Source organism: Camelus ferus, chromosome 18 (assembly GCF_009834535.1).
Source record: "Camelus ferus isolate YT-003-E chromosome 18, BCGSAC_Cfer_1.0, whole genome shotgun sequence".
Classification (NCBI taxonomy): Eukaryota; Metazoa; Chordata; class Mammalia; order Artiodactyla; family Camelidae; genus Camelus; species Camelus ferus.
The window spans coordinates 11702602-11816774 of NC_045713.1; the positions used below are offsets into that span (position 1 = coordinate 11702602).

General features: G+C 47.9%; 4 protein-coding genes and 1 long non-coding RNA gene across 8 annotated transcripts; 3 read left to right on the plus strand and 2 right to left on the minus strand.

Moving 5' to 3' along the window:
- Positions 1 to 7297: 7297 nt before the first annotated feature.
- On the minus strand, positions 7298 to 19649 carry C18H7orf26 (chromosome 18 C7orf26 homolog). The gene is given in 7 exon segments (XM_014561374.2): positions 7298 to 8069; positions 10676 to 10715; positions 11523 to 11658; positions 11660 to 12048; positions 16576 to 16741; positions 18457 to 18678; positions 19116 to 19649. Coding segments are annotated over 7 exon segments (1347 nt in total). The 5' UTR covers positions 19308 to 19649; the 3' UTR covers positions 7298 to 7867.
- An 857-nt stretch (positions 19650 to 20506) lies between these two features.
- On the minus strand, positions 20507 to 32154 carry ZDHHC4 (zinc finger DHHC-type palmitoyltransferase 4). 3 transcript variants are annotated; one of them, XM_006173876.3, is made up of 8 exons: positions 32043 to 32094; positions 31382 to 31566; positions 30640 to 30763; positions 29799 to 29872; positions 29123 to 29301; positions 27672 to 27797; positions 26162 to 26406; positions 20507 to 20857 (listed from the first exon to the last, which is right to left on the minus strand). In XM_006173876.3, the coding sequence occupies exons 3-8, from the start codon at positions 30754 to 30756 to the stop codon at positions 20570 to 20572; spliced, it is 1029 nt and encodes a 342-aa protein (XP_006173938.1). In that variant the 5' UTR covers positions 30757 to 30763; positions 31382 to 31566; positions 32043 to 32094; the 3' UTR covers positions 20507 to 20569. The 3 variants fall into 3 exon arrangements, with proteins under 3 accessions (XP_006173938.1, XP_014417114.1, XP_014417109.1); XM_014561628.2 differs by lacking the exon at positions 32043 to 32094 and adding an exon at positions 31960 to 32025 and having other exon boundaries at positions 31403 to 31566; XM_014561623.2 differs by having other exon boundaries at positions 20510 to 20857; positions 31403 to 31566; positions 32043 to 32154.
- Positions 32155 to 32311: 157 nt separating this feature from the next.
- LOC116657518 lies at positions 32312 to 40033 on the plus strand. Its single transcript, XR_004312640.1, has 2 exons — positions 32312 to 33115; positions 39558 to 40033. It is a non-coding gene; the product is annotated as an uncharacterized LOC116657518 (long non-coding RNA).
- Positions 40034 to 44935: 4902 nt separating this feature from the next.
- GRID2IP (Grid2 interacting protein) lies at positions 44936 to 86456 on the plus strand. Its single transcript, XM_032460032.1, has 24 exons — positions 44936 to 45526; positions 49873 to 50015; positions 51552 to 51984; positions 58616 to 58770; positions 66647 to 66895; positions 67123 to 67208; positions 69012 to 69081; positions 69570 to 69664; positions 70000 to 70183; positions 72303 to 72448; positions 73983 to 74132; positions 74401 to 74498; positions 74678 to 74795; positions 75577 to 75932; positions 76274 to 76690; positions 78270 to 78357; positions 79174 to 79251; positions 79758 to 79954; positions 80276 to 80431; positions 80554 to 80640; positions 81491 to 81620; positions 81708 to 81826; positions 82504 to 82668; positions 82923 to 86456. The coding sequence occupies exons 3-24, from the start codon at positions 51571 to 51573 to the stop codon at positions 82992 to 82994; spliced, it is 3630 nt and encodes a 1209-aa protein (XP_032315923.1). The 5' UTR covers positions 44936 to 45526; positions 49873 to 50015; positions 51552 to 51570; the 3' UTR covers positions 82995 to 86456.
- Positions 86457 to 95274: 8818 nt separating this feature from the next.
- KDELR2 (KDEL endoplasmic reticulum protein retention receptor 2) lies at positions 95275 to 110985 on the plus strand. Of its 2 annotated transcripts, XM_032460028.1 has the most exons (5): positions 95278 to 95502; positions 103310 to 103410; positions 106340 to 106498; positions 107597 to 107849; positions 108953 to 110985. In XM_032460028.1, exons 1-5 carry the CDS (start codon positions 95412 to 95414, stop codon positions 108985 to 108987), a joined length of 639 nt encoding a protein of 212 aa, XP_032315919.1. In that variant the 5' UTR covers positions 95278 to 95411; the 3' UTR covers positions 108988 to 110985. The 2 variants fall into 2 exon arrangements, with proteins under 2 accessions (XP_032315920.1, XP_032315919.1); XM_032460029.1 differs by lacking the exon at positions 107597 to 107849 and having other exon boundaries at positions 95275 to 95502.
- Positions 110986 to 114173: the final 3188 nt, after the last annotated feature.

Sequence of the window (114173 nt, forward strand, 5' to 3'; positions counted from 1 at the left end):
GCCTTCTGTCTGTGGAATGGGGTCGGCACCTGGCTAGCCATCCTCATGTCTGAAGGATACATGAGCGTCTCCCCCCCTGCACGGGGCAGGTATGAACCTTCCTCTCCCCTGGGAGGGCCAAGCAGAGCTGTCTCTGCCCCCTCCTATCTCCAGGGAGACCTCACACCCAGAGAATCCGTTCACTCCTGGAATCTTTAACCTCCCCGTCTGCTGGCTTCTGTCCAGCATTAGCTCATCTTCATGGTTCTCTCATCTTAAAAACATGGAATCCCCTCCCTCTCCTGCCCTTGGTGGCCAAAATTCCTCGAAAGATGCCCCATAGTAGTTCCATCCATATCCTCATTGACATGACCCTCCTTTCCTCTCTCCAGCTTGGCCTCTGCCCCCTCACTCCATCCAGATAGCTCCCTCTCATGTCACCAGGGACCCCCATGTCGCTAAGCCTCTCATCTCATTCTACCCCTAGGCAGCTCTGGACAGCTCTTCAGTGGCTGCTGAGAGAACACCCTTGGTTCCGCCTTCCTCTCAGTTCCTTCACCAGGCTCATCGCTCACCTTTACATAATGCAGACCTGCAGCGAGGTGTCTTCCTAGATCAGCAGTTTTCTCCCTGAGAGCATCTCTCCTGTCCGTACCTGAGCACCTGGCTCAACCACAGCCACCCTTTCTCTCTCTTCCTCTTTAAAAAAATTTTTTTAGTTTTTTTTTTGTGTGTGGGGGGGGGTAATTAGATTTGTTTTTTGTTTGTTTTTAAATGGAAGTACTGGGGATTGAACCCAGGACCTCATGCATGCTAAGCACGCACTGTACCACTGGGCTTATACCCTCCCTCACTTTCTTCCTTTTTTTCCCTTTAATTTTTTTTTTTTTATTGAGGTAACATACATACTGAGTTGAGTAAGTCAAAGAGTTCTCCCAAATCTAGTCTGAGGCCAAGACAAAGGCCAAGTTTGGGAAATGGAGTTTGCAGTCTTGCAGTAGAAACAGTACATGGTAAGTAAACTTAAGGGAACCCTCGTGTGCAAAAAGCCTTGATTCTCACATGACTGAGTATGGATTATAGACTGACGATTGTTTCTCCCTAGAATTTTAAAGACACTGCTTAATCTGGCTTTCAGTGTTGCTACTGAGGGTATCCAGGGCCATTTTTTGATACCCAATCCTTTGTGTGTGACTGGTATTTTCTCTCTGGAAACTTGTAGATCTTTTTTTTTTTTCCTTCCAAACCTGTATTCTGAAATCCCATAAAGGACACTCAGGCAGCCACTTCAATCTGGAAACTCGTGGTTTTCTGTTCTGAGAAATGAATTTGAGTTATTTATTTGATAATATCCCCCTTCTGTTTTCTTTGCCCCTTTTCTGGAATTTTGATTACTCAACTATTAGACTTCTGTTCTAACCCTCTAAAGTCATTTCAACTTCTCTTCCATTTTTCATCACTTAACCTCTCAGTACACTTTCTAGAGTATTTCCTCTTCATTATCTTCTAACCTTTCTGTTGGTTTTATCTCTGCTAGCCTGTCTTCAATTTCCCAGAGCTTTTTCTTAAACTATTGCATTTCTCACACGTGCTGTTCTTGTTTCATGATTGCAACGCTTGCTCCCACCTCTCTGAGGACAGCTAACTTTGTTCCTGTTCTTTCCATCTTCTTTGCTCCAGTTCGTTTTTAAAAATATGTGTTTGTCTTGTTTCTCCCGTTGAAGGATTTCCTTCGATGCCAGGTGACCCTGGGCTGTTCAGACATATATTCGGAGTGAGTCACTCTGCATACAAGAGAGGGACTTGAATAACTGGAGAACTCTGCCATGGGGAGGGGTGCCCTCAAACACCTGTTAGTATTTTCTCTTGGGACACTCAGTTTTTCTAGAAAGGACTCATTTAATCTCTTGCCTGGAAAAGTAAGTTGATCATTAGCATTCTAGGAGCCTAACAGGGAAAAGAGATGGAAAGCGGATTCTCATATTACAGAAAGCAGGTGTCATTAAATCCCCCTGGTTTCAAGGTAAACTCTCCCTGCCTTTGGCTCTGCCCAGTGTTCCCAAGATCAGAGCCTATTTGGTTCCAGGCATCTGTCAGGGTGGATGAGGCTGGGAAAAGGAATCCAGTGATGTGTTCAGGTACCACCTCATTAGGGTGGAAGGAGAGAATGGATTTGGTGGACCGCTAGCAATCTAAGCTCCACAAAGTTGGGGGGAAAACTGCACCTTAAGGCTTGGTGGTAGCTCAAGCCTGAGAAATAGGCAGTTCTCCTTTCAAACATCTTGGTCAAGCTACAGCTATTGGAGAAAAGCATGTTTCACCCCATTTTGTGACTGAAGGCACCAGGGCTCAGAGGGTTAAGTTAACCCCTCCCACAAAGGGGCAAGCTGGGGTCAGATCCTAGCCGGTGGGATTCTAAAGCCCACACTCTTGTCCACTCCACCCAACTCCCAGCCCAGCAGTTAACATAAAACCTCAGGGACCACGGTGCGCTCAAGGTCGCCACGCAACTATCAGCGAGTGTGTTAAACATTTCTAAACTTTATTTTCTTTATCTGATCACAAAGTTAATACTGCACATTGCAAGCATGTTTTAAACTTGTTATGTTCATTCAACAAAGATTTACAGGTTGGCTTTCAGCGTGCTGTCTATACTAGCCCTAGCAGAAGTATGATGCAAGACACAAAGTAGAGAAAAATCTTCACAGCCACATTTAGAGGCGTGAAAAGAAATAGGTCAAATTCATTTTAGTAATGTATTTTATTTATCCCAGTATATCCAAAATAGTATCATTTCAATGTGTGATTGAATTTTTAAATCATTAATTTTTATCTAAATATTCTGCACATGCAGCGCATCTCCATTTGGCCACATTTCAAGGGCTTAGTTGTCTCACTGGCTACAGATTTCCAGATCAGACAGTACAACCATAATTTAGAAAGTTTAACTCTCCTAAAATCCCAGCCTCCAGAGACAACCACTCTTAACAGCTAAGAACACAGTCTTCCAGATGTTTCTTATAAAAAACCCCTAGGTATATATATTTGTGAATTCATCAGGAATCTTTCAGTTGCATGTTAAAGAAAACCATCCCAAACTTGCTTGAGGGGGGAAAAATGCTGGGAAGCATCTATTGACTCCTAACGGAAGCTACGTTTAGGCATGGCCGGATCCAGGGCGCTAGCGTCATCACAAGGGCTTGGGATCTCTTCATTTCTCAGCTCTGTGATCCTCTGTGACAGCTGTCCTCCATCACGTGATTGCCTCCCCCAACCCCGGCCACTTCCCCACAGCTGCAGCTTCAAGTGAAAAGAGAAATTCTCTATCCGGTAGTTCTGGCTCAACTCTCGGGATTGGGTTTCATGAGGGTTCACTGGGTTCACGAGTTCCTCTCCAGGCACCACCATGGGGGCTGCGGTGCTCAGCTCTGCCAGGCCTGGGTCCTGTGTCCCTGCACCCTGGTGTTAGGGATGGAGCCAGGGCCTCAGGGGTGAAATCAGGATGCTATTGCTAGAAGGAAAAGAGGGACTGGATCCCGAATGAGTAGAAACAACAGCGATCCGTCATCACTAGAATATATTGTTATTTATTTATAATGTGTTTACACAGGTGATCATAATACACACTGACTTGCAACAATCTGCTCCTTAAACTATATATATTTTGGACATCTTTCCATGTAGGACAAACACCTGTGTAATTAGAAAAATTCCCTTTAGCCTCCAACTTCAAGGGTATACCTTAATTTATTTAACTGGGCCCATAACGATGAATATCTGTTTCTCATCTTTCAGTACAGCAAACATGTCTGTAAGTGGAACAACTTAACTGTGAGAGTTCTTCTGTGAGATATATCCCTGGCCATGGAACTGCTGATCAAAGGAAATAAGAGATTTTAAGTTTTGATAGGATACTGCCCTGACAAAGTTCCCCACCACTCTGCCACAGTAAGGATACTTTTAGTTCCAAATTGCAGAAACAGTTAAAACTGGCTTAGAGAGGAAAATGCTTATCTCATGTAACAAGAAGTGCAATGGGAGGAGGTTCGAGGGTTGGTCAACTTAGTGGCCCAAAGACACCTCAGTGACCTAGAGGATTCCCAAGAGGACTGCAAGATGCCTACATCCTAAGACTAGAGGCACGACATCCTCAACAAGTGTCCAACCAACACCGAAATGGGTGTGTCTCCGCTTTGGGTCCATTTGGGGGACTTCCCAGGAGGCCATTCTCTCAGACCTGCCCCCACACTGGCCAGAGTCACAGCCCCTGCTCATTACATAACCATATTCTGACCAGAGGTGTGGAAGCACATGCTGGTGTAGACTAATCACGATTCACTCCAAGGAAGGGCCCAACCTCCCCGGAACAGGTGCCTGTCAAGTATTTGCCCCAAGTGTGGTTCTTTATCAAGGAGACAGATGGCTGGTTGGAGATGGCTAATAATCCTGCCACATACACTTGCTAAACACAAATTTTTTGAATAACTGTTAATGTTGGAGGGGAAGGTATATAGTTTAGTGGCAGAGTGTGTGCTGAGCATGCACCAGGCCCTGGGTTCAATCCCCAGCACCTCCATTAAAAATAAATAAATCTAATCACTTCCCCCACAGACAAACAAAATAACCAGCACTGTGATGGGCAAAAATTACCTCATTGCTTTAATATGCATTTTTAAAAAACTGGTGATGTTAAACGTGATTTCATAAGTTGAAGGCATAGGAATCATTAAAATACTATATTTTAACTATGTTTTAAAGAAACTGGAAATTTTCTTTTCTGTGTGGTTTTGCCAGCAGCTGAGATACCAAGTTAATCTCATCTGCTTCAGTTTGCTCTGTGTTTCTGATGACTTAAACAAGTCAAACATTTATATGGTCCCAAAGTCAAAACTACAAAACAAGGGTCATGAGAATTCTTATTTCCATTCCTGTCGCTTCACCTTGCTCCTTCCTCTTCCCCTAAGCCACTACTTTATTATTCTTTTATCCTTCCTTCATTTCAATTTATACTTTTGCCAGAGGTAGCACATTACACAACACTGTAAATTAACGATATTTCAATTTTTAAAAAATGGTTAAAAAAAAAAGGTAGCACACTCTACACACTTCTCTGGGCCTCTTTTCTTTTTACTTAATAAATCCTAGTAGTCACTTTCCTTATTAAAAAATACCGCACCCAGCATTTTCATAGTGTATGTGTATATGTATATGTATATGTGTATCTTTCTTTCCAAGAGAGTCAAACACATGTTTACACAGAACCTTGTACACAAATGTTCACAGCAGCAGCATTCATAAAAGCCAAGGGGCTTAAATGCCCATCAACTAATAGATGGACAGACAAAATGTGGGCTGCCACACAGTGCAGCATCATTCAGCCATAAAAAGTAGTGAAGAACTAACACAATACGGAGGAACCTGGAACACATTATGCTAACTGAAACAAGCCAGACACAAAGGAACAATATGGTAGAATTCCATCTATGTGAAACGTCCAGAAAAGGCAAATTCATAAAGACAGAACGTAGACTAGGGGTGGCCAGGGGCTGGGAGGGGCAGTGACTGTAACAGGTGCAGGGTTTCTTTTGGGGACGGTGGGATGTTCTGAGATGACAGTGGTGATGGTGGCACAGCTGTCAATAGACTGAAAACCATTGAACTGTACATATTCAATTAGCGAACCGAGTATGTGAATTCTCTCTCCATAAAACTGTTACTTAAGAAACAAATAATACAGCCCTTAACAACCTTGAACATCTCTTTTTGTTTTCAGCATGGAGGGGTCACAGGATCATTTTACCTTCTGATTTCACCAGAGCGGCTAAGTGGATTTGCTCCACCGCACGCTGGGCTCCTTCCTCCCTGCACCTTCGGCGACAACTTCCCGTTTCTCCAGTCTGGTGGGAAACGGTGGCTCCCTTTTAGACGTCCCTGGTTACCGGTTTTAGGACCTTTCTGTATTTATTGGTCATTTGTGTTTTCTCTTCTATTAAGTTTTGGTTCGTGTCCTTCACTCATTTATAAAATTGGAATTGATTAATCTGTGGTTTTTAAAACACTCTGTTACATATATTTTGTTTTATATGTTGCCTATATTTTCTCATGTATCAATTTTTAGTAGATGTAAAACACTTAGCAAGTGCCTGGCACGTAATTACTAAACAGGAGGCATATGATTTTTAATTGGCTGGCTTAATTGCCCACATACTGCTCAAAATACCACAAAGCAAGTCTGTGGCTCTAGTGGCTTTATTTCCTACATTTTTCCTTTTTTTCCCAAAGTTTGGTAAAAACCGCCTTGGGTCTAAGAGGAGCCACAACCATCTAGCCCTGGACACGGATGGCGACGACCACCTTCTGAGACCCAGGCTCAGGGACCCACTAACTAGGAAGCAGTGGGACAGCCCCTCTTCCACCCTTTTCAGAAGCACTTGGTGCCAGAGTTAAATGCCAAGAACCAGCAAGTGCTACCTCCTTAGTCTCTCAGGTGTGTCCCACCAAGACGGATGGAAGCAGAGACCTGACTGCGGTTCCTGCCCTGACATGAGACTGATACGTGAACAGGAAACACGGGGATAATGGAATCAAACTCCAAGAGAAGGGAATTTCCTCCTAGTTGAGAGCTCTCAAAAGCTATTAAAATGCCCGCCAGGCTTCACTTGCTGGCCGGTTCCGAGATGCCAGCTGTGGCGGCCAAAACCCCACTGAGCACTCCAGGGGCCCAGGAAGGTCGTGGGCTCAAGTCCCTGAGAAAACACACGTGGTAGTGCACCTTGGCAACAAGGGCGGCCCTTACAGCGCAACTGCATTTCCTTGAGGGAGGCCTTCAACTCCAGACGTAAAAAAGACACACACGCATGGCCCGGTTCCATCTGGTCTCCCAGGTCTCAGCCTGCAGCCGGCACAGGAAGAGAACCCACCACAGGGTTAGATTTCGTGCCTACAGGCTAATCTTAGTCTCGCTGCTCACTGTTGGCTGCGACCACCTCTTGTTCCTGCTGTTCAGCCGGGGAGCCCAGCGCCGTGGTTACTGATTACTTTCCCTCCTCCGCAGACTAGTGAGTGAGGACCTGGAGCAGGTACCTCCCAGTCGCGCGCTGGAGGAAACTCCTGAGGACCGACTTTTGCGCCGGAGGGAAGAACGAGCCCGTAACTGAAGCAGACAGACCCCAGCTGCCCCGCGGGAGCTCTCCGCAGTGTCTCTGCCCGAAGAAGCGGCTAGCACCACGCCCCTCCTCCTCATCGTGCGCACTGCGGACTGGGGAGGACACCAGCCAGGCGCGCAGGTACTGGTTTCAAACACATTCCATCAGGTCTATAAAACTGTTTGGAAAAAATTTATTTGAACATCTGAAAGGAAAACTGAGAGACCCCAATAAAACAGAGAAGCTCCGCTCCCTGGCGACGGGCGAGCCTCACAGGTTTCCCCAAGCGGCACCCAGTGCGGTGTGAGCCAGTGGTGCAGCTTGGGGCCCAGGGAGCAGTTGAAGCGCCCGTGTCCGCGGCGGGGACGCGGCCCATTCACAAGGAAGCCAGCCAGACAGATGGACTTGCAAACGCTGCTTCCCCGTCCGCGCTCCGACAGCACAGGCTCGGAGCACATGTCCGAAATGACACTCAGGCTCACAGACCTGGCAGCTTTTAAAGATGTCCACATGGCTGCGCAGAGGGCTGGACATTTCTCCTTCCATCTAGACTTTGACGAATGTGACCAGGTGGGAGGCACCTGGACTGCGATGTCGCAGAACTTTCGCACCCACACAGTTCTGCCAGTGAGGAGGGGCCGCCAGGCCCTCCTCCACAGGGTTGGCCGCCCTTCTCCTGGAAGGCTTCCTCCAACCCAGGCGCAGAAGGCACGGTGCCAGTCGGCAGTATGCAGGGGGCCAGCCTAGCGGATGGGCCTGAATGGGAACGTCATGCCAGAGATGAAGGTGTGTCCGGGGTGCGTGGGCAGGGCAGGGTGGGCAGCGGGGTGGGCCGGTACGGCTCCGTAGCCCAGCGGGGGCGTATGGATGTGAGGGTAGAACCCGGGAGGGAGCGCGGCGTGCGGTGACTGCTGCACCGGGCCCGAGATGACCAGCTGGAGCAGGCTGCGAACACAAGGAGAAGGATCAGGACACACTGGTTCCAACAAGTTCCCCTGACATGCGGCATCGAGGCAGGCCCCTGGACTTGGCACTGCGGGGGAGAGAGAAGAGAAGCCTGGGACACCGAGGTGGCGCTCACACACATGCCAGCACAGGCACCAGATGCGGGAACAGAACAGGCAAGTTTCCAGTCGGGGAAACTTGCGAGCCCAGGGAGGACGGAGGGTGGCTCGTGGCCGGGGAGGAGCGGGAGGAGGTGATCTGGAGGTGGCAGGATTTAGACTGGGGCCGGGAGAGAGGAGGGGCCCGCAGTGGGAAAAGCCGGGATCCTGCAGGATGGGGAGGGAGGGGGCCCGCCGTCCACAGAAGCTTGGGGGCAGCCTCAACCTCTGGTGCAGGGGCCACTGCAGTCAGCATCCGCTGTAGCCTCAACTGTCCACACCTACGGGTCGTGACTGAGGCACCGCAGCAAAAACGGCAGACAGGAAAATTCTCAAAGTCATTCTCCACGACTGAGCCCTAACTGAATTCGAAGCAAAGCCACATGAAAGCGGGCCTTTCACATGATCCTGACGTTGAGAGTCCTGTACTGGCCCCCCCCTCAGAGATGGACTGATGAGAAGTTCCAGAGGATTCCAATGGGGACCCCTAGTTACAACACTAAGAAGATAAAGGATTTATACTCGGTCACTATTTTAATGCCCTGGAAACATTGAACACTCAGTAAAAGCTATGCACAAAGATGGGAAAGATCACAAAGGGATCACTGCAAGGTGGGGAAGAGATGCCACTCGTATCAACAATGTCCCCGGATGCAGGGGACTTTCCTGAAGCCCAGAAGGAAAAAAGAATGAACGAGAAGGAACAGCATGGGTTCCTGAGGGCGGGGAGGCCTCTGGACGAGCTGTCCGTCCTGCTGACAGAACATCTCAAGGAGGGCCATTTTGTTCCACCAGGGACCACCTCCCTCCACCCTCTCCGGTTCACTGCCTGGACGCCTGAGCGGAGCCGCCCCTCCCAGCAGAGTCCGACGTGGAGCCAGACCAGCAGGGACACCCATCCTCTGGAGGTAGCTCCGCTCGCCCATCAGCCGTGAAGGAGGATCTGGCCTGCCCTCCAGCCTCATATTACACATGTGACCAGCGCGACAGGCCTGCCCACACTTCCGGCCCTGGCAGGGCTGCTGGTCAGGCTCTGGGCAGTTGGGTGCACGCACAGTGCGGTGGGGCCTGGTGGGCGCTCACCCTCTGTCCACACTGCCTGCCAACGCCAGCCCTGGGGCCCCGCCTTCTATGTTAAAAACTAGCATGACCATCTTAAGAGAGAACCACATTGATCATCCGACTAACTGAACTTCGCTGTCCTCACTCCTGTAAACCCTGCTGTGTGCACACTACCGTGTGCACAAGAGTTCAGCCTTCAGCCTTCAACCAGCAACATTTCCTCACAGTCACCCCAACACCTGTTTTTAGCAGACACATCATGTTTCCTCCTTGTGATGTATCACTACTAACTTACTAAGTATCTCTGTGCTACCGGACTAGGGCTAGGCTGCTTCCAGCTTCCTGCTGCTAATAATGCTACATTATTTGCATGAAACATTTCTGTGCAGGTAATTTTCTGCTTCTTAGATTCAGTGAAATTAACTAGATCAAGAGAAACTGCTAACTTATACAAGTAACAGTAAAAGTGACAGCGGCTACCACTTCTTAGGTGCTTATTACATATTAAGTACTATTCTAAGTGCTTTCTGTGTTTCTGCTCAATTAATCCTCACCAAAATCCTATGACGTGGGCGGAGGGGAGGGCAGGGGAGAGGAGGCAGGGGGACGTGAAACAGGTACTATTATTTTCTCGATTTTACAGTGAAAAAGGAGGTAATGGGAGATAAGAAACTCGGCTGAGGTCACGTAGACAGGAAGTCGCAAGGCTGGAACTCTGACCAGCAGCTGTGACCGCAGCTCCTGCTTCTCATCACCATTCCCACTGCTCCCCCCAGATTATGACAATAACCACCAATCGTGGAGAGACCTCGGGGTGCCATGGACTGGGCTAAGAATTTTACAAACACCACCTCGTTTAAACCTCACTGCAACCCTGTAAGGCAGGTGAGTGACTGCCACCACTTGACAAGGGGGCACCGAGGCTCAGAGTCAGTGCCACAGCAAACCACAGATGGAACGGAGCTCAGAGCCCGGTCTGTGCTGCCAGACACCAAGGCGCTGGCCTAACCGACACGCTGTGCCCCAGGGCTGTGTCTCTGCAGTATTCCCCAAAGGGCTGGGCAGCCACGAGGTCACCAACGGTGCCTGTGCACCACCACCTCGACACACACGTGCTGACGCAGGGAGCACTGCTTTCTTCCCTGATGGCCGTTTTTTCCATTCCTTTGACCTGCTCTCTCCTTGGGCTTCCTCTCACGTGGGTCACGCTATTAATCCATCCCCCACTTACTGTCAGGTCCTTTGGGGGCCCCTTGTAAACAGAAGCTCTATAGCCTGCAGACCAGCCCTCCCCAAGGAAGCCTGGACAAGGGTCTGCCCTGCCTTGTACTCCAGCACCCTCAACCTCCACTCCAGCCCGTCTAGAAGTCTTGAGCAGGCACTTACTTATTATGCGGCAGCCTGGAGCACAAGGTTCTCAGGTCATCTGAAATTAAGGAGATACAGAATTAGGAACAGACTTGAGACAACGAGATGAGCAATTCCCTGATGTTCCAGGCCACTAGCAAGACAGTAATGATGCCTCACACGACAACTTCCTGGCATCAATTAGAAACTGGGTTCTCTTTCTCTTCAATTTTCGCTTTAACAAAGTAGGTCCCAAACAGAATCCATCACTTAGGGAAGCGGGTAGCTCTACTGGTAATTTGTTAGATGGCTGGGAAAGGGCCCAGAGACAGCAGGTCAGGTGCCCAAGGCAGTCTCAGAGCAAGACAGGATTCGGGAAGCCCGTGACCCGGGACCACCACTTGGGCCGGAGGCAACGTCTGTGAGCCAACAGTCAGAAAGCAAACACAAGTGTGTCATCAGCACCAGATCGTTCTCCTCGGACAGTATGAGCACTGAAACGCAGAACTAAGGAACCCTCAAAACCGGTGACGGGAATGTTTCATGCACTTAAACATGTGCGTTTTATTGTATATAAATTATGCCTCAATAAAAAGGAACTGCAGAAAAAGAAAAGATTCTCCAAGAGGGACGATATTAAGCTATTATTATCCATGCTCTGAAGAGTCCCTGGGCCTGGGCAAAACAGTCAGGAGACACACAGAGATGTCACGGCCAGTGTTCTACCTGGGTTGAGTTCCGCGACTCCCACCCTCTTCCCCTGTATTCACTAAGAGGAAAGAAGTCCTAAAAGAAGCAGAAAACAGTGTGTGTCTAGGAGCCCCTATTTCTTTCCATTGGGTGGTATCCCCGCCCCTAGGGAGGCCCGGGCAGGGAAAGGACCCACCTCTCGTGCACAGCAGGGCTCCAGAGGCCATGGCCACCTGCAAAGCCTGTGCGAGCCGGTCCAGGGAAAGCTCGATCTCCTGGGAGGCATTGAGGGGGTTCAGTTCATCCGCCAATCTGTTGATCTCCTCCACCAGCTGGGACCATGTGGTCAAAGAGGATGAGCCCCAGGCGCCCGTACAGGTTTTTCTCGGTTAAGTGCACCTGGAGCATCATGAGAACCTGCAGGACGCTGAGGTGCAGCTTTGAGTACAAGAGGTGGGAGTCCCTGTCCATCCCTCCCGAGTCCTTCGTGACTTTGGGAGCAACGTGGCCATTGGATAAGGAGGGCTTTTTCTTCCTTTTGTAAGCCAGAGGAGCCTTCACACACCAGCGGATCAGCCCAGTGAGCGGGGTGAGCTCTAAAAATCCTATTGGGAGGTTGGCTGCGATTGGAGTATTTAAAAAAGTGATGAGAATCAACCTTGGGTCCTCAAAAATCCAGTTGACAATCACTTCAAGCAAGTCCAATGGTGGGATGAGGTCATCTGCAAACAAAGATGCATGAAGTCAGGAGGGTTTTCAGCCCCAGGGACAGAAGTACACGGGAGGTGGGGGGAGGGCCTCCAAGTTCACAGCACCCGTCACCTGACGTTCAGACGACGGACTGGTGTTCTCACCTATTTTGTCTCCTTTCCTAGAACATCCTCTCCATGAGGGCTGGGACTCTCATCATACTCAGAGTTCCATCCCCAGTGCCAGGACCGCCTGGCCACAGTGGGGCTCAAGAAACGTTTGTTAAATGAACAATTCCCTAAAACTCCATTATGCCTTGAAGAGCCCATGTGTCAGTTTAAATAAAATCCCACACTTTTATAACCAAAACTACTATCACACTTCACCCAGGCACTTGTGAGTAGGTTTTATCCCTATGTTTGGCGTTCCCTCAATGGTACGGTGACGGTAAGGGCGGCCTCTGGGGAGCAGCTCAGAGTCCCATCAACGATCTGCAGCTGCCAAGAGCCATCCCAGCTCCAAAACTGGAACCTCTGTCTAAGCAAAGCCTTGACTCCAGGGATTCCTGAGACCTGGCACATTCTGTGGCAAGACAGAGAATAATGATTAGAAAAACAAATGTTGACATTATTCTGGGTTTACGATGTGCCAGGCACCGGTCTAAGTCCCTTACACACGTTAACTCACTTAATCCTCAAACAATTCTCCTATTATATAAAGGATAAGGAAACTCCTATTATATAAAGGATTAAGTAATCCCCTCCAGACTTATTAAAGTATGTGGTGGGCCCAGATCTGAGCCCAGGTAGCCTGGCTCTTAACCACTGGTCTACAATGCCCATCCTGGGATCAGCACACAATGCCTTGGGCTGTCTGTGTGCACAGGAGTGGGTCCCCAGCCTCCTGTTTTGAGGGCTGTGCACCTTCAGCTCGTGAAAAAGCTCGGGATGACGGAGCCCCTTCCAGGCTGCTAAGGTCCAGAGCCAAGCCTGAGAAAGCAGAGGCGGAGAGGGAGCCCCGTGTCACTGTAAGGCCCCCGGCTGTTCTTTCTCGGGAAACACTGGCCTTTTCCCTGAGGTTATGCCCACCTTGGTGCTAACCCACCCCTTCCCTTCTGTTATGAAATGATGGTGACAGGAGGTAGCAGTGTTGTCTGTGATCTTTACTTGGCAAAATAAACAGTGGTGACCCTGTGTCTGGCCCCTTGACTCCCCAAGATGCTTCTGTCTGGGAAATGGCAGTCTCAGGTCCACTCCTCCAGCATCACAGCCCCTCCCCTGCCCCACACACATCTGAGATGAGGAATCTGCAGGACCCAGGTGGCGGTGTGCGCACACGTGCTCTGTGAATGCACACAAACGTGTGTACTTGAGTGAATAATCCCTACACCCTTCCTTTGCAGAGACCCAGATTCTCTGCGCCATTCAGGTAGGAGAGGATTCTGCTGGGTTAGGTGAGCCTCTGCCGTCTGCTGTGTGGTACTGAGGCCCCGCCCCGCCCCCCCTGGAATGGGCTCCTGTCACCCGAAGCACCAAGAGCAGCAGCAATCACCATTCTGACGGTGAGCTCAGGCCCGCCACTGTGCAGCCAGTGATTTCCACGTGTCCAAACTCACCAAATTGTATATATAAACACATATAGCTTTTTGCACGTCAATCGTACTTTAACAAAGCAATTTAAAAAAGAAAAAAGAAACCGCTGACTTATCAGACTGGCAAACTGACTTACAAGAAAAATACCTCATCTCATAATTATCCTAGAATGTTACTAGTACTCTCTGAACATCCCTTCCTTCTCCATATGTTAATTAACCCATTCTCAATGTTAAGGCCAATTTCTGTCCTTGTTGCCCTGGAATAACTAATGACTTGAAAGGACAACTGTTATGCTGTAAATAGGGTTTAATCAAATCTCTCCTGTGGGAAAACACAAGGCCTGAATACTGTTCCTAGCTACTGACGGCTCCTAAGAAGCCTCCGAGGAGAGCGCCAGGTAAAATCCCACCCTCGCAGTGGGGCGCCGCTCCCACGACCTGCCGCCCCTCCCGCGGCAGGTGGCTACAGAAGACGAGATGAGATGAGACTACACGTAGGTGTGACATGCACCTGAATGGCCATACTGTCCACGCGAGCTTTCTCAGAAGAACTAAAAAGTCTAACAGCAAGAAAAAAGTCACAAATAACAGGAAACTCGCATATGCTCAGGGTGTCAGTGGGAGACCAATGCTGGACTGAACAGAAATGGGAAATGTTGCTGAAGGCTTTCAACATGCTGGTTTAGCTACCAGACCAGGGTAAGGAAGGGACCACCTGTCAGCCCTCTGAGCCGCCAGAGCGGAGGGCAGAGGAGGAGGAAGAGGAGCCCGAAAGGGAAAAGCAGGCTTTGAGTCTGGCTCTGCAGAGAAGGCTGCTCGCCGCGCGAGGCCTGTAACTTCCCCTCATGAAAAGCAAGAGCCACAGACCCTGGCCAGGGCTGCCTGGGCTGTGGGGGCCACACAAGGACACAGATGCAGAAGGACTCAGTGCTTCTCAATCCATGTTCCCTGGAACCCACCACTAGGGGAAGAAAGTGGGCAGCAGAGCCCAGTGGGTGGGGTCAGAGACCCCCGTCCCAAATCAACCAGAGCTGATCAACATCTATCAGTTTCTTTAATGGGAGTCTGCATAAAATGATCTGACCAGAGGGCTCTGCCGCTGGACAAGGACAAGGGACGTGGGCTTCTCCCAGCTGAAGTCAAATGCTAACTAATGGCCACCCTGAAGACCATTCCTGGCATCTTGCTAAGGAAGTCTCAGAACATCACTGACGCATGCCTCCCAGTGCAATGCACTGAGGACACACCATGGTCTGGGGAACATTGTTTAATCTGAATCTTCCATAAGGAAACAAACAAATCTAAATTGAGGGATGTTCTGTAAAACAACAGGCCTGAGCTCTTTAAAAATGTCAATGTCACATATCCAGAGGGAACCTTAATTCAAAAAGACACCTGCACCCCAATGTTCATAGCAGCACTATTTACAATAGCCAAGACATGGAAAAAACCTTAATGTCCATCAACAGATGACTGGATAAAGAAGTTGTGGTATATTTATACAATGGAATACTACTCAGCCATAAAAATGATAAAATGCCATTTGCAGCAACATGGATGGCCCTGGAGAATGTCATTCTAAGTGAAGCGAAAAGAGAAAGAAAAATACCATATATCACTCATATGTGGAATCTAAATAACAGAAAAGACAAATGAACTTATATATAAAACAGAAACAGACTCACAGACATAGAAAACAGACTTGTGGTTGCCAGGGGTGAGGGGGGAGGGAAGAGATAAACTGGGAGTTTGAGATTTGCAGATATTGATGGGTATATATAAAATATATAAACAAGTTTATACTGTATAGCACAGGGAAATATATTCAATATCTTGTGGTAGCTTACGGTGAAAAAGAATATGAAGATGAATATATGCATGTTCATGAATGACTGAGGAATTGTGCTATACACCAGAAATTGATACAACATTGTAAACTGACTGTACCTCAATAAAAAAAAAAAAAGTCAATGTCAGAAGAGACTTTTTTAAGTGCCAGGAAGGACCTGTTTTAAAAAGACCACAGTGACATGACAGCCATGCATGAGGTATGATCCCTGACTGGATTCTGAACTCTCCTGACCCCTCAAAACAGGAGGAAAAAGGCTATAAAAGACATTAGCGAGACAATCAAGGAAATCTGAGTAACAGGCTACACGTGAGATAATAGTTTTCTGTCAATATTTAGTTTCTTACATGTGATAATGGTATCATGGGTACAGACGGAAATGTTCTTGTCCTTAGGAGATACATGTTTAAGTACTTGGTACATGATACTGGCAACAAACTCTCAACAGTTCAGGAAAAAAATACTTGTGGGAGTGCAGGTGTGGGGGAGAAAGAGCAGAGGGAAAGGAGAAAGAACATACGGCTGAATGTTAACACCTGGTGAACCTCGGTGAGAGGCACATAAACATTAGTTGTAATATTCCTGCAACTTTCCTGAAGTTTTGAAATTTTTTAAAACAAAATATGAAGAATAAAAAAAGCAAGTCATGGGAGGGAGGTTAGAGCTCATGGGTAGAGCATGTGCTTCGCATGCATGAGGTCCTGGGTTCAATCCCTAGTACCTCCGTTAACCAAAAAAATAAAAAACAAACACCCCCCCAAACTCCCAAAACCCCCACATAAAACAAAACAAAAACTTAAAAAAAAAAAGAAAAGAAAGAAAAGCAAGTCAAGTCATGTCTAGGAGAAAGCCACATCTCTCCCAGGCATCGGAGCCTTGCTTCGGGGGCTGTCTGCCACTTGGACCATTCCCATCAGGCAGATAGGAACCACTAAGAAAAATCCCCTGTTAGCAAATTCCAGAAGTCCAGGCGGCCCACCCTGTTAGCTTTCAGCTCGAAATAAAATACACATTTCAGAGATAATGACCAAAGCACTCACGGCTGGGTGTTCAGTGGAAGCACCACTGGCAACCAGCTGGAGCCTCTGGAATGGCAACAACCTGTTTAAAGTTTACCTGACGCCAGGTCATACAGCGCGGTGACGGAAGTAATGAACTGGCAGCAGAAGCGAGGGCTGGCACTGAATATCTGCTTCAGCGTCTGAACGGATCCTGGCACCAAACAGCAGTAGTCGTCCACGAGGGCCCTGGCTAACCTCACACAGTAGACCACAGGCGTCCGCTAGAAAAAAGCCACAGTCCACGTAACTACAGGTGTTGTGAGCGAGGGGACGGGCAACTCCGTGTCTGCCTTCTGTCCAAGGCAGCCTGCACTACAAGGGCAGAGCCGAGTAGGTGGGACAGAGGGCATACGACTTTTAGCCGAGGCTAAAATATTCACTATCTTGCCCTTTACGTGAAAGGCCTGTTGAACTCTGCTTTGAAGTTTACTTGGGAAAAGTCATTCCTAACTTCAGATGAGGAAATGACAACTTTTGTAACCCTACAGGTAAGACTCCAAAAGTCAAAGTTAACCATTGCTTCCACATTGATGAGATTTGAGATTTAGGGAAGTCTGTGAACTATGATTTAGATCAGTCCTTTCTCAACTTCTCTTACGACTCTCTCCTATTACGGGTTCCCTTACTACTTCTGAATCCTGGATCACCACCCTCCCCAGCCTTTTTCCTTCCCACTCAGATGCCAATCTGTAGCTGCTGCCATATTTAACAGCTGCTCAGGATGCTACAGTTCCTGGGCCACAACACAGCCTGCGGGGGAAACCGCAAGGAGGCATCAGGCCAGACTGTCCTCTCAGGCTGAAATCTGCCCTGGACTACATCACACCAGCCGCCTCCACCTTTCCTCAGGAGGAAGCTGCAGCCCCACACCCCAGTGTGGCAAACTCTGAGCCAAATGCAAGACCCTTTCCTGTTGTTAACATCTGCTTTCACTTTGCCAAAATGCTAGCATCACAGTACCACATCATGAGAGAGAAATAGAAAATCATATGACGAATAACAAAACGCTAAAGTTCACATCACTTGGTTGTTAAGGGACAGAGGTAATCTTGGGGTAAAACCCAACACACAGTATCAATTCAGATGCCCCAGAAATCGGACTGGTGAGAATTACTGGTACAGATTTCACTGATATTTACCTCTGTACTACAAAAAACGATATATATTTTTGCTGGCCAAATTTTAGAGATAAATAAGATCATAAGAAAAATATTTAAATAAATTGGAAAAAAAAAAACCCCAAATGATTTCAAGGCCTTGGGAATGAAACAGGTTTGAGAGACTGAATGTAGTCAATTCTGTTATCTTAGCTAAGGATCCTATTAATCAAGATTTTGAGTTAGTAACTACTCTGAGCGAATTATCAATTTTTCAAAGACTGAGTAACAAAAAAGCAAAACAAAATAGATCTTCCAAAAAACTAACATGAAATCTACTATAAATACACATTTTTTCTTTGATATTTAAAAACACTCTAGAAGGCCCTTATGTCCATAGCAATGAGGAGAGCCAGCAATTTTGTAATGGCACCCTGGAACAACTCACATGCTGACTGATTCAACTGTATAAAAACAAGCAAATATTGCCACAATAAGACACATAATGATCTTAAAAAAAAAAAAAAAAGAATCTTTGAAGCTGCATGTATAGCTGTTTTCAAAATCCTACCTTCTTGTTTTTAACTAAGAAAAACGACCTTTCACTTGTTCTGAAGACAGAACCATTTCTTCTTAAATTCATTTACCATTACAAACTACTGTTTTTCTCAAGATTGGTTACAACTTGTATTTATAGGTCTGGGGTATCAGCATATAGGGCAGTGGTATCAGGCAGATAAAGTGGAAAAGGCCTCTCCAGAAATCCAACTGAATTAAAATTCCTGACGCTAGACTCGTCCTCGGAAGCTCTGGGGAAAAGGCTATTTCTGGAGAAGTACCTGGAGCCATGAGGCTGCACACTCCAACACTGGGATTCGACACACTGCCACTGCCATGGAGACCAGTTTTCCCAACAAGCTCATCCGGCTGTCATCGGCTTTGTTCCCTTGGGGGCTGAAAAGGGATGAGAAAATAATCTGCCGGACAGAGTCCTTGGTTTGCTCCTGGAAATAATTGCACATGATTTCAAGAAGTTGGAGCTCCTGAAGTGAATTCAGTCTCTGTAAAACAAGTCCAGGAGAAGTGATGAGAAATTTTAACACACCTATTAATTCACACCATAAGAAAACAGAAAATACGCTATTTTCCCCAGGGAACTTTTCATCTCTCTAAAGCCTGGGTCCCGGGGAATAGAACTCTGCTGTTAATCTCAGGAAATGTCATTATATGTCACTATGCATCGTCCTGGGGAACTCGGGATGACCTACAGACGTCTGAGATGACAAGACTTTAACGTCTCTTCCTTTAACACCACTGAGACGCAGCTGTCACATGCCCCGCAATACAGGCACCTCGGCTGCTGCTCGAAGAGCAAGGCCAAGGGCGAGAAGGAGCCCTCGACAGCAGGGCATCTGTGTTTTGACAAACGCCTGTCACCGACAGCGGAGGGAAAAAGAGCAGGAGTCTCCCCGTCGCGGCCGCCGGTCCCCCGCCGCACCTTGGGCTGCGCGCCGCGCTCCTTGGGCACCTGGAACACGAACTCCTCGAGCAGCTCCACGGGGCCCTTGTCCACGATGGGCAGCGGCGCGCTCTGCAGCTGGCTGCTGAAGTAGATGTCCAGGTGGTACAGCACCTCCTTGGCGGCGCTGAGCGCGTCGCGGCGCAGCAGCGAGTGGCGGATGTCGCTCATGGTGCGGCCGCCGCGGCCCGGGGCGCCGGGAGCGCGTCGAGACTTCCGCCCCGGGCCCCGCGGACGCGCCCGCCGCTGTGGAGACAAAGAGGCCGCGACCGGCCTCCGCCCGCCGACCCCGGGCCCGCGCCGCGGCGCCCGCCCGCACGCGGCTACCCGCTCAGGCCCGCTCAGGGGGCCATCGCCGCCGCCGCCGCCGCCGGCCAGCGGGCGCCCCGGGTATGCGACTGCGGCGCCACCGAGGGCCGCGGGAGCCCGGACGCCGCGGAGCCGAACGGCGGCGGAATGCCGAGCGCGGCGACGGCGGCCCGCAGGGGCCAAGCCACGGCGGTGGCGAGGGCCCGCCCTCAGGAGGGCGCCCCCTGGCGGCTCGGCCCGCGGCGCGAAGGGCGCCGCTCCTCCCAGAGGCAGGCCCCGCCCCTCCCCGCAGGCCCCGCCCCTGGGCCCTGCGACTGCCCTGCGGGTCCAGAGCGACTTGGGTATCACACCCACCGGTGAACGCTCACGGGGTCTTATGCTCCCACCCCAACTCCGGGGAGGCCCGCCGAAGCTCCACGTGCTCCCTCTGCACGGCGTTCAAGGCCTGCACATTTGCGTTCACTTTGCTTTTCAAAGGATGGGGTGGTGGTGGAGGGCCCTGGCTCAGGCCTCAGCCGTTTATCTTCAAGAGTAAATTTAGTCTAAACTCACGAGGCTGCTGTGACAAATGCTGCCTCCCTACCCCACAGTCCCTACTCCCCAGTACCCTCCAGAGTGGCCTGGCCCAGTAGAGGATGCTGGGTGTGGTTAAGGAGATGAAAAAAAGCCAAGGCCTTCCCCTGGGAAAGATGGAAAGGACATCAAAGAGGACGCAGCCAGGAACAGCTCCAGGTCGCGGAGACCCCCTTGCACAACAGGCAACACAGCCATAAGGCCCACCTGTCCAGGAGCCTAGTGGGAGACCAAGGTCCACTGGAGCCCCTGAGAAGTCACCTCTGATTCCATTGGCACCAGGACTTCAGAGATGCTCTTTTCCGACTGGCTGAGTGAACAGAGGATGAGAAGGGGCATTTCTGCCACAGGATTTATTAGCATGGCACTTGGCAAGGGTTAGGCACCCAGTAAACACTAGTTTTCCCCTCCCCTCCTTACCCACTGAAAGCTGGTTCATAAACACAGCAGAAACCAGGAAATAAATAAATAAAGCAAGGCTTAGAAAGTAAGTATCCACATGTATAAATAAATGCATACTATATTTAAAAAGCAGTTACACTCTTCCATTGTTATTTCTTCTTTCTCTCATAATGTGCAGCAGGTAGAAAGATCTCTCGAAGGTTGCTCCAAAGCCCATGGGAGTGAATGTTCTGGTAAACCTGGGGCTCTGCAGATGGTGGCTGGGCCATGTAGGGGCAATGCTGGTACCAGGCCCGGTCACCTTTGTACCACTCGTTGGTGGTTTGGTTGGTGGCAGCCAGGTACAGAGCAAAACACAGGTAGCCCCCCAGGAGGAAGGTCAGTACCATGACAAAGCCCAGCAGAAAGACAATTCTTGGGAAGGTCAGGAACAGGTACTGGGAGCAAAGAAGAAACAGCACATTAGGCAGTTAGGCACCCACTAGCCATGGTCTTGTCCACAAATACATCAGAGCTGCCTCCCCAGTTCACCCACCTCTATAACACATCCAACCCATCAAACACAAATCAGAACCATAAACAGCACTGACAAACAGCCCAGGAAGAAATTCTAGTACGTGCAAGAATTTCATGTGAGCTAAATGAAGTGTGTACAGTGAAGGAAAGGGAAAAGATATGCAGGAGACTGGCGCTATGCCAGTTAACCATTTAGAAAATAAAGGAATAAATCTTAGTTCATGCATCAACATAAAGTCCAGATGGACAGAGGAGATCAATCTCTCTCCTAAAACAATACACCACAGAAATACATATACAAGGGTATTCACTGGTGCACTGATTTTAACAGCCCCTCTTCCCAAAAGAAACAAATTAAATGTCTATCCATGAGGAAGAGTAAAACTCTGGGACAGGCATACTACGGAACAGGCACCATTAAAATGAGGTCAATGTCTATGTACTAATTTGGAAAAGATGTTGGTAATACATTGCCCAGTGAGAAAGACAAGATGCAAAAATCACAGTGGAATCCTATTTGTGTGAAAATAAACTCAGTGAAGGTGTATGGCCACATATCTAAACACGGGGAAAAAACCGGAAATAGACACACCAAACTATAAAAATGATTGCTTCTGGGGAGTGAAACTGTTGGGAGGGGAAGGGTATAATTCCCAGTTTTCGTTTCATTTTATTTTTTTTCAAGGTATTTTAAATTTTCTCTCCCCCTCCAGCTTTATTGAGATATAACTGACATACAGCATTGTGAAAGTTTAAGGTACACAACATAACATTCACCATAATGATTACATATGTTATATAGTGAAATGATTACTATAGGGTTAGTTAAGACATCCATCACTTCACACAGATAGAATGTGTGTGTGTGTGTGTGTGTGTGTGTGTGTGTGTGTGGTGAGAACTTTTATGAGCTACTCTCTTAGCAACTTTAAATACATAATACAATACAGTATTGCTAATTACAGCCACCATGCTGTATGTTACGTCCCCCAGGACTTATTCATCTTACAGCTGGAGTCTGGACCCTTTGACTACCTTCACTTACTTCCCCACATCCCCCCATCCCTAAAAGCTCTGGATGTCTTGAATTTTTATAACTTATTTTTTATAATAGACAAAATAAAGAATTTTGAAAGAGTTCAATATTTTTGAAAGCAGAAGTAGATATTTATCAAAACTCTTGACAGAGAGAACTTCTAACTGAAGTTACAAAGAAAAGAGAAAGATTTGAATATCTAAACATTTTTATACCAAAAAATATATATATACACAAATAGAAAACAAATATAACAAGAATGAACTACAATTATTACATAAAGGCCTCAAATCAAAAGTTATTCTAATATCAAATAGATAAATAATTAAAGGACACAATTCACACCAAAAACAGATACACAAATGACTGACAAATAAGGAAAGTAATCAAAAGTACTGAATGAAATGTAATTTTGTAAAAAGGTATACCATACTTTCCTATCAAACTAGAAGCACTTCCCACCCCCAGGCCCGCTCAATGCCTGCTCTGATGTAGTGAAATGAACATATACAATGCTCTAAGGACAGGTTTTAAAAAGGAATTTGACAATATATATTAGTATCAAAGGACTTACACGTGTTGACAATCTTTGATCCAGTCTTCTATTTTTTGGAATTTATCCTAAAGAGAGTCCAAAACTGTATACACAGATTATCCATTGCAAAGGGGAAAATGTACTTTCCCAGCGGAGAGGATTGGTGGTCGCCACCTTAAACCAATGAATCAACCCGGGCTTCACGGATCCTATGTCCCACCTGATGGGATGCACTATGAAATACGCATCCCTGCTTTGGAAGCACTTTTGCCAAAAATACTTAGCCCAAATCTAATCAAGGCCCTAGAACTAACTTCCAGTTTACACTAATATAAAGGAACAGAGAAAAATTAGATGACACAATTAAGAAAATGAAAATCTAGAGCATGGGACACATTAAAAGACAACCAGACAACTAAATGTCAAGTTCAGGGAAAAAAAGTAGAGGAGTTATTTTAGACTAAAAACATGGAACATTTAAATGTAATGTGTAACTATAACGTGGAATCTGGTTCAAGGAGTTAAAAGAGCTATAAAAGATTCATTTGAAACAATGGAGACATTTGAATGGACTAGAGAGTATGTAGATTTATTAGTACTTTTCTTGAATGGGACAACAGAATTGTAAACATGTAGGAGAACGCTGACATCCTGAAAAGATGCATGCTCAAGTATTTAGGGGTGAAGCAACAGGATGTCTCCAACTTATTTCTAATGTAAAAATAATAAAAATATACATACAATACAGAAAGAAAACAGATTAAAATGTTAACAATTTTCAAATCTAGGTGGAAGGTATGTGGGTAGTCACTCTGTTATATGATTGGAAATTTACATAATTGGCGAAAATGTAAGAATAAAAACTACTCAACACTGAGACAACAATGAGGTATCAGGACATAGCTATCAGACCAGCTGAAATGAAAATTAGTGGTAATGCTAATGCTGGCAAGGATGCAGAGAAACCAGTCCCTCTCCCGCCACTGGTGAGAATGTAAAAAGGTACCACTACTCTAGAAAATAGTGTGCTACTCCTTTTCAAAACCTAAAATGGACTTATACAACCCAACAATCACACTGAAGACTTACTTTCACACAGGAACTTGTAAACAAATGTTCACAGCAGCCTCATCACTAACAGCCAAAAACTGGAAATGACCCAAATGTCCTTCAAAGGGTATCTGGGTAAGCAAACTGTAGTCCATCCACACTGTGGAATACTGTATGGTAGTAAAAAGGAATAAACTCCTGATATATGCAACCACTTGGATGGATCTCAAGGAAACTGTGCTGAGTGAAAAAAAAACAATCACTGGCTGCTCTCACTTTCCTAGATGACCCCAAGCTCTGGGGCTGCCTCTCTTGCCTTCTGAGATGTCCCATACTCTGTCTATGGAGTGTGTATCTCCCTGAGTAAAATTACTTTCACTTAAAAAAAAAAATCACACAAGCTACTGTATGATTCCATTTATGTAACAATCATGAAGTAACACAATACTGCAAGTGGAGAACAGACTGGTGGTGGCCAGGCCTCAGGGATGTGGGGAGGAGGATGTGGCTATCAGGGCTAACGTGGGGAGTCCGAATGCTGGACAGATTGTAGCAGTGGTTAAGCAGAGCTATACATGTTACAAACTGCACAGAGCTACACACACAACACAAATGAATGCATATATAGCTGGGGATATCTGAATCAGTTTCATGGATTGTGCCAATGTCAATTTCTTGCTTTTGGCATTGTGCTGTGGTTGCATACAGATTTTGGCATGGGGAGAGGAGTTTAGGGCTCCTGTATATTTCTTTGTAACTTTCTGAGAATCTATAATTATTTCAAAATAAGAGTTAAAAAAAATGCCAGCTTTAGGACCATGGGTGTGTTTTATCATATCAAAACAATATCCTCCAATTCTTATTTTTGAAGTGCTTTTGTTATAATGGATGTTAAATTTTGTGAAAGGCTTTTCAGCTTCTAGAGAAATAATCATATTATTGTTCCTTATACTTAACAATGTGGTGTAAAATATTAAGCAATTTCCCAATATTGAACCAACCCTGCATTCATGGACTACATCCCACTTGCTCATTTTATTTTCTTTGAAACAAAAGAGAAAAAAACACTCAACAAGAATTAGGCAGTTACCTAAAAAAAAGGATTGCTCATAAGTTATTTCCCATAAATGCAGCAATCAAATTATTTTTAAAAGAATGGCTTCAACTTTTACATTACAGTAAATTAGTTTTTGATAAAGTGCCAGAGCAATTCAATGAGCAAAGAACAGTCTTTTCAACAATGCTGCTGGGACAACTGGATATCCACAAACTAAAGAATAAATCTAGAACCCTGCCTAACACAAAATATAAAAATTAACGCAGAATGATCAAAGATCTAAATATAAGAACTAAATTATAAAACACTTTGAAGAATATTTAAGTATAAATCTTCATGATCCTGGATTAAGCAATGGTTTCTTAGCCATGACACTCAAGCAAAAGCAACAAAAAGAAAAACAAATTGAACATCAAAATTAAAAACTTCTGTGTTTCAAAGAACACTATCAAAAAAATGAAAAGACAACCAATAGAATGGGAGAAAATATGTGCAAATCATGTATCTGATAAGGGTCAGATGTCCAGAATATAAAAAGGACTCTTGCAACACAAGAATAAAAGACAAACCAATTTCAAAATGAGCTGCTGCTTCTCTAAATTTTGTCCAAAGAAGATATCCTAATGGCCAATAGGCACATGAAAAGATGCTCAACACCGTCGTTGGGCTAAGTGGAAATCAAACCACAACAAGGTATCACTTCATACCCATTAAATGGCTATAATCAAAAAAACAGATAATAACAAGTATTATTAAGAGTGTAGAGAAATTAGAATTTTCATAGATTGCTGGTGGGAATGTAAATGATGCAAATATTTTGGAAATCAGTCTGGCAGGTCCTTAAATGATTAAAAATAGAGTTACCATATGACCTAGAAATCCCACTCATAGCTATATATAATCAAAGAGAAATGAAACCCTACAGTCCACACAAAACCTTGTACACAAACAATCATAGCAGCATTACTCAATACTAACCAAGAAGTAGAAACACACAAATGGCTGTCAACTGACAAGTGGGTAAATAAAATGTGATATATCTACACAATGGAATATTACTTAGCCATAAAAAGGAATGAAGCACTGATTCATGCTACATGAATGAATTTTGAACATATTATACTAAGTGAAAGAAATCAGTTCAAAAGACTACATATTGTATGACTCCATTTATGTGAAATCCCCAGAAAAGACAAATCCATAGAGACAGAAAGTAAATTAGTGGTTGCCAGGGTCTGGGGAGAAAGTGAATGGGGAACGACTGCTAATAGGTTAGTTTCTTTTTGGGATGATGAGATGTTCTGAAATTAGATAGTGGTAACGGTTATGTGACTGTGAATATATTAAAACCACTGAACTGTATACTTTAGAAGGGTGAATTTTATGGTATGTAAATTATGTATCAATTTTTTAAAATTATATATCGATTTTTTTTTAAAAAAGGACTGCCTTCATGTTTTGACTGAGAAAATAAACATCCTTTATCCAATTTTAAAACTTGATATCAGAAACACAGTCCACAACATAATTACCTGAATATTAATTACCTGAATAAGAAAGACAGTATCAACAACCTGGAAGTGTCCAAGGTCATCAACGTAAGTCTCCAGGTAGAAGTCCGACACCACCACCAACTGGACCAGAAACACAGTGCTCACCACGGCCATGGTGGCAGCTGAGGTCGTCAATGTCAGGAGGTAGAGGAGGAAGTACCTGGTGTTCCAGGCCCCGATGCAGTTGTTCACCCACACACAGTGATGGTCAAAGCGGTGCACACACCGGTTACACACACCTGTGCAGAAAAGGGGGAGTCACAACCCCGAGTTGATCCTTGATGGGATACTGACACCATGCACACCACTGAGAGTTCCATGACCTGACATGAGCAGGATGAGCTGGGGGAAATGGCAGCTGCTATCACCAAGCTTTTAGAACTGCAGTGTCCAGTACACTACCACCAGCCACATGTGGGGACTGAGCGCTTGAAACGTAGCTACTAGGAAGGATCCTTTGTTGATACTGATACCTTTACAGTTACTTTTCAATTTATGCAGTGCTCCTGTGAGTTCAACATGAACAACAGGTGACTTAACAGTTAGTGAGCTTACTCAACTTGGACAGACATCATTTTAAAGCTGATGCTTTTGCTTTAAAGTCATATCAATTCTTCTGGTAAAGATGAACCACTATGGCAATGCAGATGTGGATATTAAAGGACAATGATATTTTGGTACTGCTTCAGTCACTGAAAAACTTTTAAGAATATCTGCAAAAGCGTGGGTATGTGAATCAGCTCTTACGACTGCAAATTTTATGAAATCTAAACACAGATCAAGAATGTCCAATAAAAATCTAGGGTCTATCTGCGGGAGGGTATAGCTAAGTGGTAGAGTGTGTGCTTAGCATGCACGAAGTCCTGGGTTCAATCTTCACTACCTCTACTACAAAATAAATGAATAAAAACCTAATTACCTAGCCCCCTCAAAAACTTAGTGTCTATCGATTGAGGTATTTCAAGTAATTAGTATGAAAAGAGAATTTAAGCTATCCCATGAGTGGTATTTTTTTATTGATTACATGTTAAAATGGTATTTTAGATATATTGTTAAATGAAGCATAGAATTAAAATTAATTTTGCCTATTTCTTTTTCACCTTTGCAATGTGGCTTCTAGAAAATTAAAAAATCACGTATGTGGCCCACATTATATTTTTGTTGGATGGCACTCATCTAGAATCTTGGCCATTCCCCAGAAGTGTAGGCTCTGCCTGGACTGAAGTCTGCAAACACAACATCCCACAGAAATGTCTCTCGGGCAGCAAGTCCTGCCACGAGGCAAAGGAAGGGCTGTTTTGCCCAGAGCTGAAGGCTGCCCATCTACAAGACCTCTTCTCCAGGCATCTCAAAGAAACCACTCTCGGGCCCCTACCATCAGTGGCCACCTCATGCCTGGGGGTCAAACAGCTCTGTTTCCAGATATGTGCAGCATTCTCTTACAGACGAAGTCCGCTTGTCTGCCGTGCGAGGGGAGAGATGGAGCGGTCGGAGTTAGACTTACTGCAGTGCTTGGATCGTGCTGGTTTCCTTAAATCACAAGTAGAGCATTTCATGTTCTTGGGGAACATCACTTCATCGAATTCATAAACTTGAAGCAGCAGCAATTCGTTTGCTTTTGTTATGGTACCTGAAAAAAAGGAGAGACAAGGGTTAGTTTCGAGCTATGCAGTGGACCGGATGTTCACACAGCTCAACAAAATACAACTACAACTGCTATAATAATTCATTTTTAACTTAACAGTTTTACTGAGATATAATCCATATCCAATTCACCTGTTTAGAGTGTACAATTCAATGGTTTTTATGTTCATAGAGTTGTACAACCATCACCACAATCAATCTTAGAACATTTTCATCACCCCCATAAGAAACCCTTTAGCCTTCACTCTCCATTTCTCTCTAATCCCACAGCCCCTGGCAACCACTTCTTTACTTTGTGTCTCTATGGATTTGCCTTGCTTGGATACTTCATATAAATAGAATCACACAATATGTGGTCTTTTGTATCTGGCTTCTTTCATTGAGCATAATGTTTTCAAGGTTCACCTATGTTATAAGCACCTATAAGTATTTCATTCCTTCTTATTGCTGAATAATATTCCACTGAATAGTTGTATCACATTTTATTTATCTGTTCATTAATTAATGGACATTTGGTCCTTCAAGGATAGAAAAGTTTAAAAGTAAAAGGATGGAAAAAATAATACCAAGCAAGTATCAATCAAAAGAGAGTATAATAATATTAATTTCAGACAAAGGAGACTTGAGAGCAAAGAGCTACTAGTAACATAAAGACTCATTATATTTTGAAAAAAGATTCTAGAAAGAATGCCAATTCTAAACTTGAATACATCTAATACGAATATATCTAACTATTACACACACACACACACACACACAAGTACATAACAGCTTCAAAACATGTGAAGGACAAATCTGTCAAATCTACCATCAGTATGAGTTCACATACCTCTCTCAGTCATAGATCAAACAAAAAACGAGTATGAATATAAAAGGTCTGAACATAATCAACATCTTGATTTAGAGGACTTATATGGTTGTCTGTACCCAAGAACTAGGAAATACACACTCTCTTCCAGCACACATGGATCATTCACAGAAACTGACCACATGCCTGGGCATAATGCAAATATCAATAAAAATTTTAAAAGGAATAGTGTCATGCAGACTGTAAGCTCTATATATAACACAATTAAGTATCAAAAAAACTAAAAAAAAATACATGGAAAATTTTAAGTAGTTCTAAATAATCTGTGAAAGAAGATTAAAGACAAATAAAATGAGGAACCACTCAAAACTGAAAGATCATGCAAACTCTACATATCAACTCTTTTGAAAAGGCCTTAGAGGGACCACTACCTGTTTGTAGCGCTACCAGTAAGACTGACAGTTGAGCTGTCACTGGTTTTTGTACTAAGAGCCTCAACTTACCAGGGTTAGTCACACAACTCAGGGTGAAAAAAATCAGGTTTACAATCAGCAGCAGATAAGGCAGAAGGAGGTAATACAGGGAGAACTCGAGCTCTTGACAGTAGCCAAGTATTTCCCAGGTGTATTCAGTATAAATCATCCCTTGCAAGATGAGGTGCAGGATAATGAAGGTGTGGTTTCTGAAAGGAAATAGTTACGTGGCTTGTTGACAGGGGCTGTGCCATGAAGAAATCATACCACACTATGGAAGATTAACCAAGGGACAAGCACATCCTCTGGGCCTGAGAGAACAGGAAGAATTACATAAGAAATTGTGTGAAACATTTCACAAAGTGCCTAGCACGCAGTAAGTACTCGGTAAGTGGTATCTATTATTCTCACCATCCTTGTTGGGAATTGAAGTCTCAGTATCAGTATATATTTCTTCTTACAGAAAGGCACGTCAATACCTTCCCATTCTTTAAATATTTTTATTTAAAATTAGGAATGTCAAAACCCCAGAGAGGAAATGCAGATTATCTGTGCACAGAGGTTCTGGACCTGGGGCTCTTGATCCCTCCAGCATCTCTCCCTGCACCATTCTGGAAACAAACAAGGAATTTCTTAAAGCTAGAGGACAGCAACAATCATCAATCAAAACAGAGAAGATAATATTCAAACTCTGAAATATAAATACCGTGTATGGAAGAGGTAATGAAGCAATTTTAGCATGGCTCTCTGAAGGCATTCTGGGATTATATAGGAAAATACCTGAAATGAAAGGAAAGAGAAAGATTCAATTTCACTTCTCACTCCCCCTACTCCCAAACAAATCAGATGCTTCACTTTGAGCTGGCAATACTGGTGATGTTCAGGTGTGTTGCTGCATTATGAGCAAAGAGATTTAAGTGAAAATAAAGAGGAGGGCTTCCCTCAGCCAGCCTGGCTTTGATGCCAACTCCTCTATTTCCATCCTGACCCCAAACAAGGCACCAAGTCAGGGTCATCAGACAAAGGGAGGAGAGCAGAGGTGATGAATCCGGTAATGCTAGTGTGAACTGCACCCCCTTCCCTGCCTTGGGTTCAATCCTACGTTCCACAGTCCACGTCCAGATCACTGGGCATTAGCCCAGGCCCCTCCCAAACCAACCTCTTCCCAAGGCTGCTTGCTCACCCTAATTTTGCCCACTTTGATCCCTGGAGGAGTGCAGGCAGTCCAATGTTCAGCTTTCTGCTCATACCACCCCTAGTCTCACCCATCAGGCCCCTCCAGGCAGATACTGTTCACATTCATGCCCAATTACAGGCATCACATGCAGAGAAAAATAACTAACCTTGAGAATACTATCTTCTCTGAAAGTATTATCAAAGATTACTTTCAACAGTAACAAAAACAGAGAGAATTTCGAGTTTACCACAACTGCCAAAAATGAAAGAACAAGTGAACAAATGAATTAAAATGGCATCTTTTTCATTCTGATAGAAAACCAACAAGACTTTTAGACTGGTGGTATTCAAAATCCAAGCCTCAGTGTTACCTGTGTTCCTCTTCCGACCAGGCCTTTCAAGCAATGCGTTTTTGAGCAGATGCAGATCAGAACAACACCAATCAGCACTGAAGCCAGGTAGAACAAGAAGAGAAAGAGGAAGTCCATCCTGGGGCTACAAAGGAACAGAAAGAGTGTGACTACTATAGAGGGATATATTCCAACGCATATTCTCAGACATCAATTCCCCAAATGGCTCCACAAACAGAATTCACCCACTTTCAAGCCCACTCTGCCTCTCAGTGGGGCTTCCCAGCTAGTTCTCCTTCAAGTTTCCTAATCAAACCACGTGGTCTGCTTTGTGGCATCTCCTGCCTGCAAATTCCAAAATAAGCGAGAAGAATATGCAAAATGCATCTGCCTTCCCTCTCCCAGCGATAAATAATTCTTTTACTTTCCTAAATAAAAATATTCACAAAGACATTGATACAAAATGTACTCAAAAGAATCTGCTGCCAATGCTACTGGAACAAGCATACACTAGAGGCAGTCAGGAACCCATGGTCGGGATCAGGCAAGGTGTCCTATGAAACATTCCTCCAGGACAGAGACCACAACAATCAGGGATCACCCAGAGGATCCAGAGGCAACACACAGGCCTGAATTAAGAAACTGGAAACAGGTACTTTTGACCTTAGCAGCTATGATGCTGGGCGGGACTTCCAACTGAGATAACCAAACTAGAAACTCTTCACAAGACAGGACAGAGGAAACAAAGAGCAGCAATTCTCACGAGGTGATTCAGGGTGCCTACATATTTCTTTTGTTTGGATAGTTTTCAGCCGGCAGCTCTGGTATTCCTCCTCCGAACATTCATGGGGAATTTAACGTCATCTCCTGTGCAGCGGCGCGTGCCTGGCACAACAGCTGGCACCCAAAGGTGCAGAAGACATGGTTCCTCTAGGAGGCTGGATCTGGCTGCAGAGACATCAATTCAACACTCATAATATGACAGGCTAGGAGTCAGGGGCAGAATACACTGTGGAAAGGAATTTGGAAGTCGGGGGGTGCTGAGACCCCGCAGGGTGAACGGGATTATAAGATTATCAGGAGAAAAAGCTAATTGGGAAGAAATAACCCGGGAGCCTTGGATTTCGGTATTTATCCCTCTGCCTGGGGAGCCCATGCTGGGGATCCGATAGAAGGGCATCCCTGAGGCTATTCTGCCGGAAGATCCCAGCGGGCGGGCCTGGCGGGAGCTTTGCCCCGGAGCCGAAACAGGGGTGGGGAGTGGGGAGCAGAACGATAGGAGGGGACACCGGGAGGTGCCTGAGTCCCGAGCAGGGTGGAGGTGGGGCTGTATCCACACACAAGAAAGAAGGGCGGGTCACACTGTGAGACGAAAGCCCCGGGGCCAGCCGAGGCGTCTAACAAACCAGCGGAGGCGGACTTACCGCTGGGATGGGCCAACCTCTAGCTGCACCAGGCCTGCGCCTCTAGGGCGCGTCCCCAGACTTCCGGCGGACCCGTGACGTCATCGTGCGTCGCGGACAGCCAGGCCGACTTCCGGCGGAAGTGCATAGGACGGCCGCAGGGAATGGGGCCAGCGGCTAAAGTTCTTCGCGCTCATGGATGTCTCTTGTTTCCCGGTTTGGCTCCTCCGACCGTAGTCAAGTATGACGGCTGGGAGGTCCAGCTTTATAGAGTAGAGAGATTTTGCCAGAAAGCTTACAAAAATACCGTCCTAGGCTTGGTGCTGGCGAGGACGCCGGGGTTGTGATGCGGACTGAGCCGCCTAGCGGCCTGGGTAGAGCCCAGTCAGGGCCGAGCTTCCGGCCGAGCACCGGGGGCTCACACCTCGGGGCTCGTACACTGTGTCTTCGTGGTGGACAGAGTTTGCTTTGCTTTCTGCCAATCACACCGTTGGGACCTATCTGAACCGTTTTCTGTATCTTTGCTCCTGCTGTCTCGGAACAGCTCTGAACATCCTGCCCCGGGAGCATGACAGTTGTTTGACTACAAACCTGGAGATAAGAAGGAGGGCTGTGTAATGATAGTTGAACCTGGGGTCAAAAGAGCTGCTTCCAAACTTAACGTTGAGAAGGAAGTCCCCTGTGGAGTGTTCTTTGCTCTGTAAGCCTATGAATCTGCTGAGACCGGTCTATTTTCGATGCCTCTGAAAACCTGTCTGTAACTGAGCCAGGCCTGTGCTCCCTTTGAGGGGAAATTTCTGTGATCTCCAAACACTGGCATTAAAGCTGTTCTCTTTCCCTGTCTTTGCCACCTACCACTGCTTCTTAATTCCTTCCCCCGCGTCCCCCGCCGTTTTAAAAAAACTTACCAAGCTGGGCTTCTGAAACATTGTGCAAAAGGCCTTCATGAACTTGTGGACACAGAATTGAATAACAAAAAACCGAAATCGGAAAATGTGATGCCCCCAGGGAAGATGGTGGTTATGGATGGAACCTCATCACATATTCAGAGTGGCCTGGATTTCATCAATATCTCCAGCTGACTCATCCTGCTGGTTAGTTCTGAGCTGGTAGTTAAATATTTTGATTAGCTTTATTTGTTCATAAATGCAGATCTTTATTTTTATCCCCATTCATTTTCTCTGGATGGTATCAGTTGAGACTAAACCTTGGTTTGATCCCCTGTGATATTTTGTGCTGGACTGCCTTTCCTTCAGTTTTTTTAAAATTTATGCAAGTGATACAATATTATGTTCTCCTTGTAAAAGAGTCAAACTATACAAAACAGAAAAAAATCTCCCTTGACCACCACCTCTCCCAAATCTCAGTCCCATGACAAAATTAATCACTTGTTCAGTGTGTATCTTCCAAGATTCTTTTATACACTTACACATATGCATTTATTCAACAGATATGTATTGAGAACCCAATATATGCCATTATATGACTATTGTAGGCACTGGGAACATAGCAATGAAACAGAGTAAAATCCCTGAACTTCATAGTTTACATCCTAGTGTTTACATACAAATATATAATTTGTTGTTTACCGAAATAGCATTATCTTATATATACTGGTTCTACTCTTGTTTTCTTTTTTTCATTCAACAATATGTCTTGGTGATCCTTCCACACCATTAGTGTGTATCTGCTATATTGTATTTACTTCATTATATGCATTGCATTATTTAGCTGATCCATAACTCATCTGCCAGAGTCCCAAACTCTAGTGTCTACAGGGGCCATGCGGGTAACAAATCAGTAAAGGGACAAAGCAGAGCAGCTGTGTTTTATTTTAAGCAGAAGTAGCTGTTTACACAGACCAAAAGGTTGTGAACTTGAATTCCAGTGTTGGAAGAGTATTTGGAAATCCAGATTTTGATAACATAAATCTAATTTTTGAGGTTTTATTTACTTTCCTTTTTTCCCCATTTTTTAAAATTGAAGTATAGTTGATTTACAATGCTGTATTAATTTCTGGTGTACAGTATAGTCAGTTATATATATAACTATATATATTATATATATACACATATATATACACACACACATATTCTTTTTCATTACAGTTTACTACAAGCCATTAAATATAGTTCCCTGTGTTCCCTATTCCCATTGAATACAATTTTTAATGTTGGCAACTAATTCAAGATTATAAAACGCTATTCAGGCAAAGCACAACATAGCCCAAGGGCCACAGTTTGCAAATTCTAATGTAACAGCTTTATTACTAAACATTTGGGTTAATTTCAGTTTTTGCTATCACAAACAGTGCTGCAGTAGAAATACCTTCATGAGCTTCACTGCAAACAAGTAGGTGTATTTTTCTAGGACAGCTACAGGAAGTAGAATTTCTGGACCAAAGAATGTATAGACAATTTTAATTTTAATAAATACTACTAAATTGATCTTTAGCTACAAATGTCTGAAAGAGCCACAGGCCAGTTCCTTTAATATTTCCATGCTGATAGGTGAAATGGCATTTTATTTATTTGCCCAACATGCACTTATGTAGCACTTTCTGTGTTCCAGGTATTGTTCTGAGTACTTTAAAACTTTTTCAATATCATTTCATCTTTATAGTAGCTCTATGAGATAAGTAGTATTATTATACCACTTTTATAGATGAGGAAATGGAGGCATAGAGAAGTTAAATAATTTTCCTAGGCTCATAAGCTTAGAAAGTTTTAGAGCCATTGAGCTCCAGAATCAGTGTTCTTAATTACTGTGATGGGCTATCTTAATTACAACTGGCTGGTTTCTAGTGATGTTGAACACCTTGTGTGTTTATAGGCCAATTATCTTCCCTCTACTGTAAATTGCTTACAGTGATCCTTTGCCATTTTATTTGATTTACCATTTTCTTGTTGCTTTGCAGTGGTACTTATTTACATATTTTATATATTTGTTAGGGAACAGGCTAAGCTGCTTCTCTTGTTTAGGTTCCCCAAGAGCAAACTCCAAGACAAGGATTCGGTATAAGTAGTTTGTTTGGGGAAATATTCCCAAGAAATATGGTGAGGGGTTGAGAAAGTAAGAGAAAAGAGTGAAAGTCAGGGAAGCAGATGCTGATGAGCAGAGGTGGGCATGTGGGACTCAGGCCCACTGGGGATCTTCTAAGAGTCTCCATAGAACATGCTTGAGAATTGTTCTACGGAGGAGCAACTGCTCCTGGGGCAGTAACTCCCTAGTCCTTCTAGCCTGCCCACACATAGGCCAGCCCAGCCCCAAGTACATAGAATTCACTCAGGCAGACACTCAGGAAGCAATCAGCATGTACCATGTAGTGACCTGTTTGCAGGTGATCTCCACTGGGCTGTGGGGATTGTCTGCTATGTTGTTATAACAGAGAAACCCCCCAAACACAATATTTTCAATGGGAAAGCTTATTTCTTTCACATGCAATAGGCCAGTAGAGGTAGTGGACAATCCAGGAGTGGTAGGCTATTCTGCCCCAGGAGATTCACAACATCCCACAAGGACCCACATCCTTCCTATCTTGTTGTTCACCACTAGGTAAAAATTTCCAAACTTTCTCCGATTATGACACCCTTCAGTGACTTAGAGATTTTTTTCACAGAGCTCCTAGGCCAAAGGAAGTATCTAACAATCTCATCTATTAAGTAATGATCTCTGAACAACTTCATAAGTCTGTCTTAACAACTTAGTGCCCCTTACACACTGTGAAATTTATCAAACTTTAAAAAGATTGAAAACCACCATTCTCCTTCCTGATCCACATAGATATTCCAGCAGCACCTGTTTTCTAAATGCATCTTCACGAAGATGCAACATCAGGAATTTATCTAATGCTGAACATGTGAACTAGCTCAAGATGTTGCTTTGTTTTCTTAAATGTTTAAGATATCCCATAGCATCCCCATGAATTTGCTGTGGCAACCCCAGGGCATTCTGAGCACAGTTTGGAGTCACAGCACTAGGGTGTTGTCATTACCCCAAGGTCACCAACAGGAGAAAGAAGGAAATGAAAGGCTGCTTCCTTTCAAGAGTGGAACTTGAAAGTTGCACTTAGCCCTTCCTGGTCAGAGCCCATTGGCCAGAACTTAGTCACATGGCCATACCTGGCTGCATGGGGAGCTGGGAAATGTAGTCTCTGGCTGTGCTGCCTTGTGTCCCACTAACACTTGGAAAGTTGTTATTACTAAAAGGAAGAAATAGAGGGAAATTATTCTCTGTCACATTCTGGATATTAATCCTTTGATATAAATTTCACATATTTCCTCCTACAGGTCACGTATCTGTTGACTTTGTTTACAGAGTCTGTCATACAGAGATTTTAAATTCTGAAGTGCTCACATTTATCAGCCCCTTTTTTTGAGGCTTTTGTTTTCGCATTGTATTTAGTACAATATTCATTATGCCAATATGACATACACCAAAAAGAAAATAACCACACATGCACACAAATATATCCTCCAATGTTTTCTTCTAGTTGATTTATACTTTTATTTCTGATTCATCTGGAGTGTCTTCCTCTGATGGCTGAGATCATTTCAGAAGGGAAAGGAGACATTTGAAGTGTGTAGCCAAGGCATTTTGTATCTACATCTCTTCCTCCACTTATGATGGGGTTACCTTCCTATAAATCCATTGTAAGTTGAAAATATCATAAGGCAAAAATGCATTTAGTGCACCTAATTTACCAAACATCATCGCTTAGAGTAACCTACCTTAAACTTGCTCAGAACACTTAACAGTAGCCTACAGTTGAGCAAAATCATCTCACATAAACCCTATTTTATAACAGTATTGAATATTTCATGTAATTTATTGAATAGTGTACTGAAAGTGAAAAGCAGAACGGTTGAATGAGTCCTGTATGGTTGTAAGTGTGTGTATCATTTAACCCTGGAGATTGCATGGCTGGCTGGGAGCTGCGGCTCACTGCCACTGCCCAGCGTCACAAGAGAGTGTGGTACTGCCTGTTGCTAGCCCAGGAAAAGGTCAAAATTCAAAATTAGAAGTATGATTTCTATGGAAGGCATATCATTTTGCACCATCATAAGTCGAACCGTTTCAAGTCGGGACTGTCTATTAAATTTTCAACTGCCTTCCAACTCACATTCCTACTTTTCATGACAATCTTCTGTACATACACAGTGCACGTTTCCTACCCAATGTGTAAGGCACACACCTCCCTACGTGGTCTTTGGGTAGGACTGAACTACCCCCACCTCTAGGAGTGGGTCTTATGGTCTCAGCCAGTCAGGATAATCCTATCCTCCTTATCACAATAATTTTTCAAAACAAAAGCCAATCTCTGGAATGCATGGCCAGCCTCTGGGATGCGAGTGAACCAATTAATAGAATGAAGCTAGGATTCCTGTTCAGTGGTGCCTCCTCTCCCTTACATTGAGTAAAGATATTAAGGAGGAAGCCTGTAGCTTCACTTCCCTTAACTTGGAGTTATGAGGAAAGCCAGCCTGAGTATGAAGCCTACACACTGGAGAGGGCAGATCCAAGAGAAGCACAGAAAACTGAAGTCAGGCACCTGATCAAGCTGTGCCTGAAGCTTACTCCACATCTAGACCTCCTAGTTAGATGAGCAAAAAGTTTCTTTTACTTTTTTAAAACTCTATTGAGTTTTTTCTATAACTTGCAGTTGAAGACATCCTAATCCTAACAGAAACAGTCACTCAGCTCATAGGTAACCCCATCATAAGTGGAGGAAGAGATGTAGATACAAAATGCCTCCCCCACCTCATATTTTTCTTTTTCAACTCATTTAAAATTTTATAGAAATGTATAAATAATAGCAAAGAAAAAGGCTGTATTTTACTATCTTAACTGCTACTTTATTATTGTATATTTCTATTAACATGAAAATGTGAACTTTATATTCATTTAAAAGGTCTACATAGCTGTAATTATAGTGTCTAGACAATTTTTGAATTTTGGTTTTTTTAGTTTATCATAAATGCCTTTCCTCTAGATAGTTTCAGTTATTACTCAGGGATGCAACATAACGAACTTAATATTATCTTATTGTTGGACACTTGTGTTTTCCTGCTTTTTATGTTTATAGATAGTTTTGGAAATATATTCGTAGCTTTTTTTTTTTTTCAGTTGAATTATTTTCTCAGGACAAATATCTCAGTGGTCAGTCCATTCCTGAAACTCCTGTGTTTCTCTCATTTTTATCTTTTCCCTGTGTATTTCAAAATCTCTAAGTGTGAACCATGACACTTGTGTTTTATAGATAGTGTAGGAGGAAACATGCATTTAAGCTCCAAACCAAAAATGTAATTCAAGGGTGATAGGAAGGATTGTCTCACCTGTGAAACATGCAGCAAAGACTCCCTCTTTGGAGCATTCCTAAGCCCTCCTGTCCGCCCCTGAAACTGGACCTGTGGTATCAGTTTTTTACCTGCTACAAGATCGGTTGACAGGATCAACCACCTTTTATACCTCCATCTCTTCCCCCCAAGGGAATGACTGAGGCAGTACTTTGGGAATGGAATACGGAACTTCATAACTACCCTTGCGGCAGGCAGACATGGCATAGGATGCTTGTTTACAATCAACGATTTATTGGTCAGGAGGGATGTTACAATGGAGAAAAAAGAATTTTAAGGAACATGACAAAAGTATTTTTGTTGGAGGACAAGCATTGGATCTGGATTTGTTTCCTATGATACCAATAGCAACTATTTTAGTGCCTTGTTCATAGTAGATGCTCAATAAAAAATGTGTTGAGTGAATGAAAGAAAAAGGATGCATTATACCCAAAGGGAAATCTGTATCCTGGATATCAACCCAAACAAAACTTCTTCTGGCCAGTAGGTGGGGCCGTAGTGTGTCATTAAGCAGCTTGAAGCATAATGTAGGTGTGGCCAACTTGCACTTGGCCTTTGCTACCTTGATTGTTGCCTCTTGAGGCAACTATGTTCAGCTACCAGGTCAAAGAGATTCTCAGGGCAGAATCTCCATTTCCTGATCACTTCTGAACTTGTCTTAACGCGGTGCTCTGTTCAGCTCTCCTCACCCCAAATGCTCCGTTGCTCTGCTCACCTATATTACAGTTCACCATCAGTGGTGGTATCTCTCGAACAAGAGTATAAGTATACTCATACTAAAAAATGATCTGTTGTTTATCTGAAATTCAAATTTAACTGGGCATCTTGTATTTCTGTTTGTGAAATCTGGAGATCCTATCTCCAGCTACCTATCTTAATGCCTCCCAATGGAAACTCTAGTTTTCTACCCCTGCCGAGACCAAGAAGTAGTCTTGCAGTTGGAATCTGGTCATCCCTTGGCTAGCAGGGCTGAGCAAAAGAGCACCCAGCCCTGGACGTTGAGCTGGGGCTGAGCTGTCTCAGGCTGACCTCCGACAGGTTTTCAAAGAAGAGAAGCCACCTGACAGCCTAAGGAAAAGGCAGGCAAGCAAGAGATTACAGGCGATGCCGGAGGACGGTCCATCCTGTCATGTCAAGTATGTGATTTGTTTTCCACTTGTTTTATTTGTATGTTACACAGAAAGAGGCTGGAGAAGGACCAGGGACGATACTGTGAATGCTGTCTCAGAGCTGTGGGGAAGAAATGAGCGGCACTTCTTGCTTAGGGTCCCGGAGTCATGACTTTCTGATTAATGCTCTCAACACCTAGCGAATCAGCACCAGCACTGCGCTCTGTGAGGGGCGGACATGAACGTCATTCCAGGAAGAGATTCAGAATGAAAACATTGAATGGGAAGTCGCGTAGAGGTTACAAATATGGGCTCAGGAGTCAGGCTTCCTGGGGTCCAGTCCAGCATCCATCTCTTTAGCTGTGTGGTTTTTACTTAAACCCTCTGAATCTCAGTTTCCTCATCAGTAAAGTGAGGGGAAGAGACTCCACCTCAGTGGGTTGTTGTGAGGATTAAGTGAGATGATGCATGCAAAGCACATTCAGTCAACATTGGCCGTTCATATAGATGCAGTCCTCAAAGTTAATAAATGTGATCGATTTGAGAACAGCGTGTGAAATATTTCTGACTCAAGAGGTTTGGGGTATCAGGGTTCTTTATGTTGCAAATAATAATAAGCCCAACTCAAATTGGATTCAACCATGAAGGAGACTTCTTGGCCTCTGCCACTGGAATATCCTGAGACAGGGCAGGCTTCAGGAATGGTTTGAATCAGCTCAATGGCATCATCGAGGACAGAGTTATTCTTTTTGTCCCTCACTCTGCCACCTGAGTAACAACTTCATCCTCAGACCAGCTTTCCTCCTGGTGGTGGGATGGCTGCCAGCCACAGCAAATCACATCAGCTGCTCAGGGGAGAGGAAGAGTCCAGACGGAGACCTGGGTAACACTAGAAAGGGGCATGGATGCTGCGTAGGCACTCAGTAAGTGGGCGCTTAATGAGTTATTATACCTGGAATGATGGGAGAATATGTCAAAAATGTCCCCCCAATCACGAGTGAGCCCAGAAAGTGCAACAGTGAAAACATGGGATGTGTGGGGCGTGACAAGAGCTTGTGGTGGACACCCTTCATCTCCAGACTCAAAGGCAAATCTATTAATAAAGTTCCTTCCTGGCAAGCCGTCTCCTGGTATAGGTTCTAGAAAATGTGTATTGAAAGGAAGAGAAAGGAAATTCTAGCCACAAAGCTGCAGTCTCAGAGGTCTGCAAGGTCACCCAGAACGGATGCGATTCCTTAGGAAGAGCAAGAGGGTGTAAGGAGAGAAGAGGCAGAGGCAGGAAAAGAGATGCTGGCAAAGACAGCCAAGTTAGGATGATCAACCGAGAGGGCTGTCAGCAAAGACAGGAAGTGTTTGCTAATCTCTCCAGGGAGGCTCCAACAGAGGAGGTGAAATGGAGGAGCCTGGAATGAGCATCCCACAGACTCCATGAGATGTCCCTGGGGAACTGAGGTGCCCCTATCCTGGCAGCAGGTTCTGACAGCTCCTCTGGTCCCACCAGAGCCACCACAGCAACTCCTCTTACTACGGATGGTGCATCACTGGCTAGGAGCTCCAAAATCAGCAGGATTAGCAGCTCACAAGCTCTGCAGCCTGGAGGAGGGGGGCCCAGAGCCTGCCATTTCAGAAGTGGTTCTGAACATTAGCCCGAAGTGAAGGGACCAGAGGGAGGCGACTGGGAGACACAGGGTTTATTGTTTGTCATGCGCACAAACACAGTGAGATTGTTTGTCACAGCAGCTAGCGTTAATCACTCTAACTGTCTCAGTCTGCTGATGCTCCCGGGAATGGAGTACAGCACCGGGAAGGGGCGTGCGTGCAGCTGATAGGAGTTCAAATTGCCCCAAAGTCAAGTGCACCACGTGCAGCCTCCTTTGTTTCCCCGTAACTAAGCGGAGCTTGGCTCCTGTAACCCGGGTTCCAATGGGACAGCGAGTCTCCTCCTCCAAGCCTCCTCTCGAGCCTCCCTCCTTGCCAAGTGCTCAAACTCTTACTTATTTTGGGTGTGAAATAGGCTGTTAGTCCCCATGCAAGCAGTCCCACTCTCTGGTTTATGGTACAAACCATAAGCTTTTGCAGTAATTTTTTTCCCTTCCAAAATCCCCAACTTGACACCAAAAAAAAAAAAAGTTTGTATTTCAGAACTTGGTCTTTTCAACAGAAACACTAAAGTCTGGTTAGGACAAAAAGGTGGCTCTTTTGAGACTAAATCCACCCCTCCCCCTCCCCCTCCCCATTACCCATCTAAAGCTACTTTGACACCTGGGGAAAGAGCAATAGGTACAAGAGACATGAGGGGTAACTTCTCAGAACCTCACACCATTTAAAGAGTCACATTTATTTAAAGACAAGTGCTGTCTTATTCCAGACAGGACTGGAGGTGGTTTACATAGACATACAAAACAAGATAAAGTAACTTTAAAGTGCACAGAGAGGAAACAAGACTAGGGGGAAATGAACGTAAGACAAGGTGCACCAGTGGGCTGATCTCACTTCTGTCATGGAAGTAGGGATGCTGGGAGAAGCTCCCACCAGCATTTGTCCCACAGACCAGCTCTACACGCAGCTTCAGGCCCAAGACTTGTGACGGGCTGAGCAGAGTCAGGCCTGCCTGGACCCGGACGTGACAGCTACCCTGTTCTTCACTGTTACATCACTAACACTTCCCGTGATGTCGTGGTGGGATTTACAGTTCCAAATGCTGCTCATCATGCCACACTTCTCTCCGTACAGCGCTCATAACAAGCCCCAGGCTTAATTCACACCGGGTCCATGGTCAAGTAAGCCCCCAACTTTTGCTTGTTGACCCTTAGCCAACTCTCCTACTATCTTGTTAGATTGAAACGATTGTTGCCACCAGCATCCCTGTCTCTAGAGGTTGAGTCCCCACCCACCATCTTCCCTAGCACCCCAACATTTGCAGGCTGGGTAGAAAAATGAGTGTCTTTATCTGTGGTAGAGACAATGCCAGGTACTTACCACATGGCTTCCTCTCCCTGGGCACAAGGGACGATGACATCTCCCAGCTTCCCTTGGAGTTTGTTCTGGGCATTGAACAGTGGGTAGGTAACTTCTAGGCCAGGTCCTTAAACCATTCCTGCATAATCTCCTTTTCTACAGTGACCTCTACAGAAGTGACCATATGTTTAAGACATTGGCATCACAAAATGGAAGGGTCTAGAGCCCTGTGTCCTTTCCTGGAGGTAGCCCCCACCCCCACCTCCAGCCTAAGAAAGCCACCCAACCCACATGATGTAGGCAATAAATAAAACTTTATTATGTTAAGCCACCAAGACTGCAGGTGGTTTGTTATAGCAGCTAGCGTGAGTCACCCTGACTAATACACTACCCAAGTTGCTGATGGAAGCCTTAGCAAGACCCTATGCCAATCATCAGGCCTGCCTTCAAAATGCCATTATGTCACTGGTACCTTCAGTTCTCATGTCATGGGGGTGGACAGTCATCTGGACCAACCCCTCCATCCCCCCAGCAGGCTGTCACCTTCTCTTCTGCCTTTGTCACCCAAGGTCCTAAGGACACAGTTCAGATATACTTGGAGGCTTTGGGTAGGAGTACATGACGTGACTGCAAGATATTACTGCCCAGTTTGGACTCTGTCTCCTCAGTCCAGACTGGCTGGATGTGTCAGGGCAGACTTGGCACGGGGAGAGGAAGACACCTGCCAATTTTAAACTGAAGATTGAGTCTTCCCAATCAATTCTTGTCTGCCCTCATTTGCTCTCCGTGGCCAAGAACACTTACCAGCTCTCTACCATCCTGAATGAAGAGCTTTTTAACCATATTCCAATGAGATTTCACTATGGCAGTGCATAAATTTGGTAGGGCTGCCATAAAAAATACCACAAACTGGGTGGATTTAACAATAGAAATTTATTTTCACACAGTTGTGAAGGCTGGGAAGTCTTAGATCGAGGTATTGGCAGGGTTGGCTTCTCCTGCGGCCTCTGTCCTTGGCTGGTAGACAGCCACATTCTCACTGTGTCCTCACGTGGTCTCGCCTCTGTGTGCGCATCCCTGCAGTCTGTGTCCCAACGTCTTCTTATAAGGACACCCATCAGGTTGGATTAGAGCCCACCCTAACAGCCTCATTTTGATTTAATCACATCTGTAAAGACCTTATCTCCAAATACAGTCACATTTTGAGGTACTAGGGGTTAGGAATTCAACATACGAACTTGAGTGGACAAAATTCAGCCCATAACAAATAGGATCTGTTTTGTAGTGTTCACAGTTATATTTCTGTGGATTATTTAGGGAGAAGAAAGGGGTGTCAGGTCAACTACAACATACTCTTAACAGGGCACCAGGGTTGGGCTGGATGTTTTCCAAAGTTTGCTAGAAGAAAATAATTAAGAGAAAATCTACACAATCTTGGGTTTAGTGATGAATTTCTAGATACAGCACCAAAAGCATAATCTCCCACAAAATTTAATAAACTGGAGTTTATTCAAATTTAAAACTTTGCTCTGTGAATAACACTGTTAAAAGAATGAAAATACAAATTACCCACTGGAGAAAATATTTGTAAACCACATGACAGATAAAGGACTTGTATCAAAATACACACGAAAAAACTCTTAAAACTCAACAAATTACTCCCCCCCCCAAATTTAAACAGACAAAATATCTGAACAGACACCTCACCAAGAAGATACATAGATGGCAAATAAACATAAGAAAAGATGCTCAACATCATTTGACATTAGGAAAAAGCAAATTAAAATGTCAATGAGGTATCACTATTATACCTATTAGGGCTAAAATCCAAAATAACCTTTACAATGCCAATTGTCTATAAGGATGTGGAGCAACAGGAACTCTCATTCACTGGTGGTGAGAATGCAAAATTTCCAAAAACAGGTGAACAAACAAATAAAAAGCTGTCAAGGTACTCGAAACCAAGGAAACTGCCATGGATTGGAGGGGCCTGAAGACACATGACAACTAAGTGTGGCATCTTGGATGGGATCCTGGGATGGAGAAAGCACTTTAGGTGAAAACTGGGGGAATCTAAATTAGCTGTGTTCATTGGTTGTGACAAATATGCTGTAGTCATGTGAGATGTCAGTAACATGGGACATGGATACAGGGTATATGGATGCTGGACTATCTTTGAAATTTTCCTGTGAATCTAAAACTACTCTAAAATACAAAGTTAAATTTTTTAATGGTTTGTAACTTTGGGGAACACAATTGAATTGTCAGAAGAACAAAATATTACTGGATATAATAATGATCACAAAATCATGCTCACCATGTGCCACGCTGGGGGCCATCTTTGAGATTCCTTAAGATTACTACGGGCGGCCTTGGGGAGAGAAAGCACTTCCTTCTGTTAGAGGGACAGGGCTTCAGTGTAGGGTTTATTGGTGTATCCATTCATTTCACAAATATTTACTGAGAACCCACTAGCGCTGTTTTAGGTACTGCAGGTGCAGCAATGAACAAAACAGACAGAAACCCCTACTCTCCTGGGGCTTGCATTTTAGTGGGTGGAGGCAGACAATAAAAATTTTAAATCAATCAGCCACACTGCACATCAGATGGTGAGAGAACTAGACAGAAATAGACAGATAGCAGGGGATGAGAGGAGCACTAGTGCTCATGGAACTGGAGACATCTGAACAGGGGAGGCAGGAGGAGCACGTGCAGACATCTGAAGGAATACAATCTAGGCAGAAGGAAGAGCTAGTGCGAAGGAACTAGTGTGGTAGGAACATGCCTGGCCCATGCACTGAGGGAGACAGCAAGGGGTAGAGGAGCAGGGAACGTCAGGGAGGTGCGACGGGCCTGACTGGGTAGGTCCTGCAGGCCAGTGTGAGGACTTAGTGATGGTCTGAGTTTCGAGCAGAGGAGGGACATAATCTGACTTTTGATTCAACAGGTCATTCTGGCTGCTACGTTGACAACGGACTGCAGGGGGCCAGGGAAGACCAGTGAGTGGTCTGGGGAAGCTGTCCAGGAGAGGGGTGAGGGCGGTTCAGACCAGGATGGCAGCAGCGGTAGTGGAGAGAAGCAGGTAGGTTCTGGTTATAATTGTAAAGCTGAAGACAGAGTCCACAGGATCTGCTGCTACTTGGATTTGGGATGTAAAATAAAGAGAGGAGTCCAGGGTGCCAGCCCTTCTCAGTAGCACCTGCCAAGGGTCTCCAGAGGTTCCTTTTTCTATACCTGCAGACCCTCCCCTCCCTGAGTCCCAGGAGACCTCCCTCCTTCCACCTGCTGGCCTCCCCACAGCTTGGCTTGACCTTCTGAGATCAGGGTTGGAAATGCCCAGGACACATTTGGAGCCTATTGGGACATCCTGGGTGAAGCCTTAAAGAAGATAGAGCAAGGAGGATGAAGAAAATTTCCAGGCTTTGGGTGCAGAGATGTGCATAGTTCTTTTTTTTTTTTTTTTAATTGAATTACAGTCAGTTACAATGTGTCTATTTCTGGTGTACACCATAATGTCCCAGTCATGCATATATATATATACATATATTCGTTTTCATATTCTTTTTCATTAAAGGTTATTACAAGATATTGAATATAGTTCCCTGTGCTATAAAGAAGAAATTTGTCTTTTTATCTGTTTTTAAATATAGTGGTTAACATTTGCAAATCTCAAACTCCCAAATTTATCCCTCCCCACCCCCTTTCCTCTGATAACCATAAGATTGTTTACTATGTCTGCGAGTCTGTTTCTGTTTTGTAGATGAATTCATTAGTATTTTCTTTTTTCTTTAAATTCTACATATGAGTGATATCATATAGTATTTTTCTTTCTCTTTCTGGCTTACTTCACTTAGAATGGCAATCTCCATGTCCATTCATGCTGCTATAAATGGCATTATTTTATTCTTTTTTATAGCTGAGTGGTATTCCATTGTGTAAAGATACATAACTTGAGATGTGTGTACTTCTGCGTTCAGTTCTGGAGTCCTGGACCATGAGTCTCCCAGAGATGGTCAAACACAGTCTCAGCCGCTCATGAGCTTGTGACCCTGGACAAGTCACTTAACTCTTTGAATCTCTGTCTTCTCCGCTCTAAACTGGAGCTAGCAATTCTGACTTTGTTGGGAAAGTTGTGACAACAAATGAGACAACAAATTTATGACAAGTGCTGGTGCAGGACGAGGTCTGGCTCAGGGCGTTACTTTGCCCATCCCATTTAAGTTACAGGGTTTAGGGGTGTACCCCTCAATTCAAGATTCTAAAAATCAACTTTATTGAGGTATAATTTATACACAATAAACTGCATACATTTAAAGTATACAATTCAATGAGTTTTGACAGGCATATCCCTGTCAAATTACCACCACAAACAAAATACAGAACATTTCCATCATCTCTGGAAGTCTCACACCCCTTTGCACTTCATCCTTGCCTCTACCTCGGCCCCAGAAACCACAAATCTGATTTCTGATGTTACAGGTCAGTTTGTATGTTATAGATTTTAATATAAATGGACTCATAGAGCCTTTTGCTACCAGCTTCTTTCTCCTACCATAATGCTTTTGAGGCTATATAGTTGTGTTGTATTTCTTTCTGTTACCAAGTAGCATTCCATTATACAGATAGACCACAATGTTTCTCCATTCACCCGCAAGTGGATATTTAGATCATTTCCAGTTTGGGGCTATGGTGAAGGGTGCTGCTGTAAACATTCACGTCCAAGTCTTCGGGTGATCCTGGCTTTCATTTCTCTTGGGCAAACACATACCTAAGAGTGGGACGGGTGGGTCTCTTGGTAAGTGTTTAGTATGTTTAGCTTTTTAAGAAACTGCCAAACAATATTTCGTAATGGTTGTACCATTTTACATTCCCATCTGCAGTGTCAGGTGACTACTTTTTACCACGTAGAGAAACACGTAGTCAAGAGGACAGAAGAGCAGCCCAAGTCAAGTCGGCCACGTGACTGCTGTGGTTTATGTCCAGTTTACCACGCAGCACACTAATTATGCAGCCTAACAGGCATTCAGAGCTGTGCTCGTAGATGTGTTCAATTACACCGTCAGTCACTCTGAGACACTCTCATTCACTTGTGGCTTTTTTTTTTTTTCCTTTATTTTTTCTTTTCTTTTCTTTCTCTCTCTCTCTCTCTCTTTTTTTTTTTTTTTTGATGTTGTGTATAATTCAAAGTCATTTTTTGTTGCATTTTAGGGGGAGGTAATTCAGTTTGTTTATTTATTTATTTATTTTTAGAAGCAGTACTGGGGATTGAACCCAGGACCATGTGCATGCTAAGCATGCACTCTACCACTGAGCTATAACCCCCGACACACTATTTTTTTTTCCAATGAGGATATACTGTAAGCTCCCTAGCAGAGTTTATAATGTACATGAGGCTAGCGAACACATAGACACACATCTAACACACACACACACACACACACACACACACACACACACACTCACACACTCACAGTAACTTGGAGCACCTTTAGGTAAAGCAAACTCTGGAAAACATGCAGCTCAATCATGGTGACCTATTAAGAGTATCTTCTAATCTATCTTCTCCTCATTCCCCACATCCTGAGAAGAGGATTTAAAAATAAACTTTTAATTTTAGAATAGTTTTAGGTTTGCAGAAAAGTCTCAGAGATAGTACAGAGGTCCCTTTTACCCCACACCCAATGTCCCCTCTTTCTGTAATCTTATATTAACTATTGTCCATTTGTCACAACTAGTGAACTAATATTGATCCATCATTATTAACTCATCCAGATTTCCTTAGTTTTCACCTCATGTGCTTTCTGTGTCCCAGGGCCCCACATTGCACTGGGTCTCCTTAGCCTCCTCCAATCTGTGACAGTTTTTCAGTCTTCCCTTGTTTTTGACGACCTTAACGGTTTCGAAGAGTCAGGTTATTTTCAGAATGTCCCTCAATGTGGGTTTGCCTGAAGTTTTTGTCATAGTCAGACTGGTCATGGGTTTTGTGGAGGAGTCCCCAGAGGCAAAGTGCCAAACCCATCACATCAAATAAAGGGTCCATGCCATGAACCTGATTTGCCCCGATGATGACCTTGATCCCGAATCAGGTCGTGTTCATCAGGTTTCTCCACCATAAAGCACTGTCTCCCTGCCCCTGCACCTGTCCTCCTTGGAAAGACGTCACTACGTGCAGCCCACACTTAAGGGTGGGAGTTCTCCTTAAGGAGAATTAGCTGTATAAATTATCTGGAATTCTTCTGCACAGATTTGTCTCTTTTCCTCATTTATTTCATCAATTGTTTATATCAGTGTAAACTTGTGGCTATTTGTTTTCTACTTTGGGTTATAACCCAACACTATGTTATTTACGTTGTTGCTCAAATTGTTCCACTTTTGGCCATTGGGAGCCCTTTCCTTTGGCTCCTGTGTCCCCTTGACAAGCCCTACCATGTGTGTGTGTGTGTGTGTGTGTGTGTGCATGTGTGTGTAGCCCTTCCTTGTGCTCTGGCACCAGAAGATGGTCCAGGCTCACTGGTATGCTTCCTGCCCCAGCCCTGGAACCAGTCATTTCTCCCAGGAGCCCGGGCTCCTTCTACTGGGGAATGATGTTAGGAATCCAGATCTGACACTGACTGTGCTCACTGCCGCTGGGATGTCCTTGCTTCTAAGCCCTCTCGACTGACAGAGCAAGCAAACACCGTGAAGGTGGTAACCTGTGTGTGTGCATATCTGTAAATATTTCTACATATTAGCCCTCTGATGTGATGGTAAGCTAAGCATGAGTTCATACTGCTGTCCTCGACTCGAATCCAGTACCACAGATGGATTATTCTGGCTTTCCCCTTTTGCTTGTTGGTAACCTCCCACTCCAACAGCAAGAAAACCTGGCTCCCACGATCCACTGACTTAATTGTTCAATTCCAGTGGGCATGGATAGTGCGATTTCAGAATTGTTAACCCATACCCCTGTACAGGGTTCTTTTGCCTTTTGTTTTACAGACTCCACTCGTTTCCAGAATTACTTAAGTCAGCATCTTTTTCTTCCATCCAAACCTCTTTTTTCTGGCCTGGGTCTCCCCCTCTCCTGCCAATAAGCCTGGCCTGTGGGGCTCCAGCAGTGATGTTCTTTGTGGGGACTTGATCCCCATGCCCCATGGAGTCTTATCAGTCCCCTCTGCCATCCCTGAACTGAGTGACACCCGCACCCCGGAACAACCCAACTGAATCCCCTCAACCCACCTGCCAAGCTCTGTGACCCTCAGGGGTGGACCTGGCCCCAGGTCCAGCTCTGGTCAGTCTTCACTCCCGTCTGAAGACCACTGTGCATCCCCTTAGGACCACACAGCAGGGCCGGCCACTCTGGGCCCTGGCCAAGCTGTCCAGCCATCCTGCTGGTCCACCTGGTAACTGGGGCCTTCTCAGGTTACTCAGAGGATCACTTTGCCTTAGAAACTCCAGCTGTCACCGCGGATGCATCAGTAACCGATGCCAAGGCCCTGAGCAGCAGGGGGCTGGCAACAAGCAAGTGTCCCCAGGCGTCCCGCAAGCGCTGGGCTCTGTCACTGCAGCCATTGCCATCACCAGGAAAGAAGGTGAGCAAACCTGGGGGGGTGGGCAGGGACGGCATCCAACATTCTGGGACAGGCAGCCCTCAGATGCCTCCCTCTCGTGCTCAGTCAGCCCTGGATTGGGGCTGGATTCCTGTTTCCAGGTGAAGGTGAGGGAGGAGAGAGTGGCCCAGATGGGGAGCTCCTAGGGGGTGAGAGAGAGTTTAGGTCAGTCTGCAGGGCGGAGGACACACCAGAGGGCTGGACACAGCTCAAAAGCCCAAGGGGGTTCCGAATGCTGGCAGCATCTCCCGCCCTGTGGGCTCCACAGGCTGAGTGTAGACCTTAGGAGTCATCTGCTGTGGCCTCTGATAGGCAGCCCTGACACAGGGTGCTGATCCAAATAGGTGTGCACATGGTGGGGGAGCAGATGCCCACACCCCCAACTCCGAGTTTCCAGTCAGCCCCTCTTTGATTGTGGAGGAGCTGACTGCTTCTCTCACGGTACAACAACTGATCTCAGGCCCCTCCAAGACACAGTGATGCCTCCACTCAACCTGGGTCCAGTGGACCCAGGAGTCCAATGCTGCCACCACGTGACAGAATGAGTGTCCCCAAGGTTCCACTGTCACCTGGCAGAGGATGATGAGGGCCCCTGGGGTGGGCTTGGGAGTGAACCAGCCAGCCTTAGGTGTGGAAGCCTCCACCCCACCCAGTGTGAGGAGCTCTCACGCTGTGCCCTCTGGTGGCCAGGTGACACAGGTTCTCATTGGATGTCACTTAAGGACATTTCCTCCCAGCCCATAATGCTGTTGGAAGCTGGGCCTCCTCCTAGCTCCCAACTCCAAGGGCTCTAAGAAGTGTTCCCCAGATGTCCTGGGAGAGGCCAGCCTCCAGGAGGAGTCAATGGGAGGGTGACACCCATAGGGTGGGTGAGGATGTCTCCAAACATCTGTGGAGGGGTGAGGGGCACTGAGACCAGGGTCTTCAAAATCCAGCCCTCAGAGGTTTTAAGCCAGGGTCAAGAAGTCCTCAGAACTATGGACTCTTCCCCAGAAAATCAAGCCTTTATATCACATATTACCTACAGTTTCATATTACCTACTCATTGGCTCCTGTAAAGAATCCCTGCTCTAAATAGACATGGGAAAACAGACACATAGACTGTTCCATCCAGGACAGTCACCCTTACCTCCCCATGATGTGTTTGTGTCTCCAGGCCACAGAATCCGTCCACTTTTGGAGGATAGAGGCATTTCCCCTCCTCCTGAGCCTGTCCTAGAGCCAGGAGCCCAGAGACCCCAGATCAGCCATACCATGCTTCCCCAAGGAGATCAAGAGAGTCTTACAATGCAAAGGGCAAATAACCCTTAAGTCAGTAGGAATTTCTGAGCTATATCACATGGAAGTTGGTGAATTTCAGGCACAGCTGGATCCAGGAGGTCAGATGATGGCTTATCCACATGGAGGCAGAGAGATAGTAGAGACCCAGACTGGTACATGCCTTAGGTCTTTGAGCAGCGCGCAGCCCGGCGGGCAAGGCTGCAAGGAATCCCCTGTGCGGTCTCTCTCCCTCTCCAGCTGCACGACCACCGCTGCCATGCCGGCCACCAACCAGGGCTGGCCCGAGGACTTCGGCTTCCGGCTGGGCGGCTCGGGTCCTTGCTTCGTCCTGGAGGTGGCCGAGGGGAGCAGCGCGCACGCCGGGGGTCTGCGGCCCGGGGATCAGATCCTGGAGGTGGAAGGGCTGGCCGTGGGCGGCCTGAGCCGCGAGCGCCTCGTGCGCCTGGCCCGGCGCTGCCCGCGTGTGCCGCCCAGCCTGGGCGTCTTCCCTGGCCCTGTCGGCGGCCCCGACACGGGATCCGATCCCGCGCCCCTGACCACAGCCTTGCGGCCCCCACGCTCCGGCCGCGGCCTCTCTCTGGGCCGCGAGCTGCTGCGCCTGGCGGGCCGCAAGCACCCCGACGCCGTGCACCGAGAGCGCAGGCGCAGGGCCCAGGAGTTCAGCCGCAAGGTAGGGCGCGTAGGGCGGGGCGGGGCGGGGCAGCAGCGGGTGGGGCTCTAGGGGCGGAGTTCTAGAGGGGCCCTGGGGCTGGGCACGTCAGGGTCGGGGCAGACCCTGAGGCCGGGAGTGGGCCTGGAGCTGAGAAAAGTTCTAGGCACAGGTTTACTGGAAATGTAATAATGCTCAAGCTTGAAAGCCCTCTACCTTATTTTCTAATTTTTGTTTCCTTGTTTTATGGGAGTTGCTTTTCTTTCTTATGGAGGTAATACAGATGTACAGTAAATACATTAATTAACTGTACAGCTCAATAAAATTTACATAGGTTTACACCCTTATAACTATCATCCTGATCAGAATGTACATTAATAGAACATAGATAATAGTAGAATGCAGAACCCGGACTAATTCCTTCACCCTGGAAGGTTCCCGCGTGCCCCTTTCTGTGTCTATCTGCCCCATCAGGATGTAGCCACTGTTCTGACCTCCATCGTTGCAGGTGACTTTTGTCTGTTTGTGAACTTCATGTAAATGGAATTACAAAGCACGTACTCTCTGATGCTGGGCTTCTTCACTCATCTTTACAGCTGTGACTTTCACCCACGGTGTGGGTAGCAGTGGACCATTCTTTCATTGCCTGTATTAGTAACATAGGGTCTTGCTCTGCTGCAGCTGCTATAAGGTTCTATCAGAGACCGAGCGGCTTATGAACAGCAGAGATTTTTTTTCTTACAGCTCTGGAGGCTGGGAAGTGCAAGAGCACAGTGCCAGCAGATTCAGTGTCTGGTGAGGACCCGCTTCCTGGGTCACAGACAGCTGCCTTCTTGTCATGACCTCATGGAGTGGAAGGGGCTAGGGGATCTCTCTTTTATAAGAGCACTAATCCCATTCATGAGCGATCTACCCTTATCACCTAAGCATCTCCCAGAGGCCCCATCTTTGGGGGTTAGGATTTCAATATATAAATTTGGGGGGGGGGGACACAAACATTAAGACCATTGTACATAATGTTCTTTTTTAACAGAGCCACACCTATTTCAAGCCCCCACAAAACCGAGATGTGGCCCTGACTTGCACAGCAGTCTGGCTGGCAGGTTGGCCACAGGAAGCCCTGGTTTGGGTCCCCCAAACCTCCAAAGGTGTTTCCTGTCAGACTTTGACACAAACAGGCTCTGAGGGGTCTCAGGTGGAAAGTTACTGCTTCCCTGAGGACTGAGAGTTAGGAGCCTGGAATGGCCGAGGCCTCCAGCCACAGGAGGAGCCCAAGGCCCGAGTCACCTGCAGGAAATAAGGAGTGGCCACCAGGAGAGGTGGGGGCCTGAGGCTGGGAAGGAAAGACTGAGGTTGGAATTGGCCTTGGGCCAGAATCCCAAGAAGTCCCTAATTTGCAGATGCGTAGTCCATTACTGGACAAATCCAGGCAAACCCAGGAAGCCTGGATGGGACACACTTATGGAGGATGAGGCTGCCTGGTATGGTCATCTTTCCCTCAGGCCACTGGCCAGGTCTCAGTGCAGCAACTACCTCAAGCCATCCACCCTCGTACACCTCCTCCAGGGCCTTCAGATCTGGTCTGAAGGCCCTCATTTGGCTGAGACTCCAACAGAACAAGGGAGCCAGGAAATCGTCTGGAGCCCAGACATTCCCCGCTCCCTGCCGAGGGCTCAGGCCTGTTAGATGCCAAGCTCAATGTACTAGAAATTCAGTATCTGCTTGGTAGTTGGATGCTTAAATTCAGACACCCTTCCTTGTCCTCCATAGGGGTGGAACTGCTCAGTCTTCCCTTTGGCACGGCTTGGTCATAGGGTTTGGGGGACGTCGGGGACCTGGAAGCTCTGCTGGAGTTTGGCTATTGTAGGAATGGCTCCCAGTTCTCTGTCCAGGTATCAGATCCCCACCCACCTGGCCTCCTCCAGCACCTAAACTTGGTCCAGTCTTCACTTCTTCTAAACTGACCCCCCCCTCAGGAGCCTCACCTCCACCAGGCACCCTGGCATGACCTCTTGTCTGCGAAGGACCCCACTGGAGCCTCTCAGCCCAGGCCCCCAAGCAGGTCAGCCTCTGTAACCAAGTTCCCTCTCACACATACACACAGGACTCAGCTCTGGCCTTCAAAGTTCCAGCTCCTCAAAAGATGTGACTTTCTTCCCATCCCCAGAATAGGCTCTGTTGTTATAACATCAAACATCTCAGTGCCTTTGCACCCACCACAGTTCATTTTTCACCCGTACCCTGGACCTCTAAGAGTCCAGGTGACTCTCCAAGGTGGCTGACCTCTACATGAGGTGCCAGCATTCCAGACTGCTCCACCTCAATGTGAAGTTCCAAGATTCCCCATAGAAGCAGAAGATTTGTGCCTCAACTCAAGGACTTCAGGGAGGAAGTGAAGCACTGCACCTTCAGTCGATGCTTATTGGCCAGAACTAGTCACACTGCTGCTCCCAAAGGGTGCTGGGAAATGTAGTCCTCTGTGAGTCCAGGAAGGAGGGGAGACCTAGAAATATTGGTGATCACTAATCTGCCTTAATCTATTCCAGCTGCTGTAACAAACTACCACAGATTGGGTAGTTTATAAACAACAGGGATTTATATGTTTCTCACAGCTCTGGAGGCTGGACATCTGAGAACAGGGTGCCAGCACGGTTGAATGTGGGCCCCCTTTAGTTGCAGACTGCCGGTTTTGTCTTCACATGGTGAAAGGGGTGAGGAAGCTCTCTGGGGCTCTTTTATAAGGGCACTAATTCCACGCATGGGCCCTCCACCCACATGACTAATCACCTCCCAAAGGCCCGACCTCCTAATACCATCACCTTGGACATTAGGTTTTCAACACATGAATTTGGGGGGAAACACAAACATTCAGACCACAGCAACTAGTAAAGTCTGCTGTGATCCCAGGTGACCTGCCATAGAACCAAAGGTCTGTCCCAGCCTCCATCCAGTCCCTGGAGAGTCAGAAGGGGACTGGTCAGGGCCCCCAGAAGGGCAGGGTGGACACACAGACTTGGCCAGGAAGCACGGCCAGGGTGGTGACCGCCGAGGGAGGAATCAGACCAGCTGCCCAAGTCAGCTGTGGTGCAGTTTCTTGCAAGAGGGAGTGGGGAGCGGTGGATTCTGGTTAGAGCTCACGAAGCACCTTGACAAATCCCCAAAACAGGCTGTCTCAGGAAGATCAAGGGCGTCTTTGGGGCCCCCCCATTGGTTTTCAACAATCAGCTCCCGGATTCTCGCCAGCACTCTCCCTGCCCCAGTTTTTCCTTCTTGAAGAATCTGATATTTAATAGAAAATCCATCGGTGCCCCGTGATGGTGCCTCACGCTTAGATGTAGGTTGAGAGCATCTGGGTAATAGCTGACACCAAAACCACACTGTGGCAGTGGCCCCGGGAGGGAGGAACTATTTATTCCTCTTCCTTACATAAAACGTCTTTCCGGCTAGCCATGTTCTCCTTTGAATTGAGGCTGTGACTGACTTTGATTTCAAAACCACTCACCTTCTTCTGTCTGGTGGGTTCTCGAGAAGGGGTGCCTGTTACTGCACTGAGAGGGAAAGCGAGGTTGGAGGGAAAATTGCAGGAAAATTGCAGGAAATGTAGCTTGAGAACCGCCAGCCACTTGCAACTTTCGATTCAATTCCATAACCATCCACTCCATTCACTGAGCCCCTACTGTGCACCATGCGCTGTGCTTAGGGCTGGACAGGAGTGGGACCTCAGATCTGGGTCTCAGGCCATCATGTCTGGTGAGAGAGACCGTAACGCAGACTTATGATGTGCGTGACTAGGACTCAGGCGTGCCCAGAAAGTGGCCTCTGGCTGGATGCCCTCGAAGCCCCAGCTAATCATCTCTATAGTGTCACTATTTCTGGAAAGCCTTCCTTAATCTCTTGTGTTACCATGTAGGAAGCAGTTGGATATACAGTTCTGAAGTTCAGGAGCAAGTTCTGGGCTGAAGATCAAGTTCTAGGAATCACCATCTGGGGCCCTTAGCCAGAGCAGTGTCGTGGAGTGCTTGTGGCAAGTGGGGTGGTGGGGAGGGATTGCAGTGGGTAAGGCCAGCTGTATGCAAATAGCAAGTGTAGGCAGAAAAAAGAAGAGGATGATAGGATTATAGGGTCAGGGGAGGACTTCACTTGTTCATAGGTTGGGAGAGGTGTGAACTGAAGGGAAGGAGGCAATAGAGACACTGAAATCCATGCATGTGGAGTTATTGATGATTGCTCTCTGATGGGAAGGGCTGGGGAAACAGCTGCAAGCAGGACCCATGGGGAGCCTGCTCTCCTGCGTGGACATGCCCATGGGGAATGAGACAATGTGCAGGTGGCCAAATCCACCCCCTTTTCCCCCTGGTAACCATAAGTTTGTTTTGTATGTCTGGGAGTCTGTTTCTGTTTTGTAAATAAGTTTCATTTGTGTCTCTTTTTTTCTTTAGATTCCACATATGAGTGATATTACATGGTATTTTTCTTTCTCTTTCACTTACTTCACTTAGAATGATGATCTCCATGTCCATCTATGTTGCTGCAAATGGTATTATTTTATTCTTTTTTATGGCTGAGTAGTATTCCATTGTATAAATATACCACAATTTCTTTATCCAGTCATCTGTTGATGGACATTTAGGCTGTTTCCATGTCTTGGCTATTGTAAATAGTGCTGCTCTGAACATTGGGCTGCATAGGTCTTTTCGAATTATATTTTTCTCTGGATAGATGCTCAGGAGTGGGATTGCTAAATCGAATGGTAAGTTTATTTTTAGTTTTTTAAGGAACCTCCATATTGTCCTTCATGGTGGCTGCACCAATTTACATTCCCACCAACAGTGTAGGAGGGTTTCTTTCTCTCTCCAGCATTTATTGTTTGTGGACTTTTTAATGATGGCCATTCTGACTAGTGTGAGGTGATACCTCATTGTAGTTTTGATGTACATTTCTCTAACAATTAGCCATATCGAGCATCTTTTCATGTGCTTGTTGGCCATCTGGATGTCTCCTTTGGGGAGACGTCTATTTAGATCTTCTGCCCATTCTTTGATTGGGTTGTATTTATTATTATAATTTTTAATGGAGGTACTAGGGATTGAACCCAGACCTTGTTCATGCTAAGCACACACTCTACTACTGAGCTATCATGGTTTTTAAATAAGGACCTATGGCATCAATCTCTCTGGCCAAATAGTACCATATTGCATCAAATCTGAAACACAATCAATCACAAGATGCACTGTTTTATTTACCGCTAAGAAAGAAAAATCCCTGCAACTCATCCAGGACATGTACTTCTTTATCTTCTCATCACTTAATTTGTAGTTAGTGAAAGAGGACTTTTAGACTTACTTGGACTTATTTAGTACCAGTGAAGCACATAACTCAGTGGAAGTAACAACATGAACACCTATGACCAAATTCACACACGCACAGGAATGACAACTAGCCGTAAGACACGACCTGATCTCAGAGATGTTAAAATTTAAAGTACAAAAAAAAAAAAAATGCTCACCCTAGCATCAGTGGTATCTAATATTGCAGAGTATGGAGTGAACCTGGCTATAAAACAACAGAAGTTGACTCCACTAACTTAGACACAAAAGGAATTTATGGGAGGAACAGTTCACAGAATCAACACTGGAGATCTAGGCATAGGACCGAGAAAGGATGGGTAACCTGGGGCACAGCTGTCCTAAACATCCTTCAGGATGAGTCTGCTCAGGGGTGCGCTACAGGGCTCTGCCACTGCCCTGACGAGCTTCGTGTCCCCACATCTCTACATCATTCCTCCAGGAGCCAGTGCCCTAGGAAAGGGCCTCCGATTGCCTGAGGCTGCAACATGAGGACCAGGGTCTTGCCTCCCACCTTGTGTGTGGTTTCCTCCCTTCTTGGCTGGACAGCCAAGGAAATACAAATATCCCCTTAATAGATGTGCTCCAAGTATTTAGCCCATAATGCCTCCAACGTCTCAGTATTATAAACCACACAGAGGTGAACCTCTCCACCCGTATAGCGTTGTGCACTTGTCTTGTCAAGAATACGTTCCCAGATGCAAGATCATTGGTAAAACACTGGGTACATTTGAAGGCTTTGGACACTCTTACCAGGCTACTTGTGTCCAGCGGTTGCACAGCCTCCTATGAGTAGATGTGCTTTCAGTAGCTGGTTTGTACACAAAGGAGAAGAAAACAAAAGTCCAGAAGGAGCACTGAGGAAGCCAGAATTCGGGCTTTTTTGTGGAGCCAGAATGCTCTCTGTGGGATCTCTCGGGGAACAGTGTGGTGGAAGGGAGTATTGTATTATAATAATAGCAACTAGCAATTACTGAGTGCCTGGTGCATGTTTAAGCTCTTGTATTGATTCCTCTGATCCTTACAATATTCAGTAGAAAGGCTGTCTCTGGGTTTGAATCCTGACCCGATGGCCTTTGGCAAATCACCTCACTTCCAGAAGCCTCCGTGTCCTTAAACATAAAGTGAAGATACTGGCCACGCCCACCTGGTAGGGCTGCTGTAAGTTTGAAATAACATGATCTGGGTGAGGAGCTCGTAACAGGACCCAGGTGGCACTCCCACATCAGCTGTTCTGTAGAAGTGAGCGATTCCCTGGTGTCCTGCCCCGGGACCCTTGTGGCCATTCATCAGACCCTCCCCTGCAGGTGGACGAAGTCTTGCGGGACCAGCCATCAGCCAAGGATCAAGTGTGCGCTGCACTGAAGCAGTTTGCAGCCGAGCAGCGGGTGGACAACCTGGTGTGGGCGCTCACCCTGGTGCTGCCCCTTGAGGCCCGTGGGCCACTCCTGGAGAATCTCAGGTAACTCATTTGGGGGCGGGATGGGCAGGCAGGGTGTGTCTGATCAGGGGTGTCCCCTCTCCCACCACCAACGCAGATGCTGCTGCTGCTGTGTGGCCCACTCCTCACTAGACCCCAACACCTCTTCAGCCCCAGAGCAAAGGTGGGTCCAGTGGCCCTGAAGGCTGACCCCAGGAGGGGCAGCTGTTGGCTCTACTGGATGCCAGGGCATCACTTGGACTTGGAGTGAGAAGGGAAGGCCTGCTGACCGCTGGGCTGGGATAGGCTGCAGAGAGGACCCACCTCCCAACCTGAAGTCACAGTCTGCTGAGCTCTGTCCCAAAACTGGATCACAGAAATCTCCAACGTGACACCAAGATACTCCTAGCTCTTCCCTGAGAGGGAGTAATGACAACGTGAAGGCGAGGAAGCCTGAGGCTGTGCTGTGTCGGTCCCCCTGTCCTACAAACAGTGTGTTCTCTTTGCACTTTGATAGACAATGCCAGCTGTGTGCCAAGAACCTCATCAGGGCCCTAGGGGAACACTCTCTCGCTGACTCCCACCAGCACTATTATTATCCCCATTTCACGGAGGGAGACTGAGGCTCAGAGAGGTTAAGGGACTGGTCCAAAGTCACACAGCAAATGAGTAGCAGCCACAAGAACATGAACCAGCTGTCACTTTCTGCTCAGTTCTGGACCCTCTAGATTTATCCTTCAAGGGAAAAAAAAAAATCTGATACGTCCACACCTGGAGTGGCCTGGGAATCTCGAAAACCCTCCCACCCCCACCCATGTCTTGCCAGAGCCATGCCCTGTACTACACAGCTTGGATCAGGCCCCCCTGGGGGGGGGATGCGTTCCCTGCCAGGATCCTGCCAGGCTGGTTCTCCACCTCCTGCCACCAGGGCCCCCGATTGCTCCCCCACCCAGCCCCTCCCCCTTCCTGGGCTCAGCCCACCCCCTCCCCTCGCTGCCATTCACCCTGCAGCCTGCCCCTCCCTCTGGGCCTGGCCAATGTCAGGGACTGGGCTGGCCACCCCCACGCCCCAAGACCGGGCGCAGCACCAGGCACGGCATCTCAGCTCTGCAGCGGAGCACCAAAGGCCACCGAAAGAGGCCACCATGAGCTGCCTGGGGTGAGTTAGGGGCCTACCCCTTGCTGGGAGAATCTGGAGAGAGAGAAAAAAGTTATTTCTAGCGCCAAATTTGCAGTGGAGATGATGCTGGCGCCGAAGGCTCCCTGGGGAGGTGATGGATGGGCAGCCCCCAACCCCACCCCTCCCGACCAGAGCTGGGCCACGGGTCGGGCGGCCAGGCTGCCCCCTGGGAATTTGGCCCGCGTGTCTCAAGGCTGCTAGCAGCCAGACTCAGCTGGAGGCCCTCTCGGTCCCCCTCATCCCCCTTCTGCGCTGCCCGGGCTTCCATCCCTGCCGCCTCTGCCGGGCCAGCCTGCCTCCCGGGACAGCCCCCATGCCTGCCTTTCCTGTCTGCAGCTCGTCCCCAAGTGACCAGCAGCGGGTCAGGAAGAGCCAAGGTGGAGGAGGCACTCCCTCCTTGGGTGTGCTTGACTGAGAGCTCGGGAAGCGGGAGCCCTGGACACCCGGGGATGCCCAGTCCCCGCAGCATCCCCAGGGCGCTACTGGGAGGATGAACAGCAGCCTCTGTTGTCAGCGCGTGTCAAGTGCGACAGGAAAATTGGGGAGGCTGCTGGAGGAGGGGGCGGTGCCCAGCTGGGCTCTGCAGGGAGAGGGGTGCCCTGGCAGCGTGGCTTCAGCCACCCATCCCCCACGTCCCCACCCCCACCCCCAAGCTCCAGTGGCCCAAGTACAGAGTTTCAGGGATGCAGTGGTGATCCCCATGCAGCATCTTCCAGAGAGAGCTCAGAGAAGGCATGGAGGAACCTCAGACACAGTGTTCTGTGATTCTGAGGGCTAAGCACCAGCTGAGGGGCAGCTGAGGGCAAACTCAACACTGGGCAATCGGGGCAGGCTCCTCAGAGGAGGCAGCAGGTTCCAGTGCTGTGGCTCAGGCAGTGACCAGTGGGGTTTGGCAGTGTGTCCTGTGGAGGTAGGAAGATACTTCATCAGGGCCAGGCAGCTAGCCACAGAGGTGGACCCCAGAGTGTCAAGGTGAGGGTGATACCATACAGCCCCCAGCCCCAGGTACCCAAAAGTGGCTAGCTGTGAACCACCCTTCCTTGTGGTTCACAAATCACAATTTGGCCTCTGAGAGGTGCCCTCTGTGGCCAAAGCAGAAGGCTTGGGGAGAAAAGAGAAGGAGTAGTGCGACCATGAAGCTGGGCCACACAGCTCAGCAGCCACTAGCCACACATCGCTATTTAAAATTAAATGTAATGAATATAAAATGCAATTTAGTATTCAGCTTCACAGTCTCACCAGCCACATTTCCAGTGCTCAGTGGCCACATACGGCTAGTGGCTGCCGTATAGGAAGCACACATATAGGACGTGTCCATCATCATCTTGGGCAGCGTGGCCTCATCCTCTCATCATGGCCGTGAAGGTGAGATTTGGGTCAGGGGCAATAATGCAAGTACAGGGTCTCATCTTTCCTTATAACCGCAGTTAATCCTGTGGCTCACAGCCTAATTTGGGTCTGTCCCCAAAGGGATCCCAATTTGATGAAGAGATAAAATGACTAATTAGGACAGGCCAGGCAGTTTGGAAAATGTGACGCGGTTGGGGGGGAACAGGAAAGCAAAGTCAGTTTTGCTCACTGCTAGTGTTTCAGGAAATATACAGAAAGGGGGAGGGACTGGAGAGGGAAGAAAATGAGGTGATGGAGGGAGCTGGAATTCTGAATCCTGGAAAACCTAGCTTCACTCACTGGCTGGGCAACCTTGAGCAGGTTAACCAACCTCTACAGTTTATTAATAAAAATGGGGTTAGTCATTTCTAGGTGTCCACAGCAGGGTTCTTGGTTGGAACGTGTATAAAGGAACTCCACCAACTGCAAGCAGAAAAGAGATTAGTTGAGAATCTGGGGATAGGGTGTGAGCACCTCCTTCACCCTCTTGTGCTTTAATGACAGGTGTCAGAGACAACATCATTCAAAGTTATTGGGAGAATTCTGTGACACTCTGTGGGAGGAAGTGCTGGGCTGCTAGCATGTGCTCAGTTAGCATTGTTTTTCCCTAGGGAAGGTCTCTTTCTCCCTAGAGAGGTTTCTCAACCACGGCACTATTGACGTTTGGGGCCTGATGATTCTCCATTGTTGGGGGCTGTCCTCTACATTGTAGGATGTTTAACAGCATCCCTGGCCTCGATTCAGATGCCAGTAGCACACCGCCTTCCCATTTGTCGTTTTGTGACAACCAAAACTGTCTCCAGACAGTGCCAAACGTCCTCTAGAGGGCGAAGTCACCCCTGACTGAGAAACACTGGCCTAACATGATCTGCCTTTGGTACCCTCTTGCTGGGGCAAACATTTCAGCAAAGGCCAGCCTGGCCCACCCCATGCTGCTTTGGGTCATCTGGCCAGATGCACCAGCTGTTGGCCCCTTGGTGCCTTCACTATGCTGGGGTGGTGGAGGGGGGAGCCTGGCCCCAAGGCAGCATGTGCACTGCTGGCTGGGTCTGGATTCAAGCGGGAGCATCTACTGTGTGCTCACGTCTCCAGTGCCCACAGTCCACACGGGCTTCGGTCAGGCCTGGTTCTGGATGCTGGGCCATCGCAGCTGCTATGAAACAACCAGAAATGCTCTACTGTGATGGGATGGCTGTGGCCTTGTGGATGTCAGGGAGCTGTGCTCACTGTGAGGGTTTTTCAGACATTTCTCTCCCCGGCCAGGCTGAGTCCAGGCCTGGGGAGGACACGGAATGAGGACTTGCTCTGGCTTCCTGCTGCTACAGGGGAGAAATGCAGCCCTGAGAGGCCATGCCAGGGTGGTGGACTTGCTGGGGCCAGGCATGGGGGGCTGGAGTGTTTTGGTTGGCATGGCCTGGACAGGCACAGAGACTGACTGTCAGGTGTGCAGGGGCCTCCCTGTGACAGGCTGCAGGAACCCACAGGCAGGACCCTGTAAGATCTTTCTGCTAAAGACTAAGATGGAGGCAAAGTCCCAGGGGTTTCCCGCCTCTGCCATTCCAGCCTGTCTGGGTGGCGGCCGCCTGCTGGTGGGAGAGAGCCTCATGTGGATGTCCTTACTGATGCCCTGTTCTGGCTCCCTGGCATCTGTCCTTTGGTCCTCAGAACTCAGATTCTCACCCTTTCCGACCTGAAGCCAGGACTTGGATCCGCGAGAAATGACAATGCAGTGGGGTCCCTGGGGTCTGCTCTTGCTCTGATTTCCAGGGATTGGCAGGTCCAGAGTCAGAGGAAGAGTCCAGACCGCCTTTCCTGTTATATCTCCATCCTCCTCTAGGTGGTCCTCCCCTCTCCTCTCTGGGTAGGACATACTCATCTCAGGGAGGCCCTTTATTCCCCACCACCCCCCTCACCTGGGACCTGCCCCAGCCTGGCTGTCCCCTCCTCACTCACCAGGTCTCATTAACTCTACTGCCTGTGTTTTAGAATCTGGCCACTTGTCCCTTCCCAACATCCTTCCCTGTTCCCCTCCCAGCCTCAACCCTCCACTGGTGCACCAAAACCTTTGGGGTCCCTCCCCGTCCTCTTAAATCCTTAGACCCTCCCGTGGCTCCTCACTGTTCTCAGAGTGCCAGCTGAGTGGCTGATAATGGCATTCAAGGCCTCCCTCTCTAGCCCCTTCTCCACTGGAGCTTCTCCCTGGGTGGGTAGAGAGGGTTTCCTCTCTCTGGCCCACATCTGCTGAATCCTTGAGTCCCAGTGCACAGGCCACCTCCTCCAGAAAGCCTTCCCAGGCTCTACACCAGGCAGCTGGAGCTTCTATGCTGCCGAGTTCAGTCTCGCTGCAGCCGGGTTTAGAGACGCACCTGGGTGCAGCGGCCCGAGAGGTGGGAGGCGAGGCCAAGCGCATGGGGAGGGACTGATGGAGGGGGTCCAAGAGGAGGCAGTCTGACGGCCTGGAACAGCCCCAGCTCCAGAGAGCAAGCTAAAGGGTCCCCCGGAGGGGCGGGGCGGGGCGGGGCCACCAGAGAAGGGGCGGGCTCCGGGCCGCAGGCCCAGCCTGCTCGGGAGGGGCCGAGCGCGCTCGCCCCGCAGAGGCGCGTGGAATCGCGGCGCCCTTGCTCTGCTCGCGGGCTTCGCCATCCTCTGCCCATCCGCACCGGCCGCGCCGCCGTCGCCGGCTCCAGATGGGGAAGGACCAGGGCTTCTCTCGGCACTTTCGGTAGTTTTTCCCGACCGCGCTCCGAGCCCCCGGGAACCGTGCACCCTGGTGCGACGGACCTGCCTCTGGCTGACCTGAAAAGGGGTGGGGCAGGGGCACTGAGGGGCTTCACTGCCCCGGGTGGGCACCTACCGAGCCTGGCTGGGGGCTTGGGCTTGGGAGGGTGGACATAAACCAGAAGGGTATAAAGGGGCAAATTCCTCCCGTTGGGCATCCAAAACTCAACTGCGGCCCTAGGGGTCGGGATTCGGGTCTGGGACCAAGGGCTGGATTGAAAAGCCCTCTTTCCTTCCTACGACTGGACTGATGGGGGGAAGTGGATAGAGAACGAGGCAGGGAATGTGGTGGAGAGAGAGAACCCTATGGGAGCGCCTGGTAGGAATCTGGAGTTGGATTTAGACTTGACCCCCGAGAGAGAAAAGGACTGACTCTGAGTGCAAGGTCATTGTGTGGCCCGGGAAAGAAGCCTGTGGGCTCAGAGAATCCTATAAGCACAGCAGGGACCTGAGAGTCCTGGGGTAGCCATGGCCAGGCTGTCAGGAAAAAGGGGCATTGATTGATGGATCGGCCACAGTGGTCCGTGAGGCCCCACTGCGCCTGGTTATGCTGGGTCAGTTATTTCAGAGCAGACCCAGGGCCAGACTGAGCCGCCTGGAGGGCCCACACCAACCTGGAAGGGCATCTGGCACACCAGGCAGCCTTGGCCTCCATCTCAGCCCCAAGGACCCTGAGGAGGGAATAGGCCACCCAACCTTCTCCTACCTGTGCAGTTGGTGACTCATCCTGGTTCCCACGGGAGAGGGAGGAGGAGGCCTTTTCTCATTGCTCCTAGAGGGTGGCAGGTTGGACCTAGAGGCTGGAGGTGTTGGGCTGATACCTTCTGGAGCCTGGAGTTGGAGCCCAAAGTGTAAGACAGACAGTTTCCAGCTTGTGATCCCTGCTTTGCCTGGGTGTGAGGCATGTGGGCAATGTGCAGACCGGGCAGCTGGAGATGTCAGGTTCTGGAGACCTTGAGTGACCATCTGGGGAATGGGGCTGAGGCTCTAGACTTTCAGGAATTGCTGGGGGTGGGTAAGGACGAGTGTATCGGGTGATGACTCTCCTGGCAGTCGAACAGGCCATCATTCTAGCCTCCTGGTTTCCTGGAACATCCAGATCTGAAGCAAAGCTCACTGTGGGGTGGGAGGCCAGCCCTGATGCACCCTCCTCCCCAAGGACCCACATCCCTGCCCTCCCACCTGGCAGCTTAGTCTGCCCACTTGGCCATATTAAACCTACCCACAGAGGTCTAGGGAACTGAGTCAGGGCCACTGGGTGACATCAGAAGGGTTGTATTCCAGCTGGCTTCAAAACCACTGCTCCCCCCTCCCCCCACCATGCCCTTGGCACTGGCTTCTGGTACAAAGAACAGGGCAAGGAGTATTGGGATGCAGCCAGGGAGGCCTTGCTAGCAACCAGAACTTCAGGGGCCCCAGAGAGAGACCTGCCACTGTGCTGAGGCCCAGAGGCTGGCCTTCCATCTCAGTGGTGCCAAGGGGCAGCTGTGTAACCTGGGGAAGCTCCAGATCCTCTCTGAGCCTCAGAATCCCCTACCATGGGCCAGGGAGTCCACCAGGATGTTAACAGCTGCCATTACTAAGAGTTGTGGGTGGGCCACTGGTGGACCTCCTGTTTACTGAATCATTGAGCCCCTCCCATGTGCCAAGCCCTGGCTAGTTCCTGTGGCTCATAGCCAAGCTACAGGCCCAGCCCTAAGAAGCTTCCAGCCTTGTAGAGGAGACCTATAGGCACCAAGGGAACATTCCAGGATGTGGACCCTGACAGGGGACTTTGGGATCTCTCCCCTGCCTCTCATCACTTCCAGGGTGAGTGCTTTAAGAGCAGGAACCACAGCACCTTCAGCTTTGAAATCCAGCACCTGGAGCAAGGCCAGTGTTGGAGGTTGAAGGGCAAACCCAGTTCAGCTACCAGAGCGGATATAGTGTACTGGGCAGGGCTGGCAGCCTGGGCAGCAGCCTATGAAACAGGACTGGACGTGGTGGTCCTGGAGCATTCAGAGGAGGCACATGTAGAGAGGGCTGGCCGGAGGAGCAAGCTAGGAGCCTGAGAGTCTGATGAGGGTCTAGGGGAAGTGTGACCCCCACAGCGGATTGTGGCTTCATTTTTCTCCAGTAGTGTTGCCCGGAATCAGGCCCAGAGAAGGCGGATGGTGGGGATCCCTGGCTGGGACTTGGCCTGGGTGGTCCAAGGGCATGAGTTGAGGGAGTCCGGGAAAGGCCAGGGATGAGAAGACAGAGGCAAGAGGAGGAACGGGTCCTGGAATCCATGAACGGGTTTTGGAGACATTGAAGTCCCTGAGGCCAGAGTAATGGGGACAGTGGGAGCGTGACTTTCCCGAAGTAGAGCGATCAGGGCACTGTGGTCCTCGTGTGGCCCGGGCCCGTTGGGGCGCAAGTCCGGGCCCAGAGGGAGGGCATTGGGGTGCAGACTGCTGATTCCCCCGCCACCCCTGGGTGCAGAGGAGAGGCCAAGGGTGGCGCTCACGAAGAGGCGACTCTGGGAGGAGGTTTGCCGAGTTAGGGGCGCTGTCCCGGGGCGTGCTCCGACTCTGCGGTCCTCCCTGGCAGGATCTTCATCCCCAAGAAGCACCGGGCGCGCTTCGACGAGGTGGTGTCGCAGGGCCTCCTGGGCAAGCTGTGCCGCGCCCGGCGGGCGCAGGGCGCGCAGCGGCTGCGCCGGAGCCGTAGCGAGGAGCGGCCGGAGCGCCTCCTGGTGTCCACGCGCGCCAGCGCCGCCCCGCGCCGCCCCGACGAACCGCCCCCGCGCAAGGCAGCCTCTCTGCTGGGCGGCCGCGCCGGCCCCGGGGGCGCGCGCAGGTACCCGGGACGCGCGGGCACGCGCTGCGGACATCTCGGTCGGTTGGCTCGGGATGGACTCCTGGGCAGGGGGTGCGGGGGCGAAACGAGGACACCTGGGGGTCGGGGACCAGGAGAGGTTAAGGGGAGCAGGACACGGGACATCGCCATCCCCTGCACCCTCCGCCTCCTCTCCCCAGGGAAAGGCACGCTGCCCGCCCTCCACCCCTCACCTTCTTTCTCCCCAGGACCGTCCGAGTCTACAAGGGCAACAAGAGCTTCGGCTTCACGCTGCGCGGCCACGGGCCTGTCTGGATCGAGTCTGTCCTGCCTGGTGAGGGGTGGGTGGGTTGTTCAGGATGGGGTAAAGAACTCTGTGAGGCCGGTGCTCAGCAACCCCTCCCCTGTTCAGGTGCCAACCTCAAGTAGCTGTGTCCTCTGAGTGTCCCAGAGCAGCAGATCCAAATCATCCATCTTCCCAAGTCAGGGCAAACCCCCTCCAAGTTCAGCTCTCCATGGAGACCTTCCTATATCCACAGGGAGGACTAGGGGCAGTGCCTGGGACCTGGGGCAGCAAGGACAGAGCTGATGCCCAGGCTGCTCCCAAGACAACATTCCCTGTGCCGGCTGCGCACTGGGAACTTGCTGGGCAGACCAGACTCAGAGAGGCAGCAGGGCTTCAGAGCCTCTTCCCACCGTCCAGCCCCCAGCCCCCAAAATCTGGACTCCCCTCCTCCCACCTGGCCTGCCTCTTCTTGCTCCCAGAATGGTGATATCTCGAAGAAGACAGAGGCTTCTCAGTGAAGAGATCCCACTTTCCCACCCCTCCAGTGGGAGGGAAGAATCATTTCTTGCCGAGGCAGCCCATTCCATTGTGGAAGGTCTCCATGGGGCAAAAATATCTCCTGGCACTGAACTGAAGTCTCCCTCCCTATAACCACCCCGCAGGCTGAGTTACCTGCTCAGTCCTGCACCCATCCCCTCCCAACACCTGGACGTGACGCTCCTAGTGGCACAAACCCATCAGTGACCCTGCTGCTGCTGAGTTCTTCCACCCTTCTGCACCTCACATCTTCAGTGCACAGATTTGTGAGAAGGGCTCTTCTCACTGAGGAAAGTGCCTCAGTGCCTTTGTATCACTGTTCCAGCCGTCAGATTATTCTGAGACCCAGTCCTGATGACTGACATATTCCAGTCCTTCTTGAATCTGTGCATCACTAAGTCATTGACACACTGTTGTAGAGAAAATGCCTCTGCTCTCTGCGGAGCTTCCTCTAGATATGATTAATCTCTCCTCTTTGGATCTGTCTCTTCCAACTGTGCCACCATCACCCCTACCTCCCTGCCTCTCCCATTTGTGTAGCCAGAGATGCTTGGCCTGGGGCCATGTTAAAATCCAACCCAACCTCCAGGCTGGTAACACTTTCTTTGTCATAAGAAACAAAAAGGATAGTTCAGTGGAAGCTTTTACGGATGGGGGAGCTGAGGCCTAGAGAGACTCTGGCAAATCAAGGACTAGAACCTGAGGTCTCCTGACTCCTGATCCAGTGATCTTCAATCCCCGGCTTCTACCCCTCGGGGCCTCCCACCCCAGCCTGGTCCAAACTTCCAGGTGGCCACGGTGGCTTCGTCACCATCACCCTCTCCCCACTTTCGGTTCCAGGAAGTGGATTTCCCTCAAGCCCCCCTCTCCCAGGAAGTTTTCTCTGATCATTCTGCTTCCACTCCTGACAATCCTTACAGCCTCAAGAGAGAACCAACTGCTCACAATCTGAAAGCATATTTCATTTAGGCATGTATCCTTTCCCCCCACTTGCTTCCAAATCAAATGTAGAATTACGACTAACAGAAGAGGCAGAAGGGAAAAAATCTATGTCCACGGGAGCCAACTCCCCAGCCCCCACTTCTCCAGGTGTTAGGCACTGTGTGAGGTCTGATCTCCGGGGCCATTAAAGCAAAGAGTGAGAATTAGCTGTTCGTGTGCTGAAAATGTCAGTTTTATTATAATTCAGGCCTGGTGAGTCCAACAGGAACCATCAGGGGGTGACTGCTGTTAGTAAAGATAGTGTGTTACTCACAGTTCCAAGAGGAGCAGGCATGCCACGCCCTGCAGCAAGCCCGCTCTTCTCGCTTCCAGGGAGCCCGGCTGACAATGCTTCCCTCAAGTCTGGTGACCGGATCCTCTTTCTCAACGGACTGGACATGAGGTCAGAGGCTACAGGGAACAACAGAGCTTGGTGACAAACAGTCACCAGGACTCCTGATTCTTGGGACACCCAGGCCATAGGCTTCTGACCAGTTGGTCCCCAGAGTCTGTCCCTCTTCCTATGGGAGGTCCGAAACCCACCCTCCCACCCTCTCTAGGGTGTCTGTTCTTCCTTCCAACCAGGAAACACCCCAGCTCCACTCAGGGGGCACAGAGTTGAAAGGATCATATGTGTCTTGCTCTTAAGAGGGAGCCCTGGTGACATAAGCATGACATCTTCTGTACCCAGCAGTGTCCAGCTGGCCCTGGGCCTGGAGCTTTTCCTGCAGAAGACATTAACAAGCAAGAGAGGCAGGGCCCTGGCTTCTGGTCATGACCCAGCTGTGGACTTGCCATGTGGCCTCTACCCACAGGAGAGGATGGTTTGGCGGGTGGCCGTGGGCAGGGCTCATCCTGGTCAGGCCCTCCTGGGCCATCTCTGCTTGGCAGGAACTGCTCCCACGACAAGGTGGTGTCCATGCTGCAGGGCAGTGGTGCAATGCCCACGCTGGTGGTGGAGGAGGGGCTCGTCCCGTTTGCCAGCGGTGAGACCCCCACTGCCCCTTGGCTGCCTCGGCCCACAGAGACCCTGTTGGGGTTGCTGTGTGTGGGATTTATGAGTCTACAGAAGTCTCTGCTTTCCCCAAAACCTGCAGATTCCCTCCCCAGGTGGTGCTGTAAAACTCAGTGGGGCAGCCTCAGGGACGCTGCCCAGGGCTCTTCCTCCATCCCCGTCCTCAGCTGCTGGCAGCAGGTGTACCTCCAATGCATGGCACTCACCCCCACTCCAGAAGTTCCCCTAGCCCCAGCTGCCAGGGAAACCGCACCTGTCCTAGGGAACCTGGGTCATTTTTGCCCCTCCTTCCTGTGGTCCCTGCAGACTCTGACTCTATGGATTCCCCCAACCCATCCTCGGCGCTCACCTCCCTGCAGTGGGTGGCGGAGATCCTGCCGTCCAGCATCCGGGTGCAGGGGAGGACTTTCAGCCAACAGCTGGAGCACCTGCTCACGCCTCCGGAGCGCTATGGGGTCTGCAGAGCCCTTGAGAGCTTCTTCCAGCACAGGTGGCCAGGCCAGAGTGGTGGTGGGGACCTGCCCTGGGTGGACCCTAAATCCTGCTCAGACTCAGCATCCGAATCTCCCTGCCTGAGGGAGGCACAAGGAAGGCAGCAGTGGATACAGGGGCCCCGGGATGGGGCAGTCAGGCTGCCCCAGAACAAACCAGGCTCTGAAATCTCCCAGCCATGTGACCTGGGCACGTCCCAGCCTCCTGTGGGAAGTGAGGCAGTTGCAGCGTTGTTGTTGGTAGGACCCTCACAACACCCTACAGGGGCGCTCACCACCAGCCTGGCCCTGCTGGGGTTGGGTTTTGCCTTTCTTTTTGCACCTCAGCAGCAACAAGAGTGTTTTATCTCACTCCTCAGCCCAGAGAGTCGTTGTCATGGTCCATGCAAAGCCAACCACATGTCCTGTCCCTTCCCTTCCCTTCCCTTCCCTTCCCTTCCTTCCTTCCTTCCTTCCTTCCTTCCTTCCTTCCTTCCTTCCTTTCTTTCTTTCTTCCTTTCTTTCTTTCTTTCTTTCTTTCTTTCTTTCTTTCTTTCTTTCTTTCTTTCTTTCTTTCTTTCTTTCTACTTTCTCTCTTGTTTAAACAAAAAGAAATTTGTTAAAATATATTTCACACACCATACAATTCCCCATTGAGTGGCAACACACTGGTTTTTAGTACATTCACAAATACATGTAACCATTGTCACACTTCATTTTAGAACATTTCCATCACCTCAGAAAGAAGCCCGAATCCTTTCACTGTCACCCCCGGACCTTGCTCCCCCCTCACCTTGAACAGCACTAATTTACTTTCTATTTCTGTAGAGTTCCCTGTTCTGGGCATTTTATATGAATGGAATCACACACTATATGGACTTCACACACTATATGGACTTCCACATCTGGCTTCTTCTATTCAGTGTGTTTTTGACGTCCATCCAAGTTACAACATCTGTAGTCAGCCCTCTGTATCTGTGGGCTCTGCATCCACAGATTCAGCCAGCCACAGATCAAATAGGTTTGGAAAAAACCCAGACAGTTCCAAAAAGCAAAACTTGAATTTCCTAGAGTTCCCTCTATCTCTTAGATACAGACTCCTCATTGATTTTAGACATTATAAACATCTTCTGCCGTCTGTTACTCTGTTATTACTTTTGTTATATCTAATATTAACGGGTCCAAGCTGTACTGCTTTGAACAGGTATTCTTGATTTTGTATAATCAAATTCAATACATTTGGGGCCTTCTAGCTTTGGCTTTTGAAATTTTGCTTGAAAAGTCCTTCCCTCCCCCTTGGTCAAAAGATATCTCCTACCTTATCATCTCTTAATTTTATAATTGTACCGTCCACAGTTTGGTCTTTTATACACTTGAGTTCATCCTGATGTGTGGTGTTATGTGAGGTTCAGTTTTATTTTTTCTGTATAATGCAGGGATCAGCAAATTATTTTGGGGGGTGGGGAAGGTAATTAGGCTTATGTATGTATTTTTTTTTTAATGGAGGTACTTGGATTGAACCCAGGACCTCGTGCGTGCTGAGAACGTACGGTACCACTCAGCTACATCCTCCCTCAGCAGATGCTTGTTATAAGGGGCCAAATAGCAAATATTTCAGGCTTTGTAGGCCATACAGTTGAAACCCTTCAGCTCTGCTGTTGTACCTTGAAAATAGCCGTAGACAAGATATAAGCCGATAGGCATGGTCACGTTCCAATAAAACTTTCTTTACTAAAGCAGGTGGCTGGCCAGATTTCGGCCTTTGGGCCATGGTTGGCCAGCCCCTGACAGAGTGAGGCACCTTTCCCAGCACACTCTGTATGCTTTAATCTTCACAGCGGCTCTGTGCAGTAGGTGCTATTTTTATCTCCCATTTTGCAGAGGAGGAAACTGAGACAGAGAAATTAGTAAGTTGAGAAAGGTCTCTTGGCTGGTATGAAGCAGAGCTAGGATTTGAATCTGGGCAGCCTGTCTGCAGAGCCTGCCTCCCTGCCTCCTTCTCTGTCTTGGGGAGGAGGGGAAAGGCATGAGGCTGAGGAGTTCTGTGGCCTGGAAGTGGGCCCCTGGTCCCCCACCCTGTGCCCTCTGGCGGGCCCCTGAGCCATGAACCCCTTGCTCCTGTGCCCCCACCCCCACCAGGAACATCGACACCCTCATCGTCGACGTCTACCCGGTGCTGGACACGCCCGCCAAGCAGGTCCTTTGGCAGTTCATCTACCAGCTGTTGACTTATGAGGAGCAGGAGCTCTGCCAGGAGAAAATCGCCTGCTTCTTGGCCATGACCGGTAAGCAGGCCCACCCCCTGCCCCGCCCAGCGGGTGAGGAGCCAGACGCCTGTTCTCACCGGTGAGCTGTTACAGCCGAGCTGGGCCCCTTCCACACGCAGACGCGCCCATGGCCCTGCTAATACCTGCCGACAGCCCGACAGCCCGGGCTGGGCCCACAGGTGCGCCTGCCCAGCCTGGCCCTTAAGGCAGCATGCGCAGAGGACCCTTAGACTGTAGACCGCCTGCCTCACACCGGGGTCTCAGATTTCTCGTCCACAAAATGGGGGTGACCACAGAGGTTGTGCTTGGCATCCCGGGAAGTGTGGCACAGATTAAGAAGTCTGTGTAGTCACTGTCTCCTGGATGGTGAGCTCACAGTGAACCTGGTGGGCTCTGGTTACTGAACTCACATTCGGCTGCTTGCAGCTCAAAAGCCAATAATTCGAAAGAGTCTGTAGAAGGGAAAGTTTCTTCAATCGAAAAAGCCGGCAGTTTGGGGAAATGGTACACTTATGTCCAGAGACCAACTCCAAAGGTTCTGTTCAGTCATGATAGTTTTTAAAGGGGAAAATGGGGGAAGAATTTCAGTGAATCGTGGAGGCAGGAGGTTGGCCTCAGCATCATTCTCCACTGTGAGCAGACCGTCTGACTCACTCTTCAGAGTTACCTTGTCCCCGTGCTCTGCCTGCAGGATCACTAAGGGGACTGTCGTGGGTAGACAGCTAATCATTCTTTAAGTACTTCATTTTTCCTTCTTTTTATGTAGGAAAAGAATCAACAGGTTAAGCAAGGCATGGTGTGCATTCAGGGGAGCAGAAGTCAGGAGCTGGTTTCAATTGCTTAGTGATCTCATTCCTAAAATTAGCTTCTTCTGAGGTTAGAGGGGGACAGAAATGGGCAAACAGGAAAGGGGCAAGGGTGCTGCTTTCCCTCTGCTGTGCGCAGACTCACCCAAGGTCCTGCTGGGCCACGTTCCGCCACAGCTCCGTGCTGCTGTCCCCTGTTCCAGGGTGTGTGTCCCATTTGCCCACAACCACGGGCTTCACCACGTAGGATGGGGGCCTTGAAAGTGGGCCAGACCCTGGGCACCTGTCCCGGGCACTGCACCTGCTCTTCACAGCCTGCAGAGCTCCTACATGCTGGCCCCCGTGCTCCCACTAACCCTAGTCCTGGGGACCCACGGTTTGTTGGGGGAAGGCTGAGGGTTTGGGCTCAGGGTACAGGCTGGGCAGCAGATGTCCCACCACCCATCTCCCTAGACCCAGAATCTTCACCCCACACGCCCCTGTGGTGTCAAGACCTTGGAAGCATGGGTCCTAGGCTCCTGTCATGAGAAGAGGCCCGGCCTTCATCCTCAGGCTGACCCCACCCCATATCCATCCTCTGCCCGGCGCCCAGCTTCTCACCCCAGGGATTCCCCTGGACAGTGGTCCTAGAGCCCAGCAGGGCGGGGGCTCACAGATCAGTGCAGACGGCTGCTGCTCTCACCCTCCTGGAGGCTCCTTGTCTAGCTGAGAAGACAAGGGGCCCATCTCCCCTTTGCGTCTCACAGCAGAGCCCGAGCCCGCCCTGGACCTGGAGCCCGAGCTGGAGCCCGAGCCAGAGCCGGTGCCGGAGCCCCATCCACGGAGCTCGCTGAGGGCCTCCTCCATGTCCCGCCGCAGCCTCCGGTCCCAGGGCCTGGAGGCCGGCCTCGGGTGTGGTAAGTCCCTGAACCGAAAGGCTAGAGTGGGTGGGAGGGTGCGACCAGGGCTGTTTTCCCACCTGCAAAATGGGCTTGACGAGATGAGAAGTCCCCGGAAATGGGCTGAGTAGCCGCCCCCCTCTGCCACCCTGGTCTGGAGGGCTTGGTGTTCCTTTTCTGTGGCCCCTACTGGATCTGGGCTGGGGCCTGAGTCCTAGAACTCAGAGGCTGTCACTATACAACCCTCCCACCTGCTGTGGACTTGGCCCTCCTTGTTCCTCGACAGGGCCCAGTGAGTGTCCGGAGATGCCTCTTCCTCTGATACCAGGCGAGCGCCAGGCGGGCGATGGCACATCCCTCCCCGAGACCCCCAACCCCAAGATGGTGAGACCTTCTCTCTGCCCTGCTTTTGGGGTCAGTGGGGAGCTGGGAATGGGTGGCCCATGGAGCTGGGGCAGACCCTTGCCTCCCAGACCACGTAGGCCTGGCCTCTGAGGCCATATTAGGGCCACATGGGGGAGGTAAGAGCAGGCTGGACTCGTCCCCACCTCCTCCCCACAAAGATGTCAGCAGTCTACGCAGAGCTTGAGTCCCGACTGAGCAGCAGCTTCAAAGGGAAGATGGGGACCACCTCCAGATCCCGTGCCTCCCCACCAGTGCCCAGCGCAGCCCGCACAGCAGGTAGGGGCTCTCCAGCCCTGGCTCCTGAGGGCAGCACTGGCCTCTGTCCTCCTGGCTGTCTGTCTGGGTGTGGCCCCCACCTCCAGACATACTCCTAGACAGCCCTCTTTGCTCCATGGCCATAGGGTTGAATGTGTGGAACCCCAGCAGCCTCTGAGGCTAGCTGCCATCAAGGTTAGGATTGTCCTGGCTCCTTCCATGTCCCCTCTGATCCTCACCCCTGCTGTGGATGTAGAAGAGCAAAGGGCTGCCCCCATAGGAGTCCCCAGGTTAGCAGGTAGCTGTTGGGTAAACTATTAAGTGCATGCATACATTGCTCTATGAATGGCACAGCTGGGAAGATGGTTGCTCACAGACACACATAATGGTTTCTCTGCAGTTTGGAAGGCCTGGACCCCTGGGTGATGTTCCTGTGAGCCAAGGGGCTGCTGGGTGTGGGGGGTGCCTCATGACCCTTGGTCTGGGGTTTGGAAACCCCACACCCTTAACTTGTGGTCAGTGGGTCCTGGGTGAGACCCTGGTATCCCTTCCAAGATGAGCTGGGGTCCGCTGGTCCTGGGCTAAGCAGTGCTCCCTCTGCCCACTCAGGCCTTTGATCATCCTCAGGGAAGAGCCTGGGGAGGCAGAGTCACACAGGGTCTTCCTGCACTGTGTCCAGAGAGGGAAAGGAAGGTGCCCAGGGACACAGAGCCAATTGGCCCTGGGCCCCTCACCTCCAGCCTGTACCTGGAACCCCGGTACCCACTGAAGAGGGGTCCTTTTGCTCCATCCCCCACCCCAGGGCCCAGGACCCTGTCCAGCGACTCATGGCCCGGTGAGCGGCTCCTGCCCTCTCCCTGCTACTACCCACTGTGCTCAGAGGGCCTGGCCTCCCCCAGCAGCTCCGAGTCCCACCCCTACGCCAGCCTGGACAGCAGCAGGGCGCCCTCCCCACAGCCAGGCTCCGGGCCCACCCACTCTGACAGCCCCCCCAGCCCAGACCCCGGCTGCCCACCCAGCCGCAGGAAGCTCTTCACCTTCTCCCGTCCGGCACGAAGCCGGGATACTGACCGCTTCCTGGATGCGCTGAGTGAGCAGCTGGGCCCCAGGGTCACCATCGTGGATGACTTCCTGAGCCCTGAGAATGACTATGAAGAGGTGAGCGTGCAGGCAGATGTGGAGGGCACAGGGGCCGGGGTGATCTGGGGGTCTGTAAGGGACAGTGGCCCCAGTCTCCTGCAAGAGGCCTGTTGCCCTGGATACTTGCCCCATGCTCCCCTCCGCCTGCCCCAGTCCATCCTAGGCTGTCCCAGGGTACCCCACCCTGGGCTTAAACTGTAACACTCCTTACCCGAGGGTGCCCCGTTCCTTGTCCCAGGCTACGCCACACACTGTCAGGCCATCCTATCCGCTGCCCCAGGCTATCCTACTCCTTGCCCTGTCCTCCAGTCTCCCTGGGCCCAGCCTTGCTCTCCCACCCCTTGCTCTGTCCCCATTAGATGAGCTTCCATGACGACCAGGGCAGCTTTGTCACCAATGAGAGGAGCAGCGCCAGCGAGTGCATCAGCAGCAGTGAGGAGGGCAGCTCCCTGACCTACTCCTCCATCTCTGACCACATCCCCCCACCCCCGCTCAGCCCACCCCCACCGCCACCCCTGCCCTTCCACGACCCCAAGCCCAGCTCCCGCACCCCTGATGGTCCCCGGGGCCCCACTCAGACGCTGGGCAAGCCTCTCGCCCAGCTCAGCCACCCAGTCCCACCACCACCCCCACCACCCCTGCCCCCACCTGTCCCCTGTGCACCCCCCATGCTGTCCCGGGGTCTGGGCCACCGCCGCAGTGAGACCAGCCACATGAGCGTCAAGCGCCTGCGGTGGGAGCAGGTGGAGAACTCAGAAGGCACCATCTGGGGACAGGTAGGTGACCTGGAGACCAGGAGAGCTCTACACCAGGGGAGGGGCTTGGGCAGCAGCAGTGAAGGCGAGACTCATTTCTGGGCCTCTTCAACATCAGCTGAACATCCCCTGGTCCTCTTGTCCCTGAGGCATCTGTGTCCCTGAGCCAATGACACACTGGGGACACCCAGAAATGGCACCTTGAAACCTATCACTCTTGAGATTTGAATAGCTCCCTTAGGCTCTTAGAGCCAAGAGAAGGACAACTGGTTAGGGAATCACTGGCCTTCAGACTGTCTGACTTTCTACCATGAGTAGTTTGTTCACAGGATCCAAGACTGAAGGATTCTTAGAAGGACAGCTGGTCCAAATCCCTGAACAACAGCCTCTACCCTTTCACTTTGATGCTTGAATTTCCTCCCAAAAAATACTGCCAGTGTATACATGAATACCTCCAGTGACGGGGAACTCACTACCTGTCAAGGAATCTCTTTCCTCACTGGATGGTTTTCACCATCCAATCCTTGTATTGCTCTGAAATTGTGTCTCTCCAAAATTCTCATGCCCTGCTGTCTGTCCTGCCCTTTGAAATCAGGCAGAGCAAGTATATTTCCTCTTCCACAGACAACCAGCCTGTTAGATGAGCAAGTTTCATCCCCTCCCTGTTCTTCAGGTCATTCCCCTAGAATGTATTTTCTAGCCTCACAGTCTGTCAAAGGGCAGACCCCTAATGGAACCCCCAGTGGGGCTTAACCAGCCCAGAGGAGAAAACAGAGTTTTCATCTCCTGTGACCTGGACATCATACTCCTTTTAATATGGCCTGAGAACCCTCCAGCTTCTGGGGCTGCTCCATCCCAGTGCTCATTCCCACCATCATCCTCAACCCTATTGAGACCAATAGCGTGCCCGCACCTGTAGCCACCCTCTGTTGGGGTGTGCCTGTCACTTTTTCCCACTGCCATCTCCTGGGTCCCCCTTCTGGCTCCTGCCTTCCCATCCGAGTTGGCATCAGCCCACATCTCCAGGGAACCTTTCCCTGCTGCTCCTGAGGATTCTCAGCAGGACAAAGTCACAAACAGGGACTTACTGGGCCCCCTAGAGACCTCACTCCTACCAGCCTCAGGATGGGCCTGCAAGCCTTGTTCTGCAGAATGGCCCTTCAGCTGGTTACTGAAGGTGGACACAGGGGCACAGGTCATGCATCTGACCAAGCCCAAATCCATACCAGGTGTCCCTGCCCTGCAGCCATGTTGTGACACTTTGTTTTTCTGCCTGTCCTCCCTTTGGGATCTCCTTGTGGCAAGCACCCCATCCTCACCCCCTGTCAAGCTCCATATGGCCCTCTTAGATTGTCACCTCTCATCCAGACCATTCATCACAGCCACCTGCCCAGCTCTTAGCCCCTGGCACTTCCCTGCTTCGGTTTCCCCAGCATTGGGAACCCTCCTCCCACCACTAGGTTTATCCCAGGGCTTGATGGAGGCTCTCCCCCAACCCCGCCAGTGCTCAGAGGGTGGCCCTTAGAGGGTGGGGGCGGTAGGGGATGGCAGTCCCGTTGCCTGTGTTCTTCCTCACTCTGAAACTCCCACTCCCTTGCAGCTCGGGGAAGACTCTGACTATGACAAGCTGAGCGACATGGTGAAATACCTTGACCTGGAGCTCCACTTTGGCACCCAGAAACCTGCTAGTAAGTGGCCGGAGGGCCCTAGGGGGGGCCAGAAACCAGGTGCCCTGTGGCAGCCCAACCACTGCCTTCTGTGGTGTCTTGGGGCTTAGAGTCCCCGAGGTCTGCACAGACTGCCCTTTTCTTACGTGTCCCTGAGTTACTTAACTTCTTGGAGCCTCAGTCTTCCCACCTCAAAATGGAGATAATAGTTGTCATTCATTGCATGCTTACACTCTTGTTTCTAAATTAACCCTGTGTCAGACACTCCTGTTTCTAAATTAACCCTGTGTCAACTGTACAAGATAGGGACTGTGACTGCCCCAACCTCCTGATGAGGAAGCACAGAGAGGCCAGTTAATTTACTCAAAGTCACACAGCCAGAATAAGGTGGACAGATATCCCTCCCAGTATCTCTCTCTCTCTCTCCCCTTACCCCTTTAGTTGTTGGGTGGGGCTCCAGGCAGTCAGAGATATTGTGTGTGAAAGGTGGACCCTGGATGGAAGAGAAAGGTCATTTTCTATCCAGGAAGTATCTGCAAGGTCGAGAGATGATTGGTTCCCCTTATAGGGCCAGCTCTGTCCCAAGGGCCCAGGGGAGGGAGGGTGGGGGAGGGACACACACACACAAGCCACACATTCTGAGTGTGTGACTGGACCCCAGAGTCCCTAAGTAGGAGGCTGAGGAATGAGGAAGGTGTGGACACCTGCATCTGACTCAGGCACGTCCATGGTCAGGAGCATCTGGGCTGTGGGGTGTGGCCACATTCCTCCTCTTGGGCCCTTGCACAGCAGCCTCGGCCTAGCCTCCCCTCATTAAACCATCAGTTTCCCTTCCAGAGCCGGTACCCGGGCCTGAGCCCTTCAGGAAGAAGGAGGTGGTGGAGATCCTGTCCCACAAGAAGGCCTACAACACCTGTGAGGGGCTGGGGATGCCCAAGGGTTGTTGGGGGCAAGACACGACGCGTCCCCTGGGCCACGGAGCCTCGGACCCACCCCGGTGAATGACGGAGATTAGGCCGTGAGAGTCCCCAACACCTGCTAGGTGAAAGTCCCCTCCCAGGTCCCACCGGGCGCAGGTACAGGCCTTGGCGCCCCTCATCGGCCCCGCCCTCATTCTGTAATTGGCTCCCCAGTTCTGTCCCTGCCTCCAGCCGCTTCCTCTACCCTCCCTACTCAGGACCCTCCGTAGTTCTCTGGCCCTACCTCCACAGGCCCCACTCAATTTCTGGTCTCCTCGAGAACCCCACCCTCGCCCTTTAATCGGTCTCAGGAAGGACGTTCTCCATCTCTGAGTCGGCTCCTGCCCCACCCCGGTTCCTTGCCACGCCCCCAGGCTTCACCCAGTAGCCCAGGTGACTCGAAGCCCTGCCCTCTCTCCGCCCCGGCCCCGCCCCGGCTCATGCTCGCGGCCCCGCCCACAGCCATCCTGCTGGCGCACCTGAAGCTGAGCCCGGCGGAGCTGCGGCAGGTGCTCATGAGCATGGAGCCCCGGCGCCTGGAGCCCGCGCACCTGGCGCAACTGCTGCTCTTCGCGCCCGATGCCGACGAGGAGCAGCGCTACCAGGCCTTCCTCGAGGCGCCCGGCCGCCTCAGCGAGCCCGACCAGTTCGTCCTGCAGGTGCTGCAGCCGAGAACCCTACCCAGGGGTAGGGGCTGCTGCCCAGCGGCCTCGGCCTCCGCCTCCTCCCTCGGGTCTCTCGTGAGCGTGGGTCCCTCTCCCCTCCCGCCACTGCGCTCACACCTGAGTCCCGATTTGACGCCTTTAACAGCCAGTTCTCTCTTAGAATCTAAGGTAGATGGGATGAGAGTGCCCCCAGAGGTGTGCTTACTTTTCCTAAGGGGATACCGGGCAGCCCGCTGACCCCCACCGCAGGCTGGCCTGGGGCAGTGGGTCTTCCGCGGGCGGGACAGATGACTCCAGGCCCTGACTCCGCGGCAGATGCTGTCAGTTCCTGAATACAAGACCCGCCTGCGCAGCCTCCACTTCCAGGCCACCCTTCAGGAGAAGACAGAAGAGATCCGAGGCAGCCTGGAGTGCTTGCGCCAGGCCTCCCTTGAGCTCAAGAACAGCCGGAAGCTCGCCAAGATCCTGGAGGTCAGGGTCCACCCTCTCTCATGTCACTCCACCTGCCCTTCTGCCCCCTGGGGCTTCCAGCCTGAGAGGGGCCAGGGAGTGGGTAGGGCCTGGGCAGGACCTGCCCACCTTTCTCTCCACAGTTTGTGTTGGCCATGGGCAACTATCTCAACGATGGACAGCCCAAAACCAACAAGACCACAGGCTTCAAAATCAACTTCCTGACGGAGGTGAGGGGGCCAGACGGGCAGTCATCCATGAGTTTGCTCTACCACTGAGGCCCTTCCCCCAGGAGGAGGAGCTGGCTGCCCACAGGCCAGGATGTGACAGAAGCAAAGGGTGGGGGTTGAGGGGGTTGTGGGGGTGGTAAAGTGACTTCTCCAAGCCAAGTCTCAAGATCTGGGAAAATGGAGTGGTGGGAGAGGGGGGGGGGGGAGGGAAGGTTCCAGGAGGAAGGGGAGAGCCCTACCCTGTAGGTTCTGTGCCTTTGACACCACCACCACTCTCAGGCCGTTCCTACCCCAGAAAGATCTAGGATCAGAGAAAGGACAGCTCAAATGCCCAGCTTTCCCCCAGTGTTTCTGGGAGTTTTCTCCACGACGCCTTTGGTTGTTTAAAAAAAAAAAAAGAGGAAGAAAAGCTCCGTTTGTAGATACGAATGACTTAGGATGTCTGAGGTTCAGAGGGGCCACAGATGGTTCCAGAAAATCACAAAAGGGAAGAAGTCTGAGTGATGCTCCCCACTTTCCCTGGGGTTAGAGAATCTTGGGCTCTATCTGCAGACAAGGGCAAACTCACAAGGACAGTAAAACCTGGGGGGCTCCCTTAGCTGGGGGCTGTGGGCCTGGTTCCTGGGGTCTCAAAGGTCTGGGTGAGGGAACAGGACTGCAGCATCCCAGCAGTTAAAAGCTTCCGAGTGAGGAATGCCAGCCAGTGGTTTATGAGCTTCGGAGTTGGAGAGAGTTGTGGGCCAGGAATTGATGCCAGTCTGGGAAAAGCAGGGCTAAGAGTACCTGAGCCCACGGGACTGGGAATCTGATGGGGTCCTTGAGGAGGATGTATGTTGGGGGTCACTTGCAGCTAAACTCCACCAAGACGGTGGACGGGAAGTCCACCTTCCTGCACATCCTTGCCAAATCGCTGAGCCAGCACTTCCCTGAACTCCTGGGCTTTGCTCAGGACCTGCCCACCGTGCCCCTGGCTGCCAAAGGTAGGTTGGGTGCATGGATGGGGAGGCAGAGGCACTGCCATTCTGGGTTGGGAGGGTGGCCCATCAGGCCCTGTCCCTTCCCTACAGTGAACCAACGAGCCCTGACCAGTGACCTGGCTGACCTCCATGGCACCATCAGTGAGATACAGGCTGCCTGCCAGAGCATGTCCCCCTCGAGTGAGGACAAGTTTGCAGTGGTCATGTCGGTATCCTGTAAGCAGCCTGTCCCAGTGCCACAGGGGACCCCAGGGTGGTGCAGCAGAGCTGGCTATAGCTCCAGTGGCCTCTGTCGACCTCATATCGTGTCCCAGCAGAGATTCTGGGCAGAGGCTGTTGTGAGTCTAGGGGTTCTGGAAGAGGGTCCCATCTTGGGTTATTTAGAATCCAAGCACTTATGCCAACCTGTGTGTAACTGAGGAGCTCTTGTGATGGGCTAAAGCCGCCACCTTGCCCCAGACTTAAGTCACAAGATACAAGGTGAGGCTTGTGGGGCCTGGCCAAGCCAAAGGCAGTCAGGAGAGAATATTCCCACTGAGTGTGACAAGTGCTATAGAAAAAGAGAGACAGAAAAAGGGAGAAAGGCCTTTCTCACTCTCTAGTGATGAGGGCGCTATACGTGGATGGTTCAGAAGAGAAGGTGGTAGCATCTGAGCAGAGCCAGCAGGGAAGAGAGCTGCCTGGTGAAAGGCCTGAAGCTAGACTGCATGTGGCAGGTTTCACAATGAGCTTGGAGGGCAGTGGGCGCAGGGACTGGAGCCTCTGAACAGGGCGTGGTTCCCACGTGAGCAAAAGGCCTGGGGCAGACCGGAGTTAGGCAGCAAGGCCGCTGGCTTGTGTCGTTGCGGGGGTATCTGGGGCAGTTTCCTTAACAGAGGCCCATCAGTCCTTCCTGGAGACAGCCCAGCCAGTGCTGCGGGCCCTGGACGGGCTGCAGCGCGAGGCCATGGAGGAACTGGGCAAGGCGCTGGCCTTCTTCGGTGAGGATTCCAGAGCCACCACTTCTGAGGCTTTTTTCGGCATCTTTTCGGAGTTCATGAGCAAGTTCGAGGTGAGCCAGGGTGGGGGGCCAAAGGGGCCCCTGAGAAGGGAGGGCCAGATGTCAAACGAGGGGGGTCCTCTGTGAAGCCCTGGGTGAGAAAGTCCCCGGCCCCCTCCACCCCCGTGAGAGATACGCGCCCCCACCTGGGCAGGTCCCGCAGGTCTCTACCCCCGCGATCTGGGGTGGGGAGACGAGGCGGGGGAGTGGGTGCGGCTTCCGGGACCGCTGACCAAGCCGCTCCCCACGTGCTCCTCCCTCCCCAGCGGGCGCTCAGCGACCTGCAGGCTGGGGAGGGCACGCGCAGCTCTGGGATGGTTTCGCCCCTGGCCTGGTGACGGTGGCGGCCTCGCTTCCTCTTCGGCCCGAGCGCGGAGACGGACGCCGGAGGCTGCGCGGGAGAGGGTGGCCGGGACGCCGCCTGCGTGGCCCGGAGCGGCCCGGGTGCGGGAGTGGGACCCAGTCACCCGCGCGACTCCAGCTACCTCAGTCGTCGAGCTCCGGCCGCCCGCGAAGGTGCGGGGCTCGGCCGGGGACCCCTTCTCAGGGCCGAGCCCCCGGCTCCGAGCGTTGGGGGCGCGGGGCGGGAGCCAGGGTGCCGACTCCCCGGGAAGAGTGGACCACCCACCGCCACGCCCTGCCGGCTTCCTGCTCCTTGCCCCCGCCTCCAAGGCAGGGCTGGCGGTGCGCGCCCTCAGGACATCGGGGTCCCGGGGAGGGGGCGCTGCCACCAGCAGGTGGATTGCAATTGCGAAGTGGCCGCGGCAGTAGGGCAGCGTCTTGACTGGAGTGTGCCCAGCCCCAAGGAAGGATGTCTGAACCTTTTCTGAACCGAGTGTGCATAGGGGTTGCCCTCGGAGCACGGACCTCACAGACCTCGAACCCTGGAGGAAACAGATGCCCCTGAACACACCACACCAGTGGGCACGATAAGGCCTGGAGGTCCATCACACAGCCAGGGTCTCCTGGGGCTGCTTGGAAGAAGGCAGGCCGGAAGGAAGAAGAGCCCCAAGTACGGAGCCTAGGGGTGTGTGCACCCGGCCTGGGTTTTGGAGGCTGGAAGAAACTTCAGTTGGCTGCAGCCCAGAGCCAAGGCAGGCTGGAGAGAAGCCGGGCAGAGATGTAGGAAAGGATTAGGAAGACCCTCTATGTTAGACTATAGAGTCGAGGTTTTTATCCAGCAGACAAATTTAATCCAGTTTAGAAGGGGTCACTTGGAAGTGGGAGTCTGGGAGGGACATGGGGACGTCAAGGTATGGGGCAAAGAGAACAGGGAGGTGTACAGGTGACAAATGGGAAGGATTTGGTGGCTGATTGCCAGGTTTCTCACCTGGGTGGGTGGCAATGATGTTCCCTGGAACAGGTCATGTGAACAGAGCAGCCTCAGGGGCAGTAACACAACCTGGGACATATTTGGGATCCCGGCGGCTGTTTTGTATGTGTGTCTGGAGCCCCTGGTGAGGACTGGGTTAGAGGAGGGAGTTACCTGCATACCTACAGGGAGCAGGGGGGTGCTGAGGGCAACTTGCCTTTCTTTGTTTCTTCCTTTCAATTCTCCAGTTGGCAAATTCTGGCATCAGGCAGCATCCTGTTACCTTCCCTTCCTGTTCTATCAGAGAAGCCTGAAACGGGCTTTAGGTTTCGGCTTTTTCTCTCTCACTGTGATTGAATGGCTGGTGTTGCTCCTGGGTGGTTTGGGACCCATGCAGTTCTCCCCAGTCTCCCACAGGCCCTTCTCTGAGGTCATGTATGTTCTGTGTTCGTTCTCCACTCACAGCTACCATATAAAAGTGTCGAGTCCAAAGTGTGTGATTCAGATGGGAAAACATACCCAGATGTGGCTGGTTGTGGGCATTTTTCTCCAGTAGCTCAAGCTGGATAATTTCCGTAAGTTCCCAAAACCTTTGTCTCTGAGAAACATGTCAGAAGGTCAGTTAAAATCCCCGTGTGAGATCTGTAGAGATTCTAGACTCCACCAGCCTAGGAACAGACATGAGCCTCTAGCCCCAGGTGGCCCGAATAGCATTTTCTGCAAATTAGAAGCACACGCCCTCTCCAGGTGGCACCAGCCCCGGGCCAGGGGACGCAGATTGGCAAGCCATTCACTAGCTGGGATTTCTCCCTATCATGTCTTGTAAACATTTCCTATTTGCCACACAATGCTGTGTCACCAACTGTCCCCAAACTCAGTGACTTCAAATGGCAGCCACTACTGCTCTTGAGTCTGTTGGTCACCTGGGCAGTTCTGCTCTGAGCTGGGCTCACTTGTATGTCTCTAGTCATCTGTGGGTCAGTTGGGCGGCTTTGCTCATAATGCAGGGCTCTCTCCACATCTGGGGCCTTGGCTGGGGCAGTTGGGATGGCTCCCTGTGGCTGCTCATCCTCCAGCCAGGACAGTTCACACGGTGGCAGCAGGAGCCCAAGAGAACAAGCAAGGGCACAGAAGATTCCTCAGAACTCTCACCCGATTCCTTCTGCCACATTCTATTGTCAAAGCAAGTGACAATGCCAGCCCCAAGTCTAGGGAAGGGGAAATAGGCTGCCCTCCTGATGAGAGATGCTGGAAAACCACATGGTGTGGATTCAGGCTTAGCTAGGACCATTTTTGCCATCAGTCCACCACATGCTTCCTTGGCCAGGCACCCTGGTACACATCCCAGCCTCTTTAAAATCCTCAGTGGCCCCAGTCCTCCCTGGACCCAGCACAGCTCTGGTCACCCATCCTCACGTGTCCTTCAGGTGCCATGTTTTTCATTCTTACCTAGTCACCCACAAGTCACCCGACTCCTCTCTAGATACACTCAGCACAGGAGGCAGCAGTGGTGTGTGCCTGTGCCTACCTAGCAGCCTCTTCTGCTGGAGGAAGCTCCCTGTTCTCCCTCTGGGAAATCATCCCTCCCCTGCTCTGCCTGCTTGGAGTGGTGCTGATTGGATAACTACCATCTTGTGGCTCTGGCTGGGTGACTCAGAGTCAATTCAAGACTCAAGTTAGAACTGTTCGGAGAAGGAGGCGCCTTTCTTCTGGATCAATCGTTGGGTGTATAGAGGGTGGAATCCTGCAGAGAGCTTTCAGGACCACCACGTGGAGGGCACCTGCCTGGGTGTAAAACCAATGGGGAAGAAAAGAAGAGAGGACCACGCCATCTCTTTGTCCCTGGATCCAACTGTGCCTGAAGCAGACATCCTGTCTTTTCAGTTTTGGAGCCAACAAAGTCCCCCCACCATTCTTACATTTAAAAAATTTCTTCTCATTTTTTGGCTTAGGCTGCTTTGAATGGGTTTCTGTCACTTGCAGTACTAAGAGGCTTTACTAATACACCCATCAAGTGATGGTTGTAGACATTCAGTCTTTTCACATTGTCACTGCGTTCTCTTCATTCATAAATACATTCGCCAATATTTTTTGACTGCCTACTATGTGCCAGGCACAATGCTGGGTGCAGATATCTTATGGGTCAGTCTCTCTGTGCGTGGTTTCCTAGGGTTGTATTTCATGGTAGTTCTACACCCGAGTCAGTACAAAGCCCTTTATGGGAGCCGATATGTGCACCATCCCCCCGACCCCGACACCTCACCAAATGACGAGGTGTGAATACAAGCACTTTGCCCCAGGAATGTATTTCTCTCTCAATTACACTAACAAAATAACATAGCCCAATTACACACCGCCTTTCCTAGTAACACCAGTTAATGTTTGCTAGGTAGTGTGCTCCATGTTTTCACACATTTCATTTCATGTTACTTTCACAGTGACCCCTTGAGGTGGGTTTTTGTTATCTCCTTTCTACAAATAAAAAGTCTGAAACTCAGGAAGGTTATGTGACTTGCTGGATGGAAAATTAAGTCTTTCTAAATCCAAAGCCCATCCTCTGAATGGAATATCTTCTTTGCTTTACTTAGCATGATCTTTTTGGGGGAGGGGGTTAGGTTTATTTGTTTATTATTTGTTTATTTTTTTGTAATGGCGGTACTAGGGATTGAGCCAAGGACCTCGTGCATGCTAAGCACATGCTCTACCACTGAACTATACCCTCCCCTCTGCTTAGCATGATCTTTTAAAAAATGTATACCAGCATTCCAAGGGCCACAGATACTGGTGACTTCAACATAAAGGCTTTCCCTCTTTTCTTACCCCTTCCTGTCCATCCCTGCTAATCTGCTCAGGCTTCCATAACAAAATACTGTAGACTGAGTGACTGAAACAAGAGGAGTCCATTCTCTTACAGCCCTGGAAGCTGGAAGTCCAAGGTCAATGTGTCAGCAAGTTGGGTTACTCGTGAGGCTGCTCTCCTTGGCTTGCAGATGACTCCTTTCCCGCTGTGTCCTCACATGGCCTTCTCTCTGTGCATCTCCGGTGTCTCTCCTTTTGTTGTTGTTGTTGTTAATGGAGTTGCTGGGGATTGAACCCGGGACCCCATGCATGCTGAGCATGCATTCTACCACTGAGCATTCCCTCTACCACTGAGCTACATCCCCCTCCCCACCAGTGTCTCTTCTTATAGTGATACCAGCCCTATTGAATTAGAGCACAATCCTTATAATCTCATTTTACCTTAAATAGGCTCCTTAAAAACCTTGTCTCCAAATGTAGTCACCCTCTGTGGTATTGGGGTCTAGGAATTCCGCAGATGAGTTTGGGGAGGGGGACACATTTCAGCCCATATCAGATCCAAAGTTGTAATAGTGCTAGTTCCAAGGAGGCCTCAGAGATCTCTGGATTCAGCTGATGCTCCAAAGAGAAAGGAGTCCATCAGGCAGGATTTTCTCACCTCCCCCATCTGCGAACTTCTATGGATCTGCCATCATCTTCATCCTATGGTGCTCAGGCCTTGCTCTCAACTCCAATTCAGAGCTTATTCTCTGTGCCATATTCCCACCTCCCCAAGCTCCCAGGGGCCCCAATGCATCAGTGACCACAAATCATTCTACACTGGCTCTTCCTCTCCACCTATAAACATCCCTCCACCTGTAGCCCTGTAAGAACAGTCTAGACCCCAGTGGCTGGTGCCCTTTCATACCCTCCTTTAGATCAAATCTCTCAGAGCTGTTGTCTATACTCGCTGTCTCTGTGTCCTCACCACCCATTCATCTCTTGGCACGTGGCAGTCCGGCTTTCTCTCCCATCATTCCCCTGCACCTGCTATCAGCCCTGACAGGAAGCCACGAGAAGTACTAGTTATCCTTATCTTAATTGGCTTTATTTAAGCAGCACAGTGCACTGTTTATCCTCCCTTGGCAAATTCTTACACACCCAAGCTTCAGCTAGCAGGTGTCTGCTCACTGATAACTCTGTCATCAGCCTGATTGCCTGTTGACCCAGCTGCTCCTTGCCTTTGCATACAGCAAGGGCTCAATAATTGCCCATTAAATCAAGCCAAAATAACATCAAGGTAGGGGGCTCCCAAGTTGCTCAAGAAAATGAGTGGCTCCTTTCTATAAAACAGTTTGGCCACATGGATCCAAAGCCCGAAGACAAGGGTTGCAAACAAAAGGTCCACAGAGGCCAGCCAAGGAATGCAAACTTATGAAGCAGATGGTGTAAGAAAACAGTGATTCAAGGTCAGGGATAAGGCTCAAAATATTGTCATCTCAGATTTTCACACTCAATACCTGGTAGAAATACATGCAGTTTTATGGGGAGGGTATAGCTCAGTGGTAGAGTGCATGCTTAGCATGCACAAGGTCCTGGGTTCAATCCCCAGTCCCTCCATTAAATAAATAAATAAACCTAATTAACCCCCCCAAAAGAGAAATATTTGCAGTTTTGATAATTTACATATTAGTTACCAAAAACCATCTTAAGAGTCCCAAAAATAAATTAGAAGATTTACACCTGTATCAAGAATATAGAGCCATTTCTCATTTGTTTAAGAAATTCACCCCAAAACCTTGATTAGCCTTTCCTAATACTAAGTACCAAGTGGTATTTCTGAAAAGTGCTGCAGAAATGGACATTAATAAAGCTGATTCCGGAGCTGAATTACTGTGTCGTAAGAGATCACTGGCATAGGAGACTCTTTTTTTTTTTGTCAGTTTCTTTTCATGCTTCGTGAAAAGCTCCTCCCTGGGAGACAATCAGGCCCATTGTCCCCGAGGTGCAGAGCTTCTGTCTAACGAAAGGCTGGTGGCTGTGTGCGTGTGGCTTCCTGGGGCTCCCGAAGTCTCCACCTGTGCAGACTTCTTATCTTCACTCCTTCTGAATTGTCATTCCTTCTTGTTTCTCATGCCCTCCTTCTGGGATCATTTTCATTTTCCTTGAGTACACTTTTTAAATCGAAGTATAGTTGATTTACAATGTTGTGTTAGTTCAGGTGTACAGCAGATTCAGTTATATATGTATGTTTATATATACACACTATATATATATATACACATTCTTTTTCATTATAGATTATTACAAGACATTGAATTTAGTTCCCTGGGCTATACAGTAGGTCCTTGTTGTTTATCTATTTTATTTATAGTAGTTTGTATCTGCTAATCCCAAACTCCTAATTTATCCCTCCCCCTCATCTTTCTCCCTTGGTAATCATAGATTATTTTCTATGTCTGTGAGTCTATTTCTGGTTTGTAAATAAGTTTGTATCACATTCTTTAGATTCCACATATAAGTGATATCATATGATATTTGTCTTTGTCTGACTTATTTCACTTAATATGATAATCTCTAGTTCCACTCATGTTGCTGCAAGTGGCATTGTTTCATTCTTTTTTATGATGGAGTAATATTCCATTGTATAAATATACCACATCTTCTTTATCCAGTCATCTGTTGATGGACATTTGGGTTGCCTCCATGTCTTGGCTATTGTAAATAGTGCTGCCGTGAACACCGGGGTGCATGCATCTTCTCAAATTAGAGTTTTCTCTGGTTGTATGCCCAGGAGTGGAATTGCTGGATTTTATGGAAACTCTCTTTTTACTTTTTTGAGGAACCTCCATACTGTTCACCACAGTGGCTGCACCAATTAACATTCCCACCAACAGTGTAGGAAGGTTCCCTTTTCTCCACACCCTCTCCAGCATTTGTTAATTGCAGAGTTTTTTTATGATGGCCATTCTGACAGGTGCAAGGTGATACCTCATTGTGGTTTTGATTTGCATTTCCCTGATGATTAGTGACGTTGAGCATCTTTTCATTGCCTGTTTGCCATCTGCATTTCCTCTTTGGGAAATGTCTGTTTAGTTCTTCTGCCCATTTTTTAACTGGGTTTTTTGTTTTTTTAATGTTGAGTTGTATGAGCTGTTTATACATGCTGGATACTAATCCCTTATTGGTCATATCATTCACAAATACTTTCTCCCACTCTCCAGGGTGTGTTTTCGTTTTGTTGATGGGTTCCTTTGCTCTGCAAAAGCTTTTAAGCTGAATTAGGTCCTATTTGCTTGTTTTTTCCATTTATTTATTTTTGCTTTTATTTCCTTTACTTTCGAAGACAGAGCCAAAAAAATAGTACTGCAATAGATGTCAAAGAGTGTTCTGCCTATGTTTTCCTCTAGGAGTTTTACAGTATCCAGTCTTACATTTAGGTCTTTAATCCATTTTGAGTTCATTTTTGTATATGGTGTTAGAGAATGTTCTAATGTCATTCTTTTACATGTGGCTGTCCAGTTTTCCCAGCACCACTTATTGAAGACTGTCTTTTCTCCACTGTAGAGTCCTTCCTCCTTTGTCAGAAATTAATTTGCCATAAGTGTGTGGGTTTATTTCTACGCTCTCTGTCCTGTTCCATTGATCTACGTGTCTGTTTTTATTCCAGTACTGTAGTGTTTTGTAGCTTTGTAAGATAGTCTGAAGTCAGGGAGCGTCATTCCTCAAGCTCTGTTCTTTCTCAAGATTGGGGTCATCTGTGTTTCCATACAGATTTTAAAAGTATTTGTTCTAGTTCTGTGATAAATGGCATTAGTATTTTGATAGGGATTGCACTGAGGGTTTTCATGTTCTTTGTCTCACTTGAAATATACTGGGGTTCCTGCATTGGAAAATTGAGATATTTTATCAGTTTTGGAAAATTTGCAGTCATTATCTTCTTGAATATTGCTTCTCTCCCTTTCTCTTCATTTTTCCCTTCCTTCTGAAACTCCAATTAGACATTTTTCTTTCTTACTTACTCTATTCTCTATATCTCTTAACCCTCTCTTTCAAACCCTGTCTTTTGGGTTTTCTATCTCTTTCCTCATGGTGCCAAATTTATTTAATTTCTCCATATCTAACTTCAAGTCCACTAATTTTCTCTTTAGCTGCATTTAATCTCTGTTCAATTCACCGATTAAATTTCTAGTGTCAGTTATCATGATTTTCATTTACAAAAGTTCTATTTGGTTCTTTTTCAAATATGCCTGATCGTTTTCGAAAGCCCCTTGCTTGGCATTCCTATTTCTTCCCTCTTTTTATCTATTTAAACATGCTACACACATTATTTTATATTCTGTGGCTGACAATTTCAATAAATGAAGTTTTGCAGGTGCAATAGTGCACTTTCTTATTTTTGCTGTTTCTTTTTCACAGTAGCTTTTCCTTTTTTTTTTTTTTTTGGTAATGTTTTACTGGGAACTCTTATTCTTGAAACCTTACTTGTGGCAATTCTTTAAAGTCTGGGTTTAAAGTGCATTTCTCTTGTCAGGTATTTGGAGGCCACATGGGTACTATGAATTCCAGCCGTAAACTCATGTTCATATGAGGATGGGGTTTGATAAGAATTCTCAGGGCAGATTTTTTCTTTTTGTGCCTTCCACCCAGGTCCAAGGCTAAGACAAGTCCCTCTCTATGTGATTTCCGCCCTAGTTTTCTTACTAAGGGTGTCACCTCTGGAGGGTCCTACTTTATGTGCAAGTCTCCAACACTATACCTCTCCCATCTTGCACAGAGTTTCCCCCTGTGTCCTTTTAAACCACAAGTCATCAACAGAAGCCCCTAGGGTTGACACTGGATCCAGGGCTCTTTTCCTCTCCAGATACCTGCTCTCTTGTCATTCCTGGGTTTTGAGAATATCCTCCCTTTCTTCCCTATATGTCAGTCCTGTTACATAGGTCTTTCCCCATATGCCTTCCTCCCCAGCAGGGAGCCAGATTCCTCCTGGGATGTCTCGGACTCCCCAAAGCACAGTTCCAAAAAGAAAAGGAGCAGAAACTTTCAATCCTCTTAAAGACCAGGCCCCAAGCCAGCACAGCATCACTTCGGCTTCATTCAGTGGGTTAAAGTGAGTCACAGGCTCAGCCCAGACTCAGAGCAGGGGAGGACTACACCAGCATGTGCAGAACAGGTGGTGGGGCTCGTGGAGGCGACCTCACATGGACACCCTCCTTGGCAGTCTATTTGAAGGAAAGAGGTGGAGACTTTCTTTCTTCACCCCTTCCCCAGCTTTTGTGCCTTCAAAGCAACCCCAGAGCCAGATGTCTAGAACCCCAATTACAGACTACAGTGGTGCAGCTGTCCCAGGCCTTCAGCCCAGTCCTTTCAGCACAATAACCAGGGACAGGCTGTTCGAGTTCCAGCCACTCCATCCTCACTCTCCACATACAGGGGGTCCCCACATGGGCTCACAGGACTGTCTGGAGCTGGGCTTCCATTGCTTCCCCTCCAGACTCCCCAGACAAGTCTGTATTTGCTGATACCCCAATTCAGACATTGTTCAAATCCTCCTCCATCTTGCCCCGTAATCAGCAAGACCCTGCAACTCCAAATCTCCCCTTGGGGAATCATGGTGGGGAAGCCCCACATCTGCTCTGATTTTCAGCGCTAGAGTTTGGACTCATGGGTGACTTTACCCCCCTTATTTTTACCTTTTTATATTTTCATATTTCCTACAATGAGCATGGGTTCTTTTTTACTGTAAAAAGGATATTTTTAAAAGTTTAAGAAATACCATGGAAAGGATGGATGATGGTGTTTAGAAAGAATTAGTGATGAGGAAAAATGGTTATAATTTTTTTTAATTTGGGGGGGAGGAAGGTGATTAGGTTTTTGTTTGTTTGTTTATTTATTTATTTATTTAATGGCAGTACTGAGGATTGAACCCAGGACCTTGAGCATGCTAAGCACACACTCTACCACTAAGCTATAATTTTTTAATTATTTAAAAATAAGGTGCAATTTTACATTGTTTTATACTATATATGTGTGTATATATATATATATATGATACATATATTTAAATGATGGTTCAAAGTACACCCTAGCAGTCTATTTATCATGAAGTGAATGAATCTTAAGCTCCAAGGCCCCTCACTTGCACGAGCTACTTCCAAGGCCCTGGTAAGGGCTCCTACAATGCATTCCCAGGGTCATGTGCTATTGCAAATTTTGAACCACGTTGGTTAAGATCACTGACTCCACTCTTCTTCTCCCTCATTCTCATTCTAAGTGTTAATGGAGAGGCCATGGGCATTTTTGTGGGCTAGCTAAGAGGCAGTTGCATTGAGGATAGGTTTCGGTTTCGGTTTAGGTTTAGTGGGATATGTTATTAGGGTTCACAATCTTGTCCACGTACAGTTACGTGAAGGCTCGCTGTCCCAATGTACGAATGGCTTCCAGGAAGACCTGTGCCAACTCATCTGGGGCAGGTGCAAGGCCAGAGGTCAGATCATGACACAGACATGTCCTGCAGTAGCCTGTACTGGAGGTGTCAAAGGCTGCTAAGACAGTAGATCTTAAAAGTTCTCATCACAAGAAAAAATAGTGTAACTATGTGTGGTGAGGGGTGTTAACTAGACTTGTTGTGATCATTTTGCAATACACATAAATATTAAATCATTACATTGTACACATGAAACTAATACAATGTTATATGTCAATTATATCTCAGTAAAAATAGAAAAAAGACGAGGTTCTGCGTTATTAAAGTTGTTAATCCCAACACACAGACACACAAAAAAATCATTGTCATATGAAGAGGTGACCAAAGAGTGTACAGTGAAAAAAATGTAGGAAAAAGAGTTTTACAGAAGTGTGCGAGGTAGTTCATTAATGAAAACATTTTGTCACTTTCAGAATTTTGTGTGGTTTGTGGTATCTGTCAGCAAGGCTGATGTCATGCATTTTCACAGGGATGGAAGACCACATAATCAAGGTAATGCTCTACTGCCACCTTCTTCAAACTTAATAATTTTTCTTTGAATTTCTGTTTTGCAAGTGAGGTCCAGTGAGACAATGGAGTGTGCAACGGAGACTTCCAGTCTTGGCTCCAGCGTGGTTCCACTCTTACTGCCTCCTTGCTTCCTTAGGAGGGGTTCTCTGCTGCCTGCTCTCCTGTGCTCTGGCAGCCTGACTTCCTCCTCTCTGCTCCTGCCCCATGACCACTGCATCCTCTGCTTACATGGGAGCCTGGGTGCAGGTGCAGGTGTGGTGTCGGTCAGAGTGGGTGGAGTTGAACTCGTGTGCCCTGTGGTGTCTCTAAGCAAGACATGGTGATGGTCATCCCACCATATAGTGGTCAACCTGGCAGGGGCATGCCTCTCAGTCACCCCGATCGAGGTACCTTGTGTGTCCTGGCACCGAGGTTCCAATATCCTTGAGGGTTTCCCTCTACTGTGGGTTGCTGCTGTGGGAGAGCACGCAGAGGAAAGGTGCCTGGTTTGACCTCCCTACCCTAGCAGGGTCAGCTGGAGAGAGAGGGAATCAGCAGCCACCAGGTCCATGTCGGTACTCCAGCCAAGTCCAGGGTGGATCCTGGCTCACTGGAGCGATGTCACTGGTCCATCCGTCATCCCATGCCTAAAGGTGTGCTCCCTTGGCCTGCACTGTTCCTGAAGTACCCCTTCTTCCTCCTTCCTACTTTACTGGATCTGGCCTCTGTTCATCTCTTCTGGCCAACTCCAGGCACCCTCCATGGACAAGCCATAAATACAAATTACACTTTCAGCAATTTCGCATCCATGTTAAACGCTCTGATATTTGCATTCAAAAATAACATTGCCCAATATAAAGACAAATGGTAAAATTCATAACTTAAAATTTTATTTTTTCTTTACCTAGAAAGACATTATATAGTAAACAGGAAACAAGTTGAGAGAGACTGCCAAGTAAAGAGAAAAGCTTTATATTTCAGTACCTTTAGTAGAACTTTTCCCCCTGTTTTTGAACCAGGGATCTCACGCTTTTATTTGGCGCTGGGCCCCGCAAATTATGCCGCGTATCCTGTCTGTCAGGTTCATTCTGTTAGTAATTTGTGATTTGTTTTCACATCCTACAGAAATGTTCGTTTTCTATCTAATTTTGCATTCTTTCCCAGAGAGAGTCCCCAGACTGGTAAAATCTTCAGACCCTCGCATAAGCTGCACCCTCCCTTACGCCCCCAATTTTCCACCTTATCTTGAGTGATGCAATCACGGATTAAATTTCCCCCCTCTCCTACTTTTTCATACAGTAAGACTATAGGGCTCATAAGATCAGTGGGAGGGGGAGAACCCCCCACGAGGGAGTGTCACTTTAAAAATTAAAGGAACTCGCTGGCACCCGAGGGGAAGCCGGAAACCGGTAGGGGGAAGTTGGCAAGGAGTCGGGGTCCTGGGGAGGCAGCCCCGGAAACTGCGCTCCCGCCCGGCCTTCGCTCCGGCGCGTCCCCTTTAAGGGGCGGGGCCGGGGCGGGGCCCGGCGGGCGCCCGCTCTCCCAAGCTGCCCCGCGCGCGCGCCGGCAGTTCGGCCACGTCCCTGGCCACGTCGCGCCCGCTCTCGCCATCTTCGCCGCTTCATCTCAGGGGCCGCCGCCGCTGCCTGAGCCACCGAGCGTGGGGCCGCCGCGCCGACCGCCGCCGCCATGAACATCTTCCGGCTGACGGGGGACCTGTCCCACCTGGCGGCCATCGTCATCCTGCTGCTGAAGATCTGGAAGACGCGCTCCTGCGCGGGTGAGCGGCGGGCGAGGCCCGGGCGAGGCCCGGGCGCGGGGCCGGGTCGCTGGGAGGACCCGGCGACCTCGGCCGCCCTGCGGCCCGCCGGCCTGCGCCGGCCCGACACACCCCCTCGGCCGGCCTGGCGGGCGGCCGCACTCGTGGGGAGCCTAGGCCGGGGCGAGGTGTCGCTGCTCTGGGCCCCGCTCAGCACTTGGTCGGCCCCCGAACTTGAGCGGTCGGGGCGGGGAGGCGCCAACTGGACAGCGCGGGGCCTTGTTCTATCTGAAAAGTTTGCATGGGGGCGGGGGTCCGGCAGGCGCGCCCCCCGCCCTGGGCTTCTGTGGGCGCTTCCCTGCGCGCCTGGGCGGGGGGTCCCGAGGTGCGGGGAGCCCGGGAATCAGTGGGATGCGCCGGAGGATGGGCAGGATCGCGGCGGCTTGGCCTGACGTGGCAGCCTACCCAGCCCGGGAGGTGGGGCGCGGGCGGGGAGAGGTCACCCCGCTCCCCACCCCGCCCCTTCGAGGACTGGCCTCCAGGTTAGGGTGTCGAGGCAGGCCTGTTCCTAGAGTCCTGTGGGCTTCACCGCAGCTCTCGGGACCAGGATCACACCCACCACAGGAGGGGGTATGGGGAGGTCTCTAAGCGAATTTCTTGGGGGCAGTTAATACTGCTTTGAGGAACAAACTAGTTTGTCAGACTCCGAGTGCCTCCATCTAATAACGGGTTCTAAAACCTGCGGCGCGGTGCCGGGTACCGCCGAGGTCTCATGCGGCCTCCTGTAATTCCTCACTCCACGTCACCAGTGAGTTGGCGACTCCCTCCTCGGGAGTGCACATTTCATGCACACATTGCTGGGAGGCAGTGAGACAAATCTTTCCCAGACAGTAGTTGTAGAGTTATACATTTCATCAACCCTAAAAGCTTAAGAATGGCCAATTTTGAAATGATTTCTCAAAATACAATGTCTTTCTTACACATATATTTTTGATAGTGTGGCCTCAGTGTGACAACGTTTGATGAATTAAAGAACTTAATTTTTGCAGAGACAGTAAAAGGTGGAGTCCCAAAGGACCTACGTGGCAGAGATTCTATTTACCTGATTGATTTCCAAAAAAAATTTCATCCTCTAAAAGTCACACCACATCTTTGGCTGCTGTCTTCAGGCCTCACCTATCTCCCTGGAATGTAGCTGAGATCCAGGAAGTAAGCAAAACCAAAAAGACCTTTGAGCAGTCAAAATGGATGTTACAAAGTCCATGTACTGAAACCAGTGTGTTTGGCTTGGAGGTGATCTCTCAATTTATACATAGTTCTGAGAGGTTCAGTTGTATGACTTCCAGCGACAGCAAAGTGATTTCAGCGATTGTGATAGCTGACGTTTAAGCGCTTGCTGTGTACCAGGTAGTGAGCTAAGTGCCTTAAATGGCTCATCCCATGTAGTCCTTAAAATAACCCTGGGAGATGAGTGCTCTTGTCCCCATGCTGTGGGTACAGGAACCGAGGCTCGGGGAGGTGAGAACATTATTGGTGGAGCCAGGATTGGAATACAGGCAGTTCTGGAACTCACAATTAAGGATTTGAATAAATATCTATTTGGCCTAAGTAATTTTGGTTTAAACAGTGGATGCCAGGCCAGTAGTTTAGGTCATTTTTTGTTGCACTCAGAAAAAAAATTTCCCCCTGCTTTAGTGAGATATAACTGGCATATAACATTGTATTAGTTTTAGGTGTACAATGTAAAAATTTGTTATGTGTATGTATTGCAAAATGATTGCCACAATAACTTAAGTTAACACCCAACACCACCCATATTTACATTTTTTTTCCTTGTTGTGAGAACTTTTAAGGTCTATTCCCTAGCAACTTTCAAATATCAGTACAGTATTATTAACTACAGCCACCATGCTTTACATTACATCCCCAGGATTTGTCTTCTAACTGGAAGTTTGCACCTTTTGATTACCTTCACCCATTTTGCCAACCCCTCACCAGAAAATGTTACTTTTAATCTTCATTTTTGCTCCAAAAGCTTTGTATGAGTCTCTTCATCTTTTTTCATAGGTTTCTCAGAATCCCCTCTGTCAAGTCATTAAACATTGAAGGATGCTAGCTCCTAAACGTGTATCTAAATTAAGATGTTGGGGAGAAGGTAGTGACGTGCTGGATGTAGAATTCTTAAAGGACCCTTGGGTAACAGGAGAAAGTGAGAAGATTTGGTACTTTGTTTCTTTGTTTTTAAATACTCATTACTTTTATGTGGGAGATTTAGGAAAATACAAAATACTTCAGCCAAAATAATAAGACAAATAGGTGAGTTAAGTTTGTCTGTGTTTGCAGGTATTCCAACAGTTATTAAACTGTTCTGGTTATCAGACTTAGGATCATTTTATGTACGATTTCTAGCCTTTTAAAAATCAGAATCATCAAGATCATGATTCAGAATTAAATTTAGAATTTGACTAGCTACCTTGTTTTTCACCCTAAATTATAAAGTTGTCTAGAGACTTTTGAAAGAGTAAGAATTTGATACTGAGATTCTCAAATAACTAGATTTGGAGACATGTACGTTCAGGTTGTGTTTCTCACTTTGAAAATACTGGTGCTGGGGTTCATTTTAGGGTTTTGGCACTTGTTTTGAACATGCGTGCAGCTGCATAACCAGGGCTTTCTCATCTTGAGGTGTGGGGTGAGACAGGTTAGTAAAGAAGATTCTGTTTTCTTGACCATCTAATTCAAGAGCAACTGCCTTAAAGGACCTATTTTAAAGTGGGGGCAGGGGAGTTGATCTTAGTTTAGTCTGACTTGGCGTTCTCTTCTGTCTGCCATTGTCATTACAGAGGGGTGCCCAAATGAAATGTCAGTTTCTCATCTTCCTGAGCTGTGACTGGCAGCTGGATCCACAGGATGCGCAAGTCATCACTTTATCGCCCTAAACACTGACCTGGGTAGTGTTGGAGAATAGGCGTTGGTGTATTGATGAAGAATTTCCTGTCTACATTTTCCTGTAGGCTGACAGTTGTTATTAGTACTGTATATATTGTGCTTAAACTACCAGAGGAGTTTTTCTGAGACCCAAGGCTCCCAGCCAGTCCTCCCCTAGTCCTTCCCTTCCCTCCTCCACCTGGTGCTTAGATTGTTGTTAGCTATTGTCATGTAAGTTGCAGATTTTTCATCCTGCCAAACATCCTACCAAACTGCTGTGTCCCTGTAGTTCTCGTAATTGGACAGTTTGATTTTTTTTTTTTTTTTTTTGGACAGCTTGTATTTTTGAAGGACTTGGAAAATACCTCATCTTCTGTTGTCATCGGGTACTTCAGGAAGCTTTTGCCTCACATTCTGCGTTCTCTCTGTAGCAGCTGTTGCCTATTGCTCTTTTGAGTGTCAGTCTCCTGAGTAATCATTTTTCCCACTTACTGACCACTCACTATGTGCAAGACACTCGGGACACAGCTCAGAGCAGCATCTTGTAGCTGTCAAAGTTTCTGCTCTCAGGAAAGCTGCAATTTAGTTGAAGTAATAAGCCATATATAAAAAAGATTAAAATATAGCGTATCAGACCATATAGGCAGTAAATTCTATATGTGATGTGGCAAGAAAGATCCCAGGAAGGCTTTCCTGATTTCCCAACAAGGAGAGTATGAGACCTCAATGAAGAAAATGTGTAACTTTGCTGATGGACATAAAAGATGACCTGAATGTATGTTCAAACCATGGTCCTGGAGAGGACCGGGCAGGCTGGCGAGGAAGCAAGATAGTACATCTCCCCAAATTAACTTAATTATTCAGAGTATCATCAAAGTTAAGAGACAATAAACTGAGAGAAATAATCTGCAGTATATCTAAGTGACAAGAGGTTAATAATCTGTAATAAAATACTCCTACAAATTAAAAAAACTAATCTGATAAAAAATGGGGAAAGTTGGCAGTTCACGAAAGAATGACAGAAGGCCAGTTATGCATGAAAGAATGCCCAGCCTCACTAGTGGTTAGGAACTTGGGTATTAAAACAGCAGTGCATCCCATCATTTGCCTGCTGGGTGGGAAGAAGGCAGAGGTTTACAACAACTAATGTAGGCAAAGGGGTGAAGTAAAGGGTATTTTCTCGTCTGGGTTAGTGAATATGTAAATTGGCACAGCCTATGTAGGGGAAGTTTGACAATATTTCAAAACTTAAAGTGTTCATATAGTTTACCCCAGCACTTCTAGGGGATCTGAACTACAGAAATTGTCACATATGTGAATAAGTGATATTGAGGTTTAAGGATACTTGTTGTACTTAAATACAAAGCACTTTATAGATACAGAGATGTTCATGCAGTATTTATAAGAGCAAATACTGTACACAACTCAAATGTCCATTAAGAGAGATATCGCACAAATGTTGGCATATTCACACTGGAGCACTATGCAGCCATTAAAAAGAAGGAGCTAGAAGTATTAACAGAAGCTACATCTGAGATATTAAGTTAAAGAAGCAAATTGTAAAGGAAGAGTTACGGCCCCATTAAGTTGCACTTAAAATGGAGTTGGGAGGAGTGTTAACAAGATTCTTCTGATTTTTATTCCGTATATTTTAGCACATTGGTATTTTTAATAAAATAGCATGGATTTCTCTGAAAAGAAGAAAAAATAGTAAAGCAATACATAGAGCTGTCATTTACCAAGCACCTGCGGTGGGGCAGGTTTAGTAAAAGACACTTTTTTCAACAGTCCCACAATTCGGCATAATTTGTCCCCATTTGACAGATGCAGAAACTGAGGTGTAGGGGGACCAAGTATATGTAATGGGCCCTGGTTTGCTTGTTGCTTTCAGGGACTGAGCTTGCATCCAGACCTGCTGACTCCAAAGCCTCTCTTTCCCCGAGGCACAAAGCTGTGTTCTGAGTCAGTTCCTGACTTTTGAGCTACTGGTTCGAGGGTAAGTTAATGACCTCGAATCATGACCTCTGATAGTCTCCTAAAGGCGAGTACCTGGATCCTTCGAGACAGCAGGTCAGAGCATGGTATGCAGGAGCCTTGTTGAAGGCTGCCATGCTGTTTACCCTGGCGGTCTGACCTGCAGTGCTTGGTTGTATCCCAGCTGTCACCAGCACAAAAATAATTCATGGAAGGCTTTTCTGTTTGGTTGAGGGCTCTGTTCTGTAAACCAATGGGAATATGAGAAATGCAACTTTTGACTTGAAGCTTAAATTAACATACACTGGACTATTTAGTTGTAGCTTTTTATTAAACTTGGCCCAGTGGGAAAAGACGGGAATGGGATTAAGTTTAATGATTGGTTTCCATTTAACAAGTTATACTCCATAGTATGGATATTTGGTGCATTTAGAGTTGAGATGGCTGTTTCAGAAACATTGAGCACTTGTTACCTGATGGCCTTCGCATGCTTTGGTCTCAACCCAGGGAGAAACTAACCATGAGAGCCCCTCTGGCTTCATGGCAAGTATTCCCACTTGAAGGAGATTCCTGCCCCTACCCCTTCTGTCTTCAGCTGGGACCTCTGCCTTCTTGGGGAGACAGAACAGTTTTTCTGTTTTAAAGGGAAAATGTTGCCACCTGCTAATCAGGATCCCAGGCCAGGAAGCATAGGGCAGAACTGTGTAAGCATCCTCAGATTTCCAGCATGGCAGCTCCTGCACCACGGGACAGGCTGCTGGCCACATGCTGCCTGCCCCTTTCTGCTCTGCCCCACCCTCTGCCTGGTGGTGAATTAGGGCAGAGCCCAGAGCACATTGCCTATTTACAATCGTAGAGACACAGTATGACTTGGAGAGTCTTTGGAAGTGTTATCCCCAAAATACCATAAAATGGGAATATACCCCCATGACATGAAACTAAAATGAATCAGATTTTCTTTTGTCCACTTGCTCATTCATTCAGCAGATGTTTTCTGGGCCCTGCTGGGTGTCAGGCCCCGTGCTCAGCACAGCGAATACAAAATGGAATAAGGCACGACCCGGGCCTTCGGACATCTCCAGTGTGATGGGGGTTGGGGGAGAGGAAGCCAGGCAACCAGATGACCGCAGTGTGTTTTATAAGTGCTGTAACAGGAGCTAGGGCAGCAGCTGGCGTGAAGTACTTCCCATTGTGCACTTGCTGAATGAATAAACAGCACCGGGGGAGGGTGTCTTCAAAGATGACGTCCCAGAGGAAGTGAAACGTGAACTGGGTCGCAAAGGGGAGTGGTAAAAGTGACATGATAGTTCCTGCTTTTTGATAATAAAAATGCTGAAAATGAGGACAGACTTCAAATCTGCATGGCTTCCAAAGTTCCATTAGAATAAACTCTTTACAACAAGATTTGCCCATATGTATCCTATAATTCTTTTATTTAAAATATTGGAAAGAACCATATAGGAAATGAACTGGAAATTTATCTCTCAAGTCTTCAACAAACATCAAATGTGACCCACATGCTCCCTGTCCTTTTTCCCCATTTTGTCTTCTCTCTCCCATGTTCTCTATGTCAGTGGCAGCCTCGTGTTTTCTCCTTTGGAATATTGATCTTTCATAAGAAAAAAAGTTCCCCTTTACTGGGGAAAAGACTAAAAGGAGATGGCTTACTGTCTGTATCTCTACCTTTGGTCCTTGAAATTGGTTACTGTTGATGGATCCAGAAGGATAGAGTCGACTTTTTCTTCAGTTTCTATTTAGCTATTTTTGTGACTAGGCTGGAACTGTAAATATTCATACATAGAAAGTAACATTCTTAGGTCCAGGCTTTTCAACAAGCTATAAAATTGTTTTGTAAAACAGTGTAAAAATACCATGTAAAGCAATGTGATGTTCACCTTCTGGGGAAATACTGCTAATGATTTGGGTGCAGTGACATTTCTGCTAAATACAAGCTTGCTTAAATGTCTAATGGTGTGAAGTTTGCCATGTAGATGAGGGTGGGCAGGTTCTGACATCTAGTAAGGTTCAGTTTCTTTAATGAATTCGCTCTTTCTCAAACATCTGAAACCCATAATTTACGTCTTTTGTCACATAAATATTTAGCCAAATGCAGATGTCAGGTGCACTCTATGTGACCTTCTAGACTTCCCTAGCTGAGGCTCCATGTGCCACGACAGTGCTCAGGAGGTGGGCTGGTGATTGGGGGTAGAAGCAGTTTTAAGATGTTAAAACAGTAAAAGACAGACTGCTGCTTTGGAAGACAAGCAGGTTCCCACCCTCTTGTTGCCATAGCATCCAGGAGCATTTTTATGTGAGTCTGAGGTTGGTTGTGTGATGAATCTAAGAGGTGGAATTGTAAAAAATTTTAACATACCCAAGTAAACACTTCTCTCACAAAAGAAGTCACCCTGGGAGGCCACACTGCTGTTCCTGGAGGATTACTGCTCAGACTCTCCCCTGAAGCAGTGCTCTCCACTTGGTCCCTCATCTCCTTAATCCAGTTAGATTCCAGCTCCACCCTCAAAAGATTTGTCACATGAGATACTGTTTTTTAAAAATGGAAAGATGCTAAACGTAACGGACAAGTTACAACACTGAATAACAGCAGGATTTTTAAAATAAATTTCTTTCTATATCTAGAGGGACATATTTGAGAAATTTAATGTTCATTTGAACGATACACATCCTGGCATGTTGGTGCTGACATCGTCATAGTGAGACAGAAAAGCTGTTAGAACCTCCCCAGGCGGTCATGTTCAAGACTGTCGAGGGAAAGAACAACAGAAACTGCTCTCATGCACCCAGAGTCGTCCTGGACATCAGCCTCGGCCCCTGGTCCCACGTCCCTGCACTCCCTGCACCATGTTGTCCACAAGAATCACAGAGCTCTCCAAGCATTTCTAATACTTTGCTTTTGTTTCTGTAGGTATTTCTGGGAAAAGCCAGCTTCTGTTTGCACTGGTCTTCACAACTCGTTACCTGGATCTTTTTACTTCATTTATTTCATTATATAACACGTCTATGAAGGTATGGTATGGCATCCAATGGAACGTATTTTATCCATAATCCACAGACCTATGGAAACTGTTAAATTTATGCCACCTGTGCACTTAATTAAACATCTTCAAGAATAATGTCTAAATATGCTGTTCTTGACTTAAGCACTTTTAGACCACCTAGTACATGTAGCTGAGAATAGTTATCATTAAGCATATTTTTTCTGTTTCAAAGCAGTATCTGTTAAAGTTATTTGCACCTAGAGATTTCTTAATCTTAAGTTCTTCGACTATGGTAAACTTCTAAAGCTCTTGAAAACCCTATGAGACAGAGGGGTGACTATTATGTTTTCATGCAGTGGGAAATTATAGAGTCTGGGAAACCCAGCGAGTCGGTTCAGAACAAAGAACTAGAAGCCGGGGCCCCCCACTGCACCACACATCCCGCTTACTTCTGTCGTGCTTCAGCAGCGTCTGCACAGAATTTACGTCATGCGCTCTTTAAACCTTTTAGCTTGGTCCAAGCTTTAGTATCCATAATACCTTTGGTGTCATATTTCTCCTAATTGACATGAAAACAAATGTCTGACTGTCAAAATGCAGAATGTCGCGTTCCAGCCAGCATCTTGTGTACCACTGGCAGCGCACGCTCCCCGCTTGTGGCAACCTCAGTTCTTCCCCGCAATCATTGAACTCAGACTTGGTGAACACCACGGGGCCCGCTGGGGCGGGGTGAGCAGCGAGCAGCACTCAGGGCATGGGGAGGAGCTGCAGTTTGCAATAGGTGCTGTGAAGGGAAAGTACAGGCTCTCCGGGTGTAGAAAGGGTGTCTGACTTCATTCGTTCCTCAGATGCTTAGCGAGCACCTGTATGCGGGATACTGTGGTAGGCACTTGGTTTTTGGCACCCAATGAAGTAATGTTTAAGCTAAAGCCATTGGTGTGGTATTTAAAACAACTCCCACAGCACTTTGTGTTCGAAAGCATTTTTATAAGCACAGGTCAAAGTAGACAAAGCAATATTTGAGCCCACGGTCTTTACTAAGAAGCAGATTTGAGTTACCTATAATCATTCCATTCTTCCTTACTAAGTGATGGGAGCCTAGTAATCAGGAAATAATTAGCTTACTTAAAAATGGTTTTAGGTCTGTGCTTGTTGTCCAGGCAAGTTGAGCCTGCAGGTATTAGACGTGTGTAAGCAAGAGTCCCCTCCTGTCCCCCTTGGGATACCCAGCTTTTAGAGGAATCCTTGCTTACTTAATTGTAGCTTCCAAACATAATGTCCCTAAAATCGGGAATGAGAGCCAAGGCCTATATGCTCATAACTTTTTACTTTAAATGCCAATCACTGGTGAGAGGAGAAAGTAGCTGCTTTCCCCAGCGGCTGCTGAAGCCTGTATGGGAAATCCAGGCTGGCTGGAGGAGGGGGCTGGGGAGGGACCTGTTCGTAGATGTATGTGTATTTCATCTGTAGTGTAGATGATATGTTACTTTGTTCATGTACGTGTATGCATATATTTGAATGTGTAGAGAACTCCTCTTACAGTATGTTAATCTTCCTTGATTTTGCGTGGAGGGTGTGTGTATGTTACTTCTCCAGTCTATGGGAATGACCAGCAATTTTCATACTTTGTTGACTATTTATTTGCAAATACAACTTTATGATAAGATGCCAGGGACAGTTTAGTATCCTTGTTTTGTTTTGTTTTCAAGCATATGAGGACTTGGTGATTGCCCTCATTTTCCTGTTAAGTTGTTTTGCCCAAATATTTTCCCAGTTAAGTTTCACAAGTTGGCTTTTCTGAAAAGTCAGTGCAGCTGATACCCCAGTTGTCTGTTTACTAGAACCAAACTACTGTTTGGTTCTTGAGCCTAAAATTCTGAAGTCTGAAAATTGGTGTAATTTCAGACTATCAGACTTTTCCTTAGGTTTGGATGAAAATATTTTTAGTGTTTTACCTTTTGAATGTGAAAGAACATACAATTTAATTGTATGCCCTTGAACAGCTATACTGCTGTGCAAATACATAGGCAGCAATGTTTTACAGATTATCACTAACTTTTGATTTTGCTTTTGTTATGTTACCAGACAAAATTTCATAGCAACAGTCTGAAAGCTGAGTGTTCAAGTAACACAGATAAGTTAAAACCATCATTGCAAAGTTTAACATGAGTTACATCGTTTATCTTAAGGAAAGCACTATCTGGGAAATATCGTTGTGCTGTAAGGAAGTGTATTGGTTTTGAACTGCATTGAAGTTCGTGTTTGCTTTTTTTCTAAACATACTATCTAGTAGTTTAGAATAAAATTAAAAATACGTTCTTTGGCAGTTTCTTATAAAGTTAAACATATACTTAACATACGATCCAGGTATTTACCTGAGAGAAGTAACACTTATACTCACACAGAAACCTGCACACACATGTCCCCCGCAGCTCTATCCAACCATCCCCCAAGCTGGAAACAACCCACCTGTCCTCTAATTGGCAGATGGATCAACAGCTGTGGCACCCAGACATGGGCTGCTGCTTCGAAATACAGGGGAGTGGTTCTTAGTCCACACAACAATATGGTTGGCTCTCAGATCGTTCTGCTAACTGAAAGAGGCTGGTATTAAAGGTGACATAGTGTATAATTCCGTTTGTGGAATGGAATTCTAGAAAAGGCAAAAACTTCAGGGACCAAGAACACATCAGTGATTGCCAGCAGTTAGGCCTGGAGGAAAGCCTTGACCATGTAGGCGCAGCATGAGGGAGTTTGGGGGGGTGATAGGACTGGTCTGCATCTGGATTGTGTTGGTGGTTATGTGACTTACAGAGCTGTATACCCCTGCAAAAGTGAATTTTACTATATTTAAATTTATAATTTAAAAGTATTTATAATATGGATGATGTAGAAAGCCACAAAGAGTTGGAATAACTGTTAAAATACTGATGACCCAATGTTTTTTCTTTTTTTAGCTCATCTACATTGCCTGCTCTTATGCCACAGTGTACCTGATCTACATGAAATTTAAGGCAACCTACGATGGAAATCATGATACCTTTCGAGTGGAATTTCTGGTGGTCCCTGTGGGAGGCCTCTCATTTCTAGTCAATCATGACTTCTCTCCTCTTGAGGTTAGTTCAGAGGTTTTTTAGTGGTCATGTCTGGTTCCCTAGGGAAATAGACCTGGTTGCAGATAACTTACAGTGGTTCTGTTTTGTTTGTTTTGGTTCAACAAGCTTCTGGTACAACATAAACTGTTTGGTGTAAATAAATCGTGGGAAGGAATTAAGCACCCAGGTTAGACACCCATTTGGGTGTTTGCTGACTCTCCTTTAGAATAAACTTGGGTCCTGTGATACCGAACGCAGTGCTGTGCCTGTCCTGAGTGTCTGAACACATGGTCTTCTGCCCACTCCCACTCAGCTTGTGTTTCCTCTTCCCGTACGGGTGTAGCTCATTGATGCTGTGTCTGTGAACCCCTTAAGCAGGACTCCTCATCCTCAGGAAGAGTGGACTGCATGGTGCCCTGGCCCTGGTTGGTGCCCTGGCCTGCTCCTCATCGCTCTGTCCAGCCCTCAACATCCTGGGGTTGACTTGAGTTACCACACTGATGGTGGTCTTCTGAAGGTGCAGGGAGTACCCGCGTTTAAAACACTCCAGGGGGCTACTCACATATCCTCTTTCCATCAGCGAGAATCAAGTACTGTGTTGGGCAGAGAGTTTGTGTAATTACAATTCTGACTTCCTATGCCTTTGACTTACCACACCAAAAGAGCCTAAAGAATAAGAATAATAGTGAGACAGTTTAGATAGTCTGGAAAGGAGACCAGTTGGTGAGGAAAAACAGCAGTGACGGAGTGGAAGGACCCAGCCATCAGTGTTGTCAACCCTGGCAGAAAACAGAGTTGATGAGGGGCCCTGGATTCAGAGTGGGGTGAGTTTACCCAGGAGAGACATCACACAGGTAGGGTCACAGAAAATTAGAGAAGAAGGTGACGTTAGGGAGACACGGTAGTGAAAATTCAGAGGTACACATGCCCAGGTTCCCCAGCTGGTCACTGGGAGTGTCTGCCTCTTACATGTAGCTTAAGTTTCTGTGATTTATTAAATTGTAAAGCTATTCTGTTGTGGGCTCGGACGCCCAGACTGCTTCACAGTAAAGCCAGAGTATTTCCCATGAACCCAGGGCAGGCCCTGGATGCTGACCAGACCTGCTGTTTCTCTGGCAGATTCTGTGGACCTTCTCCATCTACCTGGAATCGGTGGCTATCCTGCCACAGCTCTTCATGATCAGCAAGACCGGGGAGGCGGAGACCATCACCACCCACTACCTGTTCTTCCTGGGCCTCTACCGCGCCCTGTACCTCGTCAACTGGATCTGGCGCTTCTACTTCGAGGGCTTCTTCGACCTCATTGCTGTGGTGGCCGGCGTTGTCCAGACCATCCTGTACTGTGACTTCTTCTACTTGTACATCACGAAAGGTACGTTGGGCTGTGTCCTGCCGGCCTTGTTCTTCTAGGAGCCCCCCCGCCCAGCGTGCTCCTAATCTGACACAGGCTCATAAAGCAGAACTGGCTTCAGAAGAACATTCTAGTGACTGTCAAGTAAACTTCTGGATCCGGGTTTGCAGTTTTTTTTTCTTCTGCTGTAGCTTTATTGTATTTGTACAGTGACACATTTTCATTGTAAAATTAGTTAGAACTGATAATTCTGAAAACAATCACCCAAAATCCTACCACTTGGAGATAATCATTGTTAATGTTTCAGTAAATGTAATGATTTAATGATACATGACTTAAACTATATGTGCTTTCCTATAATCTGCTTTTCTCCCTAGACATCTACATAATTTTTAATAGCAGAAGAGTATTTCATTATGTGTATTACCGTAATTAACTTACTCAGCCCCTTTTTCATGGGTATTTGGGCTGTTACTGGTTTGCTGCTCTTAAACTCTAGTGCTTAAATCAGCATCCTTGCATATGTATATTTTTGCTTTTATATGAACACAGGACATATGAATTTCACAAAAAATCTGACAAAAAAAAGCCATAGTCCTTCCTTAGGAAAAAAAATGCACACTTACGCATATACACACAAATATATGCATACAGTTTTAGAGAATTCAGGAGGCCCTGAAACCCATCCACAGATCCCAGGCTAAGGATGCTTGCTATACAGTAAAATTCCTCGTGGTGCAATTGCGAGGTATAAGGGCATTTGTATCTTACCTCTTTAACATCCAAAATTTCATAACAGTATATGTTGATTAGAGGAGAAAGTCGTAACAAAAAGCTGAATTAGGTGACAATTTCAATCGAATTAGTATTTTTAAATTCAGTTGCTGTGGTGTCCAGATACATGAAGAAGATTCCAGTCCATGTGTGCATGACACTTTCACAGTTCAGAGGGCTTTGTTTATTGACACCAAAGTCAGGTGACTGTTGGTTGTCAAGAGCTTGTTTCCTCGAACCTCACTCGTAGTATCTTGATGTGACAGACTTCTAGGAATGGGAAGAAGGAAACTATAAGGTTGTCAGGATCAGTAACCTTTTGTTTTTTCTTCCTCTCTTTAAAATTCCAGTACTCAAGGGAAAGAAGCTCAGTCTGCCAGCGTAAGTGCCAAAGACCATCAGCAGCCTCTGTCCTTCAGGGTGCTCGGACGGAATTCTTACCACAGCAAAGGCACAAGATGCTTGAGACGGAAAACCAGAAACTTAACTCTTCTGTTGCAGATAGTCATCAGTGGCTCTGTAAGAACCCAGAGGGAAAGAACCAGAAGGTTTCTGTTTAATGCATCTTGCCTTATCTTTTTTTATTACTATGTACAAAGATTTTTTTACACAAAGAAACAATGCTGTATTAATAAATTCAGTGTGTAGCTTCAATTGGGGTAGTTCTAAAAGTGAAGATTTTGTGAGGAATAAGTGCAAACTTTTTTTTTTTAATTCTTTGAAATTGTTGATTCCTTATATCTGCAATGAAATCGTGCTCCTTGACAGCTGGAAGGTTATGTATCTTCCATCTCTCAAACTGCATTCCACTATATTTATTTTTTTGCCAAAAGATGAATTATCTTTGTTTGAAATCTGAGATAGTATGTCCGATTTGGTACATCTGTTCAAATTTCTTCTCACCTGACGTGGAAATCCTTCTTTGGATGTCACAACACTACATTTAAGGCTGGTAAGGATGACTTGCAAGTCTTAGGTTTTTCATTACCGAAATTTTAACATTCTGAATGTAGATGGAGTCTCAGTTAAGAGTCACCAAAGGTGCCTGCCCTCCTCCCCTACTGAGAAGCGTCAGTTTGAGACTGTCCCAGTGGTGTCAGAGAACTCGGTGGGCAGGGGCTTTGGGCTGCTTGCCATCTCAGTGTGTGTGTGGGAGACACTGATGATTATTTTGGATCTAGGACTCCTCTGAGGAATGGAACATTATCTGTCATTTTAACTTACAATTCCAGAAGATTACTACAAGCATGTCCATGCTCAGATTCAGGCTGTTTTCCATATTACTCTTGGACAGTAAAATGATTTTCTTTATTTTAATTGGCAGCACCAATTGCCATTCCTTTTACTCTTACTTTTTTAATTTTTTGTTGTTTTTATTGAGCTCTTGCATGATTTATCTTGTGTTACCATCCTAAATAAACATTTTATTAAACGTAGAATAAATTGTCTTTTTTTAATGAATTAGGCTTTTGGAACATCCTATGTCAGGATGGGTTTTTTTTTCAATTGGCAACAAGAGCTCTGTATAGGGCTGCAAACATTTGTTCTCCACCTAGTAATCTAAAACTTTCTGTATTTTGTGGGAAAATTGGAATTTTCCTCCTGATTTTGCCATTAAATTAATTTGCAGCGTTTTTTTGATTAATGCAAAAGCATACGACTTTGTTTTTATGTGATGCACCATTGTTAAAGTGTTGAATACTAACAGTGCTTACTACAAGAAGGGTGTAGTATTTTTGCTTGCTGCATTAAAATATCTTGTGGAGGAAGGGCGCTGGATGGGTTTTATTTTTATCTTAACATCTTTCTAAATAGGCGGTGTAACTGTGTAGTTTAACCTCCCATCTTTCTCTCGTTTTGCTTCCCCTCCATTGCCTCATGTCTTTGCTTTTGTGTATCAGAGTCTCTTTCTTTCTGGCGTCCTAGTCTCAGTTTAGTTTCCGTTTTTATCCTCCTTGGAAAATTCTGATAGCGTGCAGGAAGGGTGGGAAATCCCGTCATAAGTGGAGGAGACTCCTTGCTGCCCAAACTGGGCGTGGGTGGGGGGCTCACACATGATTTTGTGCATGTAACTCAAACACAAGCTGGGATCATTCATTGGAGAGCACCCTGCATAGAGCAAGGATCTGGACCTCGGCACGCCACCTGATCTATGAAGTAGCAATGCCTCCAGTTATTCTGCCCAAGTGAAAACAGAGTTGGTTGAGATGTTGCCACCACCTGTGGCCCACCACAGTGACATCTTAGCAGGCGCCTGAGGCGGGGCGCGGGGCTGGGGCAGAGTCCTGGCCACGTTGGAAACAAAGGCGTTGTATCACAAAGCACTGTTTCAGAATTACTTCACTTCCTGAATAAAGGTTATCAGGTAATTCATATTTTTCAACAAGCCGTTTTATTTGTGTGTGTTTTTTGAATGTAAGCATAAAGAGAAATAAAGCAAAGTGAACAAATTTGCCCACTAAAAAACTGCGAAAAGCTACTGGCTGTTGACTTGCTTACAGACACCAATCCATTCTTCGTCTGGATCAGTTACAGAGTTTGAAGAACATTTACTGCTTCCTCACAGTCTGGCCAAAGAGAAATGGGTGAAGGAAAAAAAAGTGGCAGCTAGAAGGCCTTGCTAGGGAAGATCCAGCCCAGCATTTCCGAAGATGCCAACAGGTTAAACAATTTCCTGGAAAGGTCAAGCGAAGATTCTATTTCAGTAGAAATCTTAAGTGGTTTGTGGGACAGACTTGTGTTAGGGGTCTTGGCTCCCCACACTCTAGCTCTGACCATGGGTTTAGCGTGAGCCTTGCTCCCGCTCTGTGACGAGCAGGGACTCCCACCACAGGATTTGGGAGGTGCAGCTTGGTGCACAGAAGGTGCTCAGCGCCTTGGGCACCCTCTTCCCCCTCCCTTTCTTTGTGCTTAGCTTGGGACAGCAGCCTTGAAAGCTGGCCAGAACCCGTTCTGGCTGGAGTTCCTCTGGCCCATGTGATGACATTGGTAGTTTTGCCCTTGTTGGGAGAGAATGCCTCTAGAAACAGACCCCCAAGAACCTTACAAAACCACGCATCTGAGTGAGGACTAGTGAAGGCTGGTTGGACTGGAGCTCATGTGGGTTTTTCTCTGTGTGCTTCGCCCTCTAGTGGCTGGATGTAGACTTTCCAGGGAACCTGTGCTGTCCTCTCCCCACCAAGCTGATCTGGCTTAGCCTTTGAAGTGGAGTCTTATGCAGGTGCTGGGGGTGTTTCTTCTCCAGTTCTGAAACAATTCCCTCTTGTATCCCTGCAGCTTAGAAGCAACTTGCGGCAATGATATAGCACTAATCCTTTTAAACAATGACAAAGATACTTCTTATACTACTGGAACATAATACTCCAGATTTCTGACCTAGTTTGGCCTTGGGCACTTATGAAGTGAGTCTTCAAGCAAACATTACACTACACTTGACTCCATTACCAAAACAGAATGGAAATACAGAACCTATTTATTCATAAGATTTCTAGTTCTGGGGGGAAGGTTACAGCTCGGTAGAAAGTGTGCTTAGCATGCACAAGGTCCTGGGTTCAATCCCCAGTACCTCTATTATAATAAATAAATAAACCTAATTACCTCCCCCAAAAAACATTTTTTTAAATAAAAAAAAGTAATTGTCAAAATATACAGGTTACCAAAAAAAAAAAAAAAAAAGATTTCTAGTTCTGTAATAGGAAAACATGTGCCCTGGAACTAAGAAAGTGATTTGTTCCAAGTTCTGAGAACTGAAAAATCTCAGGACTTTAAGAGTGCTTGGAGAAACAACTGTCCAACTGACTGAAAGATCACCTGACTAAAGCCCCTACCCACTTCTGACATAGACAACAGCAGAAACAATGAATGCAAAGATATTAATCTTACTCAGAGCAGAAGGATTTGCTCAAATCAAAGAAGATCAAGCCCTAAAGGGAGAAAGGAAGACACGAATCAGTTTGGAAAAACAATAAAGATCCACTTCTCCAAGTTAATACGAAGATGAAATTAAATGCTGAGAAATCTCTGAAGAATACCCACTATTATTTGCAAATAGTTAAAGTAACCTGAAAGAACAAGCAGAGAGGAATATCAAGGATCTTTTTTTCCCCAAAATTCAAGATGGAGCAAATACGGCAGGATGTGACCCCTTGTTAAATCTGGATGGTGGGTCTTCAGTTACAGACATCTCTGTATCTGAAAGTTTTCATCATTTAAAAGTCATTATAGGTCATTCACCCTTTCAAGAGCTATGCTTCGACTTGGATGTTTCATTTTGGAAGTAACAAAAAATAGTTATTTTAAATTGATATTTTAAAAACTACTTAAAATAGTTTTTTAAAAACTAATCAATTTATTCATTCTTTAGGAGGAAATAATGTCCTTTTTTATAAACTGAAAACTTATACGCAGAAAGGGAGGCTTTTTAGTTCATTCCTTACAGTATGAAAACTGATTTCTCCATTTCTCTATGTGTCAGAAATAAACTTGGAAATGGATGAAGTCCTTTTTAAAAATAGCTATTTTTCACAGCAGAAAATTGAAAAAAAATCTGTGTCTAAAATAAGAGGACACTTTTGCTTTGTATGACATACCCAAATAATGGCATAATACAGTTTTAAAATAGGTCTAATTCAACCAGTGGAATAATGTTACATGGAAATGGTAGAATATACTTGCAGTGATTAGAACTATACAAAATACACTTATCTTTAAAAAATTTATATACCACCTCTTTGAAATTACATAGTTTTATGGTTTGTTATCATTTGTAACATTAAGTTCACAGTATCTTTTTTACTAACAAGTTTACTGGAAGCATTATCTTATTGCTAAGCCTTATCCTGTTTTCAAAAAGAAACTGTTACATTTAAGAATATATGTGATCACAGGCACAACCTTCTAACTTCTGAGTCACCCCCTTTTACCTTAATTCCTACTCTCTCTCCAGATCTCATTTTAATATCTTCTTCAGGGACATCTTCCCTGACCTCTCTGATAGGTCATTTCTGGTCACACAAATGACCCATAAATATTTATTTTATGAATGATTGAATGGTTCTCTTTTCTATAAAATCCTCATAACTTCCCTATTTACAATTCTCTATCATTTTCACAACCATCAATACACTTTATTTTTAACTCAAATTCTGCCCTTTAGAAAACCCTTCAAACTTGAAAAGTTTTGACATTTAATGAGTTTGTTTGTTCATTCTTCAAGTATTTAATAAGTGCCTACAATGTGCTCTATTGTGTGCATTGAGGTGAACAAGACGGACAAGGTTCCCAAGTTCCCAAGCTCATGCGACTTACACGTTCTAGGTGGGAGAAGAGGTAATAAACACATGATACAATGTCAGGCATTGATTAAGTGCTATGAAGAAAACGAAAGCTGGCATGGGACTGGGATCTGATGGGTGGGCTGTCTTAGGTCAAGTGGCCAAGGAAGGCTCTTAAGGCGGTTAAACTTGACCTGAGGCCTGAATGAAGTGAGAGAATGATGTGGAAATACCGGCATGAGGACAATCCCTGGCAGAGGAAACGGAAACTGTAAAAACTCTGGGGCGAGAATAAGCT

What these genes read in the sequence shown, in the direction of transcription:
- ZDHHC4 (XM_014561628.2), bottom strand. Translation starts at nt 31,461, where the DNA reads ATGTTCGGAGGAGGAATACCAGAGCTGCCGGCTGAAAACTATCCAAAC. An exon ending in TGGTCGGAAGAGGAACACAG is followed by an intron (nt 29,873 to 30,639) that starts GTAACACTGAGG and finishes CTTTCATTTCAG; the next exon opens with GTATTTTCCTATATAATCCC. An exon ending in AGCACGATCCAAGCACTGCA is followed by an intron (nt 26,407 to 27,671) that starts GTAAGTCTAACT and finishes TTTTCTGCACAG; the next exon opens with GTGTGTGTAACCGGTGTGTG.
- GRID2IP (XM_032460032.1), top strand. Translation starts at nt 51,571, where the DNA reads ATGCCGGCCACCAACCAGGGCTGGCCCGAGGACTTCGGCTTCCGGCTG. An exon ending in CCCAGGAGTTCAGCCGCAAG is followed by an intron (nt 51,985 to 58,615) that starts GTAGGGCGCGTA and finishes CCTCCCCTGCAG; the next exon opens with GTGGACGAAGTCTTGCGGGA. An exon ending in AGTTTGCAGTGGTCATGTCG is followed by an intron (nt 81,827 to 82,503) that starts GTATCCTGTAAG and finishes GAGGCCCATCAG; the next exon opens with TCCTTCCTGGAGACAGCCCA.
- KDELR2 (XM_032460028.1), top strand. Translation starts at nt 95,412, where the DNA reads ATGAACATCTTCCGGCTGACGGGGGACCTGTCCCACCTGGCGGCCATC. An exon ending in GAAGACGCGCTCCTGCGCGG is followed by an intron (nt 95,503 to 103,309) that starts GTGAGCGGCGGG and finishes TTGTTTCTGTAG; the next exon opens with GTATTTCTGGGAAAAGCCAG. An exon ending in TATATAACACGTCTATGAAG is followed by an intron (nt 103,411 to 106,339) that starts GTATGGTATGGC and finishes TTCTTTTTTTAG; the next exon opens with CTCATCTACATTGCCTGCTC.